Source organism: Mus caroli, unplaced genomic scaffold (genome assembly GCF_978045245.1).
Source record: "Mus caroli unplaced genomic scaffold, Mus_caroli_1 scaffold_10, whole genome shotgun sequence".
In the NCBI taxonomy this organism is placed as follows: domain Eukaryota; kingdom Metazoa; phylum Chordata; class Mammalia; order Rodentia; family Muridae; genus Mus; species Mus caroli.
Window position 1 is genome coordinate 22,107,327 of NW_028227265.1, and position 144,179 is coordinate 22,251,505.

Genomic DNA, 144,179 nt, shown 5'->3' on the forward strand with positions numbered 1-144,179 from the left:
TTGGTGCACCAAAACCAGACAATAGACAGACAGGGAATAGAACTTGATGTCTCAAAGGGACACAGATATCCTAACCAGAGCTAAGAATATCTCCATAGGGCCAGAGAGGAAGCAGGACGTCTCCTGTTTTCCTTCTGTCCCTAGGAGAGCTCTGAAATAGCTTATTTTCATTTTTTTCTCCTTCTTCTGGGAATTCTGCACAGTGGCTGCTTCTAGTAGTTACTCCTCTTTCCCTGAGAGCTATCTTTAAGCCTTTGATGAAGGCTGACTCTTTAGTCAACGTCCTCGAGAGGAGGGTAAATTGACTTAATTTTTTGATCTTCATTCTTTATATTATCTTTTGAATCTTTATACTTTGGTTTCTTTTCCTTTTCTCTTTTTATATCTCTTCCTTTACTTATTTTTCTGCACGCTCCTTCCTTTTCATTTCTCTCTGTTTCTGACATGCTCTCCTGGTGCTCCTGCAAAAGTCGCTGCCTTTCCTTAACAGCTGGTTCACATTTCTTGTCCTGGATAGACTGGCCAGTATCAGGACAAGAAAGAAAACAAGCAACACAACCCCAGCAACAATTACCGGATCTATTCCAAAAGAAAACATACCTCTCAGAGACTTATATTAATTTCTTTTTACTTACCGGTACCACCGTTCCCCAGCTGAAGAGTTCTGAATCTGCGCAGTCGAATCCTTCTCAACAGTCTGTTTTGCGGGAACACTTCATTGACCGCTCCTTCCCTGTGATGCAGTTCTGAATCCTCCCTGTAACAGGGGATCTTCGCTCATGCCTGAAGATGTTTCAGTTTTTGGCACCACTTGTGAACACCTGACTCGCCAGCAAAACAGACGCCACAACAGGATCCTTCTGCACACATTTATTGGGAGAGCTTGATTGCAGAAGCGAAAAGACCCCGAGCCAAGAACTGGAGCTGCTTATATAGGCCTAGGAGAGGTGTGTCCACACCTGATTGGTTATGCTTTCAGTACCTCATTTACATGTCTACACCCGATTGGTTATGCTCTCAGTACCTCATTTACATGCCCGGGCCAGGCAGTGACTCTACTGCACATGCGCACATTGGTTGTTTACCCAAACTTATGGGTGGTGGCCAGCGGTAGCCAGTGCCACCTTGTAATGGCGTATGTGGCTTCCCACACTGGGATGCCTTTAAAGAAGTTCAAGGAAGGGGAAACTAGGGAGCCGGGCTAAAGCAAAGAAACTGGGAGATTGCCAGGTCAGACACTCACTGAGGTCAGAACAGATGGGGTTGTGGAGGCACCACTGCTCTAAGGAAAGATCCTGGAGGTTTTGAGCAGAGGTGTGCTAAGGCTTGTTTGAAGAGGGGAATTCTGGTTGACATGTGAGCCATCAAATGTAAGAGAGGAGGATGGGTTTGGCCCTCTCAGGATGTTCTTACAACAGTAAAGGGAGCAGGTGTGTTTGGCCAGATCAAAGGTTAGGCTCAACAGGATTTGGTGACGAATCAGAAGTAGGTGGAGTCCAAAACTGCAAAGGTTCATTGGCCTGTGCAATTGGAAGGGCAGAGATTCCATTTGCTGCAGTGAAGAAAGATCTGGAAGGAGCATGTGGGATGGGGATAGGCAGCGGTGGGACTAGCATCTGGCTTCCCTCACGTCATGTTTGAGGTGTCTGCTAAGTCAGCTGAGTTGACACGCAAAGAGGAGGATCTCGGCAACACATGCAGAATGTAAGGAATTTACTAGTTAGTGGTACACACGTAATCTCCCACAGAGATGGGTGTGAAGCCGTGCAACTGGGGGAGATCTGGAGTTGTTAGGAGACCTGCTGACTGCTCTCTAAGGCTCTTCAATACTTGAGGGCAGGATGAGTTTGAAAAGAGGTTTGCACAAAAACCAGCCCTCCTTCAAGTTTCTTCTAGAGCCAAATTTGAGTGACTATGGAATAAGGGTATCTCTAACTCCCTGTTCCAACACACTTTCATCAAGTTATAATGTTTTTGTGGTAATGTTAGATCTAGTGGGGAAACCCCCACCCAATTCCCGATTCGGTGTGTACCCAAAAAATCACAAATCACGAAGGACCATCTCTTGATATAATTACATGAGGACGTTTAATTATGGAGCTCCGGACCGACATGCATCCCACACAGGAGATAATGGATGTCGGCCATGAGGCTTGAAAGCTAGGGGTTTTTATGGGGTAAGGGGTGTGGAATTCAGCATAGCGACACACTATTGGCTTATTCAAACATTAACAGAAAGATTACAAAGATCAGGACTTTGTTCCTGTGGGCTGGGGACCTATCTTTGTTCACATAGCAACCAGTTGATGTATGATTTTACCCGGCGTCAAGGGGCAGTAGACAGAGGGGAGGTTCCGGCCAGGTGGTATCGACTCAGATAATATAGCCCTGCTGGTCCTTGCATACATTTTCATCTTTACAGTCAAGATGTTCTTAGGAATACCTTAACAACAGCCCTGCCCTGGCATGCCTGGGGGCTGTTCTGCTTTGTTCTCAGTCCCAGGCCGGGGCAGTGGGCTCCTAAACAACTCACAAGTTAAAATATTTCATCTTCCTTCAGTAATGTTATAGAGCAAGGAATCTTAAAAAATTCACTGGTGGGAACACCAGAGAGGTGGGTTGCAGCCAGGCAGAGAAATCTCAACTATAGGGCTCCAATGCTGTTGTAGCCCTTAGGTTGGTGGATAATAGGGTTAATACATTCCAAATGTTGTTTTTAAATCTGTGTGCCCTTTACAGCCTCCCACCCTAACAAGCCAATTGGCCTTGTACTACGGAGCCGGTTGTCACCCCCTCCTCTCTGTTCCCCGCCTGTCATCCAAGGCTGTGGAGGAAAATTCATGTACTCTCCTTCAGTGTTATCATAATAGTGCCTTTCAAAATCGTAGTCAGTCCTCACCAGTGTCCCAATGCCCTAGAAAGACCGGGCAGCTGACTACTTGGTATTCAATAAAAATTTCAACAAGGAAGTTACCTATTCAGTACTAATTAGCATTATAAAGACAGAGCCAACAGCTCAGGGCTAGTCTGCTAGATGTTTACTAGGACAGAAAGGAACATTTTATCCAGATACAGTTTACCATAAAAAAAGTTAGAAAATCCCACTGAGACGGGTTTCTTCATTAGGCCCTAAGAATTCAGGCAGAACTATAGGGCATGAATAAATTTTATGCCTCAGCCAAGCCTTTTCTTTTTTATATTAACAACAGGGAAGAGATGTAACCTCCCCGAACCCCCTCAGTTTCAATGTTAGCAAGAAGAGAGCACGGGGTGGAGCTTGCAGCCCTATTGTTCTGCCACTCCCACTGCTAGAGCCTGCCTCCTTGCTGTTCTGGAGCCAAACACGTGGTCTCCTACAGCTAGACTCCCAAGATGATTTGGTGGGAATGGGCCCCTTTCCCTGCTTCCTAACCCAGTGTCAGAAATAGTAAAATCGAACCTTGATCAGACCTTTGTTTTGGTTCCATCTCTATTGTGCTGCCTAGCCCCCCCCCCCCCCCCCCCCGCCCCGCGCCTTCTCTTCCAGATTTCAAGATGCCTTTCCAGACTAAAACCCAAACATGTGAGCCACTGGCCACATAGCCACAACAGTTCTATTTCTTTTTGTGATAACCCACTAAGTCTAACTAGTGTGGGTTTTGCATGGATGTGGGGCCTTCCACTGGAGCACAAGAAATCTACCAGTGGAACACCCTAAAAGAATGATCCTTCCCTCCTGGAGCAGCTATCAACTGCTAATAGGAACACGGTAAGGGGTAAGGTCTGAAGAGCACCTCCCCCATCTGTGCTAGAACTTTGGCTGGCTTGATCTTGTGCAGATAATCTTAGCTGCTGTGAGTTCATAGTCACCATATCATGAATTGGATCTTTCAATAAAGTAAAGGAAAATGGTACCTACTGTATGAGACATTAGAATAGGGTGGCATCAGGACTAGTAATGCTAACACTGTGTATTTACTGTGAGCCAGGACCTAAGTAAACAAATACACCTTACTGGCTTAGCTCTGGTGACAGTCCTAAGGGGATAGTCTCTTTTATAGAAGTATTTGTGTACATACAAATTGGTTTATGGGGTTGCAAAGTGTGGAAGTCAAGGATCTATGCAGGACCAAACTCAAGAGCCCTTGCTTTTTTTTTTTTTTTTGACATTTTTGTTGTGTGCATGCATGCATGCAAGCAAGCAAGCATGCCATGGTGCATTTCTGGAGGTCAGAGGACAAATGTAGAGTCAGTTCTCTCTTTCCATGTTTTTCTGAGTTCTGGGGGTTGAACATTGTCAGGCTTATGAGACAAGCACCTTTACCAGACAAACCATCTTGGTGGTCCATATTTTTGTTTTTGAAAGACAATGTGTACGTGTGAAGTGGAAATTTCTAGTTTCTTTGGAAAGTTAGTTATGTCAAATCTTTTGCTGGGCACACAGGTGAAAGGATGTTTTGATATAGCAAACGTGAAAGGTCCTGGGATGAAGGGGTATAAATATGACCTCACAGTGGAAGACGAGCACTGAACATTGATTTTGTTTGCTCCACCTCATTATTCTTCGCTAACAACATGCATGTATTGGTTCGCCTTACATAGCATTGTTGAGTCCAACTTGTGGTAGTGCAACTGAGAGAAACTTGCTCCTGCATCAGCTTGCCACTTATGTGGCCTCTCCTCAGGCCAATTGTTGGGCCTTGGGTTGCTTCAGGATTGAACTACAGCTGCTGGTTCATGTCTGGTGTCTGCCTACTTAGGGAACTGCATTGAAGTGGCAGGTTTGTGTGTGACATCTGCTTGTCTAGAGGACTGGTCTGCAGCTGCTGACTTGTATTTGGTGTTTGCTATGGGACTGAACTGCTGCCAAAGATCGAGCTCACCCCCGAAAAACTATTGCTGAACAAGTCCACTTCTCCCACATCCTAATAACTTTTTTCTTCCATTACCTCTGCTGGGTGGTGGACTAGAGGAGAAGTTGAACCCTTATTAAAAGTTGCAAAAAATTTATGCCTATATATGTATATATGCTTGGAAGTGCCTGCAGAGGCCTGAAAAGGGAGTCTGATCGCATGGAACTGGAGTTGCTGACAGTTGTGAGCTGCCCAATATGGGGCAGGAACCAAACGCAGGTCCTCTGCAAAGAAGCTTGAGCTCTTAACTGCTGAGCCATCTTTCCAGCCGCCTTTTCATCTTGGTTACTATACCTTTTCAGTGCTGTTTAAGCTTATTAATGACAAATGTTTATATCTTCTGATTTTATGTGCACGTGTGGTGTTTGTATATCTTGTGTGCATATGTACATGCAGGTGCACCTCTGTTTGTGTGTGGAGGGCAGAGATCGACCTAAGGTCTGTTTTGATTGCTCTGCACCTCAAGCCCTTATAAGGAGGTCCACTGAAGCAGGAGCTCAGAGATTAAGCAAGGCTGGTTGCTTAGTGAGCTCTTGAGAACCCGTTTCCATCCCCTCAGTGCTGGAGTTAGATGCGTATCATACCTGGCTTTTTCTGAGGTGGTAGGATCTCAACTGAGTTCTTCATCTTTGTTAGCACACACTCTACTGACTTGCTCTGAAATTACAGAGGTCTGCCTACTTCTGCCCACCATGCCCTGCTAAAGCAGTTTTTCAAATATTATGTTTACAATATCCTTGTACCACCCATATTACTAACTTACTGTTTTTCCTTGATTCACCCTTTCCCACATCATCTGGTTAGTAGACATATTCTCTCTCTCTTTTTTTTTTTTTTTTAAAGATTTATTTACTATATGTGAGTACACTGTAGCTGTCTTCAGATGCACCAGAAGAGGGCTTCAGGTCCCATTACAGATGGTTGTGAGCCACCATGCGGTTGCTAGGTATTGAATTTAGGACCTTTGGAAGAGCAGTCAGTGCTCTTAACTGCTGAGCCATCTCTCCAGCCCCCATATTAGTTCTTTTTTGAGATGCTATGAACTGAACCCAGGGCTTTCCACTTGCTAAGTGAGTACTCAATCAGAAGCTCCATGCTGAGTCCTCACACATAGTTCCTATCACCTCACTAGCTATTTCCAGTCTCCACCATTTCCCCACACTGCTTATACATTCAGGCCAACACAAAGTCTGAGGAAAAAAGATTGCCACCCACTGCAAAATGAAAACTTTCAATGTTTTATTTTTGACTGCAGCTGTTTACAGAAATATAATTGCGAGTATACAAATGTTCCAATAGAAGCAAAATATCTTTTTAATATTTAACAAGTTATCACAGATAGCTAAAAACATAAATGCAAATGAAATTCCCCCAGAGAACAAACTGAGAATATCTGGTGTCAGTGCTCTGAAATTCCAACTATGAAGTCGTATACACAATGTCACTCTTACGTCACTGCAGGACAATGCAAGAAGGCAGGTCAGTGGTTGATCAGTGTGCTCAAGCAGATAAAATTAAACAAAACTCAAAATGGCAGAATGGCAGCTAAATCACTTGAGAACACGTTAATGAAATATTCCAAGTTACTCATTAAAACAGGAAGTAAAAGAAGAGAGTGAAACTCAGTCAAGTTGCCAGGAAAGCAGCAATCACTTGGAGCTTATCCTTAGAGGGAACAAGGTGAACAGATACATTCATTAGATAGAAGGGGTTAGTTCAATTGCACTGCAGAAGGTCTCTAATGAGTGAAATTGTGATCACTTCGGTGCAGGACAGCTCTGTCTGCCTGTCTGTCTGTCTGTCTGTCTCTCTTTGGTACCAGGGATTATACCTACCTTGGGCCTTGTGTGTACAAAGGCTCCGTCGCTGAACTCTAACTCCAGTCAGGTCACAGAAGTTTGATTCTCAACTCACTTGCAAGCGTCTGGGGTTATGTGTGAGTGTAAGCTTTCCTGAGGCTCACTAGCTAAAATAGTAACAATAGGCCACCCCTACAAACCATGCATATTATTACTGCTGGGGTGGGTTCCTGGGTAGGGGAAGGACCAATGAGAGAGAGCAGGTAGGGGTGACATAGGTTGAATGCAGGATCTTTAAAGGAGGTGTTACAAACCTTGGTTAAATAAATTGTGTAGAATGCTCTGTATCCAGTGACAGAAGGGGAAGGGAGGGGGTCTCTACAGCATCCCAACAGCTTGCCTACTTACTTTCCAGCACCAGTTTGTAGAGTAAGCCACTTAGCACTGCTAGTGTGGTACAGAAGCAGTGATTCTCAGAAAGCAAGTATTCATTTAGTTTTATTCTGAAAAGTGAATCTCTTTTTCATGAGTTAACTCATCAGTGATTTGTAAACAGTGGAAGGATGATGGAAGTGCTGAATTCTAAAGGAAAAAAATAAACCTGCTTAGCTTGTATTTATTAAGATGCACACAACTGAGAAAGGAGATACCCAAATTATAAAATGCACTGTCTTATCATTTTAAGTACTTAATCTGAAGTGTGAGTTCCAAGAACCATCACTTGACTGTGCTGTTCAAATGCCAAGTAAGCTACTTGAAAAGAATATATTAAGAGAAGAAATTAAATAAGGTGCTATGTTGGCCTGGCCAGCCATCTATCTGAGATCTCAGATACAAGAAAAATGGTATGGAATGGCAATTCTGTTCTGAGAGCTGGTCTAGCCAAGAGCAAAACCATGGCCTGCTGGTAAATTAAGAGGCAACAAAGAGAAAGCTTGTATTACACTGCCCACAATGTACCCATGTTATGCATAAACAGGAGACTGTAGCACCCATCAATTATTTTAGCTAAGTAAGTGTCACAACAATTAAAGAAATACAGAACATTGCACCTATATATTGAAATCAGTCAGTTAATGTAAACTTTTTAGTCAGTGGTAGGGAAATGCCAAACTAAGTTAAATGAATTATCAATAACTACACTGTATATACATAAAACACATGCATTTCTTAGGCAGTACTGAGAATAAATTATTATTGTTGAGAAATGATCACAGATAACCAGGTAAGGCTGAATATACACAAAGAAGAAATAATTATCTCTTAAAAGTGGGAAGAAATTCTCTAGCTTTCACTAGGTAGAGCTCATCCGCTAGAGTGGCTCTGAAACTAAGGATGCACTGGACTCACTGGGGACTTGGGTCAGACAGACTGCTGGGCCCCACTTCAGATCTAATTCAGTACGCCTGGGCTACTGCCCAAGAATGTGCACCTTTAACTAGTTCCCTGCTCATACTGCATCAGCTAGCTGCTGGGCAGAGGACCATACTAGTAGGTTTGCATAAACCACAGGGGTAGAAACTATACACTATAGCATTCTTATATAAGGGACACGAAATACACAGGAAGGGGAATGGTTCTAAGTAGCTATCCAACATACTCATCAGTCAGTCAAATTTTACTATTTCTAAAATGGTCTGTAAAATGTAGTCATTTCCCTACAGCTACATTTCAAGGTCTTAAGTCCTTTAGAAAATAGTAATTTCAAACTTGTTGTAAGTTACTTTAAATAAGCAGGAACCTAACACACCAAGCCATAAATCCAAAATAAATATGCAGTATTCTGAATAGTTAAGATGTATTCTTGGCTTTGTTTGGAATGATTAAAGTGCACAATAGAGTATTACAAATACTGCATAAGTATGCTATCTTCAGTCCACCAACAGTTACAATCGTACTTGAATGGGGAACACACCTTTGTTGCAGAGTTTAAGTTACTACTGTCCTGAATTTGATGCTGATGCCCCTTTCTTCAAGCACCACCATAAGGAGCTGGATCAGAAACAAAATGGACAAAACCAGGACACTCAACCCAACTGTATCTGAGACTAAGACGTTACTTTAGCTCCCCCCGCCCCCACTCAAATGACTTCTAAGTTTTTTCTGACATTAAGTTTTCTAAAGTCAATTAACTGAAGTTCAGATAGATAAGAAATAAACTACTTTGTCACATTTAATTAGGGAAAAAAACCCCAATGTTACCTCCAGGCCTTACAAAACCTACGTTTTAGTGACTGTTCCCTACCCCCCACCCCCCAGCTAATTAGGATCTAAGAAGAGGCTGTGAGTAGTGCCTTTATAACATTTAACACACATTTTTGTGCATGAAGTCTCACAGTCAGCCAAATTTTTATTTTTGTTCTTATTCAGGTGCTAGCCATCTATAATTTGTTGGGATGAGAAAATTAGACTTGATTCACACAAGCCTGAACAGTGTGCACTTACTTTCCCAAGCAATTCTGCCAAAGCACTTTCTCTATTATTTTTAAGTCAAAGGAACTGACAAAGTTATCTCCTATGGTGACCAAGAAATGGAGAAAATAATGGTCACATGGAAAAAGTACAAGTTGGGACCTGATAAAACCAGTTGTTCACAGAATTTTGGCAATAGTGGAAGGTGAAGTTTTTAAGAAGGGGGCACGGTGCTCACTTTGGCAGCACATATACTAAAGAAGGGGGCACTGGCATGGTAAAAAGGCACTTTTCCATAACATTTAATCTACATATAAAATATTAATGTAAAAAATTGCCTGAAGAGCAAGAGCAGTAAAAACAGAACTTTATTAATATGAGGCTTAGCATGGCATGAAAATAGACAGTTAAAAAGTAATTAGGGTATTGGGATAATTTACATATGATACTGAAGAGAGTCAATCTCCTGCATCATGAATGTCACCTTCAGTTTAGCTCTAGTGACAAAAGCAGGCAGAATGGGAAAGCTCTCAGTGTGTGTGAGTGCTAATCCCCTTGCTAGCGTGTGTACCCAAGATCTCTCTCTCCCTTTTTGTGGTGTTGGGGACCAAATTCAGGGCCTTGCAAATGCTACATAAACTCTCTACCTCTGAGCCACACCTCCAGGCCTGGGTTATTTCTCTAATATGTCTACTGAATTAGTTTTTCTCTTTCACTGAGCCCCTCCAGGTAACCCAAAGCACCCAGATATAAAGTGGTCATCTTGGTTAGAAATAGAGCCTCTGCTAGAGATGCAAAGTAAAGCCACAAGTTCTCCCATAACTTTCAACTAATTAACAATCAGGAAATAGGGATAACAAAAAATTTTACTAGGAAAATGAAAAATTCTCAGGCTAACCCCTGTGAATAAGTATAACTCTGCTGAATTTAAGAATTATTCAGGGGCGAAGAGATGGCACAGTGGTTAAGAGAACTGATTGCTTTCCCAGAGGTCCTGAGTTCAATTCCCAGCAACCACTTGCTGGCTCAAAACCATTTGTAATGGGATCCAATGCCCTCCTCTGGTGTCTGAAGACAGTGACAGTGTACATAAAAAATACAAAAAATAATAGTAATTAAAAAAAGAATTATTCAGTTTTGGTTTTTATTTGCTGACAGATTTCATTTTCCCAAAACAAGCATTTATACTGGTTTAAAAAGGGGGGCCAGGTAAGATGCTTCATACCAGCAGGCCCAGGACTTGGGCAGCATAGTGCAACCTTGCTGAAAAAATAAAAACAAACATTCAAAAGGTCAAAAGGAATTGTCCCTTTCATTCTGAAGGAACAGATGCACAATTTCTTCCTTCTATTTTTTTCTGGGTACATTAGTCAAAATTCTGATAGGCCATAAATCTACTATAATGCAATTATAAACTATAACTCACAATATTATACAAAGAGGGGGCAAGGAAGGATGGGAGAATGGGAGGGAGAGAAAGAGGCCTCTTGTTAATACTGCTTCTATTAATAAAAGCCCTTTTAACACTTGGTCTAAGGGTAAGACAGGTCTACAATGGCTAAATACCAAATAGCAACATGATGCTAGAATCAGAAAAGTCCACAGCAATGCTTAGGAAAAAAGTATGTAATGTCTTCTCCTTGGTGTGAAATGAGAAGAAGGAATAACTTGCACATACACACACACACACACACACACACACACACACACACACACACAGAGGTGTGTGTGGATGGAGAGAGGAAGGGAGGGAAAGTGGGAGAGAGAAAGGGAAGGATATAGTGGGAGAGTAGAGCGGGAGGAGAGAGGGGGAGAGAGGGAGAGAGAGGGAGAGGGAGAGAGAGAGGGAAAGGGAGAGAGGAAAGAAAGGATGTAGAGGGAGAGTACAGAGGGAGGGAGAGAGGGAGTGGGAGAGAGAGGGAGAGGGAAAGGGAGGGAGGAAGGAAGGGGAGAGACAGAGAGAGAGAGAGAGAGAGAGAGAGAGAGAGAGAGCGCTCCAAGCATGTCTGTGAATTGCTGAAAGCAAGAGCCAAATGTAACAAAGGAATAAAATGTAGTTCACAGTTTATTTAGGTCCTTCTGCCAGATATAAATTTAATAAATCATGATTTCCAAGGCCTTTGCTGGCTTATTGAGTCTTCCCATTGGCAGCTGTAACTTGTAACAGTAACTGGGAAGCTGCATCTTAGCACAAATATCAACCACTGAGCTAACTCTTCAATAAGAAGACATACTTTTTGTAACCAAATCAATATATTCAGAACATTGTTCTTAACATGGACCTTTAGGGGCAAGGAACATTTAACAATGTGAGAAAACAAACAAACTCCATCATATTTGAGCAGGAATATGGTAGCACAGCACAGCCCTTGTATAAATAACCACAGAAGTGATGAGACTGAAAATGGGGGTTTCCACCTCCATCCTCTCAAAGCACTACAGTTCAGGTGATGTTCTGTTCTAAACTTAAACATTATAAAACAGAAATTGGTCCCGGTGACTTGGCATTGCCAATTAGCATTTTGTAAGGATAAGCTGCTAGTCCAGAATGACCAGAAGCCACCACACGAGCCAGGCTTCCTGCTGCCACGTCATCCCTGGCATGGCAGTGTCAAACATTCTAACTTGATCTTGGTGAACAAACAGATTTCCTGAGTCTTCTACATGATCTCACAAAGTAATTCAGAAAACTCAGAAGTAAATGTGGTTTTAAACTTTGACTTCTGTTTTTCCTAAATCTGCTAGGTCTGCTTTCTATGATGCTCCAGACAGCACTCTAGTGTCTGTCTGTTTTACTTTTAAAACTGAAGCACTGAATTGTGTGGCTGACCCTTCTTGTAACCCGAACTATGTTGGGTGATTTTTCCCTATAGGAACTGGGGGGGAGAAAGGAGATCTTGAGGATATACTTTTGGTTTAGAGAATTTATAAAGTAGCTCTGGATATTAAAAGATGGGGAAATGTTATTAAAATTACAAACATGGTTTTTTTTAGTGTCTTTATAAATAAAAGGCATAGGATACAGAAAGCCAATTAATAACAACAACAACAATAATAAAATATTAAATATATAGTGAACAAAGACAGAGTGGCTCATTCTTGTCAAACACCATTTGACACACTGCCTCAAATGAATTTCCTTGCGCTTTAACATCTCACTGAGTGAAGATCCAGCAAACACACAGTCAGTCGCCTTCAGCTCCCTAATAACATCGAGGAACTGCCTGATGGAATGGCTATAGATAAACAGGCCATTTGCTTCAAAAGGTGCTTAAATACTCAAGAAAGACATAACAAACCCCCCTCACTGTTATCAGACGCCACGTTGTGGTAGAACATCAGACAAACTCACAAATTTACCACAAAAATGTGTGGCAAAAAAGAATAGTTTATATATGTATATATATATATATATATAAATTTCTATATTTATGCCAATGTACTCACTTAGTACAAATAGCAAAATAGTATACCATTTCCTAAATATAAAATATAGCTTTCCAAAAAAATGAAACACACATTAGATATAAACCATCCAAAACTTGAACGATTGAAAACTGTTTTCAAAATTAAATGACCAGAGTAGGTCTCTTTCTGGAAAGTTCCCTTCATATTGGCAAGAAGCCTGTACTACTGAAAACGTAATCCAATGCCTCTCAGAGAGGGAAAGGAAGGGCCAGGGCAGAGGGAGAAGGACAAAGAGAAGAAACAGATGACAAGAACCACAGTCAAATAACAAAGGAAGAGTCCCAAAGCAGGATCTGGCCATATAAACTAAACCAACACCAAGCTCCACACAGTTCAACACATGTGAAGGATAGGGGGAGGAAAACTGAAAGGAAAACTAAGGAAAAAGGCAACAACCATGAACTGGCTAATTTTTAAAAGCTTAGAAAGTAAAAGAATTGAACAGGAAACCAAAGCATGTCAACATATAACATATAGAAGCTGCATACATGATGGGCTAACGCTGCATTGACACTTCCCACATGCCAAAGATGAATGAGACATAAGCACGTGTCCAGATGTAGGTGGTAGTGAGAAGCAGGCACCCCACAGGTGGTAAGGACACCCAAAACTCTACAACTAATGCTACAAATGCAAGTTCTGGAGTGTGTAATTTTGCTCTCTCTAGATGCAACACGGTTAACTCTTCCTTTTAAATCAACGATATGACCCTGTGGAGCCCAAGGCTGTGGGAACCATCATGTAAGTGACCACTTCAACTGTAAAGCACTGAGGTGACTGACATGTAAATAGTCACTGCAGCTTGGGGAGAAGTAATAGTTTGAGAAATGTTTGTTTGCCTTGTTTGTAAAATTAAAATGTATACTGCTATTTATCAGCAGAGGGAAAATTTTGAAGACTTCAGAACAGCACCGTTCATGGAAGAAAAAAAGAGAATTATTTTTTCCCAGGAATCATGTCCCAATTACTCCTAACAGAGTATTCCTGGCCTGTGCTGCTGACTGCCAGGTCACTGGATCAATGTGGCTGCCTTCTCTAATTCCTACAGGGTCAGAAAGCCAGTAGAATATTAATAAAACTACGAAGAAAAAATGCGGACAACAATACAGGTGATGCACATAAGAAGGGAATACTAGCCTAATGCTGGGCAAGAAGACAACAGGCTCAAAGTACTGTCAGTTTAAGCTACCGGAGGAGACTATGAGAATGTAACACATCATATATCACCCCCTTCATTTTCATAGAACAAAATATTTTTATGCAGTTATGGCTAAATCCCTTAGTAGAAATACAGAGAACTAACAACTCTCTGAAAAATGAACTCAGTAACTTCCAAGCTGAAACCAGTTTTGCAAGCATGTCATCTGCTTGTGTGTGTGAGGAGGAATCCTCATATCTGCAGAGTTCTACAGCTAAATTACTCCTTCAGCTTCTCCATGAAAACTAAAAGAAACTCCTTCACTTTGGCCAACAGCCATGTTTTTTACATCAACAAAAGCACAGCCTTAGTCACTACTGGACTTTACGTTGTCCTAAGCCACTACTTGATTAAAATAATGCAGGAAAGGAAGTAAGAATGTAAGTAAACATGACAAACATGATTTCCTAATAGCAATAATAACTGAGAGGCCCAGCCTTGCAGTTACAAACAGAGGACACAAGCAACAATGCTGTCAGCTGGAAAATCCAACAGGCTCTCAGTCATCACTGTTATTAGAAACAAAAAGCACATTGGTGGCAAATCACTGCAACAGGCAGCATGGGTGTACTCTTACAGCCAGGAAATCTATCCATTTACTCAAACATAGTTCTTCACCAGAGTTCAATAATCTTCATGGAACCACAGTTCTCAGGACATCTTGGAATCACTGTTACAGAATTCTTCATGGAATTTCTGAAGAAAAAAAAAGTCAGTATTTCATTAGGGAAAAAAATTGGAAAGTATCTGTTACCATGAATGGCTCCAACTGTCCTGTGTAGGGAACTTCATCATATTCACTCTTTCTTGCTTTTTTGGTGGTGCTGGGTACTGAACCTAGGGTGTCAAATATGCTGCACAAGTAAGTACCCAACCAAGATATAGCCCCAGACTATAAGATTTATTAGTCTATAAAAGTTTTTCTTTCATGCTCTCCTTTTCTACTATGATTGGATCTAGGGCCTTATATGCTAGCCTGATGTTCTGTTCTCAAATGAATGAAGCTCTCAGCCAGAAGGAATGCCCAGTATTTCCTACCTAATCTAAGCTATCATTCAGAGTGACTTACTCAAAGTGAAGGTCCTATTTTAACTAACCGTAAAAGCTAAACAGTGCTACTAACCCAAATCTGTTGTGAGTAAAATTTAGTAACGCTTTTCACTAAGAGACCAAAATGTAATACTTACATCTCACTAAAAGGAGCCAGTTAAATTGTTCCCTTGGCTTTGCAATGAAACAAGCAAATCAATCTTTTCCATGTTCTGACTGCTGTTCACAGAGGAGGCCAGTGGGGAAGTCTCTGGCATTTGCTGAGAAAGAAGTGTTGTCACAGAAGATTGGCCCTCATTTTGTGGTTGGCCCGGCTGATTTATGGCCATCAGCTGATCTGGCAATGTAGCTGGTCCAGAGGTTAAAAGCTGACTACAATCTGAAAAGACAGCAAAATCAGAAACATCTGATTAGTTAAGATTTCTGAAAAAAACACTTTTTAGTTGCCAGGGGAAATTTATTACTATACTGATCTACATTACTAAAACTAAAGTGCTTGACAGTCTAACAAAATGGTTTTCACAAGACAACACTGGAATCTATCTTGGGATTCTTATAAACATATATAAAAGTACTACTGAAACTGCGTATGGTGGAGCACACCTTTAATTTCAGCATTTGGGAAGAACAGCAAGTGAACCTTGTGAGTTCAAGGCCAGTTGGTCTACACAGTGAGTTCCAGAACAACCATGACTAAATAGTGAGACCTTACCTCTAAATAAATGCAGTCATACAAATAAAAGTATTACTTAATTACTTGATGTAACAGATGAAAAGTGGGTGCCTAACTTTTTAGAAACAACTTAATTGGCTAAGATACTTTCTTCATTTTCCTTTCAAATTAATGTCATAAAACGGCACACACATTTGTACATATCTTTTCATTTAAACCTCTTAACATCTTTGTGAGGTATAAAAACTATCACTTTTTTTTTTTTTTTTTGGTGTCTGTTTCTGAGATAAGGTCTCATGTACCCTAGGCTAGACTCAAACACTATGGAGTCACAGATGACTTTGAATTCCTGATCCTCCTGCCTACACCTCTGAAGGGCTAGAATTACAGGCATGTACCAATTACTTTTGAAAACATGGAAATTCATGCCTATAAAGGGCAAATAATGTGTCCAAGGCCTCAGTCTTTAGCTGGTGGAATTCCACTCTGCTTTGAAACTACTGTGCCTTATGCTTCCTTATAATGATCTGAACATTTCAAATGATACTGAGAAATTTGAGTTCCTTACTATTTTGAATGCCAAATAAGAACATTCCTGAAGTCTGCTGAGATGAGCCAGGAGAATTTTGTATTTGGTTTATTGTGCCTCCTGTAGTGTTGTGAAATAAAGTAGCCTGTGGCTGGGGTGAAGAAGTGCTTCCTTGGATTCCAGGGATGTTGTTCTGCGGGGAATAAAGAGGAGACTGCTGCATGTCTGGTTGGTTTATACTGGTTTGCAGTGCAGACATGGATGCTGGAGAGAGGAAGAGTGTGACTTGCTGCTCTTGAGAACTAGGTGACCCTTGAACCAACTGGATCTGAGGAGAGCTATGGAACAAGGAGGTCTGTGGTGACTCAGATTGCGTAGGACCTGGGTTCTGAAGTGAGGAAACCGTAGGCTGATTCTGAAATTGCATGGGCTGCTGCTCTTGGTTCATTGGGGCCATATTACTTTGCTGGTGAAAAATTGACTGGTTCTGCTGCTCCTGACTAGCCATTGGGTTCTGGTTTGGGCTAAACATCATGTTTGGTGGTGGCTGCTTCTGGGAGGCCATTGTAGCCATGGCATTCTGATTACTGAATAAAATGCTCTGTTGCTGCTGTTGCTGCTGCTGCTGCTGCTGTTGCTGCTGTTGCTGCTGCTGCTCCTGGGATGGAGAGTTACTCTGCATGCCAACTATTGGGTGCTGTGTTTGGAAAATTGGACCTTGCTGGTTTTGAGGCATTGGATTAGGAGGCAGGGAGCCAAGGGCCACCTGAGGCTGAAATAACCCTTGCTGAGAGGGTTGTGCCTGTTCCTGGGAAAGAATAGGGGTCTGGATGTGTGAGATTGGAGGCTGCTGTTGGAAAGCAGCTTGCTGCTCAGTGTTTGATGTTGACTGAAGTGGAGAAATTGAGTTCTGTGCTGCAAAAAATGAAATCTGCTCTTCTTGGGCTACTGTGTTAGTTTGAAGATTATTGATAGAACTTTGGGAAAGAAATATGTTGGGTGACTGCTGGTCTTGAGGAACTGAAGAGCCCTGTAACACAGCAATGGTATTCTGAGAGTGAAACATTGAAGGCTGCAGTTGTTCAGAGGATGCTGTGGAAGTTTGACTGTGGACAATAGGATTTGGACTATGAAAAATTGAACCTTGAGTTTCCTGGGAAAGGTTCTGAGCATCAGCAATAGGATTCTGAGGATGAAAGAGCTGAGCCTGTGAATGAGAGGACTGCTGCAAAAAGTTCCCAGACTGAAGTGACATCATCTCGCTCCCTTGCTGGAACAAGCTATTGCCTTGTTGCTGGGTACCATTATTCTGAACACTCATTATATTTTTTGTAGATGTAAAGAGGTTTACTTGAGGTTGGCTGTCCCCACTGCGCTGCATTTGGACCATTGTCTGAAATACGCTGTTCTGAATCTGTTTTGCTTGTGCTCCAGTTTCTTCTCCATCTCCTGAACTTGGTGTCTGAAACATAGTGGAGCCAGGGGTTGCCACCTGTGGCGTGGTGGTTGTGGAAGTTTCGTTTCCAGAAGCTGCAGGGGGAGATGAGAATAGCTCACACTGCATTTGCATGTCCTCATTGGTAGGCAGTGCACTCATCATGTGAGAAGGCTGCTGGTAAACTGGAGACTGCTGAAGGCTTCCACTTGCTGAAGTAGCTGAAGGAAACAGCTCTGACTGGATCTGGGCAGCTGCTTGGCAAATGCTCTGCTGCATCTCCATCACCATTGCAGCTGATGACTCCATCACTTGCTGCTGCTGCTGTTGCTGCTGCTGCTGATTAGACAGTGTATTTTCAGTCTGTTGATGGACGCTGTCAGCCCTCCCAGGTAGTAAGTTATCTGGTCTGGTGTGAACTGCAGACTCCGCTGAAGAAAACATTCCAGGGCTTACACTATTTTGAATTTGACTGACTTGGAAAATGTCTGCATTAAGCTGTTCTTGAACATTCTCATTCCCATCTGGGGTAGAAAACAGAACAGACGATAATTGCTGTTGTGCCTCTAAAACCTGCTGGACCAAATCAACGCTTCCACTGCTGCCGCCAGCAGCGCTGCCTGTGAAACTTCCCGCTTGCAGCTGCTGAATAGTACTCTGGAGCTGGCTCACACTGTTTGGCGATGGAAAAATATTTGATGGTATCTGCTGCTGTAACGTCTGTGCTTGTTCTTGTAGTGGGGATTGCTGCTGCTGTGATGCTTCAGTTAACTGTGACAAGTTAACCACTGTATCTGACTGTATTGTGTCTCTGGACTGAGCTTCTCTTGTCTGAAACTGTGTGGCCTGCTGCAGTAGTGCATCGCTGCTGGGCAGCTGACTAGAAGCAGAAACTGCAGGGAACGTCCCGGGCTGTGAGAGGTCCTGCGTTTGGATAGTTGTCAGGGTCTCTGGGTTGTACGCCTTGGGCTGAAGCTGCTGCTGATTCTCACTTGATGACGGAGAGGGAAAGGGTGCGCCCCCCGCTATGTTGGAAACAGTTTCTAAGGTTTGCTGGGTTGATCCAACGCTCTTTGTAGTCTAAAAAATAAAAAGCCACAAACAATATGCACATATAAATAATCACATATATTACTCCAAAAATTATTTCTAAGATTACACACAGAATAAGCTTTCTACTCTACAGTATCACTAAAAGTCAGTCTAAGACTGATTCTTTATGACAATATCTGCTTTCAGTATTGTAAAGATAACCAAACAAGCAGAGCAAGCAGTTATTGATATGCTTAGCCAAATAAGAATAATAAGAGAACATTAATCTGATAGTGTGTGTGTAACTACAACTATGTAAGTTCAAAACTTCCATATTGTGGATCATCAGTAACACTGCAATGGGGAAAACAAGAGGAGAATTAAAAAGAGAGTAGAGAAGGAACCATAATCAAAATACTTCTACTTCTGAAAATGCTAAAATTGGTGCTTTCATTAAATCAACTAATTTTGGGGGCAGGGTCTTTCTCTGTAGCCCAGGTTGGCCTTAATCTCACATCTTTGATTCCTTAGTCCCAAAACCAACTTGTAGTACTTTAAATATACCTCATCTCATGGGAATGAATTCCTCCTCTTATCAAAATGTGTCCTGAAGTTACTTTGTAAGCAATGTTACTGACCTATAAAGCATTTGCTCTGAAAAGCAAAATTCATTAACCATATCTCATGGAAAACAGATGCCAACAGAACAAGAAAGGGGAATATAGCTATTTTTCATATATGAGAGAGATATGGGGCATTCATTATATAACTTACCTGAAAAATTGGGGAAGATCTTTTCTCTGATGTTACTTCCATTGGAGTAACATCTTCAGTCTTAATCATACTGCTTGATATGAGTGGAGTGATCAGGGCATTAGGAAGGATAGTCACCTTATCTACGTTACATCCAGTCGTTTTCATTGCTATACACATAAAAAAGAAAAGTTGTAAACCATAAGAAGCAATATGCTTACTGTAGGCCATGGTTTAAATCTAGTTTGTTTGTTTGTTTGTTTGAAGTAGTCTCTATACAGCCTAGGCTGGCCTCAAACTTGTCATCTTCCTACCTCAACCCCTAAGAGCTCAAAGTATATGTGTGCTATACCACCATACCTGGGTTAAATGTCTATTTTGGATAGATTATATCATGATTATAATCCATGATACATTTATGCTTACCCTATTTTTGAGAAACTCTCATGTAGTCCAGGATGGCCTCAAACTAGATATGTAACCTAGGGTGACCTCAAATTTTTGATCCTTCTGTCTTCGCTTGGAATTACATGTGTGAGCCACTATGTCTGCTATATGCAGAGACAATTATTAAGCCCAGGGTTTAATGCATCCTAGGCATGCATTCTGCCCACTCTGTTATATCCCTACTCCTACCTAACCTCCCTTTACGCAAGTGTGACTGGCCTGAAGAGAAGGCAGGTTTACTTATGTGGTACCGTGCTGGGGAATAAAACCTAGGGTCACCTGCAATCTAGAGGAGACCTCCACCACTACAGAAATACCTACAGCTTATAGGTCAAGTAATAAACTGAACTGGTTCAGCTACCAGCTGTATCCCACAAGCCATATCTAAGTGTCTGGGGTTATACACCATGCAACAGGGAGAGTATTTAGCATACAGATTGTATGTTTACCTCCAGGAGGTTAAACACGGAGGTACAATCCAGCATTCCAACCTTTTGAAGATTGAGATTATTGAAGTATTTCTCAGCAAGAATTTAAGAATATATAAAGTAATTTACAAATTTTGTTCTCTGAATCAGTGTTTTAGAAACTTGAACAATTCAAGGTGGTACAATTGCAATTAAGTGCATTTCTAAACCATTTGCTCCCTCACCAACCTCCACTTTCAATAGCTAGCTATCGACTTACAGCTAGGAGAGCCAATTACTACCTTTCCACTCAACTCCCATCCCCCTTCACTCATTTTCTTTCTTCTTTGTAACTTTTCCTTGAGTTTGCCGTTGGTATTTTATGGAGTCTACTGTTTCAGCTAGTGACAGTCTGTGAATTGATCATGCAGCTAAAGCCTGATGTTTCAAGTTTGAGGCTCAAATTCTTATTACTTTGAGACTACAGAAAGAACCACAGATGGGGTTTTGCTATTATACAGCTCATGCTGGTCTCAAACATTTCTCTTCCTTTCTCAGCTCCAGGGTGCTGGCATTACAGTTCATATGTCACTATGCCTAGTATCTCACAAACTTTCAAATGCCATTATTTTTATCTTTATTCAGTTTATTTCTAAATTTCCTCTTGATACCTATGCTCTCTTTAACAAATATTTATTTCTTTTTACTTTAAACATATGAGTGTTCTGCCTGCTAGCAGGTATATGCACCATGCAACCATAAAGGTCAAGCGAGGGCATTGGCTCCCCTGGAACAAATGGCTGTGAGCTGCCATGAGGTGGTGGAATGGAACCTGGATCTTCTGCAGGAACAGCAAGAGCTCTTAATCACTAAGCCATCTCTCCAGCCACCTGCACTCTTCTTTGAGATAGACTCTCATGTTTCCCAGGGTGGCTTAAACTTAAAGCCAAAGATAACCTTGAACTTGATAACCTTGATACTCCTGCTTTTACTTTTCTTTTTTTTTTTTTTTTAAAGATTTATTTATTTATTATATGTGAATACACTGTAGCTGTCTTCAGACACACCAGAAGAGGGCGTCAGATCTCGTTACGGATGGTTGTGAGCCACCATGTGGTTGCTGGGATTTGAACTCCGGACCTTTGGAAGAGCAGTCGGGTGCTCTTACCCACTGAGCCATCTCACCAGCCCCTGCTTTTACTTTTCAAGCATTCGGATTACAGGTGTGCAACACCATACCTGGTTTATGCAATGCTGGAGAGCCAACTCAGGACCTCAGGCTGTTAGCAAGCACTTTGCTTACTATAAGCCATATCCTCAGCTCAAAACTTTGTCTTTTCTCTGTTTTCTCAGACAGACACTTTTATTTGTTTCTGAGTGCTGGGATTAAAGCCATGTGCCATCACCACCACCAGGCTCAAAACTTTAATGTGAAGATTTTACTATTTCCTTTATTACTGATTTCTTTTTTCATTCTCCCCTACCACCCCCCTTTCTGAGACAGGGTCTATGTAGTTCTGGAATTCACTACTAGACCAGAGTGCCTCAGAGAGATCTTCCCTGTCTCTACTTTATTGTTGATTTTTTATTTGATTCCACTATACACTGGAAGACATAATTTCCCCCAGTTTCAATAAAATATAACTAGCAACAACAACAAAAAATCTGTAGTTTTCTGTTCTGTAATTTCTATTTGGTTGTTTTAAAAATATCTCCTTGTTCTTTACTAAAATTTTCTATTTTTAGTTTTGACTTTCAAGAAATTAAGAATTACCTGTTGTATTAATTTCATGGTCTATCATTTTGTTAGATAGTTCCAACACCTTTCTTAATGATTCATATCAGTTATCTTTTCTCATGTGATTTTTCTTGGTTCCTAATATAACAAATGATTTAAAAACTATTTCAAAGCCATGTTGGATTTTTGTGTTAGGAGACGTAGTTCTACTTAAACTAATATAAGCATGTTTACCATGTTCATCTTGTTTAACTTGCACAGGTTCTGGCTTACTGTAGTTTCAGTGACAGCTTAGTTCAATTTTGGGTTATCTGGTCTGGTTATTCCTAACTCTACCTGATCTGTGTCTGGTGTTGCCTACCTAGTGGGAAGTGCTTCCCTGGTTATTGGTGTCTTTAGAGAAGTGAGGAAAGCATTTCTCTTATATGTTTCTTTGGTATCACAGTGGCAGCAGGCTTTCTAATCTATCACTGCTGGTGATATTGGAGTAGAGAATCATCTACATGGGCTGCCTCTGCTACCTCTGGGTATGCGTAACAAACTGGGATACTGATGTCTAATTGGCTTTCTGACACTCGGCTGACATTTTTATTTTTTTTTATTTTTTAGATGGGGTCTCTACATATCCCTGGCTGTCTTGGAACTTACTATGTAGACCAGGCAACTCACAAAAATCTACCTACCTCTGCCTCACAAGTGCTGGCATTAAAAGCATGAGCTTCCACACCTGGTTCTCACTAGCTTAGACTGGCTTTTGTTAGTAGGTAGAAAGCTGTAAGATCCCTAGCTTAGGTGTTCTAGTTAGGTGGAGCGCTAGTGCTTCTGGGCTGGGTAAGAGTAAGGAAATACTGAGCTTGCATGCATTGTCAGTACAGAGAAGGCTGACTTGCTGTTGTGTGGTATGGCACAGGGATGATACACTGGGATCCACTGTTGCCATTTCTGGAGGCAGACTGACTCATGAATTATAGAACTGTGTCATTGTGTAATCTGTATCTTCATAGATAAAGGCATAAAAGCACCATCATCACATACTGTAATTGTGGACCATAATCTGCTTTACCACATTGTAACAAACTTAAGTTGGTTTATAACCATTGCTTCTTTTGTACTTGGGTTTTTGGAGACAGTCTTAGTATAAAGGCTAGTTGGGTCTTGAGCTCATGAAATTCCTGTCTCAGATAACAGAGCACTGACACTGTAGGAATGCCAGGCGGTGGTGGCGCACGCCTTTAATTCCAGCACTTGGGAGGCAGAGGCAAAGGCAGGTGGATTTCTGAGTTCTACAGAGTGAGTTCCAGAACAGCCAGGGCTATACAGAGAAACCCTGTCTCGAAAAAAAAAAGAAAAAACAAAACAAAACAAGAAATTGTAGGAATGTGCTATCACTCCTGGTCTTCAGTGTTTTGATGTCTCTTAAATTGGTCGAGAAGTAAATAAACATGTCAGACTTAGGAATGGTTAGATCCAAAGTAACTCTTCAAACACCTACACTTCATATCTTAGTCTCTTCAGTCTCAGTGAAAAGCACAACTGTATGACTTATTCTCATTGCTTTTATGGGATTTGGGCTTTATTTTGGTGTTTTTCTATTTCTATATTTATCTTGTGTGTATGTGTGGGTATCCAACTGCCATGATACATGTGAAGGTCAGCTACTTGTGAGAGTTGGTCCCCTTTTTCAACAATGCCTGTGTGTCTTGGGGATTAAACCCAGGTCATTGGAACTGGTGGCAAGTACCTTATCCACTGAGCCATCTTGAAGGCCCATAAGGGTTAAACTGAAGAAAACTGAAGAAACCACACTCCTCTACTCAAACATATTAGTTATTATTTTGAGACAAGGTCTTGGTAATCTTGAACTCATGATCCCCTTGCCTCCCAAGTGCTAGGATTACAAGTATGCACCACCATGTCTGGTCTATTATGGGTTTTTGTTTTGTTTAAAAAAAAAAATATATATATGTATATATGCTAAATGAAGGGAAATATCAAGTTGAAAAATAAGTCTCTGCATCAGTGAAGTTAAACAAGTATTTATTTTATAATTTGGAAAACACCTTGCTAAGCATCACATTAGATCAGAGAAAACAAAGCATTAAGGTTTTGCTGGTAAACACACAGGAGGGCAAAATTAGTTTTTGAGAAGAATCAACTCGGTACCTTTCATGGCTTCTTCAAAAGAGCAAGGTCTTGCTGGACTAGATATCTCCTTTTTCACATTTACATTCAAAGCACCAGCTGCTGATATTAAAAATAAAAGTCATATATTTTGTTCAATATATTCATCTTGATGAAATACATATTCTAATAATCTTTAATTGGAGTAATTTCTTAGCATGTCATTGACTTGTTTACTAGAACCCTAGGTTAATTTTTTATAACCAGCAGACTACTCTCTAAAATATACTTATCTACAAGCAGATAAAATATATCACTTACCAAAACCGAAAACTTTAAGAATCCGTTTAACACATGAATGGAAGACTGACATCAAATATCAGACATTTAACACTTAACAGCTACATTAGAGCACTAGCAAGAAAAAAAGGTTATCATTTACCTATGTAAGTTTATTAAAAAGTACCAACTGGAAAACACTTATCAATATTTAAAGTAAATTAAAACACACATGATGAACATACTAGGTCTCTAATATTATGACTATTCTTTCAGTAAAACTTTGAAAAAGAATCTTTGCTAGCGCTAACAGAGAACCACAAGGTTACTATACCTAGCTATGTTGCTTAAATCTTCCATAACAGCTTTTGACTTAAGGAGCTGAAGAACAGAGATCATTTCTAAACAATAATGTTAAACTGCAAATGAGTAGGTTCTGCTTCAAATGGTCATTATTGTTATTATTGTCATTTTTGATTTTTGAAATGTCATGGATTCTCTTTAACCTTGTTTTTTGTTTGTTTTGTTTTTTAAAGACAAGGTTTCCTAAACCTGGTGGTTCTCAACCCATGGGTAGGGACCTCCATAGGGTAATATACAAAACATTCTGTATATCATATATTTATATTATGATAACAGTAGCAAAATTACAGTTAAGTAGCAACAAAATAATTTTATAGCTGGGGTTATTACAACATAAGGAAATGTATTAAAGGGTTGCAGCATTTGGAAGGTTGAGAACCACTGTGACCTAGCCCAACCAGAAGGTCATAGATTTAGTAAGCCTCAGTGATCCTCCTGTCTCCATCTCGTCAGTGCTGTGATTACTACTGTACGTGTGTGAACCACAATGTGGGTGTTGGGAATTGAACCTGGGTTCTCTGCAAAAGCAACAAGTGCTTTTAACCACTGTGTTGGCTAGTCTCATGTCAACTTGACACACACAAACTAGAGTTATCTAAAGGAAGAAACCTCAATTGAGAAGATGCCTCCATAAGATCCAAATGTAAGGCATTTTCTTAGTGATCAATGTGAGAGGGCCCGGCCCATTGTGAATAGTTCCATCCCTGGGCTGATGGTCCTGGGTTCTATAAGAAAGTAGGCTGAGCAAGCCAGGGGAAGCAAGCCAGTAAGTAGCACTCTCCATGGCCTCTGCATCAGCTCCTGCCTCCAGGTTCCTGCATTGTTTGAGTTTGAGTTTCTTCTGTTCTGACTTCTTTGTTGATGAACAGCAATATGGAAGTATAAGCCAAACAAAACAAACCCTTTCCTCTCCAACTTGCATTTTGGTCATAAAATTACATTTACTTATTGTCTGTGTGCATGCATACACATGTACAACAGAATACATGTGGGGGTCAAATTGGTTCTCCTCTACCCCATGGGTCTCAGGAACTGAACTCAGGCTCCTAGGCCATTACCACACTGAGCAATCATGCTGAACCTAGCCTGTTACTTTTATCTAAAACACATCTTAATTTTTATTTGTCAAGGCTTGTTTGTTTTGTTATGAAGTAAAGTATTCCTATGTGGCCCAGGTTGTCCTCAAACCGGCAATCTTAGTGCATCAGGCTCTTGACTGCTGAGGTGACAAACTGGAATCATCCAGCCTGACTTTCAATGTTTTTTGTTTGTTTGTTTGTTTGTTTGAGACAGGGTTTCTCTGTGCAGCCCTGGCTGTCCTGGAACTCACTCTGTAGACCAGGCTGGCCTCGAACTCAGAAATCCGCCTGACTCTGCCTCCCGAGTGCTGGGATTAAAGGCATGTGCCACTACGCCCGGCTGGGCTTTCAATGTTTTAAGCATTAAAAAAAAAAAAAAAAAAAATTAGTAGTGTGGGGTGAGCATGCCAAGGTCCTCAACTTACTTATTTTGCACTCATAAACATGCAAAATGAGATTTGAGTTGGTTTACTTTGAACTCATTATTTCTCATAACAATAGCAGAATAGTTATTTCTAATTTAATAAAAAGAGAAAGTTCAGGGCTGGAGAGATGACTTATTAAGAGCACTTCCTGTTCTCACAGTGGACTCAAATTCAGTTCCCAGCATCTACCTGGCCACTCCCAACCTACTGTCCATAACCCTAGTTTCAGGGGACCCAACACCCAGGCCAGGAAGCACTAATGATCTACTTGTCTCTGCCTCCCCAGAACTGCTTTTTTTTTGGGGGGGGCAGTTTCGAGACAGGGTTTCTCTGTATAGCCCTGGCTGTCCTGGAACTCACTTTATAGACCAGGCTGGCCTTGAACTCAGAAATCCGCCTGCCTCTGCCTCCCGAGTGCTGGGATTATTAAAGGCGTGCGCCACCAGGCCCGGCTTGAGAACTGCTTTTTATGTGGATGTTGGAAATCAACTCAAGTCCTTATGCTTGCGAGGCAAACACTCTCCTGCCTGAGCAGAAGCTGTCTTACTTTTCCTCACCTTCTGTTTCACTGGGTCCTGAAATACGTGGGAATAACATTATCAATAACCTGTAGCAGGACGACAGGTTAATAATAGTAGCAGAACTGCTAATTCTGAAATAGTCTTCATATTAGAACAAACTGAACCAATAACAACTGCAGCAGAAACTGAGCCTCCTGGCAATGCAACATGCAATTCATTTTCATTTCCAAAATGCTCTTCCCATTTTTGTCAGAGGCTTTCTTAATTTTTCAGGTAACTAAACAAAATAGGCAAATAACTCAGAAGTTACATTTTGGCTAAATAAATAAATTTAAAACATTTCAGTTGCTTTTGTGGTCTGCTTTCTAAATCATTAAATGCTTAAAGTATATTTAAAACATTTATTATTTCTGGGCAATGGTGGCACACACCTTTAATCCCACCACTAAGGAGGCAGAGGCAATGAGATCTGAGCTTGATGCCAGCCTGGTCTACAGAGCAAGTTCCAGGGCAGCCAGGGCTACACAGAGAAACCCTGTGATCAGAGGTATATAGTTCAGTAGTTAAGCATGTGGTTAGCATACATATAAAGCCCTGGAATCAACCCCAACATGATGGTAGGGGTGGAGGAGAGACCTCATAAACCAGACAAACTTTAGCAATTTCCCAGTTTTGAATTTCACCTTCCTGCATTTAAGAGGCACTCAATAACAGTGATAGTCACTAGAAAGTGACCTGTGACTAACTCTGGAGCATCAGAGCTTAAGCACTCTCAGCTCTCTTATTATGAGAGAACAAGTGAAAATGGTTCTCAGAGTAACAGTAGCATTTGGTAGCTGTCTTTTTATAAAATATTACTCATCTCCAAATTAGTAGGGCTTCATGTTTTGGCTGTCTAGACTTCAAACTTTTTCAAAGGTATAGAATTTAATTATTCATTTTAGTTCAGAACTGTTCATTCTGACATACCTGGATCTGGAGTGTACGTAAATGGCTGAACATCATGAGATCTTCCAGCATTGGTCACAACATATATTCCCACTGATACAGGCAAAGTTATATGTTGGTCATGATACGGAGGAACCTTCACAATAAGATGGTTCTAATTAAGGAAAAAATATAAGAATCAGATAGTAAGTCAATGTTTAAGAAAAAAAATGGTAAATTTCCTGTTATCTGCACAATTTAGAAGTTTGATTAGAAAAAAGCCACAGGTTGGGCAGTGGTGGTGCACGCCTTTAATCTCAGCACTTGGGAGGCAGAGGCAGGCAGATTTCTGAGTTCGAGGCCAGCCTGGTCTACAAAGTGAGTTCCAGGACAGCCAGGGCTACACAGAGAAACCCTGTCTCGAAAAACAAAACAAAACAAAGAAAAAAGGCACAATAGATTTTTTGAGTCAGGTCTTGCTATGGAGCTCAGACCTGTCTCAATCCTCAGATCTTTCTACTTCATTCATACTCCTACATGCTGAGATTAGGTGTGGGTCACTACGTCAAACAAAAAAGGATGCTTTAAAGCTCAGGTTGGTACGTGCATGTCATTCATCTTAGTATGTCATGCATAGTAAAGCCCTCATTTTTACAACAGTCTACAAAGTCCCTGTTTAGCCAACTTCATCTCATTCCTACTCTCACCATGGTCCTTTTAATTACAAACTTCAGCTTTATCTCAGACTTGTTCTCTCCAACTATAATATTTTCATCTTCTCAGATGGAAAATTCCTAACCTATACCCAGGTCTCATAAACAAATGCCACCTTCATAGTCTCCCTTCTACTCCCCGTCTATTCTTTTAAAGCAGTACTCTCCTCAACCCGGTCACATTTATTTTACTTATATGAGTACACTGTCGCTGTCTTCAGACACACCAGAAGAGGGCGTCAGATCCTATTACAGATGGCTGTGAGCCACCATGTGGTTACTGGGAATTTAACTCAGAACCTCTGGAAGAGCAGTTGGTGCTCTTAACCACTGAGCCATTTTTCCAGCCCCATAAATAACAGTACTTTTTAACCACTTGAAATTACTGACTGCTTTCTCTCTCTCTTGAACAACAAAAATAAAAGCTTCACAAAACCCTAGGGTGTTCTGTCCCACAATCTGTCAAGACAATAGTACCATACATACATGTACTCAGATGTCATTTGTGAATTCTTACCAACCTGGCCTGAAAGTCTTACTCCTGCCTCAACCTCTAAATGCTCGGTTTTAAAGGTGTGTGTGCCACCATGTCCAACTACAAAGTTTTGTTTATTTCAATACCTTCTTCTCTCTCTAATATTTCATTTCTGTTCTCCATTTGCTATAATCTCTAGGTCAGCTCTCCAGTGTACCAGTTCTAATTCTAGTCTAAGAAAATATTTCCCAGAAAGGCACTTAACTCATTCCTCTCTTTGAAATAAAAGAAAAAATTAAAAATGAACAAAACCATAGAACCAATGACCTATCATGCTATGATTTAGTTTGCAGACAAAAACTTTAAGTCTGGGCTGGGATGGCTCACTAGGTAAAAATACTTGCTGAAAAAGCCCAGGGTCTGCAGAGGTCAGAAGGAGAGAACTGACTCCAGAGTCGTCCTCTGACTGCCACTGCACACACACACCACACCCACCTACACCCTACACAGTAAACAAACAAAACCCAACCCTCTAAGGACCTCTAGCATTGCACTTGTCACACAAACCTGATGACTTGAATTTGATACATGCATCACATGGTGAAGAATAGAGCCAAGTCCATAAATCTGTCTTGACTTAACACACTACATGTCATGTGTGTCTACATGACACATAAAATACTAACAGTAAATTTAAAAAGTTTTACTATTGAATTATTCATCGTTGTCTTATTTTAAATATATTATTTATATTATATAAGTATATTATTATAAATTTAATTGTTTAATTATTACTTAATTATTGGACTAAAGATGGACATAGCTCAGTTGGTAGGGTGCTTGCTTAACATGCATGAAGCCCTGAGTGTAATCCTCGGTACTGTAGAAACCAGGTTAATGACACATGTTTGCGATCCCAGTACGTGGTAAGCAGAGGCAGAAAATCATGGCCATCCTTGGTTATATAGTGAGTTCACAACCAGCCTAGACTACAGGAGACCTTACATCAAAGGAAATAAAGGACGTGGGGGTAGGTACATCCTATTCCTCAGAAAAAGAATAGACAAATGGATAGAAGGGAAGGAGGGAGAAAAGAAACAAGTAGGAGAGAAGGAGATAAGGAAAGGACAATAAAGGGGAGAGAGTACTAAAATAAAGGGAGATTACATTAATCTAACTAGTATGTCAGAACCCAAAACATGTACCAAGTGAGACCCTGTCCAAAATAGAAACAACAGCAAACTAAAGCACATTCACAGCATACAAAAGTATCCTATGGAGTAATAAGGCTTCAGTTGGTAGTGAAAACAGGTACTTAAGAAGTCAAAAATGAATTAATTGCTGAGTAAAGAACAAATTATTAAAAAGTTTATACCTGATGGAATAACTCCATGTCAATTTCAGCTTCTGATTTCCAAGAGTTTTCATCTGATGGAAATAAAAACAGTGACTTATAAATTTTTTTTAATGTTTTCATTTTGTAGTTATAACTGTATTTTTATAACAAATGAAACATGGAACAGTCTTTACCACTTATATGTCTACTTACCAGAAACATTTTCCTGGAAAATAACTTTAGTTCCTTTCAGAAAGTTCTTCCCAATTAAAAATACTTCTTCCTCTCCTTTCACTGAACAGCTATGCAAGCTTTTCTTTAAGATTTCAGGAACTCCTGCTGGCTGAGCTGTGGATACACATATGTAAGCTTTACATAGAAGAGCCACCAATCCTTAATTCTTATCTGAAAACAACTTGTAATCATAAATCCACTTTTATGAGTTGTTTTTGTAGATCATTAATTTTTGTTTTCTTTTTTTATTATTACATTTTATTTATTTTGGACCACCTGTCTCTCTGTGTATGTGTACATGTACATACACCACAGTGGGTAGGTGGTCAGAGACCAACCTATGGGAGTCAGTTCTTCACTTCTACTATGTGGGAACAGAGAATAAAACTCAAGTTGTCAGGTTTAATTCCAGCACCCACACAGCAGTTCACAAACATTGTAACTCCTGTTCCAGGGAATCTGATGCCTTCTTCTGGCCTCTGGCCACCAGGCATGGCGTGGCACACACACACACACACACACACACACACACACACACACACACACTCTCTCTCTCTCTCTCTCTCATGCAAAACACCCATGCACAAGTTAAATAAATTAAAAAAATTAAAAATCTTTCTTAAAAACTCTGTGATGTGATGGCTCTAATGACCCAATTAGAGTCCCAGAATTCACATGGTGGAAGGAAAGAACCCATTCATCCCTACAAGCAACCTTCTAACTTCAGATGTGCACAGTGGCATACATACAATCAAACACATACATACATGTACACATAAACACAGATACAAACATCCACAATAAATAAATGAACATAAAATTTGGGTGTTTGCTAAGGTAAAGAATAGCTGTGATAATTTGACAAAACTAAATACAATTAAAAAAAAAAGGGTTTAAATGACCAAGGGGGACTAGTATGATCATAATATCTATAATAAAATAACAGGAAATTCAACTGAATGGAACATCTCTTTTCTGTTTTGAAATCATATATAAGCTATAAAAAAATACCAATTCAGGCCTGTAACCCTGGCACGTAAGAGGCTGAGATAAAGGTGGGAAGATGAGTCACTGGGTAAAGTGCCATGCAAGTACTAGGATCTGAGTTTAGATTCTTAGCATTCACATAAAAGCCAGTGTGGCAGTGCATATCTGCAACCCCAGTGCTGGAGGCAGAGAAAAGAGGATCCTGGAGCTCACTGGCCAGCCAGCCTAGACAAACCTATACATTTAGGTTCTGTGAGAGACCAAGTCTCAAATATATAGGTAGAGACTAAGAAAGCCAGATGCTGTACACATGCACATGTACCTGTAGGCATACATGTCCACACAAACACAAACACACTTACACACATAAAATAGAATCTGAGGCAGAATGACCTTGAGTTATAGGTTACTTATCAAGGACCCCCTTGCTGCCGGGCAGTGGTGGCACACGCCTTTAATCCCAGCACTTGGGAGGCAGAGGCAGGCAGATTTCTGAGTTCGAGGCCAACCTGGTCTTCAGAGTGAATTCCAGGACAGGCAGGGCTACAGAGAGAAACCCTGTCTCGAAACAAACAAACAAACAACCCCCCCCTCAGAAAACAAAAAAACAGAACAAGGACCTCCTTGCCAAAGAAAATAATCCAAATAATCCACAAGAAAAACCTCTATACACCTTTAATCTGGGCAGAGGGCTGAGGCAGGTGAATCTGTGAGTTTGAGGCCAGTCTGATCTAAGAGTAAGTTCCAGGACAGCCAGGGCTACATGGAGAAGCCCTGCTCAAAACAAAACAAAATAAAACAAAAACAAATATTTTCAGAGCTGGAGAGATGGCTAAGCAGTAAAGAGCACTGGCTGCTCTTGTAGAGGTTCAGGTTTGGTTCCTAGCACCCACATTATGACACATAATTGTAATTTCAGTTCCAGGGGATCTGATGTCCTTTTCTGACCTCCGCAATCACTAGATAAATACATGGTGCACAAACATACATGTAGGCAAAACATATATGCACATAAGTATAAGATAAATGGATCTTTAATAACTAAGAAAAGAAAAAAATTGTCCCATTTACTGCTTGAAATAAATAAAAATTATAAAAGTAAAAGGCACATCATTGAACTCAAAGGCATACTTTCACTTGTTTTCTTTCTATACTAAAGTTAGGGATCAGAGTTAGGTTTCTCATTTACAAGCATTGTGCTGTACAACCACAACTTGTAATAAGAAATGTGATGTGCTATTCTTCCCCCCGCCCCCATTTGAGCTTTTTGAGACAGGGTTTCTCTGTATAGCTCTGGCTGTTCTGGAACTCACTTTGTAGACCAGGCTGGCCTCGAACTCAGAAATCTGCCTGCCTCTGCCTCCTGAGTGCTGGGATTACTGGGATTAAAGGCACGCGCCACCACCACCCAGCTTGTTTTTATTTTATTTTTTTATTTTAATTTTATTTTTTAAATTTTTTAATTTTTTTGTGATGTGCCATTCTTTTTTACTCCTGGCATCCTATTTAAATGACTTATTTGCTCAGAAACCAATCCAGGCTACTTTAAGTGTTACAATCTCCAATTCAACTTACATAACATATTTTTCAAGTTATACAGTGGTTTATTTATTCAGTGTGTGTGCATCACGTCTGTGGGAGTCAGTCCTCTGTGCCACGTGGGATCCAAGGAGCCAACTCAGGTCAGGGTTTGACAAAATGTGCTTTTACATGTTGAGCCATCTTGACAGCCCTCAAATTAAATTTTTTTAAAATTTAATTTTATGTGTTTTGCTTGAATGTATATCTGTGCACCACACATATGAAGTGCCCATGGAGATGGAACAGTGCAACAGACTCGATTCCCAAGGACTGAAATTACAGACAGTTGTAAGCTGCCCTGTGGGTGCTAGGAATCAAATTTAGGTCTTCGGGCTGGAGAGATGGCCCAGCGGTTAAGAGCACTGAATGTTCTTCCAGAGGTCCTGAGTTCAAATCCCAGCAACCACATGGTGGCTCACAACCATCTGTAATGGGATCCAATGCCCTCTTCTGGTGTGTCTGAAGACAGCTACAGTGTATTCATATACATAAAATAAATAATTCTTTAAAAAATACATTAAAAAAAATAGGTCCTCTAGAAGATCAACCAGTGCTCTTAATTTATGAGCCTTCTCTCCAGCCCTTAAATTACTTTTAAAATTCAGTATATGATAATAAAAGGAAACTATATACAGCTAAGTATCTTTTTAATGTATTCTAATATCTTTATATTCTGAGATAAATTTCCAGTAGCCTGGGCTGTCCTTAATCTCACAATGTAGCTAAGGATGACTTGTACTCCTGATATTTTTGGCCCTACCTCCCAAGATCATCTTTAGTTTTGCCTAAAAATTAACACAACCATTTTTTGTCAGTTTTTCTGAGACAGATCTTGTCTTTCTGACTAGGCTGGCCTACATTCATGGCAGTCTTCTTGTTTCTGCTCCTAGTCACTGAGATTATAGTTTGTGCCACCAGAGCCAGCTGACTACAACTCTGTTTTTGGTCGCAGAGACAGAAATGTGCTGCTTTCTTTCTCCAGCCTAGACTTTAACTTCTGGGTTCACAGTATTTTCATGCTTTAGCATTCCAAGTGGCTAGGAACATGAGTGCTTGCCACTTGTGTGCTCTTGGCTACAAATGTTTCAAGTTCAACATGACCATATAAGCTGAACTATAAAACATTAAAATTTACAGATATCTGAAAAATTGACATGATAAACCTAAGAACTCTTCACATATCTAGCATCTTCCTATTTTCTTACTTACTGCATAAAATGGGGGAAGAAGGTGTCTGCAATGTCAGAGTAGAGCCATCTTTCCTTGTGATATTAACTCGAAAAACCAATCTGGCACGAGTGCTCTTTTTCTTAGATCCAGCAATTCCAATTCTGGCTTCAACATCGGCATTCCTCAGCTTCAATATTCCAACACAATCCACCCTAAAACAGAGAAAATATACCAAGTGACACCCTTGATGTATAAACAGTATGTTTTCTGTCTCTGAAACAGGGTTTCTTTGTGTGGCTTTGTCCTGGAACTTGTTCTATACACCAGGTTGGCTTCAAACACAAAGAGAGATCCACCTGCCTCTGATTCTTGAGTATTGGGATTAAAGCCAATAGTCAACATTTTATGACAAGTTTCCTTTTTAAAAAGGCTGATTCTTGGCCAGACAGTGGTGTTGCACACCTTCAATCCCAGCACTCAGGAGGCAGAGGCAGGTGCATCTCTGTGAGTTCTAGTCTACAGAGTGAGTTCCAGATAGTTAGGGCTAGTACACACAGAAATTCTGTCTTAAGGTAAAAGAAAAAAAAAAGAAAAAAAGAAAAGAAAAGAAGAAAAGCTGATTCTTATTAATTCTTTGAATATTTAATAGACATAAGGTCCCAAACTCACAAAATACCAATGGATAAATTTTAAATATTCAAAGCCCCTAATCTTGTTAATTTTCTATTTAGCATGGAAAAAATCAGTAAACAAAATTATTTTTAAAATATGAATATAAGTGGAGGCTGGAGAGATGGCTCAATGGTTAAGAGCACTGACTGCTCTTCCAGAGGTCCTGAGTTCAATTCCCAGCAACCACATGGTGGCTCACAACCATCTGTAATGGGATCAGATGCCCTCTTCTGGTGTGTCTGAAGAGAGCAACAGTGTACGCATATACATAAAATAAATAAATCTTTAAAAATATAAACATAAGTAATAGCCTACAATATAAATATAAGAATAAGACTTATTCTGTGCTTTTGTTTGTTTGTTTGTTTTTCGAGACAGGGTTTCTCTGTGTAGCCCTGGTTATCCTGAACTCACTCTGTAGACCAGGCTGGCCTCAAACTCAGAAATCCACCTGCCTCTGCCTCCCGAATGCTGGGATTAAAGGCATGCGCCACCACACCCGGCTATTCTGTGCTTTTAAAAAATATTTATTTTTGCCAGGCATGGTGCCCCATGCCTTTAATCCTAGCACTCAGGAGACAGAGGCATGGGTATCTGAAATTTGAGGCTAGCCTGGTCAACATAGTGAGTTCCAGGATAGCCAGGCTACATCGTGAGACTGTGTCTTGAAAAAAAAAGTACATACTATATGTATTTGTCATGTATTAATTAACTAATTAATTTTATGTGTATATTTGATTCCATATGTGTCGGTATCCCTGAAGCTGGAGAAGGGCATCAGATCTCTTGGAATTAGAGTTAAAGCTAACTGTAAGCTACCATGTAGGTGTTGGGCTCTAAAACCCTTGTCTTCTAGAAGAGTCATGAGTGTTCTTAACTGATAAACTATCTTTCTGGCCTCTATTCTGGTGCTTTTTTTTTTTTTAAAACTTTCTCTTTTGCAGCTAATTCAGATATTAAAAAAAGAATGAGGAGGTGGAGAGATGGTTCAGTAGTTAAGAGCATTGGTTGCTCTTCTAGAGGACCATGGCTTAGTTTCTAGCACCTACATGAAAGCTCCCAACTGTCTATAACTCCAAGTTCCAGATGTGATGCCCTCTTCTAGCCTCTGGGTACCAGGCATGTAAGTGGTGCACAGACATACAGGCAAAACTTCCATAAACATAAAGCAAAATGTTTAAAAAAACCAGAATGAGTTATGCTTTTTTTAAAATTAGCAACTACATCCTGCAGTAGAAAATTATATAGTAACAGTTAATGAAAATTGTAAAACATTCCTAAATTAACTAAAAAGCAGATTACTAAATAATACCTCAAGTTTGTCAAAAACAAAACCAAACAAAAACCTGGAAAGATAAACATTAAAATGGTAGTTTGCTGGTTATGACCGTGTATACCACCTTCTATCCCAACACTCAGAAGGTAGAGGCAGAAAGATCACTGTGAGTTCAAGGCCATCATGGTCAACACAGGGAAATCCAGGATAGCCAGAACTATACAGAGAGACCCTGTCTATCTGTCTGTCTATCTTTTTTTGGAAAGCCTGTTTCAAAACAAACAAACAATATAATAGCTATTATTTGTAGATTTTTTTTTTTTTTTTTTTTTTTTTTGGCTTTTCAAGACAGGGTTTCTCTGTGTAGCCCTGGCTGTCCTGGAACTCACTCTGTAGACCAGGCTAGCCTCGAACTCAGAAATCCGCCTGCCTCTGCCTCCTGAGTGCTGGGATTAACGGCATCTGCCACCACGCCCGGCTTATTTGTAGAATTTTTAAAACACCATTCATCCATTGTTGGGAGCATGCACAGCAAGGTCTGTGTGGGGCTCAGAAGACAACCTTTTGTGACTCAGTACTCTTCTACCATTTGGGTTCTAGTATCAAAACCAGGTTATCGGGATTGGTGGCAGGTGCTTTTGCCCGCTGAGCCATTTCTCTAGCCTAAGGTCAAATTTTGAAGTGTATATTTTTTCTGTTTTCTTTTAGAAATAGAGTACAAACATACTACATAGTCAAGTATGACCTTGAACTTCTGGCTCTCTTGCCTCCACCTCAGAATGTTTGGGCTATAGACATGCACCACCACACAGAGGTCATGTAGTGCTGGGGTCCAACCTCAAGCTTTACTCATAACTAGACAAGTACTATACCAACTAAGCTATTTCCCCAGACCCTGACCATACAATTTTTATTTTTAGTATATTAATTAAAAATTTCAATAAGTAAGTCTTGATTTTATCTTCTAAAAAAGCCAGCATGTTCTTTGGCCTTTATTTCCCTGCTTTGAGAACTCTTTAGGAAAGCAAAACGTGAATGCAACTCAGTCTGAAACCCTTCTGGAAGAAGCCCTTTTGTCTTTTTGGAGTGATCCTAGTCTTTAATGGCTGAGCCATCTCTATAGTCCTGTAAGAACAGATTGTTCTATTTAAAACATTTTAATAAGGTCCTAAAAAAAAAAAAAAAAAAATCGACCTGCGGTGGTGGTGCAAACCTTTAATCCCAACACTCGGAAGGCAGGGGCAGGTGCATCTCTATAAATTTGAGACCAGTCCGGTCTACAGAGTCAGTTCCAGAATAGCCAGGGCTACAAAGAGAAACCCAGTATTTTTATGATTATCATAAGAATATAATATAATAAAAAAATTCTTGGGAGCTAAGAGACATGGCTCAGAGGTTAAGAGCACTTGCTGCTTGGTTGGGTTCCTAGCAGCTATGTAGGTTGGTCATTCTAGTTCCAGGAGATCCAATATCTTCCTCTTGTTTCTGTGAGCAACTGCACACACATATTGCACAGAAACTCACATAGGGATATAGCATACACATAAGTAAAATAAATCTATTTTAAAATTTGCTAAGAGCCAGGTATGGTGGTGCACACTTTAAATCCCAGGACTCAGGAGGCAGGGGGTTGTCCAGTGGTCTACACATTAGTTCTAGGACAGCCAAGGCAATGTAGAAAGAGCCTATCTATAAAACAAAAAACAAAACAAAAAAGAAACAAATAAAAAAAATCCCCCCAAAACAACAAAAACTCAATAAACAAATAAATAAATAAAATATAAAAAGCTGCCAGGCACAGTGGAACACATCTTTAATCCTAGAATTCAGGTGGCAGATCTCTGTGAATTTGAGGCCAGCCTGGTATACATAGAGGGTTCTAGGCTAATCAGAGTAACTTATAAAATTTTGTTTAAAAAATAACCAGGGCGCGGGGAGGGGGGGTGGGATGGGGAGGCTGGAGAGATGGCTCAGTGGTTAAGAGCACTCACTGGTTGCTCCTCCTAGAGGTCCTGAGTTCAATTCCCAGCAACCACATGGTGGCTCACAACCATCTATAGTGAGATCTGGTGCCCTCTTTTGACCTGCAGCCATGTATGTAGCCAGAATGCTGTACACATAATAAATAAATCTTGAACAAACAAAAAAAGGGAGGGGGATTAAGGTACTCACGCCAGTGTCATGTTGTTGCTAGGATCAAGACCAACTTCTATAACAGTGGTACCTTCAATGTCCACTTCTTTGCACGGAGTTGTATTTCGCCCAGTTACTCTACAGGCCTGATAGAATCCATGTGGTTTTACTCGACCAGAATCATTGCCCACAAATACCTGCAACACCACTGGTTCATTATGGCCTTCCAGCTGGAAACAGATAACATGCATCATAAACACTAGTTAGCATTTCAAATAAACTCATTATGAACTAGACATTCAAAATCAAATCATGTATTTAAAACTGGATGGAGAAATAACTTAAGCATAAAGGAAAATAGGTAAAACTTCCCTTTTCCTTCCTCCCTTTTTTGTTGTTGAAGACTGAACCTAGGAGCTCACAAATGCTAGGCTAGTACTTCACCCAAGCCATACACCCAGCCCAAACATTTTCTTATAAAGAAAAACTGAAGTCAGAATCACAGCAGAGGCAGGTGGATCTCTGTGAGTTACAGGACTTTATAGAGGCCTGTCTCAAAAAAACAAAACAAAACAAGACAAAAAACAAAACCATAAAGAATGAAAAAGAAGTGGGGGAGGGGAACACTGGAGAGATGGCTCAATTAAAGGCTAGCTTCATAACAAAAATTAAATAAAAACTGGGTCTTTACAAAAAACTACTGTATTAGTTCTACAATAACTACATTTTAATTATTTAGATGTGCTAATGCTAAACTGTCAAATAACCTATTTGCATAAGTTGGGAATGGATACACAATTGCCCAGACAGTATATAGATTACTCAGGATCTGCTACCACCACTGCATTGTATTAATGGCAACATCTTCATCATCAATGAGAATATATATGATAAATTTTACTACTTAAGCAGTTTGAGGAAAGTATTTGAAAAGGCAGCCAAACAAATGACAGGAAAATGGAGTTCAAAGACTGGATCATTAAATCCTGGGCCAGAACATCATCTGTGATAAGAAGTGTTTGCTTAAAGTAAGATATGTGATCATTATAGACCTCTAACAAAACTCTCATAAATAAAAAGATAGTTCATATTCAGAATAATAGTTGTAATAGAAAATGCATCTTACAATAAACACACTGAAGCTGTTGATAAAGGATGCAAAAAAATTATAAAAAGTCACATCTTTTCTATTCCATTATATTAGCATAGTACAGAGATTATCATAATCAGGCAAATAATTAAAGAAATAAGGAAGTGTATATCTATTGTGATGTCCTTCTACAAATGGATTATGTAATAGTTTAGCAGAGAATATATAAAGTTTTAATGGAATGTAGTTACTACAGAACTAGTTAGCAGTAGCTGGACCGGTCTCAGCACTTGAAACGGAATAAGTGTCTGCTGAGTGAATGAACAAATGAACTGTTGAGGGCAGTCATTTCATTCCCTATCACAGTCAGGCAATTAATCAATAATATATATAAATATGTAAGTACTTAGTTAGACCAAGCACAACATAAAGGCAGGTAATGAGATGAAAAATACTAACTAAACTATGAAAATATCCAGCTAAATATACACAAAACAAAACCTGAATTTCTCTCTTGCCTGGTACTTGTCTTGAGGTTGTTACTGGATTGGTTGCAGATGGATTAGTGCGGTAAGACAGGAACAAATGTTCAAAGACACATTTCCCAATCCTGAGTTTCAATCATGATTTCATTTAAGTATGAAATGAATGGCAGTTCATGTTTGTTTGTTTGTTTTTTCTATTTTCAAACAATAATATTCTTTATAATAAAAGTACCAATTGAAAAATTTTTACCTTAAATCAGAGTTCTGAAAAGGTAATTCTGATAATTTTAAGAATCTTATTTTCTGAGCTGAGCAGCAGTGACACACACCTTTAATCCCAGTGCTTGGGAGGCAGAGGTAGGTGACTCTCTTGAGTTTGAGGCCAGCCTGGTCTACAGAGTGAATTCCAGGATAGCCAGGGCTACACCAAGAAACCCTGTCTCAAAAACCAAGAGAAAAAAAAACCCTTATTTCCATGTTCTTATGCTTTCAGACAAGTGCTCACCATATAGTTCTGTCTGGCCTGGAACTCTCTATGCTTGCTATGAAGACTATGATTGGCCTCTAATTTATATTAGAGCTGCCAGTCTCTGCCTCCTAAATGCTGGAGTTAAAAGAATGTGCTACCATGCCTGGTGAAGTTCGTAATAATTTCTACTATTTTTTTGCATTTACTTTAAAATTTCTTCTTAATAATGCATTTTGGATGAATCTACTATCACTATTAAACAAAGGAGGAAGATAATTAATGACCTGCAGATATTTTTTTCTTTTCAGAACATACTCGCATCTCTCAAACTAAATTTTACCCAGGCATGATGGCTCACATCTATAATTCAAGCACTCAGGAGGCAGGAGGCTTGCCTTGAATTCAAGGCTGGCATGGACTACATATTGAGTTCCTGGTTAGCCTGAGTTATAGTGAAACATAATCTCAGAAAAACAAAATCAACCAGATAAATAAAAAATTCAAATGTTATCTAAGTACTACTTGGCTTATGGCCCAATTAGACATTTGTTTTTTATTATACTAATACTTCTATCCTTCTATTTCAGGAAGCTTTTCCTGAGCTTAAAATAATTAGTAAAATTGAAGGAAATTCATCACATAGATAAGTATTATTTTTACATGTATTTGATGGTTTTGCATGGGGAACATGTATGTGGGGCATGTGTGTGCCATGGTGTGGTTATGTGGCGGTCAGGATAACCATGTAGAGCCAGTTCTCTTCTCCCACCATTGACCAGATTCTGGGGATAAACTTTCACCTACAAAGTCACCTCATGGGCCAGTCTTATACGCTACTAAATAAAATGATTACCTTCACCGTAGGAAAGCCTTGCTGTGTTCTATCTTTTACAGAGCCTCGGCTGCCCTCTGTCAGGTACCGGGCTCGGTGTTGGGTTTCAGGCTGTACCACTATCTTCAGCTCCTTCCCCTCACTTTTAACCGGATACTGTCCACACAACATAGGGCTCTTCTTTACTCCAGTTCCCTTTTGGCTGTCCAATGTTCTGAGAATCCAAAGCACAACATGAAGGAAATATCAAAAACAGTCTTCTATAAAAGCTATCTTAGATAAAGGAAGAAACAGAAAGGCAATAACACTGAAAACAACTGCTTAACTTATGGATAAAATAGAACACAGCCTAAAGTATCTTTAAAATATTTTTGACCCAAGTGTAACTGCATGCCATGAAAGAGAAAGCTGGACAGGAAAGAAAAAAATTATAGTTGGGTGGCAGGAGAAAGACAGTGTAATGACTATTGTTTCCTCACTGCAATTCAGTTAAAATAAAGTGTAAAAATTATACATATCAGCCACATAAAGCTAAAAGACTAATCATGGTTACTTTTTAATCAGTCTTGCAAAAAAAAAAAAAAGAAAGAAAGAAAGAAAGAAAGAAAGAAATTGGCAAAAACTACCAAATCTATCTAAAAGATTCAATAATGAAGGTATATGTAGTATATTCTTTTGGACTGCTTTCTTAGTAAATCAAAATGAGAAATTTATAATAAAAAAATCAGTGATTCAATTTTTGGGGGAAATAAGATTTAGTAAATAATCAGTGTGATTTTTTTTTTAAAGATTACTTTTATCTGTGACTGGTTAAATGATTAAAGTAAAAATCTTGTAACCTGAGCTCTATAGTACTGGTAATTCTACGTGGTTTTGTTTTTTAATTGTGGAAGTTTTGTTTTATTGTTTTTTGGAGACAGGGTCTCATATACCCCAGGCTGTCTTCAACCTGTTGTATATAGCTGAAGGTGGCCTTGAGGTGCAGATCCTCCTGTTGTCCCACCTACCTAAGCCATGGTCCATCTAAAACTGTGTTAATTTAAGCATTTCTTTGGTTATCATACAATGCCCAAAACAGTGTTTAAGACCTCTATAAAGTAGCTATGTAATGCAAATACCTTATGAAAATAAGTAGAATAACCCCTCAACCCCTAGTAACATGAAGTAGATTTAAAATTACACATGTATGTTATTGAAAAGTCAGGGCCTACCATGCCTTTTTTTTTTATTCACAGCAAGGTAACCAGATCCCCAGAGGAATATTATTTTAAAAACAGAAGAACAGCTTTAACCCTGGTCCTAAAATTTACCAATCCAGTTGTGACCAAGCTACTGCCTCAGTCATAAGAGTAAAGGGAAGGTAGGCAGTCACTCAGTTGGAAGGACTCCCTAGGACAGGGACAGAAGTATGGAGGGAAGGGTAGCACTGGTAATGACTGACAGGGCAAGTTCATGCGAGATACCTGCTGATGAAGGCAAACAGGAAGAAGAAACAGACAAGGAGAGCAGAGAGGAAAGGAGTTTTTATACTGGTAAGAAGGGCGGGACCAGACCTTACTTGGGTGAGAAACACCATTCTCCTAAGTCTGACACAGGTAAGTCAGAGATAACCTGTATGTGTAAGTCATTTTAAAGTCCCTAGAGGACTAAATCTATGAACAAAAGTATCAGGCTGAAGTGGAATAATGGGGAAAATAATGATTTTCTTTTTAGCATTCTGGGTGAATTTAAATGTTAGGATTGAAGAGTGTATAATTTCTTATACATGAGATTCTATAATAATCTGTTTTGTATTCATCTTATTACCAAAGCAAAAAAGAAAAGAGGTATATTTAAAAACTATGTAAAAGTATCTCCCACATGTATATACAAAGGAACTAAAAGAAATTATAGTGTAATGACAACAGCAATTTACATGAGTGACTAGATTATGGGCTATTTACTTAATTTCTTGTATTTTTTCCAAATACTTACAATTCATATGTATTGATTATAACAAAAATGAAAAATTTGATACTGAAATACTAAGAAAACTTGAATGACATGACAACTTATTTCAACTGGTAAGACTTTTATTTATACTAATCAAGCTAATGTTTTGAGAGTAAATCAAAATGGTTCCTGTAAAACAAATATCTTATTTGTAATAAATGTTTGTTGAGTGAGTTGATATATATATTATATGCATATATATAAAATATATATGCTAATATATATGTGTGTATGTATGTATATATATGTATATACACATACATACACACACACATGCACTAAAAAGACCACAAGGAATTAAATTTAATTCCTAACATACTGAAAATGTTCCTGTTGGGTTTTTTGGGGGGGGGCGGGTGTGTGTGTGGATTCTTACTACATAGCCCAAACTGATCTTGAACTCACTACAGGCCAGGCTGATCTCCCTCTCACAAACCCATAGCCTCAGCTTCCCAAGTGCTGGGCTTACATGAGTTTACCACCCTCCATGCCTGGCTCTGAAACTATATTCTAAAAATCTCTTTATTCTCTAAGTTTAAATGTAAAAGTGGAAAAATGTATATTTTCATCTACAGACATATAAAACAATGAAATCATCAACTAATTCTTAGAAAAGTAGTAATTCAATTTATAAACTGTTAAGGTAAAACAGCTTCAGAAAAAAGCAAGAAAACAGCAGTTCATTACATGGGGATTAGTTGATTTATTTTTGCAGGGCTGAATATCAAAGGTAGGGCTTCCTCATGTTAGAAAGAGACTTCATCACTGGAATCTTACATCTAAATGACAACTTCCATAGATAATGTATTGTGGCACATTCTACTTAGAAGTCTTAGAATGACATTCATGTTCTTTTGTGCTAGATATTCCTTCAGGTTTTCTGTTAAAAAATAATTTTAACTACAAAAAGGCCTAAAATGATTTCCACATCCATATAATATCATAATTAAACTTCTAGAACTTTAAAAGATATAGTGCTGCTGATTCCCAGGATATTAGTGAAGAATTTAAGATTGATAAGGTCAGCAATACTGACATACAAAGAGGCTTTAAGACAGATGTTTCCTTAATAAGCCCTAACTTTTTAGTTGTAAAAATAATCATCTTTCTGTTTGTCAGTTATCAAAACTTCAGGTTCACGAAGATAAATGAACTGCTATATGCAACACATCAAGTTCATTTAATAAATACTTAGCATTATATAAACTTCAAATTATGTCATATTAAAGACTTTCTAACTTATCTCTCAAAACATTTCAAAATTTCATGTTTCTTTTCTTTTTCTTCTTTTGGTTTTTCGAGACAGGGTTTCTCTGTATAGCTCTGGCTGTCCTGGAACTCACTCTGTAGACCAGGCTGGCCTCGAACTCAGAAATCCGCCTGCCTCTGCCTCCCGAGTGCTGGGATTAAAGGCGTGCGCCACCACACCCGGCTCAAATTTCATGTTTCTAATATCTCTTTCATTTTTTTTTAAAAAGAGGCAATTAGATAGAACTGAAGGTTGTTTAAGAATGGTTGGCTGTCCATGTATTTTACATTTGGTTTCATTTTTTCCTCAATATATCTTATAAATTCAAATTTTAAACTTCTTTATCATTTTCATATACTATTGTTAAATAATTTTCCATTACCTAAGAAGATGGGCATTTCTTCTGCTGCTTGATGGAGTTTCTGCTTCATGAATTATTTCATGAAAGTTTTGTCTTGACCAATGTCATTATACTTTCCCTGGTAACCTCAAATCATTTCTAAGATATATCTATCATACAAAAGCAGAAGCAGAAAAGATGTAGGTCAAGAAATCTCTTTAATCAGCAACAGTAAATCGCTGTTTGACTATCCCCAAGTCAAAACTTTACTGTTATTAACTGGAAACTTTAATAACTATTTCAGTACAAATAGGAAAATATCTTCCACTGTAACTCTGTAAAAAAGGACCCTTTCCACTGCAGCCCAAATAAGCCCACATATATTTACTGCCATGCACACCCCTTTCAGATCTGTACTATCAGTCACACTTCTTTATGTGACTTGGAGTGTCCAGCACATTTCAGAGTCTTATTTATCTTTGAATAAATACTCCTTTCTAGAGTTCCGGAGTGTTAAGCTGTGATGTGTTAGGAAAGGCTTTATCTTGTTTTCTTTTGGAAACTGCCTAATCTAGTCTTTTTGAAACTGTAAAGCATTTAAATTATTTAACTATAGCACTCTAAAGGAGTTTTAATGAAAGTATAAAGAAAAAGAGTAGGCTATTTTTTTTTCAAATTAATTTTCAGGTTAGACTTTAAGGACATGAGTTTCACTTTAGGGTTTCATACATTTGAGTATAGACTTACTAATTTTAAAATGTACACAGAAAATATTTGAGGACACATTTAATCTTTATTATGATAAAGACTGAATTGGATTTTTTAATGTAACAAGTCAAAGATGTCATCACAAAGTACACCAGTCTAAGCTTTCAGACTATTTCTTTTGTGATGGGAAGAAATTGCAAATGACCCTGCATTACCTAAAGAGTCACACTCAGTGCCTCCTCAAAAACTAATTCTCGAAATCTAGTGAGTTAAATTTTATTGAATATATTGTAGAAACTTTTACTTTCAAAAGTCTAGCGACTAAATATTACAATTAAAATACTAAAGGAATCCTAAGTCAGGCAGTGGTGGTGCACACCTTTAATCCCAGTACTCAGGAGGCAGAGGTAGGTGATCTCTGAGTTCAAGGCCAGCCTGGTCTACAAAGCAAGTTCCAGGACAGCCAGGGCTTTACAGAGAAACTCTATCTCAAAAAAAACAAAAACCAAAACCAAAAACAAAAAAGACTCCCAAAAACAAACAAGCAAAAACAAAAACAAAAAAACCCCAAGGACCCAAGACCCCCCAAAACCAAAAGAAATCCTAAAGTATATCATATTAGTCTATCTATATAGCATGGAGTAGTGCATCAATGGCACATATGAACAGAAAGCTCAAATGTGTACCACAATTCTGTTTCATTATCCTTCAAATAAGAAACAGAATCGGGGGGCTGGGAGGGGGGTAGTAATAATTTTTTTAAAAGGCCCAAATTGGCACACTGTACAAAGGAAAAAAAATTCAAGCACATGAACCTAAATGAGAATTAAGTCATCTCTTTTGTTTTCTTATTTTTATCAAGTAAAGTCAAAAAACATGAATATAATGTAAAATTCTCTGAAAAATCTAAGGGAATGGCCCATGAAACAAACTGCTAGAAGAACAAATCAGTTTCTGGAGAAACACTAAGGTGTTTTAGCTATAGCATTATTATATTGCTCCTTACTTCTGCAGGTAAAGATATTTTAAAAATACTTTTAAAATATAAGTTCATTTGAAGTTTAAGTTATTTCAAAACAGATTATCTTTTCCTCTATGCCTAACCATACGCATAAAATTCCTTTGCTATAATCTACTGCTATTTTTATATTATTTTTCTAGTAAAATTTGATTATTTTAAGTTAAAATATCATGTACTTCAAGGAAAAATTAGCATTTTTTACTTTATATGCAAACTTGAGCTGAGAATTAAGAAAATTTGGGAATGATTTACTTTTTTGTTTTGCATAATGGTGATAGAACTTTAAAAAATGTGGATACCAACCCATTTCCAGCTTTTGAGTTGCCTTTGTTGTCCGTGGTAAGCTGAGAAAGCACATAGTGAGGTGCTTTGGCACTGTCGGCATCAAATATATCCATATTAGATTCTTCACAATCTCGTCGTTTGACCCCCGGCCTCTGCTTTGGATTTCGTTTTCGTGATTTACGAGGTACCTCAGTGTTATCATTGTAGGAACTGGTGCTCATGTTACTGAAGTTGGAGGGGGAATCCTCCATCCACATACTGCAGCTCTGCTCAGATTCCAATCCACACCCCTCATCCTGGCAGGACATCCGACTGTTATCCAGCAAGTCCTCAGGTGGTGGTGAGATGTACAAAACTGTGTGCCTCTTCGGGGTTGATGGATGCTGCTGAACTGTGTTACCGGTTAACTGCTTTTCACTTACCCCTCTGTTACTTACCCCCACGGCTGAGGAGCAGCTCTCCACTTGCATAGCCTTGCTGTCGGTGACTGAGGTAGAATAAATGGTAGGGCTGGAAGAGGTGGTAAAGGAGCTGCAAGCACCGCCCATGGAGGAAGAGGAGGGAGCTGAAGAAGCATCTGCAGTGTATAATCCAAGAGTAAGTACACTAGACGTGTTTTCACCTAGGCTGGCTAGCAGTCCCAATGAAAATGTGATTTGTGAACTGATTGTTTTCCCCAAAAGAATAATTGGAATTTGGTTAAGTTTTAGAATATAAATGCTTTAAGCAATATAAAGCCTAGAAATATAATTTTTGAAAAATGCCCAAATAGCATTATTTTACTTTTGTTATAATTGATAGATTTTTTAAAAATCTAATTTGGTGTTTTAAGCTGTAAAGCAAGAATAAAGCTTTTATTGCCTCAGCTGAACGTTCTGTTGAATTTTGATCATTTAAAGTAATACAGAAAACCCCAATATGAAACATATGCTTGTGGTCCACATTCAATGCCAATTAAATAATTCATTATAGAATTTGAAAAGTGGGACTGTGCTTAGCCACAAAATATTAAAATAAGTTTCTAACCTATGAAGCAGAGAACTACAGGTCATTTTTAATGCAGACACTCCCTGCTTCAGAGGCAAATCCTGGAATAAAAATATGAGAAAATAAATGAGAAAAGAGCTGCTGATTATTCCAGATACCAATTATAAAATGAAAAATAAATAGAGAAAAATATAGATAATCAACTGAACTGGAGGCAAAATGGAACTGGTACAATCACTAGAACTGATTGTAAAATCCACGAGAATAAAGATGAGAAAGGCTTGGTGTGGATCAGGCTTGCTTACAGGGTGGCCACTGAGAATCTCAAGGTTGGAAATAGCACATCAAATCCACAAGTAACAACAACAACAAAAAAAATCTATCCTTTAAGAATGAATAAAAAGCAAAACCAGGGTGGCTGCTAGATGGACTTTTCCTATAAAGTTCTCATGTGCTCAAACATTGGCTATCCCTGTCCATTGCTTCTCTTTTTAAAAGGTCTGCTTAATTGTGACTATCAGGTCATTTTCCAGTATGGTAGCGAATAGCAAATATTACTGTTCAAAGCCTAACAAAAAATTAGGCATGAAAATTTCTAGAATGTCAGAATTCCTATAAAAATATTTTAAACTAAATCACTTATCAAGTAGGGGGGGGGAAGCAGATTTAAATAAATCTCTGTAGCCCAGACTGTGCAGCAAACTGCAGTAGCAGTAGCTGAGAACACTGCTACTTTAGTTCTTAAATGCATCACCTCAGCCACACAACAGTGTTTGGGTTGGAAGTTACCTGTAATCTCACAAATACTATTTTATCATGTTCAAGATATAATGTGCACATAAGTAAAAATTGGTAATGCTTAAACTTAATTTTGTATCTTCAACCACTTATGCCACAGTTTTAAAACTGCACAATACAATGTTAAATTATTGAAATCATAATATTCATTGTCAATTATAGAGCTAAAATGTAAGGAAGTCTGTGTTTGGATAATAAAAAGCTGTGCTATAAATTAACTGAACTCAACTGAAAGCATATATCAAAATATGTAAGTTACTTGAAATAACAAAAAATTCTCATTGTTGCCAAGGTTGAAGAGCACAGCCATGTTAGCCACCCATAATGTGATCTATATGAAGCCACACTCTAAATTTTCCTCCTCCTATCATAAGTCAAAGAACCTGAAGGAGTAGATAATACCAGTTCCACTTTTTAGTTTGTATCCTTGTCAAATGCAGTAGCTGAAATTAGAAAATTCAGTCACTTTTAAACTGCATTCCAATTTAAAGAAAAATTTATCAAATTTGTATCATGCATTAATGCAATGTTTTCTAGGAAATAAATATTTTTAAAGATCTGTAAAAACTACAAAATCTAGATGCTAATGTCAATGACAGTTTAGGAGCTGATTTGTAGCCACTTTGGGTTTAAATATAGCTTTTTCTTTCTTTTTTTTTTTCTTTTTTGGAAAAATACTACCATGATCATTTTGGACGAAACAGGAAAGATATATCTAATGTTCCTCCATCTGTTCCAACTATTGGCCAAAAATGAAACTAAAATTTGTGCTTGTGTGTGTCTATATTCTTGATTTTCAGAGAAATCCTAGTAGGTAGCATGCACTCTTTGCAGTGGCTCACACAAAGCATGCACTATGAATGCTGTGAACTTGTATTTCTATAAAGCTCTTCCACAGCCCCTCCTCTCTGAGTCCAAGTACCATGCACATGAGAATGCAGAATACAAACATTTCAGGGATCTCTGCCCAGGGTTCTTAGCTTACAGCTCCTAGCAACTTTCTAAGTTGAACAGAGCAATAAGTAAATAAGTATCTGGTTAAAATTTTGGTCTTCTGCTTCATAGTGATAAAGGTGAAGGATGGGTTTTATTTATTTTTGGACAGGGTCTTTCTTATTTTTTGGTTTTAATTTATAACAAGCACATTTCGACCACCTGAGACAGTATTAATAAGATAATTTGGGTGAAGTTGCTAAATAACACAAGATGGGGGAAGAGGGGTGGTTGCCACAAGAATCAATCATATCCCAAAAAGCAGAGAAGCTGGAGTTTAGGTTGATAAACAGCCAATGAAGCCTCTTTAAAATTTTTTCTCTATATAAAAATTAAAAAAAAAAAACCTTAATTCAGGTGTGTAGGAAGGTGAATAGAACTACCACATGCTATTAATGAGGCACAGTCAAACTCCCACTGGAGGCCAAGGCTTCTAGGTCTTCTCCTATGCGTTAGCTCATTGGTCTATTCATTTCTATGCTTTAATACACTATTTATTATCAACCAGTAAGTGTGTTTGCTGAGTTCTGTGAGTTGTACTAGTAAAATAACTGAACTTAAAGAGGGGATCATGGGAAGTTTAATTAAAAGCAGTCAGATGAATATTAAATTCTATTAAGTTAGATTGGCAAATAAATAGGGTTAGAGATTTAAAAAGGATTTAGTACCTAAAATGTGAAATGCTTAGATTGTATAGCATTACAGTAGCAGTACCTGGTATAGATAAATTACTGAGAGTTTAGAGCTAACTACTTGCTCTTTCAAACCCAGAGAATGCTACAACAGTCTTTCCTAATATGTGTGTGTATGAAACTATTTATTTATATTAACCCTAAATTTATCACAACAAATTTTTAACATTAATTCACTAAAATATAGAAACAATATCAAGGACATTTTAGATTTCTAAACATTAACCTGTCAATTTCAAGAATTCCCAAAAAAGTAACAAGAGAATTATTTCTGGGAATACTATAAGTATACTTAAGTAAAAGATCTTTCTGTCAAATCATATAATCACTCTAAAACAAAACACCAAACAAATAAAAAAAACCCACAAGAAACACCTTAATTGGCATTCTATAGAACTGAAGGGCATTCTATAGAACTGAAGTGATAATAAAATCCTGTGTGTGTGTATGCATATGTGTGTGTCTGTATGCATATATGTATGTATATGCTTATATTTTTGGGTGTGTGTGTGATATCTTTGAAGCAGTTACTATGTATCTCTGGCTGACCTGGAACTCACAGAGACCTGCCTGTTCTGCCTCTCAGTGCTGGGATTAAAGGAATGTGACACCGCCCTCCTACTGCTTGTTTTTTTTTTGAGTCAAGGTCTTGCTATGTAGTACAGGTTGGCCTTGTATTCATACACTCTTCTTGCCACATTCTCCTGAGTGCTGAGACTGCAGGTGTGTATGACCATCCTGGCCTTGGATACTCATTTTTATTTATAAGTTTGCATGAATGAAATATGGTACCCACTTCCCTAATCAGTGCGAAGTCTTTATTTTTATCTGTCAGGAATGTTCAGTCTCTGTTAAACTAACTCCTGCATATTAAAAATACAGAACTCCTCAAATAAATGTTTTAATAAATGTTTTTATTTCTCTTAAAAAGATTTGTTTTTATTCTAAGTGTATCGGTTTATGTGTATGAGTGTTCTGGCTGTATGAATATCACAGTACTATGTGCCAGAAGTGCCTACAAGAGGCCAGAGGCCATAACAGAGCATTGTGTTGTGTGAAACTGGAGTTACAGATTGTTACAAGCCACCATGTGAGTACTGGGAATCAAACTCTGGTCCCTTAGAAGAGCACTCTGCTTTTATTTCTTTGTAAAGCAAAATGGTTATAAGGTATTTCCATGATTAACTATATAATTTTATTTGTTCCTTGAGTCTTTTACCGATCTTTTATACTGGAAGTTTTTCTGAAAATTATTTTCTCTTCTAAGTAGCATATAAACACATTTTTTATTTTCTTTATAAAATAACTATTTTGAATTTAGCTTAATTTATATATGCTATTTTCTATAACACTTTCTGTGACCACCAAGAATATCTCAAACCAATAAGAAAACTAATTTACCAGTCCATAAATAACTAGTGAAAATTTATAACATCAGAAGGATTATATTAATTTTAAAATGTAAAAATGAAGGGAATCTGTGTGCAATAGTATATGCCATTAATCTCAAAACTTGGGAGGCAGAGGCAGAGGTAGAGACAGGTCTGTCTCTGTAAGTTCAAGGACAGCCAGGGCAATGTAGAATGACTTTCAAAAACAAAAACAATTAAAACACAACAAAAAAAGAGAAACATCAACATCATGCCTATAATTCTATTCTTTGCAAATAAAATGTCAGCCACAATGTACTGGACATATGGCTTATTCTTCTTAAAGTTAAGATTTATTTTGCTATATTTATTTACCTATTTACTTGTTTTGTATGTGTTGTTTTATGTGTATGCTCATATGCCATTGCATATATGTATGGGTCACATGACAAATTGTGTGAGTTGGGTTGAGAACCAAATTGCCATGTGGGTTCCAGGGATCCAACTCAAGTTGTCAGGTGTGGTGGCAAGTTTCTCTACTTACTGAATCATCTCACTGGCCCTATAAGGCTTCTTTTAATTATTGATGAAGGAGTATTAAGATTATATATAGCTTAGTGGCAAAGCAATGCTTACTACTCATGATGTCCTGGCTTCACTTCCCACTTCACAACAAAGAGAACTGACATATCACTAAAGCCCATTATGATTTTTTAAAGTACTTGGAATAAAAAGATTGCCAGAACATACAAATATTGAATTTTTAAAAAAATAAAATAAGGGCTGGTGAGATGGCTCAGTGGGTAAGAGCACCCGACTGCTCTTCCAAAGGTCCGAAGTTCAAATCCCAGCAACCACATGGTGGCTCACAACCACCCGTAATGAGATCTGATGCCCTCTTCTGGTGTGTCTGAAGACAGCTACAGTGTACTTACATATAATAAATAAATAAATAAATAAATAAATAAATAAATAAATAAATAAATAAATAAATCTTTTAAAAAATAAAAATAAAAACAAATAAAATAAAAAACCAAGCCAGAGGTGGTGGTACATGCCTTTAGTCCCAGTGCTTGGGAGGCAAAAGCAGGCAGATATATGTGAGTTTGAGGCCAGCCTGGTCTACAGAGTGAGTTCTAGGTCAGCCAGGGTTGCATAGTGAGCCCCTGCCTCAAAACAAAACAAAATGAAAAACTAAATAAATAAATACTGGATTTTAAGTTTTATCACATAAGAGAAACCTACGGGTATTTTACATATTCCTTGCTTAGACTATACTTTAAAATGAAGATGTTAGTTTTAGGTGTGTCATGTCAACTACAAGTTATGTAATGACCATAACATTTTAGTGCTTAAAATGACATTAAAAAGAGCTTATATTTTATCTGGATCTAATACTATTTAAAGAGAGTTCTCAAACCAGAACTATTCTTTAAGGTCCTCAAAACAAACATGTTTCACTGACTTAAAATGCATTTCATAAATGATATTTAACTAAGACCCTGAGTTCAGACACTAACAATTAAATGCACATGTGTATTTATACATTTCAATTATCTGCAGTAGTCGAATTATCTAAAAGGTCACTACAGCAAGGCCCATGAACTTCTGTAGTGCATTATGTGAGCCAATAGTGGAACAGAGAAGGAGGCGACTGCTTACCCAGAAATACTCCTAAAAATCAACCAAGGCACCTGTATAGCTGCTGATCTAAAACATACCGAGAGTTCTTTAAGAGGAGTCATATTTGTCTTACTGGTAACAATGAATTCAAAACTCATCATTTTTGTCTGATAAAAGTCACCATGTAAGAACATATTTTCAGATCATAGAAGAAAGACATTTCTCAGAAAAAAAAATAAGAACATTTGTGTTGCCAATAGACTGAAACATGGAAGACACAAAGTGGCTGCAAACCTGCTTTGTCAACACCTTACATGCCAATCTTCATTTTCTACAATTTCTTCTTATTCTAACACTAATGTAAAGTTTAAAACTTTACAAACAAATTTAGTTTTAATCAGTATCAACCCACTATTTAAAAACTAAAATAAAAACAAAAAATAAGAAGGAAGGAAGAAAGAAAGAAAAATAAGACTTATGAAGAAGTCTGAAAACGAGACCGACCTAGACCCTGGGTGAGATTGGATGGGTCAAGTGTCTCTGGTACTATTTGTCTTCACTATTGACAGACACTGTCACACAACCCACCACACGATGCCTGTCTCTGAATGGCGAAGCTAGAATGCAAGTTAAGTGCATTAATAGAAAAACAACTAGCATCCCAGCATATAAAATAAGCAATCCAGATTATTTTACAAAAAAACAAAAACAAAAATTGTAGGACTGATCAATTTACATGTTTAAAACAGTTTCAACTTCCCGAATGTACTTTTCCCACCCAAAATAAGTTTACATGCTACAATAATCAATGTAAGCTTTAAAAATTTAATTATTAACAGATAAATGCATGTAAAAAATTTTTTACTCAAAACTTTGGTTAACTCATATTCACCAATTTATTTTACTGTTTATAAATGCAATCTAATCCATAAGCCAGAATACTCTTTTTATATGTGTTTGTTTTATGGCTGTTTTTAAATTTTAGGCTGTGCCTTTACCCAAATATTAAGAAGTAGGAGACATATTCTGAACAAATCTGAACAAAGCAAAAACAACACCCCCCCAGACATCCCTATCTTTAATTTCTCTGTCACATCAATAGCCACATACTTTCTTATATACCCCTTTAAAAAGTAATCAACACGGTGTGGTGGTCGACTCCTATAATCCCAGCATTTTAGAGGCTGAAGCAGGAAGACTGCTATGAGTTAAATCCCTGCCTAGGCTACATAGTGAGTTCTAGACCAGCCTGATATAGTGTGAAAGGGTCTCAACAAAACAACTGGAGTTCAGAGTTCAAGAGACAAAGACATGCAGACCTCTGTGAGTATAAGGCTAGCCTAAGATCCATAGTAAGACCTATCTCAATAATTAAAAAAAAAATTAAAGCTGAGGGACTGGAGATATGACTCAGTGGTTTAAAAGCACTGACTGCTCTTCCAGAGGTCCCAAATTCAATTCCCAGCAACTACATGGTGGCTCACAACCATCTGTAATGGGATCCGATGCCTTCTTCTGGTGTGTCTGAAGGCAGCTACAGTGTACTCAATTCATAAAATAAATAATTTTTAAAAATGCTGAAACAGAGGTTGCTAGTTCTGTGAATAAAACATAGTTTAAAAACATTTTTTTAACTGTTCAATCAACTTTGCAAAACTATCATATCTTTTTAAAAGACAGAGATGTCTTATTGTAGCCCAAGCTAGCCTCAAACTCACTGTGTGACAAGGGTGACCTTGAATATCTAATCCCCTGACCTCCACGTCCAAAATTGTGAGATTACAGGAATATGCCACTAGGCCCAGTTTATGAGATGTAGGGGATTAAACCCAGGGCTTTGAGCATACTAAATAAGCCCTCTACTGAACTAAAATATAAAATAGCCTTAAAATAATTTTGAGTTGTAATCAGTAAATATTTGTACTTAGTATATATAATTTATTCATGTATCTATTTAAGGTTGAGTAAAAAAAAATTCTCTTCAGTCTATCATGACTGTGAGTGGAAAAAGCTTAAGAAACTCTGTCCTAGCATACATCAAAGAGTAAAATGACCTCATTAAGAAAGTAAAAGGTAATTGGAGCTGGAAGGATTGAGATGTAATTACATTCAATGATATACACATTGTTCAGTACAATTCTAACGTGTTTTCCCACCTCATTGCTATGTCTTTCTATTGTTCTATTTTCTTTATTTTTAATACTGAATATTGATCTCAGATATATGCAAATGTTAGGCATAAACTGGACCACTGAATTACATGTCAGCTGGCCTTAAATTTGAGATTCTCCTATCTCTGCCTCACAATTACAGGTTTATGCCAGAATGTCAGATGGCTAATTAAACAAATTCCTGAGACAGATTTTCTCTGTTTTGATCAGGCTGGCCTCAAACTCAGATATCCATAAAGACATGCCTCATCACTGCCCAAATTCCTACGATTTTAATTTAGATAGGTATAAAGTGAATTTATTAAAGCATAGCTGTTTTCTGATTACAGACCTTTGATTTTCTGTTGTCCTTTCCTATAGCACAGGTAACACTCACTCAACAGGTTGCTTCAGTGTAGGAAACATGTGTTAGCTACTTGAAATTTATTAAATGCCATAGTACAGAACTCAAAGCACTATCTAGTAAGGTTCTTTCAAAAAAAAAAAAAAAACCCAAGTCTATATTGTAGCTGTTATGCAAAATTACAAACTTAAATTGCGCACACTCTGGCCCTTTCCATGACCCTGCCTTATCAGGTGCATTCAAAACTCTGCTTCCCCATCAGCTCCTCACTGTGGCTGAGGAAGGCAGTGTGGCTGGGTATGTGATGGATGTTAGCATTGCTTCACCAGAGCAGCTCAAGACTGCTGTTCCGCATCCACAAGAGCATGATTTGTCAAAGCTTTTAAAGCCTTAGACAAGAGCCAAAGCCAACTTCTGCGTGCTAACATACAACTTTGATGAACCTATGTATGCCAAGTTGGTGAAGGCTCTTTATACTTAGAACCAAATAAACCTAATTAAGGTTGATGTCAAGAAACTTGGGGAATGGGTAGGCCTCTTCAAAACTGATCATGAGTAAAAACCCATAAAGCAAAAGAATTCCAAATACAAAAATAAATAAAATACAGTCCTCTATTAAGGACTGTATATGTATGATGTACTGGGGGTGGGGAAGGTATTCACTTGTGTGGGAGTGTATGGAGAACAGCCACTGACATTAGGATTATCTTCCTTAATCATTTCACCTTATTATTTTTTTGAGATTTTTTTTTAAAACCTGAACCTGAAACTTGCTGTTTTTGACTACACTGGCTGGACATGGAACCTCTGAGAAATCTACCTGTCTTTTCACAGCCCAGGGCCAGGGCTACAGAAATGTACCACTGCAGCATGGGTTCTGCAAATCTGAACTCAGGTTTTCAAGCACTTTACCATCTCCCTGGGCCTCAACAGATTCTATTGTATTTGTTTTATGAATATAGCTACCTATACATGTTTTAAAAAGATGCCTTAGGTATTAGTGTACTGAGGCTATATTGCTTCTAAAAAAGACAAACTTGTACTTCCAGAACTTGAGAGGCAGATGCAAGAGGCCAAGCTAGGCTTGTCTATACAGAGAATTTGAAGCCTGCTTGGGCTACAAAGATCCTGTACACACACATGCAAAATAAACACTAACTTAATTATTCAAAGTAAAGTACTAATTTTATGAAAACAATGAATTGTATACTGGTTATTAAGTCTCTTCCACTGAACTATAAAACCTATAGTTTAATCAATTCTTTGGTTATTGTTGTTATTTTTGTTTGTTTGTTTGTTTGTTTAGATAAAGACACTCCTTTTTTTTTTTCTTTTCTCCGAGACAAGGTTTCTCTGTATAGCCCTGGCTGTCCTGGAACTCACATTGTAGACCAGGCTGTCCCCGAACTCAGAAATCCGCCTGCCTCTGCCTCCCAAGTGCTGGGTTTAAAGGTGTGCGCCACCAAACCCGGCAAGACACTCTTAAGTAACCTAGGCTGCCCTCAAACTAGCAGTCATCCTGCAGGCAGGCATAGATTCTATAGATTTTTAACTTAAATTCTTGAGCTAAACAATGAACTATTCACAGGATAGAAGGCACAATACCTACTTTAACTCCAGCATCCTAAAGGCAAAGGCAGGAGGAACCTCTGGAGTTTGAAGACAATTTATCCCAAATATAATCTAAGAGATATAATGCCAATCAAATATCCCCAAATGAAAACAAACAAATTAATTTGCAAATTAATTTTGGGGGGCAAGGGGCAGGGTCTCATGTAGCTCATGCTGGCTTCAAATTCACTATGTAGCAGAGGTTGACTCTGAACTACTAATCTCCCAACTTCTCAAATGCTGGTATTATAAGTAGACTACCTGGTATAGTGTAGACAATATAGATTAACACTCATCTCCATGAAAGATTTATTACTGTAAACAAGTAAATCTCAGGATTAAAAACTCTAAACATGTAACTAAAATATTTGATTGCTGTAACTTTCATTTCTCTTGGTCAACTCCTCATTTTGCTAACACTATTAATTCATTGACTTTTTTTTTTCTTTAAGAAAATGGCCTCTGTCATAGCTATTTACAGAGCCTAGAACACTGTTTTAAAAGTTCTTATTTCTGAATCTATCATCCACTGACATACTGAATTTAAATTCTTAATATTTTCCCAAGAGAATTCTTAAAAATACAAAGGTGGACAAATTTTAAACCAATGAAAGGCTCTAACCTTGTCTTCATACCCACGAGAAACTGTGTCTCCTGCCCTCATCTTTTTCTATCCTAACCTTTGAACTCACAGAGCAGAAAGAGTATGTAAAGGTGTAATAGTATAAAAACCAAAATCCTAACGATTTACAAGGGGCTGAGAAACATCCTATTACCCAGGATTCTGGATTCTGGATCAGCGGCATCACACTGATTTATGCCCTCAGTAATATGTGAGGCAGGAGGAGGAAAAACTACTTTGGTGAATTTGAGAAATGCATTTTTAATAATTAAATAACAAAGAATGTCATGAACATACATATTCCCAGTCTCTAAATTGTTTTTTAAAAACTTTAAACTGATTTAAAATCTGTGACACAAACCTTTATGGCAGAACTAGAAGTCTGTCCCCACCAGGCCCTCCTACCTGACAGCAGCCAATCCAGCTCCTTCAAAGCGCTGAAGAATTAACTATATCAACAGTCATCATTTTTATGCATTTCACATGTAAACAGCAAATGCTACAGATTTTTGTTTTTAAAAAACATCAGATATTTAAATTAATGTGCATTTCCCTAGCTATCCAGCTTTTGACCAGAAGCCAAACTTGATAAAATATTCCCAGTTTTTCTTTTGATAGTTGTATCACCAAGGCTATCAATCTGATAATAAAAATGTGACTCCAACGATACATTCTGATGCCCTTACAATTATTACTCTGTAAATTAAACTCTTATCTGTAACAGTGTACATTAAAGGGGTCTTTTTTATTAATAAGACATTGGAAAATAGAATAAACTATGTTGGTTACTAAAAAAAGTAGATATGTAAATGAAAAGATTATTAATTACAAGAATCACAGAAACTTTCTGTGAGAAGAAAGCTTTAAAAGTTGCCTTTTTCCTCTCTTCACTATTTTTATAATGTCAATGATTTCAAGATAATAAGACTTTACTGGGATGCAGATGTGTCTTGGTGGTAGAGCACCTACCTGCCTATCATGTATGAGGCCATGAGTTCAATCCTCAGAGCCACAAATATAAATACATTTATGTACATATATAGATAGCTTTAGAGTATTTCCTTTGGTCAAATTTTCTACTTTCATATTTCAATTCATAGCTTTTAATGTAATTACCTGTAAAGACTTTCTCAACTATACAGGAAGAGAAAACTTTTCATTAGTGACCCCAAATCAAGGACTTTAAATACTTATACATAAGAACTTCTGAAATGTGGTATTATTTAAAGGGAGTGTACTTTTTCTAAACTTAGCTACTATTTGTTTTCAGCTTTTAAAAGGAACTGGATCTACTGTAACAGACGTTAAAAAGCACAGAAGAAACAGACTTGTAGTTCAATGCAGATTCAACCTGTCCTTACAGAAACAACCTCAAAACACAAAAGGAATCAGTTAGTCAATTTCTACATGTGGATTTAAAGTGAAACAATACTTCTTCAAAAATATTTTCTATTTTATACAATTCAGTATTTAAAAACTAGATTTAAAGCTCCAAATTCCCCAAAGATATTCAGAGCCACTTTAGAATCTGGTAGATCTGAGGTGAGCCAGATCATCATATCAATTTGATTATAAAAAGCTCACTAATTCACAGTTAAATCCACAGAAGCTGTTAGAAAATGTCTGGCCACACATGAACAGTGAGGGGGGCCAATATTTCTTTGTTATGTTTAAAGTTTTTCTGCCCTCAAGCATGAAGGCTTCATACTGCACTCTTCAGCACTGTTAATGACATACAGATTAATGTATATAAGAAATTAAAAACCTGCAGCTAGAACACAGTACTAATACGGTCATTTAGACTACAGCCTTCTCTTTTGGTTTCTCTTGGTGAAATTAAAAGAACTTACTGGAAATGATGTTTTGATGGACTTTAAATACCATTTTAAAAGATGATAAGTATCATGAGGCAAGAAACCTTTATAGGACAGATAAAACTTCATAAAAGTAGACATAATGTATTCATTTTTCTAAAGCAAATACATTTAGAAACCTATAAACCCAACTTTAAAAAAAGGTACTATAGTTGGGCAAGCATTCATACTAAATTACCAATCAAGACTTTATTAGTTTGTCAATTTTTTATTCTAATTCAAAGTAAAAGTTTGAACCAATTTAATGTATTCACAAAGTGTATGATTTGAGAGCTGAGTGAAAATAGACTAATAAATTTCAAACATTATTTTTAATATGTTTCATTGTTACAAGAGACTACAAGAGAATGTATTTCATAAAAATTATATTCAACTAGGCCACTATTTTTCTTGAATTTAAAATAAATATCAGGCTATATATACATATATACATACACATACACACACACACATATGTGTGCATGTATGTATGTGTGTGTGTATCATATCACTATGTAGCTCTGGCTGTGCCACATTTATTTATTTTTTAATTATAGGAAAAAGGTCATTGTTACATGCTATAAAGAGAAAAGAGACTTGACAACTTGAGTCCTTTTTTAGATCATATAATATTTTTCCCTTTGGGCAAATCTTTAAAAATATTTGTTAAGGGCTGGAGAAATAGCAGTTAAGAGCACTGACTACTCTTCCAGAGGTCCTAAGTTCAATTCCCAGTAACCACATGGTGGCTCACAACCATCTGTAATGGGATCCAATGCTCTCTTCTGGTGTGTCTGAAGATATCTACAGTGTATTCATATACATAAAATAAGTACATTATTTCTTTTTAAAATTGTTAAATAAAAGGTCAAATATAATTTTTTAGCCATAGCTTGGTGTTTATCTGTTTTATGAGCACTCAACAAAGTCACTTTAAACTGGGTCTCATATTTGAAGACCAGGTCCACTTTAGGAGACATCATTTACAAATGGACTAAAGTTTAAGATACATATATACATATATATGTATGTATATTTAAAAAAAAAACACTGAAAACCTTTCAATGTAAAGGGTAAAGTCTTTAGACTGTCTAAAACCCTCAAATCATACTCTTTTTGATATAAACTTTTCCTATACTGTTCATGTTGGCCAGATAGTACCCTAGTTTTCATTAATGAAGTAAAATGAAATGCATACCAGCAGCAACTACAGCTGGAGGAGGCGAGCCTGCCTCACCACCACTTGTCTGACTCATTGATGCTACAGATGTTTCTCTAGGTGGAGGTAACTGTAACTCCTTTGGGAGAAGATCATAGACAGATTCTGTAGGGAGGAAAAAAATTTTGAAAGAAAGTCAGTCAATAACATGTACAAGAAATGAGTATGTTCTTTCTTTCAAGAATTTTATTCTCACAAAAATAACTGCATCCCTATTAGCCAGTATTTGTTCTTTTATTATATAATCCTTTTGTTAAATTAATTTGTTGTCTCATATATTACATTCCAGTCACAGTTTCCCCTTCCTCTCCTTCAGCCTCCCACCTTCATCTCCTCCATCAGAAGTCTGCACAGGAGCAATAACACTAGAGGGCGCCAAATACCGCTGCTTTGGCTTGCTTGCTGCCACCTCACTGCTGTCAAACACAGGGACACCAAAGCTCAGCACACAAAGTGCTTCTCCTTACCTACTTAAAATTTCTATCAAAGTAAAGACAAAAGGTCCCTCCAGTCACATGACTGGTACCAGAGCACAAGGAAAGAAAATGAGCAGATTGGGGAGCATATTCAGAAGACTAAGAATTTGATGTAAGGGCCCAGACTAACTGGAAAAGAAGGAATGAAATCAGCATTTTCAGGTACTCAAAATAATGTCTCTAGTTACAAAGGCAACAATGTCAAAATGAGTTGGCTGGCTTGTTTGCTTGGTCCTGTTCTACAAATTGATAATTGATCCACTTTAGTTATTGATTATTTCTGGGTCAATTCAGTTCTTTATTCTTCAGTGCTGCTATGAAAGGGTTGAAGAGGTTTCACCACAGTGCATAACAAGCTCAAAATAGAAATCTTATCCAGGGGCATACACAGTAAGAGGGAAAGAAAAACTGTATTCTTGTTTGTTTGTTTGTTGAGAGAGTATTGCTCTATAATAGTCTTGGCTGTCCTGGAACTCACTTTTTAGACCACGGTTACCTTGAACTCACAGAGATCCACCTGCCTCTGTCTATCAAGTGCTGGGATCAAAGGCATGGGCCATCATGCCTGGCTGAAACTGTGGTTTGTAAAATGGTGTGTGTGTACTCATGTGCAAGCCTAAGTGTATGTATGTGTACCATGTGAATACAAGAGCCCACTAAAATCAGAAGGCACTGGATTCCCTGGAACTAGAGTTACAGATAGTTGTGAACCACCTTGTGGCTATTGTGAACTGAGCTTCTTTCCCCTTCCTAGGTGGGCATTCTGTGCCCTAAGTACCATTGTCTACACCTTTAGTTGGTCATTACTCATTTCAGAAAAAGACAAGTCTTCCAAGCCCTATATCCCCGGTCTTTAGTTGAGTCTAGAAAGACAAACCACAGCTGGATAATAACAGATTAGCCAGGCAGCAGTGGTAGCTACTAGGGTGCACATGTTAAGCCCAGAGCTTAGAAGGCAAAGGCAGGTGGATCTCTGAGTACAAGGCTAGCCTAGTCTACAGAGCAAGTTCCAGGGCAGCCAGGGCTACACAGAGAGATCCTATCTCAAACAAACAAACAAACAAACGATGAAGCAAGGGGGAATGGTGATAAAATCTAGGACAGTAGAGTTTTCCAGATAAGAAATGCGGAGATAAGCCATGCAGTGGTGGCATATGCCTTTAATCCTAGCACTTGGGAGGCAGAGGCAGGCGGATTTTTGAGTTCGAGGCCTGCCTGGTCTACAGAGTGAGTTCCAGGACAGCCAGGGCTACACAGAGAAACCCTGTCTCGAAAAACCAAAAACCAAAACAAAACAAAAACAAGAAATGTGGAGATAGGGAGGCTGGTGAGATGGCTCAGCGGTTAAGAGCAATGACTGCTCTTCCGGAGGTCCTGAGTTCAAATCCCAGCAACCACATGGTGGCTCATAACCACCGGTAATGAGATCTGAAGACAGCTACAGTGTACTTACATATAATAAATAAGAATCTTTAAAAAAAAAAAAGAAATGCGGAGATAGAACGAAGGAACCAAATGGATAGATAGATGATAGATAGATAATAAAATACCAAACTGGATCAGTCGACACTCATTTGTGTTCTTTTCAGGAGACTGTATTGAATAAATACACACAATAAAGGTTGTATGTGAGGATGGAGCACAGAACTAGATTATTCCTCTTTGGATTATTAGTCTTTACTTTACCTTTATTGACCTAGGGAATTCAACTGCTTTGGGGTTAGATTAAACTCCAAAATTGTAAGAAAGTTTATTTTCTTTGTAACTTTTCTCAAGAATCTCTGATTTACTTTCAGGTAATCAAGTTGAAAGAACTAATATTGATTTAAATCGATGAAGAAATGAAAACAGAGGGGGAAACAGTTTTGTGAAATGTTTCTGGTTAGAAGGGCATTCACATATACATGCACACACTCAAGCATTTTTGCTTGATTGTTAAGCAAGCAACTAAATAAAAACACTTGTGGTAGAAAGGATGAAAAAGCAGGGAGATCTCTGTGAGTTAAATATCACCCTGGTCTGTATAGCAAGTTCAGGAGAGCTAGGGCTACAAAGTGAGAATCTGTCTTCTTGCTATCTTAGAACTGGCTATATAGACCAGTATGGCCTTGACCTCATCAAAATTCATCTGCCTCCAGAATGCTGGCATTAAAGGTGCACACTACCATGCCAAGCAAAGATGATACTTTGTGTTGAGAATACTTTAAAAATATGACCAAGAGAGATGCCTCAATAGGTAAGAGTACTGGCTGTTCTTACAGAGGACCAAGGTTCAATTTCCAGCACCCCATGACAGCTCACAACAGTTATAACTCCAGTTCCAGAGGACCCAAGGCTCTCTTCTGGCTTCTTCAGGAACCAGGAGACATGTGTACATACATACATGCAGGCAAAAACACCATACACATAAAAATTTTAATGTACTTTAAAAATGTAGCAAAGCAAAGCCAGGCAGTGGTGGTACACGTCTTTAATCCCAGCACTCAGAAAGCAGAGGCAGACAGAGCTCTATGATTTCGAGGCTGTCCTGGTCTACAGGGCTAGTCTAAGACAGCCAAGGCTACACAGAGACCCTGCCTTGAAAAACAAACAAACAAAACAAAACCAAAACAAAAGAACACTCCTCCCCAAAAGCAACAAAGCATGAATTAATGCCCCAAGCAGGTACTATTATACAAATAACAGAAATTCTCACAGTAGAAGTTCTTTGATTATCCCTCAAACTCCCAATCATCAGGTATAGATAATACACTGAAAAAAATCTACTTGTAAACCCTTTCACTTTAAATATGAAAATAAAATAACATCTGCCATCTTTGTAAATATGAAACTACCATTAAGCATAGAAAGTTGCCTTAACCCCCCCCCCAATCAAAAAATGCTTAAGAAGTCTTTGTCTTATTCTTCCCCTCCTCCATTCACTGCTGAGCTCAGTAAAAAAGGTGAAGCTCCAAGCTAAGGTTTCCTTTTATCACTCTATGACAAAGTCCTAACATCTCCAGTGTGCCAACACAGTTCTACACTGAAGAGTTAGCATTCATTTTGTTTAAAAACAAGAAACACTTCACCCTTGACAGTCATCATATTTGGCATCTCCACTGGAAAAAATGTACTGGCTGCAGGTCCAGTGGATATTTTGTTTCTCGAAGATTATAGAGTCCAAGAATAACTAGTAGGTGATACTCTGTTTTAACAAATTCTTCTTGGTTTTTAAGTATAAGGCAATTTACTAATTTGCTATCAAATATGTATTTATTCATATTACTTTTACAAACATACTAGTGTTATAACGTATTTAGATAATATACAAGAGTATACTTTATACCAATTGGGAGGGGTGGGGTTAGAAAACTAATAAGTTCCATAGACATTAGCCAGTTTTTTAATTATCTGTTATTTTAGGATAGGGGATATAGCTCAGTTGGTAGAGCAATTGCCTAGGGTACAGTCAATCCCCAAGGCAGTATAAACCTGGCCTGGTGACACTCCTGTTAATTCCAGCACTCTAGAAGTAGAAGCAGGAGACTCAGGAGTTCAAGATCATCCTTGGCTACTCAGGGAGTTCAAAGCCAGCCTGGGATAGAAAACTGTGCCAAAAAACTAAAAAACAAAAACAAACAAACAAAAAAAACTAAAAAAAGAAAAAAGAAAAAAACCTCACCTACACTTTAAATCTATTATTTTGTGTGTTTTGCTAAGTGGCGGTGGGGCAGGTAGGGGAGAGGTTGTATGTATTCACATGTGTCTATGAACTTGTGGAGGAAGAGGTCAATGTTGTGTGTCTTCATTTGCTCTCCATTTTGATTTTTATTTATTACATTCATTTACTTTGTGTGTATGTGTGGACACATCTTGATGAGTGTGTGAAAGTCAGAGGACAATTTTTGTGAATCAGTTATCTCCATTATCTCCTATCTTGTGAGTTCTGAGGATTAAACTCAGGTTATCAGGCTTGGTGTTTATAGGCTGAGCCATCTAGTTGACTCCTTCATCTTTCACTCATTTAATCTGAAGTTCCCATTCCACTAGGCTGGTTAGCGAGTGAATCTCAAGAATCTACCTTCTCTGCCTCCATGAGATTACTAGGTACATGCTAGCACACCCAGCTTTTTATGCTGGAGATCAAACTTAGGTCTTTATGCTTGTGTGGAAAGCACTTCACCAATTACAAGTCACTAGGACCCTCCAGAAAAGGGCGCCAGATCTCATTCCAGATGGTTGTGAGCCACCATGTGGTTGCTGGGATTTGAACTCAGGACCTTCGGAAGAGCAATCAGTGCTCTTAACTGCTGAGCCATCTCTCCAGCCCCCCATATTATTTTTTTAAACTTAAGTTTGTACCAGAAGAAACAAAACTCTTAATTAATGAAGTCATAAAATGACTTATGAAACATTTAAGGCTTAGTTATAATTTCTAGAAGTCTTATATACATACTTTGTAAGATTGTTCAAACTATGAACTGCACATGGTAGTGAATGCCTATAATCCCAACATTCAGCTAGCTGAGGCAGGAAATCAAGGATGCTAAGTCAGGACTGCTATGTGGCAAGACTTTGCCTCAGAAAAGAACAACCCTGCCACCAAACAAATAAAACCAAACCAAGGTGAAGCAGAAATCAAAAAAGGGTCAGATGACCCAGAAAAGATATCAGAAACTTAGTATCTATGGGAGGATAGATCCTTGTGGTTTCAAAGCCTAAGCTAGAAGAAGAAAGAACAACTGAGGAGGGGAAAAGAAAGGAAAGATATCCAGGTATAGAGACTATGTAATATGAAGCAATATCTGTGTAAGAGGGTAGTGTGTGTAGTAGGGAGTGGGGTAAGACCCAAGCAGAATGAATCTTTATAGATGATTCAAATGGACACTGGACTCCAATACCTACTGGGAATTGACATATAAGTAGATAGTTCAGGCCAGGTAGTAAAGTAAATGCCTAAGCAGCATGAGAAGGATACATGAGGAAATGAGTGTGAAAAGCCAGCATGGATATCAGAGATAGAACAGCAATAGGAGGTATGAATGTTGGAGGCACCTTGCATACAGCACCAGAGCCTAAATAGTAATAAAGATACCTACAGAGAAAGTTGCTCAAGACTAAGTACTGAGAGCTATGAAGATTATGCCTGTGTGAGAGCAGTAAAATGTAGCATGGAGCTATAATATATGCTGTTATAGAAGCATTTATCTAAGACTATAGATCCTGAGCAGAATGAGGAGGGCATCTGTGTAAGAAGTGCAGCACATGTGGGATTACCAGAGATTGGCTATATGCCTAATAGGGCTGTCCAAAGTGAGAAATAAGAATAAAAGTAAGATTGAATGATACCCACAGGTGAGCAGGAGGTTTGCGCGCGCACACACACACACACATAAATAAAAATGAATTTGATTCCATATTCTGGCTTCTGCAGGTACCAGGTACTACATATGGTACACAGTCAGACATTCAGGCAAAATATTCATTTCTTTGTTTGCCACATTCAGCATATTTCAAAATGTGTCATCTCGTTCTTACTCTCATCTGCAATCTGATAGAATATAGCTTAAACACCATTAAACTAGCTCCTATACTGAGATGGGACATACATATAAAAGAAAATCACATAGACAATCACAGATTTAAAAAAAGAATTGTTTAAAATAATAAACCCAGCACATGAGTGGGAAGATAGGAAGAACATGAGTTTCAAGTCATCATGACTACATAGGAAACTGGAGGCCAGGTACAAAAAGGAAAAATGGAAGGAAGGGAGGGGAGGAGTGAAGGAGGGGAGGAGACAATCATAGAGCATTAGGCAAAATAAGGAACTCAAGACACTAAAACCTTGCTTTGATTGCTCCTAACAACAGTAAAGATTGGGCTATTAAATTCTATAATTAGGGGCTGGCAAGATGGCTCAGCGGGTAAGAGCACTGACTGCTCTTCCAAAGGTCCCGAGTTCAAATCCCAGCAACCACATGGTGGCTCACAACCACCCGTAATGAGATCTGGTGTGTCTGAAATCAGCTACAGTGTACTTACATATAATAATAAATAAATCTTAAAAAAAGAAAAAAATTCTATAATTAGGTTGACAATATAGCTGTACAGTATCATGAGTTCCAATTAAATATTTGTTGAATATTTACTTACGATGCCTGTCCTTTTCTTTCCATTTTCATCTTTCCCTCTACTCACCAAGATACAATGATTTTCAATTCTTCATCCATGTATTCTTAACTTTGCAAATGTTTCATTTTTGCTTGAAATACAGATTTCCCTCCTATATCCCCTTTAAATTGAATCATTCCTTCCAAGTGGTTCTCCCTGACCACCTCAATCTTTGACAGTCTCACTGTGTACGCAAGGCTCATTTTTTTGGCTACACTGACCTCCAACTTGTGTTAATCTTTCTGCATCCTGGTATGCTGATATTAGAGGTATGTGCCACCATGTCAAATTCACTTCAATTTCATTATTTAGCTCTATTTCTCTTACCATGATACTTATGGCACTTTAATAACTGCCAGCTTACTCCTATGTATTTATTAGACTACACACATCATGCGGACAGTGGCTAGGTCAGTCTCATCCACACTGTCTCAACAAAGGTGTGGTGCTTGACACAAATAGGTACCCCTTTTATAAGTGCATTAATAAGAAAATAGACTGGGAAGACATAGCTTGTTAATGGTACATAAGAAAAGGCGGCAAGGAAAGATAATTTCACAGGTACCCTGCCAAACCTGGTGACCTGAATTTGATTCCTGAAACCAACACAAAGATGGAAGGAAACTTACTCCACAGAGTTTTTCTCTGACTTTCACATGGGCATTGTGGCACACACACCTCCATATACATATATCATGTACCACACAAAATAAATTAAAATTTTTTTAAATATGTAGACAGGTATGAATGGGAAAAGCTATAGGGGTGGGAAAGTCATTGGTGGCACATAACTTTAATTCCAGCATTCAGGAGGCAGAGAGAGGAAGGTGGATCTTTGTGAGTTCAAGGTCAGCCTGTTCTACATAATAAGTTTCAGGAGAGCCAGGACTATAGAGACTCTGTCTCAATAACAAATGAAATAATAATAAATATAAGTATCACAGATAAAAAGTGTCAGAAAGAAGAATGTTGAAGACTTCAAAATGTGAAAATGTCTCAGCTCAAGGAAGAAAAAAGCTGAAAGAATCCACTTATTTGATGTGGAAAAAGGTACTTCCTGTTACTTTTGCTGAAGAAGGGAAAGATTGAGACAGAAGCCAAAAAGCAGAGCTGAAGTGCAAGTGGAACTGAGGAAATAATACCCTTACTGAAGGGTAAGTTGAAACAAAACAACTATTCCATAACCTTTCCAAAAAGAAGGAAAAGGATACTTGAGAAGACAAGGCTACAGATGAAAGGTTTGTTTTATTCTACTTGGTGAAAAAAGATTGCATATACTTTGTATATACTTGACAATATAAAGAAAAGTACCAGCTAGTAAGAAAAAGCCTGAGATACCAGAAAGAAAAACTTCATTTAAAAAAACACAATCAGCCTGGCGTGGTGGCCCACGCCTTTAATCCCAGCACTCGGGAGGCAGAGGCAGGCGGATTTCTGAGTTCTAGACCAGCCTGGTCTACAAAGTGAGTGCCAGGACAGCCAGAGCTACACAGAGAAACCCTGTCTCGGAAAAAAAAAAAAAAAAAGAAAACACAATCAACCTACCATGTGATTGGAATCCCAACTATTCAGGAAACCAAGGAACCCTTATTCTACTTATTAATGGTCCCAATGGGTAAGAATAGTAACAATGGTGATTTTACTATATTAACAGTATATTTTTAATTGTTCTTTTATTATTAGCTATTTTAGCTAACTAATCTCTTACTGACAAGTTTGTAGGAGCAAAGGCAAGAAAACTACCACGACTCTGAAGTCACCTTAGCCTACAGTGGAAAAACTGTCAGAAAAGAGAAAGATGGATGAAAGGGATAGGGGAGGCAGGCTGGCAAGTAGCTCAGTTGAAAGAGTGCTTGTTTAACACACATGAAGCCTGGGTTCATTCCAAAAGAACACATACACCGGGGATAGTGGCAAACATCATGGAGGTGGAGCAGTTGTGAAGCACAAGGATTACAAATCCAAGGTCATCAGACTGTTGCAAAAAAGCAAAGCAAAACAAGAACCAGTCCCCATCACATGCAGGAAAAAGGAAAGGAGGTAGAGAAAGGGAAGGCAACAACTGAGGATAAGATGAAATATAAGCTTGTGTCCTAGAACATACTCCTTTATTCTGTCCAATACTGCTTTTCATCTTGTTAATAATGCCCAATCCTGAAAAACTAACTGTTCACCTTCCATATTCTTAAATCCACAGCTTCAACGTTTTGATGCAGAAAAAGCAAAGCTTATAGACTAGAACTTCTATGAACTTATAACCTTCCTCCAAGCCACCTAGAAGCCTTTTATAAAAAGGTATTCTTTGTCATCTTGTCAGCTTTCCTAGCAATTCCTCACAGTGGTTCTTTGAAAGCCACTCCCCCTGTGTCTGTCACTCTTGGATGTTCATTTCTCCATGGTCATGAATTCTCAAAGTTCTTTATCCTTATCTCTATCCCTTTATCATCCATTCATTTTTTTGAGACAGTCTCACTGTGTAACTCTGGTTGGCCTTAACTCACTATGTAGACCAGGCTGGCCTCAAGCTCACAAAGATTCATCTACCTCGGTGGGATTAAAAGTGAGCATACCCATGCATGATATTACCTGTCCCTTTAAATTCAAGAGAAGCACCAACTCTAAATCTCCAATCCTTGTTTTTCCCTTGGGTGTCAAAACTTCCTTTTATTTGTTTATCTGTTTGCTGACACTAAGGGTTGAATTTAGCACTTTGTACATGCTAAATTCTAAGCTAATATATCACTAAGCACATTCTATCCAGGGGGCTGGAGAGATGACTCAGTGGTTAAGAGCACTGACTGCTCTTCCAGAGGTCCTGAGTTCAATTCCCAGCAACCACATGGTGGCTCACAACCATCTGTAATAATGGGATCTTGTGAAGACAGCTACCATGTATTCATATACATAAAACAAATAAATAAATCTTTTTAAAAAGATATATTCCCAGGTTGATCTCTCTCTCTCTCTCTCCCTACCCCTCCCCCTTCTCTCTCCGGTCTTACTTTACCCAAGATTGTCCTTGCTAACTCTATAGACTAGTTAACTATTACGCTTGGGATCCTCATGCCTCTAACTCCAGAGTCTGGATTAGAACAATCCTGTGCCACTCGTCCTGCCCTATCTTTTCTTTGTTATTCCTTTGATCAATTCCTTTACCCCAACGAATACTACTGATCTTGAATCTTTCTATTTTTCCCTCAGGGGCTTCTTGTCAGAACTCTTCACAAAGGCTTTAGTACAGGTAAGTTGTCTGTGCTATCTGCCTCTTGTTAACTAAGCCTGAACTCAGAACTTCATATATGCTATGCATGTGGGGTTTTTTTTTTTTTGGTTTTTTTGAGACAAGGTTTCTCTGTATAGCCCTGGCTGTCCTGGAACTCACTCTGTAGACCAGGCTGGCCTCGAACTCAGAGATCCACCTGCCTCTGCCTCCCCAGTGCTGGGACTAAAGGCGTGCGCCACCACGCCCGGCTTTATGCATGTTTTTATACTATATAAATGTGTTTGTGTGTAGAGGGAGCGAGGAGGGAGAGATTCAGTAAATAATCTTAGCGGAAGTTACAGTTTTTCTTTTTTCCTTTCCTTTTCATTCATTCATTCATTCATTCATTCATTCTTTGTTTTTTATTTATTTGTTTTTAAAGACAGGGCTTCTCTGAGTAGACCCGTAACTTGCTTAATAGACCAAGCTGGCCTTGAACTCAGAGATCCACCTGCCTCTGCCTCCACCATCCAGCTCTTTCTTCTTTCTTCCCTCTTTTCTTTTACTTATTTATTTATTTTTAAAGATTTTATTTATTTATTTTATATATATGATGAGTATGTAGCTGTTTTCAGACACACCAGAAGAGGGCATCAGACCCCATTACAGATGGTTGTGAGCCACCATGTGGTTGCTGGGAATTGAACTCAGGACCTCTGGAAAGAGCAGTCAGTGCTCTTAACTGCTGAGCCATCTTTTCAGCCCTCCTTTTTTCTTTTAAAGACAGGATCTTACTAGGTAGCTCTGGCTAGCCTAGAACTGGCTTTGTGGACCAGGCTAACCTCATTCACACTCACAGAGATCCTATACTCACAGGGATATCTTCCTGTCTCTGCTTCCAAAGTGCTGTACCTAAAGGTGTGAAGGTGTGACTACCACTCCCAGCCTAGACTTGCTTTAAAATGTATTAAAGCAAGATACGTTTAAGAATACTTTTTTTTAAAAAAGTATGTGTATATAGATGGTAAAGAGACTTGCTCAGTTATCTGTAGAAAATCCATTAATTGTTAATTTAATTTTTTAAAGTAAAATTATATTGGAGCTGAAGAGATTATTCAGCAGTTAAGTCCCCTCACTGCTCTGCAGAAGACTAGAGTTAAGTTCCCAGCATCCATGTTGGGTGTCTTTCAACTGCCTGTAATCTCAGCTGTAAAGGACCACTCTATAGCTAGTGCCCTCTTTGGTCCCCATGGACACCTACACACACATATGGACATACATTCACACAGACACATACACAGAAATAATAAAAATAAATCTCTAAAAAAGTGTCCTTGGGGCTGGAAAGATAGTATGTACTGCTCTTCCAGAGGACTGAAATTTGGTTGCTAGCACTTATGTCAGACCTATTATTCTAGTTCCAGAAGGACCTGGCATCTCTGGCCTCTATAGACATACATACATACACATGTGCACATACCTACAAACAGACAGGCAAACACACACACATAAATAAAATTAAAAATTTTAAATCTTAACAACAACAAAAAGGTGAAAATGCTGGGTATGGAAGCACATACCTTTACCCCGGCACTAGGGAGGCAGAGGCTAGTGGATCTCTGAGTTCAAGGCCAGCCTGATCTACCAGGACAGCAGGAATACAAAGAGAAACCCTGTCTCAAAAAAACCAAACCAAACAAACAAAACTTGAGAGGAAAAAAAAAAAAAGACAGAGGTGATAACTATATTTCCCTAAAATTAAGTTTGATCTGAGCATCAGGTAAAAAGTCATTAAACGACTTTTAGCTTGAGATTAAGACAATTTCCAACTATTTTTGGTTTTTTTTTAATTATGTATTTTCCTCAATTACATTTCCAATGCTATCCCAAAAGTCCCCCATACCCCCCCCCCCACTTCCCTACCCACCCATTCCCATTCTTTTGGCCCTGGCATTCCCCTGTATTGGGGCATATAAAGTTTGCAAGTCCAATGGGCCTCTTTTTCCAGTGATGGCCGACTAGGCCATCTTTCGATACATATGCAGCTAGAGACAAGAGCTCCAGGGTACTGGTTAGTTCATCATGTTGTTCCAACTATAGGGTTGCAGATCCCTTTAGCTCCTTGGGTACTTTCTCTAGCTTCTCCATTGGGAGCCCTGTGATCCATCCAATAGCTGACATGAGCATCCACTTCTGTGTTTGTTAGGCCCCGGCATAGTTTCACAAGAGAGAGCTATATCTGGGTCCTTTCAGCAAAATCTTGCTAGTGTATGGAATGGTGTCAGCGTTTGGAAGCTGATTATGGGATGGATCCCTGGATATGGCAGTCTCTAGATGGTCCATCCTTTTGTCTCAGCTCCAAACTTTGTCTCTGTAACTCCTTCCATGGGTGTTTTGTTCCCAATTCTAAGAAGGGGCACAGTGTCCACACTTTGGTCTTCATTCTTCTTGAGTTTCATGCGTTTAGCAAATTGTATCTTATATCTTGGGTATCCTAAGTTTTGGGCTAATATCCACTTATCAGTGAATACATATTGTGTGAGTTCCTTTGTGATTGTGTTACCTCACTCAGGATGATGCCCTCCAGGTCCATCCATTTGGCTAGGAATTTCATAAATTCATTCTTTTTAATAGCTGAGTAGTACTCCATTGTGTAAATGTACCATATTTTCTGTATCCATTCCTCTGTTGAGGGGCATCTGGGTTCTTTCCAGCTTCTGGCTATTATAAATAAGGCTGCTATGAACATAGTGGAGCATGTATCCTTCTTACCGGTTGGGACATCTTCTGGATATATGCCCAGGAGAGGTATTGCAAGATCCTCCCGTAGTACTATGTCCAATTTTCTGAGGAACCACCAGACTGATTTCCAGAGTGGTTGTACAAGCTTGCAATCCCACCAACAATGGAGGAATGTTCCTCTTTCTCCACATCCTCGCCAGCATCTGCTGTCACCTGAATTTTTGATCTTAGCCATTCTGACTGGTGTGAGGTGGAATCTCAGGGTTGTTTTGATTTGCATTTCCCTGATGATTAAGGATGTTGAACATTTTTTCAGGTGCTTCTCTGCCATTCGGTATTCCTCAGGTGAGAATTCTTTGTTCAGTTCTGAGCCCCATTTTTTAATGGGGTTATTTGATTTTCTGGAGTCCACCTTCTTGAGTTCTTTATATATATTGGATATTAGTCCCTTATCTGATTTAGGATAGGTAAAGATCCTTTCCCAATCTGTTGGTGGTCTTTTTGTTTTATCGATGGTGTCTTTTGCCTTGCAGAAGCTTTGCAGTTTCATGAGGTCCCACTTGTCAATTCTCGATCTTACAGCACAAGCCATTGCTGTTCTATTCAGGAATTTTTCCCCTGTGCCCGTATCTTCAAGGCTTTTCCCCACTTTCTCCTCTATAAGTTTCAGTGTCTCTGGTTTTATGTGAAGTTCCTTGATCCACTTACATTTGACTTTAGTACAAGGAGATAGGAATGGATCAATTCGCATTCTTCTACATGATAACAACCAGTTGTGCCAGCACCATTTGTTGAAAATGCTGTCTTTCTTCCACTGGATGGTTTTAGCTCCCTTGTCGAAGATCAAGTGACCATAGGTGTGTGGCTTCATTTCTGGGTCTTCAATTCTCTTCCATTGGTCTACTTGTCTGTCGCTATACCAGTACCATGCAGTTTTTATCACAATTGCTCTGTAGTAAAGCTTTAGGTCAGGCATGGTGATTCCACCAGAGGTTCTTTTATCCTTGAGAAGAGTTTTTGCTATCCGAGGTTTTTTGTTATTCCAGGTGAATTTGCAGATTGCACTTTCTAATTCGTTGAAGAATTGAGTTGGAATTTTGATGGGGATTGCATTGAATCTATAGATTGCTTTTGGCAAGATAGCCATTTTTACAATGTTGATCCTGCCAATCCATGAGCATGGGAGATCTTTCCATCTTCTGAGATCTTCTATAATTTCTTTCTTCAGAGACTTGAAGTTTTTATTATACAGATCTTTCACTTCCTTAGTTAGAGTCACGCCAAGATATTTTATATTATTTGTGACTATTGAGAAGGGTGTTGTTTCCCTAATTTCTTTCTCAGCCTGTTTATTCTTTGTGTAGAGAAAGGCCATTGACTTGTTTGAGTTAATTTTATATCCAGCTACTTCACCGAAGCTGTTTATCAGGTTTAGGAGTTCTCTGGTGGAATTTTTAGGGTCACTTATATATACTATCATATCATCTGCAAAAAGTGATATTTTGATTTCATCTTTTCCAATTTGTATCCCTTTGATCTCCTTTTGTTGTCGAATTGCTCTGGCTAGGACTTCAAGTACAATGTTGAATAGGTATGGGGAGAGTGGACTGCCTTGTCTAGTCCCTGATTTTAGTGGGATTGCTTCAAGCTTCTCACCATTTACTTTGATGTTGGCTACTGGTTTGCTGTAGATTGCTTTTATCATGTTTAGGTATGGGCCTTGAATTCCTGATCTTTCCAAGACTTTTATCATGAATGGGTGTTGGATCTTGTCAAATGCTTTTTCCGCATCTAACGAGATGATCATGTGGTTTTTGTCTTTGAGTTTGTTTATATACTGGATTACGTTGATGGATTTCTGTATATTGAACCATCCCTGCATCCCTGGGATGAAACCTACTTGGTCAGGATGGATGATTGTTTTGATGTGTTCTTGGATTCGGTTAGCAAGAACTTTATTGAGGATTTTTGCATCAATATTCATAAAGGATATTGGTCTGAAGTTTTCTATCTTTGTTGGGTCTTTTTGTGGTTTAGGTATCAGAGTAATTGTGGCTTCATAGAATGAGTTGGGTAGAGTACCTTCTGTTTCTATTTTGTGGAACAGTTTGTGAAGAACTGGGATTAGATCTTCTTTGAAGGTCTGATAGAACTCTGCACTAAACCCATCTGGTCCTGGGCTTTTTTTGGTTGGGAAACTATTAATGACTGCTTCTATTTCTTTGGGGGATATAGGGCTGTTTAGATCATTAACCTGATCTTGATTTAACTTTGGTACCTGGTATCTGTCTAGAAACTTCTCCATTTCATCCAGGTTCTCCAGTTTTGTTGAGTATAGCCTTTTGTAGAAGGATCTGATGGTGTTTTGGATTTCTTCAGGATCTGTTGTTATGTCTCCTTTTTCATTTCTGATTTTGTTAATTAGAATGCTTTCCCTGTGCCCTCTAGTGAGTCTGGCTAAGGGTTTATCTATCTTGTTGATTTTCTCAAAGAACCAGCTCCTTGATTGGTTGATTCTTTGAATAGTTCTTCTTGTTTCCACTTGGTTGATTTCGCCCCTGAGTTTGATTATTTCCTGCCGTCTACTCCTCTTGGGTGAATTTGCTTCCTTTTGTTCTAGAGCTTTTAGGTGTGTTGTCAAGCTGCTAATGTGTGCTCTCTCTAGTTTCTTTTTGGAGGCACTCAGAGCTATGAGTTTTCCTCTTAGAAATGCTTTCATTGTGTCCCATAAGTTTGGGTATATTGTGGCTTCATTTTTATTGAACTCTAAAAAGTCCTTAATTTCTTTCTTTATTCCTTCCTTGACCAAGGTACCAACTATTTTTGAAATGGTACTAAACATAGTTTTACTATTTTGTACTATGTATTATGCCAAGGTGTATTCTTGCATTGAAGATTACAAAATCAAAATATCAATCAGCTCTGAAAAAACACTGAATGTGCTGTACACTCTGTGGTATCAAAATTCAGCCAAGATTTAACTCTTATGTAAAGATAATAACATTCATCTCATTAGTATGCAAATTTTCTTTTGTCTTTAATAAACAGTAAAATTATATATACATATACCAAATAATTTTTAAATAAATCTATTGATTTATTAGCAGTAAATGTTAGATCTGTATATTGACTTCATATACCTATAGAGTCATATAAAACTTTCTTAGGCCTAAAGAGTTGTGAGTAGAAAAGAAAAAAAAGAAGAAAAGAAGTCTTAATCTAAACAATCCTACTTGTTAATACAAAGTAAGTTTTCTCAAATCAACTCATTTGGCAGATACACTAGCAACCAAATTCCAGCTCTTGGCAGTTTCAACTAACAAGTGATAAATTTCTGTGAACTTGCTAAAGTAGTCAAGTACAAATAGGTTAATGAACAACTAGAAGACTGAAGTAAATTCAGTACTCCATTAATTAGAGCTAAAATCAGCATCTAGAAAGAAAAAAATGGCTCTAATGAGGGACTAGGTTACAATAAAAATTTTTGACTTCAGTTTGATCCCCAGATGAAGCATAAATGAAGGAAGGAGCTGATTTTAAAATATTGTCTTCTGACTTCCATATCTGTGCCATGGCACAGGTGCCCCCTGCCATCATATACATAGTAATAATAACAATAACAACAACAATAATTACTTTTCAGAGCACTTTATTTGTGACTAAGTTTCATACAACTCAGGCTGCTCTCAAACTGACTATGTAACTGAGGATAACCTTGAACTCCCGATTTTTTTGCCTCTACTGGGATTATAGGCATGAATCATGAAGCTTGGAAAGCTTGTGTTCTTTCACTATACAAAACATAATATCTTGAGGATTAGAAAGATAGCTCAGTAATTAAGAGTATTTAATTGTTTTTCCAGAGGACCTAGGTTCAATTTCCAGCACCTTGGTAGCTTACAATCATCTGTAAGTCTAGTTCCAGAGGACCTGAAGCCCTCTTCTGGCTTCTTGCAGGCACCATATATATATGGTGTACAGACTTACATGCAGGCAAAACACCCATACATATAATTTAATGGTGCATTTTCTTCTAATAATGAACTTATATCAGTTTACCATCTTTCATCCTTATTTCTGATTCTACATACTAGACAGTTTAGGATCAAACCACTCTTGTATTCTCAGGATTACTGGTGTCATTAATAGAATCCTGGATACTATAGTGGTGGAAACAGGAGTATTCAAAAGTTTAAAGCTTGACTACTAGGTCACAGAGTGAATTCTAGAAGAGCCTGGACAATCTGCTAAGGCTGTCTCAGAATAACAAGTGAAAGGAAAGATGGCATGCACAGTAGTTCTCAGAAGCTGTGCCCATAACACAAGTGTTGAGTCAAGTATCTATTTGGCAAACATCATTTCATTTCAGCTCCCTCCTCAGATATTTTACTATAACATGGGAAGAGAGGACTAGGCAAAGGTCATACTTTTAAAAGTTGATCAATAAAATAACCAACATTTGTCAGTTATTCCATGCATTCATATTTAGGAAGTACACATATATACAATGCTCAAATTATCTCAAAACCTAGAATTAGTTTGGTATAGGCAAAAATAGATCTAGAAAAATATATATTTGAACCTGGAATTTTCTTTTCCTTTTTGTTTTGTTTTGTTCAATGGTTTCACTCAACAGCTGAGGCTCTCAGGGAACTCACTGTTAGCCCAGCTAGCCTTAAACTTTAAATTATACTGCTTCAGTCTCCTGAGCAGCTGTATTTCAAACCTATATGACCAGTTCTAGCCATTTATAAATACAGTTAAATACATGTGTAAAATTGCTCTCTACTGTTTATGAAAAGAGAACTGGAAACACCCTAAATGTAAATGTCATCAATGCAAGAGTGGTAAATAATGACTCAAATCATATCATGATAGAAGAGTCATTAAAAACACAGATTTGGACCACATCAAACGTCCACTCTGTAACAAACTGTTAAGTAAAGCAGGCTATAAACAGTGTAAAATTATTCCAAAAAAAAAAAAATCTAGGGCTGAAAAGATGACTCACAGGCTAAAAGTACTTGAACCATGTACAGCTCTATCAGAGAACCAACTTCAGTTCCCAATATCCAGGCTGGGCATCTCATAACCATGTTAACTACAACCCTAGGGGATCTGACTTCCCCTTCTGGCCCCCAGTGACACCTGTACACACATTCATGTAGCTCCACTTCTCACATGTAATCAAATATAAAATAAATCTTTTTTTTTTTTTAAAAAGTCCTATTTAGCTAGATATAGCAGAGCTCAGCCACTATCCCAGCACTTGGGAGGCAGAGGCAGGAGGGTCACCACAAGTTCAAGTTCAACCTGGTCTACACAGTGAATACAACCCAGCAAGGACAATACAAGATCCTGTCTCAAAAATAAACCAAGAGTCCTATTTATGTAACACACACACACACACACACACACAACATATTTGAGAAGAAATTTTTACTTTTTTCTTAGTATTTTCATATTGCCTAAAGACTGGTTTTGTATTGAAACAAGGTCTCAATATGCAGCTCAGAGATCTGCCTGCTTCTGCCTCCCAAATGCTAGGATTAAAGGTATATGCTAGCATTCCTAGCATATCTAAAGATCTATAATAAATATCTTCCTTTTATCAAAAAGTACAGTTAAATTATGCTCCATTCATAACCTAAAGGATGTTCAAATGTACAAAGAAGGGAAAAAAAAACCCAGCTTTTAGAATTCAGTTATTTTGAAGGATGGGGCTGCCCACCCACCTCAAAAATATTAATCCAGAATTTCTCCTGTCAAAAGGAAATGAAGGGATAAAGAATGGAGCAGAGACTGAAAGAAAAGGCCATCCAGAGACTGCCCCACCTAGGGATACATCCTATCTGCAGACAGGAAACACAGACACTATTACTGATGCCAAGAAGTGCTTGCTGACAGAAGCCTGGTATAGCTGTCTCCTGAGAGGCTCTGCCAGAGCCTGACCAATACAGATGCAGATGCACGCAGCCAACCATTGGAGTGAACTTAGGGGTCCTAATGGAGGAGTTAGGGGAAGGACTGAAGGAGCTGAAGGGGTTTGCAACCCCATAGGAAGAACAACAATATCAAGCAACCTGACTCCCTAGAGATCTCAAGGACTATTATATTATATTATATTAACTCAAAATAACTTATTCCCAATATTATATTTCCTTTAAATAGATTCAACTTTTCTTTGCAATGGTATTAGTAAATGTAAAAAGTATATATATGTCAGACATATATAAACCACCAACTAAAAAGTACACATGGAGGGACCCATGGCTCCAGCTGCATATGTAGCAGAGGATTACCTTATATGGAATCAATGGGAGAAGAGGCCCTTGGTCCTGTGAAGGCTCGATGCCCCAGTGTAGGGGAATGCTAGGGCGGTGAGGCAGGAGTGGGTAGTGGGTGGGGGAGCACCCTCATAGAGGCAGAGGGTAGGGGGTAGGGAATAGGTGGTCTGTGGAGGTAAAACTGGGATAACATTTAAAATGTAAATAAATAAAATAACCAATAAAAAATGAAAAAAAGAATTCAGTTATTTGAGACTAAATCAGAATATAGCCATTAATGAGCAGAAATGAAGGTAAAAATAACCTATCACATAAAAATATTAACAATGGTTATTTCTGTGTGAGAGGATTACATACTGTCTCTTCTAGTTTTTATACTTTATAATTTTCAAAGTAGTCTTTCTGCAATAAAACAAAATGCAAAACTTAAGAAGCTAAAGCAGGAGGACAGTCTCCAAAAAACAAAACAGGGATGGGGATATAGCTCAGTGGTAGACAGCCTGCTTAGCAGGCACAAGGCCCTGAGTACAAAGAAATAGAAACAAACAAGAAGTCCTAAGTTCAATTCCTAGCAATATTCTGCCCCCTACACAAAAATTTCTTGGGGCTGAGAACTAAGTGGTAGAAGCATTTGCCTAGCACATCTAAGGTTTTAGGTTCAATTCCAAGCATACACATAACAGCATTTAAAACTTTAATTTGGGGGCTGGAGAGATGGCTCAGGTTATGAGCACTGGCTACTCTTCCAGAAGACCCTGGTTCTATTCCCAGAACCTACATGGCAACTAACAATTATCTGTAACAACTGTCCAGTTTCAGGAGATACTCCCACACAGACATACATGCAAACAAAATAGCAGTACACATTAAAAAAATAAAAAGGAATCATCAAAAAAGAGCTTAATTTTGTTATAACCTAAAAAATAAGCTTTAATCTTTGAAAGACTTTTCTGTTAAAAAATATTAACTCAAAATAACTTATTCCCAATATTATATTTCCTTTAAATAGATTCAACTTTTCTTTGCAATGGTATTAGTAAATGTAAAAAGTATATATATGTCAGACATAGTAACACAAGTTTGTAATCTTAGCACTCAGAGACTAGTGAGGACCATGAGTTAAAAGGGTCAGCCTGAGCTAAAAAGTGAGGCCCTGTCTCTGAAAAACACAAAAATTCATATAAATCCATGTCATATAAAATGATCTCATATAAATTAAACAAAAATGTTACTGTTCATATAAAACAAGCATTAAACCACTCAACAGTGCCCTTTAACCAAGACCTTCAATGAATATAATTATAACTCAATTTAATTTAACAATTATCCAAGGTTCTCATTAACCACATCAATGTCTAATTAATGATATAAATACAAGCACAAGAACACCTTTGTGAGAGTCGGTAGAGCTTGAGGTTTCCATAGCTACAAAAGTATGTCTCACTTACTAACGTAGATTTTCTTCTTTCTGGCTCACTGCCACAATTCTGTGACATTTATTAGACAACCGCAATCCTCCTGCGATTATTAAATATAAACATTTGCTTTCTACAAATCAACAAAATGAATCAACCATACAAGAGTGAAAAACATTACTTCATTCTATCTAAATGAGGCTAATATACCTACTCATACATTTTTCATATAGTCATCTATCTGGATTCTCAAATTTTAGTTTTGATTATTATGTAGTACAGTAACCAAGGCTCATGCCTACAATCCCAGAAGTGAGGAGGATCAAAAGCTTAAAGTCATCCTCATAAATAGTAATTTTGAGATCAGCCTGAGCTATCTGAAACTCAGTCTCAAAAAAAAAAAAAAAAAAGAAAAGAAAAGAAAAAAGAGAGAGAGAACCAGTATGTCTTACTTAAAGCTTAAAAATTATAAACATTTTTTATGGTAAAATATGTATTAAGTTTATACTATCTTAGCTTTTTGTTTTTTTCGAGACAGGGTTTCTCTGTATAGCCCTGGCTGTCCTGGAATTTACTCTGTAGACCAGGCTGGCCTCAAACTCAGAAATCCACCTGCCTCTGCCTCCCAAGTGCTGGGATTAAGGGCACTCGCCACCACTGCCAAGTTTATATTAGCCATTTTTAAGTACACAATTCAATGGCATTGGGCAACTCACAGTAATATAAAAAGAAAACCCAAAAAACAAAAAGCTTTTAGCCATACTTTGTCTCGTTTTGTTTAGCTTGTTTCACTTTGTATGTTTTTTGTTTGTCTTGGTTTTCTGGGGCCAGATCTCATATAGCCCAGCCTATCTCTAATTTACTATGTAGCCAAAGCTGACCTTGAATTTCTGATCCTCTTTCTGTGTCCACCTCCTAAGTGCTGGGTTTATAGGCATATGCTATAAACCCATTGCTGGCTTACTTTCTATGCTTTCAATGTGGGAAGAATTAAATTTCTTTTCTTGACTATTCTCACAGGGAACATACTTTGTTTAGCCATTACATGTACTCACACATATCAGTTGTTTCCATCTTTATTTTTAATTTTGAGCCAGTTTCACTATGTAGTGCAGATTGGCTTCAAACTCTTATTAACTTTCTAGCCTACTGAGATTACAGGCATGAGCTACCCTGCCAGGCCTTCTGTGTGAGTGAATGAACTAAGGGTTCATGGATGCTTGGCAGGCCACTGAGCTACATTCCTATCCTTTTCATCTTTTAACTACTGTAAAAGTTGTTGCTAGTATACGAGTAGTTACTTTAAATTCTTGTTCTCATGTGTAACCACAAGTAGAATAGATAGACTACCTGAGATTATGCTTAACCAATTGAACTGCCTGTTGTACATAGCAGCTGCATCAGTCTACATTTCCACAGTCAAGGTAATTTATATTCCACAGTTAATATTTTATTATTAGAGCTAGCCTTCTATAAAAGAGTAGATAAATCCTATTGTTTTGATCATATTAACTTTTCCTAAACACGTTATGCATGTATGTATGCAGTGATATAATTCATATAATATAAAAAATTCATCTATTTATTATTTGGGGGATTATTTTAGTAATCATTTTATTTGTCTACATTTCAAATGATATCCCCCTTCCCAGTTACCCCTCCACCAACTCCCCATCCCATGCCCCTTCCACACTTCCCTTTGCCTCTATGAGGGTGCTCTTCCACCCACTCACCCAACTCCTGCCTCACCCCTCTAGCATCCCCCCACATGGGGCATCAAGCTTCCTTCCCCTCCCACTGATGTCAGATAAGGCATCCTCTGCTACATATGGAGTCCTGGCTCTCTCCATGTATACTCTTTGGTTGGTGGTTTAGTCCCTGGGAGCTCTGGGTGGTCCAGTTAGTTGATATTGTTCTTCTTATGGAGTTGCAATCCCCTTCAACTCCTTCAGTCCTTCCCCTAACTCTTCCATTGGGGTCCTCAGGCATCTGCATCTGTCAGGTGCTGGTAGGACCTCTCAGGGAAGAGTCATATCAGGCTCCTGTCAGCAAGTACTTCTTGGCATCAGCAATAGTGTGGGGGTTTGGTGTCTGCAGATGGGATGGATCTCTAGGTGGGGTGGTCTCTGGAGGGCCTATCTTTGGTCTCTGTTCCATTTTTTTTGTCCCTGTCTTTCCTTTGGACAGGAACATTTCTGGGTTAAAAATGTTGGTGGCCCCATCCCTCTACTAGGGGCCCTGCCTATCTACTGAAGGTGGTCTCTACAGGTTGTATCTCCCCTTTGTTGTGTATTTCAGCTAGTCATCACCATTGGCTCCTGGGAGCTTCTCACTTCCCTGGAGTCTGGAACTTTCTAATGGCTACCCCCAGTTCCCCATCCCCCTCTGCTACATGTTTCTATTCAATTTCCTGATCCTTTGTACTTCTCTCCTGTCCTGGTCTACAAGTTCCAGGTCAGCCAGAATTACACAGAGAAACCCTGTTTTAAAAACCAAAAACGGGCTGGTGAGATGGCTCAGTGGGTAAGAGCACCCGACTGCTCTTCTGAAGGTCCAAAGTTCAGATCCCAGCAACCACATGGTGGCTCACAACCATCCGTAACGAGATCTGACTCCCTCTTCTGGAGTGTCTGAAGACAGCTATAGTGTACTTATATATAATAAAAATAAATAAATCTTTTTAAAAAAAAAACAAAACCAAACCAAACAAACAAAAAACAACAAAAATATTTGTTCTTATTTCACATATACAAATGTTTTGCCTGCTGCTCTACAGGTGTTGAGGTCCTAACTATCAACATATATCTACTCTACATGTGTGCTTGGTGCCCTTGGAGGTTGGAAGAGGGTGTCAAATGCCCTTAACTGGAGTTACAGATGATAGTGAGCTGCCATGTGGGTGTTGGGAAACAAACCAAGTCTTCTGAAAGAGCAGCCTGTGAGTGCTCTTAATCACTGAGCCACCTCTCCAGCATACTCAACTTTTTGAGGAAATAATCAGATTCTTTACAATGGTAGCTTCTTAATTTTATACTATCACCAGTAGTGTATACATCTCCAAATGAATCTTTTGTTGTTGTTGTCCTTTTCTGTTTCTTTGAGACAAGGTCTTACTATGTTATTCAAGCTGGCTCAAACTCCTGGGGTCAAGGGATCGTCCTACCTCAGTTACCTGTGTAACTGGGACTACAAGTATGTACCACAATGCTAGGCTCATCTTTTTGATCACAGCCATCCTTGGAAGTGAAAGTTGTTTCCGGTAATTTTCATTATTTCCCAATGTTAATGATGTAGAACATCTCATATGTATATATTAGACAATTTATATACTTTGTTGGATATTTTTGTGCTAAAACATTTATGCTTAGCAATATTTATAAATAACTATTAGAATCAGTATGCCCTTAAATACAAGTAGTTTATTAGTACTAAAGTCAGCGTGTCCTTAAATAAAAAGTACACTGACTAGTACAAGTAGAATTTTGCTGCCTTACTATATAAAAATAGCTCTACTAATAAATGAAACAAAGTAGTCAGACTTTATTCATTCTGTATCGATAAATGCCTGCTTCATTTTATTTATTTAATTATTTATTTTTGTTGTTGTTGTTGCTTTTATTTTTATTTTTCAAGACAGAGTTTCTCTGTATAGCCCTGGCTGTCCTGGAACTCAATCTGTAGACCAGGCTGGCCTTGAACTCAGAAATCCGCCTGCCTCTGCCTCCCGAGTGCTGGGGTTAAAGGTGTGCGCCACCACTGCCCAATTCATTTTTTTTTTAAAGGGATTAATTCCTAGGGTGCAGCTCAGTGGTGGAGTACATGCTGAGCATGCAAACATGAGGACTTTGGTTCAATATGGAGCAACACAAACTACCAAGTAAGTTTCTTTAGGTTACTGTCTTACTTCCTCACATGTACTCCAAGGCACACCTGCCCACATATATACACAATTAGTTAAGGTAAATAGAAACAACATGTTCCAAGACTTCTCATCCTTACCCCATTGTACAGAACAGCAACTTGTTAGCTTAAGCCTACATTTGGTTTACAGCCACTGCCACAGGGCATATTTAAACATGTCCTATCTTATTAATTTATAGAGATGACTGTAATGAAACTTTAAAACAAACACACTTGTGTAATAAAGCCTCTATGGACAGGCATGGTAATGCATGCCTTTAATTCCAGCACTTGGGAGGCAGAGGCAGTTAGATCTGAATTCAAGGCAAGACTAGTGAGTACTAAGACAGCCAGGGATATATAGAGACCCTGTCTCAAAATAGACAGATCAATACATAGACAGACAACTTGTTTTTTCATATTGTTAAAAAGCATTTTAATGTTTAACATCCTAACTAGCCCTGTAGAATTTAGTATATCTGACTATTAATAAAATTTCTATTTTATTCAAAATCAGAATTTTCTACATACAGTTAAGCAAAATACTGTAAGTACACATGTACGAAGCCAAAGAACTCATATTCTGTTCTGAAAATTTAGGCCAGTCAGTGCAATGTGTGCTTAGCTTGCACAGGGGCCTATGTTTGTTCCCCAGCCTCACATAAAAGTAGGTATGGGGGCATAGGCCTATAACCCCAGAACTTGGGAGATAGAGACAGGAAATCAGTTAGTTCAAGGTCATCCTCAACTACATAACAAGTTCAAAACAAACTATAAGACATACTGCTTCAAACAAAACCCTTCATGTTGTTTTACCTTTATGAAAAGGAGAAGAAACTTAACTCCAAAGAAAGTACCCTAAATGTCTGTAGTGAAGAAAGAAAACTGCTGTGATTTCCCCAGGTAGGTTCTCAGGGCCACACTAGTATTAGAACTGAAATATTCGAATACAGTTAAGAGAACTTTCAGGAAGTTCAGGAAACAAACAAAAGCCCCAGCAAGAGAAAGAACTAATTTCTGAGGCTTCTATTCTGTTGCCCATCTCTTCTCGATTTCATTTTGTCTCTGATACGTACTAGCAAAAATAGGAAGTAGCAGAAACAGATCCCTATGATTCTGTAAAAGTACTGCCAAAGATATCAAGTGCCCTGGCTCAGCAAGACTAACAGCTTGGTGATGTGAGTTCCATCCCTGGAACCCATGGTGGAAAGAACATCAACTCCAGAAAGTTGTATCCGGGTCTCCACAAATATGGTGAGCAATGCATCCACATCACACTTCATACACAGAGAAAATAATAAAATTAAAGTGAGTGAGTGAGTGAGTGAGTGAGTGAGAGAGAGAATGAGAGAGAACACTCAAGTGCCTTAAGCAGCTCCCATTTCTAAATGTGTCTATAGGAGATAGCTTCTGCTTATTTCTTTTCCTACTTTTCACTCCTAAGCCTGATTTCTAATTTGCATATATCCTTACCTTTCTTATTCTATTATTTCCTATCATATTTTAAACCTCTACTATATAGCTAGGACAACCCCATTCTTTTTTTTTTTTTTTTTTTTTTTTTTCCTTTTTGAGACAGGGTTTTTCTCTCCATAGCCCTGGCTGTCCTGGAACTCTGTAGACCAAGCTGACGTCAAACTTACAGAGATTCTCTTGCCTCAGCCTCCCAAGTGCTGGGATCAAAGGTGTGAACCATCACACTCACCTTCACCTCTTTCTTAATCTGTTTACTTTAATTTCTTAGGTGTTTGTTTGTACAGAGCACTGAACCTACAACCTTGAAAACACTGTACTAATGCTATACTCCCAGCTTATCTCTCAGACTTTTATTTTGAGACAATGTCTCATAAAGTTGTTCAGGTTGGCCTTGTCATCTTCCTGCTTCAGCCTCACAAGTAATCTACACTACCAGGGCTGGCTATTTGTTTTATTTGGCAAACGAGCCATATCAAAACAAATGTTTTTCAGTACAGAATGTCTAAGAAATAGTGCAATTCCCCTCAGATGATTTTTGTTTTGCTTTTCTTACTTTCTTTTCTTTTTTTCTTTTGGATTTTCAAGACAGGGTTTCTCTGTGTAGTCCTGGCTATCCTAAAATTCACTCTATAAAGAACAGGCTGCCTCAAACTGAGCCTTTAACTAGAAATCATGTTATTTTTAAATATCACAAACACACACACACACACACACACACACACACACACGAATTAAGAGCACTTCCTGCTCTTACACAGGATAGAGGGTTCAATTCCCAGCACCTAGATGGTGGCTTACAACCACCTGTAATTCTAGTACCAGGAGATCTCACGTCCCCTTATTGTCTCCTGGGCACTGTTTGCACATGGTGCACATGCATGCAAGCAAGATATTCACACACTCATAAAATAAAAAATAAATCTTTAAAAACAAACACATAAACTACACATAAACACTTTTTTTTTAACTAATGTGTGTGTATGCCATGCATGTGAGGGGGTCCTTTGAGGCCTGAATAGAACACTGGATCCCTTGAACCTGAAGTCATTTTTTATGGTTATGTATTATTGTATTAATCAGTTAAGATCCTGTACCCACTGGCAGGCAATCATCACATCAAGTAATTGTGGTAGCAAGGTCTAGCACTGTTTAATAGGTAAGCTAAGTGCAAACTCTGCTGAATGGCAAAATATTTTTAATCTATTTGTCAACTTTAATAATTCACAGTTGCAGATTTTAAAACTTGTTTTCTTAAAAACTTAAACTGGCTGGACATGGTGGTGAACACCTGTCATCCCAGCACTGAGAGACTGAGCCAGAAGGACTAAAAGTCTGAGACAGGGAGAAAGATGAAGAGGAGGAGCAGCAGCAACAACAGAGGCATGACTCTACAACTGATTAACTACGTGATTCTAGGTAAGTTACTAAATGTCTATATGCCTCTATTTCCTCATCTCTCATGTAGGATAATTGCTACTTAACATCTCAAAGGGTTATGCAAATTTTGTAAGTCACTAGTCCTTTGGGATTCAGTAGCTAGCACTCTAAGCACAGCACTCCAAAGGATGAGACAGGAGGACCAAAAGTTCAATGATAACCTTGGCTGTGAGACCACATCTCAAAAGAAAAAGGCTGGAGAAGACAACTCAGGAGTTAAGAGTACTCCTGGATGTTTTTCCAGAGAACCCAGGTTCAGTTCCCAGCAACCAAATGGTGGCTAACAGCCTAACTCCAGCTCCAGAGGCTCTGATACCCTCTTCTGGCTGCCTCACACACTACATGTATGTGATGAACAAGACATTCATGCAGGCAAAACACTCATACATATAAAATAAAAACAAATTAAATCTCTCTTTTTTTTTTTTTTTTTTTTTTTTTTGGTTTTTCGAGACAGGGTTTCTTTGTGTAGTCCTGGCTGTCCTGGAACTCACTCTGTAGACCAGGCTGGCCTCAAACTCAGAAATCCGCCTGCCTCAGCCTCCCGAGTGCTGGGATTTAAGGCATGTGCCACCACCACCTGGCTCAAAAAAATTTTTTTAGAGAGAAATAAATGAACATGAGTGGATTTGGTGGCTGGGGAAAAGTGCTTTTTATGTAAGCACGAAGACCTAAGTTCAAAGACCCAGCATCCACTTTAAAAATTACCTGTGCCTATAATCCCAGCACCAGAGAGGCCAAATTCGTGAATTTTAGATTCAGTGACTTTCAACAGGATAGTAGGGATAGACTGAGGAACTTTTAGGCTCTATACAGAGATACACACATGCATTCATACACATACATGCACACACAGAGAGAAAGAATTTAGTGAATCATAGGCTTAGCAGGTAAGGACACTCGCAACCAAACCAACTTGAGTGTGACTCCCCAGAATCACATGGTAGAGAGCAAGAACTGATTTATGAAAACTGTTCTTGGAACCCCACATAGGTACTATGGAACACATGGCTATACAATATAAAATAAGTAAATGTTTTAAAAGAATTCAGTGTCAAGCTCTTAACATACAGCACTCTGCAGAGATTTATGTTCAATAGTTTTTCCCACTGTAAATTTTTAAATATAATTTCACAATCTGTAGCCTGGAACTCATTAGCTTTGTTTCCATCTCTGCAACCTTCCTGCCTCACCCACCTTACCTGCTTGGACTGCAATTTTAGTGCAGATTACAAGATACTTATACACCAGAAGCAACAGCCTCCTAATATATTCCATCTTGCAAAGATAGCAAAGGAGAATGGAAAGGATGAAGAAATGAACTAGCATATACACTTCTTAGAATAAAACAGAGTACTTCAAAAATTAATTCAAAGCTGGGTAGTGGCAGCTCACATCTTTAAGCATTCCAGAGGCAGAGGCAAGCAAATCTCTGTGTTTTCAAGGTAAGCCTTGAACTCTGTTCTACAGAGTTAGTTCCTGGACAACCAAGGCTATACAGAGAAACTCTGTCTGGAAAAACCAAAGCCAAAACAAAACGAAATAAAAAACAATAATACAAGAAGCCAGGGCTGGTAGAATATGCCTTTAAGGCCAGCACTCAGGAGGCAGAAGCAGACTAGTCTCTTGAGTTCAAAGCCAGCCTGGTCTACATAGTGATTTTCAGGCCAGCCAAGACTACATGGGAAAACCCTATCTTAAAGAAACAAAAATAGAAGAAAAGGAGGAGGAGGAAGATGAGAAAGAGGAGAAGGAAGGAAGAAGAAGGAAGAAGGAGGAAGGAAGAAAGAAGAAAGTGAAAGAGAGGGAAGACAAGAAGAGAAAAGAAAAGAAAGGAAGAGTCAGTTCACCATGAGGCTGCAGATAGCTCAGTAGTTGAAAGTACCGGCTGTTCTTCCAAAGGAGCAGAATTTGTACCCTAGAACACATGTACATCACATGGCTCACAATTACTTCTAACTCTAGCTTCAGGACATTTGATGCTCACTTCTGGTCTCCTTAGGTACCTACAAGTACATCTCTTACTTATACACACTTAAGTAAAAATGTTTTAACAAATAAATAAAATCTTGGAGTTGGAGAGATGGCTCTGAAGATAAGAGCACTTGGTATTCTTTCAGAGGACTGGGTTGGATTCCCAGCTCTCACATGCCGCCCTTATCTAGCCTATGAGATACACACACACACAGTGTGGAGATATAACATGCAAGCAAGACACTCATGCACAGTAAGTATTATCTTTTATGTTAGTAATAAACAAAATCTTTTTAAAAAGAAAGAACTCACCATAATGTAAAAGTGTTTATGTGTGAAATGATTACAATATTTAGCACTTATTTTAAAATAACCCATTTATTTTAAAGTAATGTTTGGGAAACAGAAGATAAAAAGAAGACACTGAAAACTGTTAAAGCTTGGTGATGGGTATACAAAGACTCAGCATTGTATTGTCTCTGCTTTTATACATTATTTAAGATGGATTTCTCACAGGCCAAGATAGCTCTATAGGTAAAGGCACCTACCACAAGGCCAGATTACTTGAATTAAAATTTCATGTGGTGGAGAGAACTACCTACAATTGCCCTCTGACTTCCATGGCAATGCATTTTATATGTGTACGTGTATATACACAAAGAAATGTAGAATTTCTAAATTAAAAGTTAAAGTTAATAATGGGCAATATAAATGCTAAATATTGTTTCAAAATATTAAACAAGCGAATTCATGATGTAGTGAGTCAAAAATTCAATATATATACATACATTTATATGTATATATGGCTGGTAATTAAATATCTGTAAAAGGGTGATCTTTTTAAGACATTTTGTCAAATGAAGTTAAAAATTAGCATATAGGCACAAGCATGTAATAAGCATATTAAATGGTTTTATTTCTATAAATTCATTAAAAATATCTCCTTAAAGTTGGGACAGCAATCATGCGGAAGCAGTGGCGCATGCCTTTAACCCCAGCATTTGGCAGGCGGAGACAGAACTCTCTGTGAGTTCAAGGCCAGCCTGGTCTATGAATTCTAAAACAGCTAGGGCTACACAGAGAAACCTGTCTCAAAAACAAAACAAACAGAAAAAGCCTACCTCCTTAAACAATTAAACTTTCATCCTGCCTTATAATCTTTCTGATTATGATACTCCCCAGGCTTGCTGACCAGAAAAGATAGGACAGTGAAAACTTTTATGGTCTCATATCATCATTATCAATAATAAGAATAAAGCCTAAAAATCTTCTTCATTAAGAAACACTTCTACATGCCTTTAATCCAGCACTTGGGAGACAGCCTGGTGGATCTCTATGAGCTTGAGACTAGCTCAGTCTACAGAATGAGTTCTAGGACAGCCACGGCTACATAATAAAACTGTCTCAAACAAAACAAAACAAAACAAAAAACACACAAACAACAACAAAAATACTAGTCTTGAAAAACAAAAGTATCTTCACACTGATACCCACAAGCTCGCGCGCGCTCTCTCTCTCATTTTATATGTACAAATATAACCAGTAAATATTTGAGAACATTTTATATGTTCTAAATCATATTGTTAAAACAATATAGTTGATGCTAAAGTTAAAAAATAATAATAATAACTTTTAGGGGAGTAGAGAGATGGCTCAGCAGTAAAGAGCACTGGCTGTTCTTCTAGAGGACATAAGCCTGATTCCCAGCACATACTTGGCAGCTCATAACCATCTGTAACTCCAATCTTTGAGAATCCAACACAGATCTTGCTGGGCTCTGTGGGCTTAAGGTGCATACATGCTACACAGACATATAGGCCAGCAAAACACTCATACACACAAAAATAAACCTCAAAACAACAACAAAACGAAACCCCTAACATTTATAAAATACCTTCTTAAATTCTTAACTAAGTAAGTAACACACTTTCAGTATCTTTCTCCTTCCTGATAATCTCTGATTATGATCCCTGCTAAGGCTCAGTGATAGAACACTTTCCCCATTCTTGAAGCCCCAGGTTAAATCCCCAGAATTGCTGGACATTGTGGCACACCCCTAAATCTGGGCAGGCAGATCTAAGTTCCAGACAAGAGGGAGTTCCAGGCCAGATCTTCATAGTAAGGCCCTGTCTCAAGAACTAAAAATAAGTAAATAAATAAATCCCCAGTTCTGCCCAATAATATAATAATAAGTAAATAAAGCCAAATACTGTAAGTAGGTATTTTAATACATATTAGCTAATTAAGGTATCCTTGATACCTACTTTTGTAGAAAGAATAATAAAGTTTAGAATAGTAAAATCACTTGCCCCAGGTCACAGCGCTAAAGAAGTTGCTAAACTGGTATTCAAACCTAAGCTGAATTACAACACCCACTTCCTCCACTGTATCTTCAAGTCTACCTACCTCTAAGGGAGGAAAAAAGCTATACTGAAGTCCTATGAAAATATTTAAAGCCTTTTTCAAAGAGATCATAAAATACTTGTTATGTTACTGGATCTATATACTTCATAGTAGCACTTGGCTTTGAGTAAGGAGTACTGACTAAAACACAGAAAGCATTGTTTCTGCTGAGCTTGAACTTTCCCCCCACGCCTCTTACTTTCAGCTTGTTTCTCAGCTCTGTACAATAGAGAAATTAAATTAACATCCTTGATATCTAATACCAAGACCCTAAAATTCAAAGAAGGTAAGTGTAAAGTCTAAAAAATAAATCTATCCAAACAATGTAGGGTTAAAATATTTACTACAACAAAGAAAACATTTTTTAAAGTAATTGTCAGCTGTTTAAGGTACATATCCTATAAACTTTCCCAGAACTGCCTTGGGGCCTTTTTTTCCCCCCTAAGCATCATTCCTATTATGTAGCTTTTCTTATCTTTACATATAATGAAACAGAAATAATGTCAATAATTGCTGAATAGATTTTATATCATTTTGAAATTTACAACATCCAAAAGTTTTCTGTTTGGAATTTTCAAACGAAGTATGTGTTTGGTGTCACTGCTGTATTTATTAATTTGTCATCTTTACGTTTGAATCTTTGCAAATTTAGTTTGTGTTTAAGAACAGTTTAACTGAAATACTAAAGTAGAACACCCAACACATAATTTTAAATGATCCTAAGGGATTTTTCCAAGGCCTCTCAAAGCAGATACAACGGCCTACAAGCAATTCAAGCACAGCAATGAAATCCACTGAAACATTTAGCTGCTCTAAAAGAAGGATCAGGCTTCTTAGTAAAAAAACTAGATTGTGTGAGTCTGCAAAGTTTCCCACTTTCCCACTTTAACTCCATCTCAGAGAAAGCCTTTGCACACTGACACACTATGCTGTAACAGGGCACTTTGCTGACCTTCCAATAGTCCAGCTCTATGAAAAGTCTGTGATGGGTGTAACTTCAGAGAATCTGAAAAACACAAAAAGCATTAAGTACTTTTTATGCTGAATGAGAAAAAAATGCCAAGGATAGCATACATCTCTTACATAACTATTATGTATTTTTAAGAGCCTAAGCCCATATTAGTTTAGTCTGCAAAAGGAAGGTGGGGTTGCTTCTACACTGGTCTCTAAAGCTAAACTTAGATTTTGATAAAGCATTTGTTTCATGGAAAATTATCTGATGATTACTGCCCAAATGGTATTACTGTCTTGACTATTTTTAGCATCCAATTGTGCATTAGTCCTATTCTAAGGATCATCTCTTGATATTTTCTCTTCTCTCTGACACTTCAAACTACAATATTTCTAAGCTACTTCAGGTAATATCTGAAAAACATCCTACAGGATAGTGACTGCCAACTAAATTCATCAAAGCAACAGACAATGGCCTGTAGTCTATAAAGTCTAGCACCTTCCAGGGCAAACCATACCCCTCTGATTCACTCATATAAATACATTAACACCAGGCTTTAGTCCTTCTCTACCCGGAAGAGGTGAAATTTTTCTGGTGAGTTTGTAAAACCAAAAAATAGGAGAAATGCTGGATTTCTTGGGAAAAGGGTTCACCATGGTATATTTGTAAAAAAAAATATAAAAGAACTGTCTTTAGCCTCCTTCCACTGGTATAAGAAATGAGTACAGATGGGGGCATTTTTGATTTGATACCCCTTGCAAGGGGAACCTGTTCTGACACATTCTTGTGGTGTCCAGTGTAGGAATTTAACCCCAGCAGAGATCACCTTAAGTATTAATGTTTTAGATGCTGGGAATCCCCTGCAGGCCTTAGCCAAAGTAGTTTTAAATGGGATTTTCTGTTCATTGCCTCCTCTCTGCACGAAGCCCTTGAACAGCAACAGAAGAGAATTTTTCTCAAAGGGCAGGACTGTGCCCGAGCCTGGTACTCCAGGGAGAGGAATACAAGTACTCCAAGAAGGGCATCCCTATCTTTGTAAAAGAGGAGAAGTAATTAGAATGTCACGGAGGTGGAAAGAGAGAAAGAAGAAGATTGGGGCCTTTTCCAGGCAAGAAGATGACGAGGAAAGGAAGAACGCCTGGCCGAGGGGGGCCGTCCCGACATGGGGAGGGAGTGGACTAGGCCGGGGAAGGGGGGGTGGGGGGGAGTAGGACGACCGCGCACAAACAAGACCAGAGGGAGAGAAAAAAATGGTGACCCTGAGCTCCGAAGCCCCTTGGGGCCACGCAGCCCGGCGTGGGGCAACTTTGCCAAGGAGGAGAGTCCGGGGGACACGAGCCGCGGCGCCCCGATCACCCCCCCCTTTCCCGGTGTCCCCAGCAGCGGGACCAGTGGGGTGATTCCCGAGCCGGGGGAGGACTGGGCCGGCAGTCCGCCGAGTGTGGTGGAGTCCGGACCCGCCGACCCGCAGGTTGCGAACCTTCGGGACCGCAGAGGACTCCGGGGGGCGCGCGGACCCTGAGCCCCCCGCCGCCCCGCCGCGCCGCGCGGCGCTGCGCTGGGGAGGTGGGTGCCGCTCGGCAGCTCCGGGATTACCCCTGGCCCTCCGCGGCCAGCCCAGGACTCTCGTGAGGGGCAAGCCCGCCCGAGCCCGGTCCCGACGGGGGACCCCCACACACACACCCCAGCCCGGGACTCCGCGCGCTCGCGCTCCCCGCCCCCACGCCCCACCCCCCACCCCCCCATCTGACTCACCTCGCGAGTACAGGGACTTGGGCGATTCCAGGTCTAGGTCCGCGCTGAGCAATGAGATGAAGTCCGAGGGCATCGCAGCTCGACCCAGCCCGGCCCGAGGGCAGCGGGAGGGGGGGAGCGGCGGTGGCGGCGGCACCTCCTCTCCGGGATCCGCGGGCACCGAACCGGGGGCGGCGAGGCGAGGGCGGCAGCCGCTGCCTCCTCCTCCTCCTCGAGGGCAGTCACTTCCCACCCGGCCGAGCGACGAGAAGGGCGGCGGAGTGGAGGGAACAGCTCTGCGGAGTGGAGAACTGACTCCCGGTGAGTCCAGAGAGAAGAAGCTTCGGACCGGGGAAAGGGGAAGAGGGAGAGCCAAACGGGTCCGTTTCGGGCTTCTCCTCAGCGCACACTGACGGCCGCCGCCACCGCCGCCGCCGCTGACAGGAATCTGAGCCCCGCCCCCTCGTGGGGCACTGCGCACGCGCGGAGGGGGGGAGGGCCGGGAGCCCGGAAGAGCCTGGCGGCCGGCGGAGGGCGGACAGGCGCGCCAAGGAACAGCATCAACAAGGGCTTCGCTTCCTGCCGTCGCTGCTGCGGCCGCTGCTGATCCCGAGCTGGGAAAGGGCCCCGCCAGCCAGCAGGGAGGGAGGAGGGAGGCGGCCTGGCTTCTGGGGCCCTGAGAAGGGAAAAGATTTTTTTTTTTTTTTTTTTTTTTTTTTTGCCACGACCTGGTGGCGGCGAGCCTGAGGCGGCCGGCCCTGCTCCGTGGTGTACTTAGGAGGACACAGACCCTGGGGGACCTGGAAGTCAGCCAGGAGGAGAAAAGCCCTCCAGGGACTTGCAGCGATCGAGGCCCGCTCGCTGGAGCTCAGCACTGGGGAATGGAGTTCCACGGCTTGGACAGCAACCGGGCCCTTCGGGGGTTTTTCATAGCAGTGTCTGCAGTGAGCTGGCCAAGGGGCTATCAGACTCACTTTTTAATTAAGAAAGGGCAAGCCATATTCCCCACCACCACCACCATCACGAGTTACTAAGTTTTGTTTGTGGATTTTGTTGTTATTGTTCCTGTTCGTGGATTTTGTTGTTGTTGATGATTTCTGTTGGCCCACTCTGGCCTGGAGCTCACTATGTAGATCAGGCTGGCCTCAAACTCACAGAGCTGTGCTTGCCCCTGCCGGTCGGAAGGCACCATGCCCGGCTATTGATTCTTTTTAATGAAAATACCCCCCTCCCCCCCCCCCCCCCCCCCCCCCCGTCCACCTTACCCACCACACCAAATTTACATCGACTGCATTTATTTATTTATTTATTTATTTAGACAGGTGATTTTGTTATGTAGGTCTAGCTGGCCTGCAATTCGCCGGGTAGATTTAGACTGGCCTCAATTTTAGGGCAGTTCTCCTGACTCAGCTTTCCGAATGCTGGGATTACAGAAGAGTACCACCATGCCTGGCTTTGATTTTTTGTTGTTGTTGTTGTTTAAGTTTATGTATAATGATGTCTCTGATAGTGAATGGTCGAATTTACTCCGGAGTGGAAAATAAAAGACAATTTAAAAGTGGGATCATGTGAGTCCACCTGGCTCTTGTGTATGTACACGCGTGCATGGGGTGGGAGGAGAGAAGTAAGCAAACATACTCTTCCACACTGGTTTTCATTTTTCACTGTGCTAAGGGAGAATGGAGGGAAAACATGTAAATGAGATTTTTTGGCTGCTCTGTTCACGGGGGCTAAAAGTTTCCGTTGCAAAAACACATCCTCACCTCCACCACAGACTGTTTCCTGACTCTTAATAGACTTTCGGGAAATTTTTAATCGAGTTATTAAAATATCAATTTGAGCACAGGGTGCGCATCTTGGAAAATAATTTTTAATTTTGTGTGGGATTTTGATGCCAACAGCCATGTGGGCAGTGTTTTTCAGGTGTTAAAGATGCCTTGATGTGTGTTACTGTGTCTACAAAGCTGGTCACAAATCCTAAAACCCTGCGTATATACCCATATAAATCTTTAACAAAGTTTTGCCTCTGTGAATTTGGGCACTTTATTGGGACTTGGAATGCTGGAGTTGGGGAAGAGTCTCTGAGCAAGGGAGGCCCCAGTGCAGGCAGCTCTGGGGTGGGCCCTTTAGCAAGCTTAACCTACAGACCTAGAATTTACATTTGTGTTATCAGAAACCACCTATCCTTTCATCTGAACATCTGATACAGGTTGCCTGATTATCTTCAGTGAATTCTTAGTGATAATTAATGAACCCTGTGAGCATTTTCATCAGTCACAAGTAAGGAAGGTTTTTAGAGCCACCCCAAGACATAGCAGAGCAAAACAGGAAACTACCCTCAAATTTCTATGGCCACTGTACTCTGTTGTAACACGTCCCAAGGGAAGTCCCTTCATAACTAAGAGACCCGCTCATTTGATAAGAGAAGATTCAAACCTCCTATTGCCCAACACGCTAAGGCCAATTGAAATCCTATAGCTTTGAGTTGGAGTAAAACATTGGTTGGTGACCCAGCCCTTCCATTAGTCACTACATAATACATGAAGAGGAAATTACAATGGACCAGGCTGAACCTCAGTACTGAGAAAGCGAGGTGAATCACTAAGCATAGTCCTTTCTCCAAACCTATGAGATTGAAACACACTTAGGGTATAGGAAATCCCCTTTCTGACCCTAGTTAACAAGTCAAGAAGGGCCAAGGCCTCTTCCCCTTTCTTTCAGCTCTTCTCTGCCCTTTACCCAAAGTTTTTCCATTATGCTTTCTGTTGATCAGATTTTCTCTGCTTAGAGAATTGCAAAGTGAAGAGGGATCCTCCAAAGTGTGACTAAGTGTGACTTGTCTTTGACAGTTAATTCTCTAGACTGGCAGTCTGCAGGCTCAGGACCTACCACCGCAACAGGCCCTGCACTGAATACTGTGAGTGTGTGTGTATGTAAAGTTTTTGAGACAGACTCTCTTTGTAGCCTAGGTTGGCCTACCTTTTCAGTATGTACATCAGGTTGTCCTCAAACACCCAGTGGTCCTCCTGTCTCAGCCTCCAAGTGCTGAAATTATACCTATGAGCCACATGCAGAGCAAACATTTGCTATAACTAAATGGATGAAAATCCAAAGTCCCTCCTTCAACAGACACATTCTTCAAAAACCTGTTTCAATTGAATCTTTAAGATGTATGTATTATTGTATGCGTATGTGTCTACTTGTGGGCAGATGCGCCCTGGTGCACTTTTTGAGTCAGAGGAAAATTTTGTGAGATGAGTTCTCTCCTTCCACCTTTACATTGGGTTTCGAGGATCGTTTGACCATCTCCCCAGCCCTGAAAAATGATTTAGAAAGAGAATTTTTGTTTCCATGCTTTGCAGCATCTTAGAAACCTAGATTTACACGAAACATGTTGGCCCATAACACAAACTCTTAAAGCAGGAGAATCGATGTGAACTGGAGGTTACAGTTTGAGAGACTACAGTTTGAGGCCTTGTCTCAAACAGCAACAAAAGCAAGCAAACAAAGAAAAAAAAGGGGGGGGTTCATTTTATTCTTTTCAGTATCAGTGACTTAACTCAAATAAGCCAAGATTGGTGATACATGCCTGCAATCCTGCCACAGAGGAACGCTGAGCGAGAATATTGACAAGTTTTCAAAGATGGCTTTGGGCTGCGTAGTGAGTTCAAGGCCAGCTTGAAGTATGTAGAGAGATTCTGTCTCAAAAACAAAACAACAAAAGACTAGCTCAGAAAAGTGTTTGCCTGGCATGGGTAAAGCCCTGGTTTCAATTGGCAACTCTGCAAACACATGTGCTTACAACCTCAGTAGAGGCAAGAACAGAGGTTCAAGATCACCCTTGGTTATATGCCCAGTGTGACCCTAACCTAGGATACAGGAGCCCCTGTCTCAAGTAAGTAAGTAAATAGTGACCTGAATGCAGGGCATGGGCCTGTAACCCCAACACTCAGGAGGGGAAAGCAGGAGAGTCAGAGTTACATGGGCTCTTGTATCAAGAAGAGAAGGAGGAGGAGGAGGAGGAGGAGGAGGAGGAGCAAGAGGAGGAGAAGGAGGAACAAGAGGAAGAAGGAGAAGAAGGAGGAAGAGGAGAAAGAGAAGGAAGAGGAGGAGGGGGGTGGCAGTGGTGACAAAAACCCAGGTAGATGTGGAGGTACCTGCTGTCACCCCAGTGCTTGGGAGACAAGAAGAAGTTCAAGACCACACTGAGCTACATGAAACTGTGCTTCCACACAACAAAAGCAAAAGCAGCTGCGAGCGAAGGTGTGTATCTTTGACCCTGACACTTGAAAGGCAAAGCAAAGCAAGCAGATCTCTGTGAGTTCTGGGCCAGCCAAGACTACATATTGAGACTTTGTCTCCAAAAAAAAAAAAAAAAAAAAAAAATTTTTTTTTGATCATTATATACTTTGTAAATTAAACATGACTTCTGATCCTCATAGTATTTCCCTGGGTGTTCACTAATGTCTCAAATTCCATTCCCCTTTATCTGTAATTCATATAATGATATATTTTAGACACAACTCACTGTCAGTACTTCTTCATAAAATAGCCAGGACAAGCAAGAACGACAAAAATGAAATCATTTAAACATTTAAAATGTGGAAATTACTTCTTGTAAAAAAAAAAATCACAATAGGTTCATGGAACAAAATGTACGGACGTGGCATTGTGTATAGTTCTTTTATATTACGTCCCAATCAAATACCATATTCCCTAGTTATTTGATAATCTCACCAGAGGCAAGATTCAACTCCAAGTTGTTCAGATTACATAACAGAGAGGCAGTTTTTATATCAGCAGTGCGTTCTTTAACCCCTCCTGAACCTGCTTAGGCACTTGTATGAACAGTGTAGCCGGATGTACTGTAAATGAAAGAGGTTCAAATATCAACCACTGAAAAGAAATTAAATAAATAAACTCATACAGAAGAGAAGAATGTGTTGTCACAAGACCTACAGAACCATTGCCCTTGTAATACAATTAAGGCTGTTAAGATGATTTTAGTCACACATATATTGTAAGGAACCTGACTAAACAAACACAAAACCTGAAAGGAAATTTCCCAGAGCAATTTAAGTAATCGGTCCAAAGAAAGTTTGGACCACAGGTTCATTTTGCCCCGCCCTGAGAACTCTCCTTTATAATAATAAAAGAGAGTCGATAGTGGTGGGAAATAGCAATGACCTCATTGTGCTGAAATTCCAATTAAATTTATATTTGGTTATGTTTATGTGTCAGTATCACACTGAAAACATGTTCTAGCAAATATTCCTGAAGGCGAAATTAGACCATACTATTTGCATCAGGTCTAGAATCTTCCAAAGTGCCTTTGTCTTATTATAACCAGACATTTAATTCTATAAAATACTTCTGTTGGTTGTTATGAATTCTTCCAAGTCAGTTGAGATTTGATGCCTTATCAGTCAAGTCTCTCGAGATTTTGCAGGGATGTCCAGCCTTTTGACACTGAATCATAAGGTTGTCACCTACAACATTGAGGTTTAAGGGTAGAGAATAGAGGCCTCCATGAGGGAAATGTTTCCAGTAGCAAGCATGAGGGCTTGAGCTTAGATCCTTAACACCCCGGTTGAAGACTGAACACCATGCATGAGCAACTCAAGTGCTGAGTGGCAGACACAGAAAGATCTGCAGAACGCACTGGCCAACCAGTGTAGCAAAGAGACCCTATCTCAAAAATAAATAAATAAATAAATAAATAAATAAATAAAGAAGGGGAAGGGGCAACAGAAGAATCCAAAATGCTAATCTCTGGCCAGCACACACACATTGGTGTGCAAGTGTATCCAAAGCAAATGTAAACAAACACAGAGGTACCAGACACACATAAAAGTAATAACAAAATAAAATTTGCTAGATGTGGTGCCACAAGCTTTTATTTCCAGCATTTAGGAGGCAGAGGCAGACAGATCTCCATGAGTTCAAAGGCTAGCCTGGTCTACATAGGGAGTCTTAGCTCTGCCAAGGCTGCACAGTGAGACCCTGCTCAAAATAAATAAAAAATAGTGATGATTCTAAAAAGTCTATACTTGAGACCTGTGTAGCTTAGTTACAAAAAAAAAAGGGCCAAAAATAATGATAATGTTTTGAGTCATTTTATGACTTTATGTTGGGTCATATTCGGGGCTATCTTTGTGTTCACATTGCCTGGTGGCCTTGCCTAGTAGAGACAGAGTCTGGAGATCCAATTTAATCACTTGAATCTAAAAGACAAGTGAACAATGGAAGGATAAAGTAAGTGCTCAAGCAATACAAAGGATGGACTGGGGAGGAAGACACTTCACTGAGAAGGTAGAAACTCTGGGACCCCTTAAACCACGAAAGGAAGTAAGGTCTTTAAATCCTCCCAACTCCAGGTAGTCAAACCTATGCAAACTGCAAGCAAATCCGTATTCCAGCAGGCTTTGAAAAGGCCTTTCCACCTCTAATTATTTATTGAATCTAGTAGTACCCACCTCTAGCTAGCAGTGACATTAGTTTGACCAAGCTTACAAACTGGTAGAGGTTTTACAGTTTCCTATGACTCCTCTTGTTCTTTATACTTTATACTTATACAGAGGCAGGCAGATTTCTGAGTTCGAGGCCAGCCTGGTCTGCAAAGTGAGTTCCAGAACAGTCAGGGCTATACAGAGAAACCCTGTCTCAAAAAAACCAAACCAAACCAACCAACCAACCAACCAAACAAACAAACAAACAAACAAAACCAAAACAAAAAAGAAAGAAAGAAAAGAAAAGAAGATAAAGAAAGATATATAATCCAGAAAATACATATATTTAAAAAAAGAAAATCCCTCTACGCGAAGCAAATCCATTCTCTTTGTTCCAGAAATGGATTATCAAGGCCATAGTAGGGTGGGAGATGACAAAGATCTAAGGAGCAAACTTAGCCTGGACATTTGCCCTGTAAACAAACCCCTGCTCTGTGATAAGTCCCAGACAAGGAATCCTTACTGACTTCTACACATAAATTATCTGTTTGCTTTTCCATCCGTTTGATAAAGGGATAAAGAAAAGAATGTGGTTTCTGCACCCCACACACCATCTCTTCTCCCCCCTCTCCCATAGCAGGGCTACATCTCTTCATTCCAACAGCAGCTTCCTAAGGAGGTGGGAAAAAGGGAGGTATGTGCAGGGCCAAGTCCCTGCACACTCGTGTCGGCACCAGAGCTATGATGTGTTGTTGCAAATATTCTGAGAAATACCTGAGCTTCATTGGACTTTGTCAGCGGATGGTCAGAAAAAACAACAGGTGTCTTTGTTTCGGTTTACGGAGGATTATGGGCTAAAGGCTCGGGTGAAGGATGCGATGATAAAATAGTTGAATTGGTCATCCACAACTAAGCCCCAATTTAAGGGCTGAGTTGGAGTTATTGGATAAACCGGACTTACTTTAGAAATAACATATTCTGCCTGAAAGGCATTTGTTTCTGGCTGAGTAAAAAATTTAAAAAGCCGAGACTACCCCTAACATGAGAAGAGATTCACGAAAGAACTGTAAATAGTGTCAGAATTTCATTATAAAACGGGAAACTTGGAGTCCTTGTTTATTTATTGATTCACTTTCTCCACCTATAAAAAAAATCCCTTTTGCACTCCAAGTCCAGCTAAAGTAAAATGTCCTACGTAAATTCAACCTGAGCTCTTCGACGATTTAAAACATCTTATGTATTTGTTTTGGTTTTTGAGACAGGGTCGTGTCTCTGACTGACCAGGAACTCGCTATGTCAACCAGGTTGGCCTTAATGGCACAGAGCTCCATCTGCATCTGCTTCCCAAGTGTTGGCATTAAAGACGTGTGCCACCACACTCTATCATTTTATTTGTGTGTGTGTGTTTGCCCCCACATGCTTGTATGTGCCCACGCGCTATGGCACAGGAGGACAACTTTGTGGAGTCAATTCTCTCCTTTCACCTTCTTACGGGTTCTCAAGATGGAACTCAAGTTGTCAGGTATGTGTGGCAAGCACCTTTATTTACCTCCTGAGCCAACACACACACACACACACACACACACACACTTTCTTCCTTCCTTCCTTCCTTCCTTCCTTCCTTTCTTTCTTTCTTTCTTTCTTTCTTTCTTTCTTTCTTTCTTTCTTTCTTTCTTTCGACGAAGTCTTACTACTCACCCAGGCTGGCCTTAAACTTGACAAAATCCTCTTTCTTTCTTGCCTTAGCCTTGAAAATACTAGGATTACAGGTATGAGCTACCAGGTCTGGCTTTCAAGAAAGTTAATTGTTCTGGCCGATGGATTTCTGTAAGATTGCGCTCAAATTGCTGGCATAGCAGCATATGTGCATACACCCTTCAGATGGGGAAAATAGAGGAAACACGGGTCGGGAGGTTAGCAGCTCAGTGGAAGAGCATATGCTTAGCACACTCGAAGTCCAGGGACAGACTCAGCATCAAAATGATGATGATGATGATGATGATGATGACGACGACGACGATAACAGGCAACCCTTTCCTTATATAGCTTATAATTGATGGTGAGCACATGGCTTCAGAACCCAAACAGAGCAAAATAAGTCCTCAAGTAGCCATCGGTTGACATTTTGGTCAGAATTTAATACAGAGGCCAGGGGATGTAGCTCAGTTGGTAGAGTACTGGCTTAGCGTTCACAAAACCCTAGGCTCTATCCCTAACACCCCTCTCCCCAAACTGAGGAAGGTGGTCAATCCTGGAATCCCATTGAAAGTTCAGGGTCAACCTAGATGAATTTGTTGAGTTTGAGACTAGCCTGTGATATATGAGACCCTATGTGTAGGGGTGGGGGAGAGGGGGAAGGGGCCAGAGAGAGAATGAGTGAATTACTATTGGGTAAGAAATTGCCTGGAAGAAGGCAAGGAGGTGAAAGAGATCCTGAGGAGAAGGCTTGAACACCATGTCAAGGATTTTGCTCCTTATCCTAGAAGCCCTAGGGAAATAAGCCCTTGAATTTTTTCAAGAAGCCAATGGCTGGCCACAGTTCCATTTTTAAAAAGTAATAGCAGGAACTCTATGGAACAAAGACTAATAATTTCAGGCTTAAAATGAGCAGTAGGGTCCTGGAATAAAGAGGGAAAAATGGAAAAAAGACATTTTATATGCAAGACATTATTAGAAGTAATATTGAAATAATTCAGGCTGGCAAGATGGGTAAGAGCACTGACTGCTCTTCCAAAGGTCCTGAGTTCAAATCCCAGCAACCACATGGTGGCTCACAACCATTTGTAATGGGATCTGACACCCTCTTCTGGTGTGTCTGAAGACAGCTACAATGTACCTATTTATAATAATAAATAAATCTTTAAAAAAAAAGAGAGAAATAATTCAGTCACTGCCCACATGCTGAGAGAGGGAGGGAAGAAAGTCTGAGAAACTAAGGGTTCTGTTTAATGGAATCCAGTAGCTCAACCTACCTCCCACTCCCACCCCGAAAAAGAGCAGAAAAGCAAACAATGAAGGTGAATCCTCCAAGAGACTTTCCACTGTTATCTGGGATGATAAAGACTAATGGAAAAGAAGTGATCTTGGTACTCCTGACCAATAGGAAACCCAAGTAAACATCACTGGCTGCAAGTCAGGGAAAGAATAGGTTGATAAGAAAGAAGAATATTCAGACGTGCATGCCCAGTGTTCAGGCCAGGCCCGCTCTAGCGTTAATGTTTAAGCCATTCCATGGCCATTTTTCTTAATAACGGAATGCGGGGGGGGGGGGGGGAAGTGCAGGAATTCTAAAGACCAGTAATTCTTATGGAAAGTGAGGGTAGGGTCGGAAAGCTAGCAGGAAGAAAACAGGGGGCTGTGGTGGCTATCAAAAGGATCCCCAAATGTGCAAACCCTTGAGATTGACTCTGTAAGCCCGGACCAAGAACCAATGTATATAGAAAGGTACAAAACAGGCTGAGAAACTGTGAGCTTAGCCCCAAGCTGCTAAAGTAAGGTTGTAAGGAATGAACAGACCACCTCGATGAGCTATGTCCCAATTAAAACTTTGTTTTGTTTTGAGGACAGAGTCTCAAGTAGCCCAGGCTAGCCAAATTCACTATGTAGCCAAGGATGACCTTGAACTGATGATCCCCCTGCCTTTACCTACCAAGTCCTGGAATGACAGTTTATGTGGGTTCATTGAGCCCACAGCCTTGTGCATGCTAGGCCAGCATTCTACTAAGTAAACTCCGTCCCCAGCCCTCAAGCTTTCTTTATACCAGAGTGATATGAAAAAAGAGGGGAATTCTGAGGGAAACATTAGGCTTAGCCTAAGTGAGTCCTAGACTCAATCGTCAGACCAAAGGAAAAAGAAATGAAGAAAGAGTAAGACGGACTCACTCAGTAAGACAGTGACTCCAGTAAGTTCCCTCTGGAAGAAAGAGAACGTTATAATCTGCGTTGTTCCTCAAGAGCAGATCAACCCCAAACCCCAAAGCAGTCTTTGCCCACAGGAACGGGACCACCTTTACCCAGAGCTTCAACTCCTTTTAGATAGATGTAGCATTATTTCTGTCACATTCTCATATGCTTCAGTAGTTTACTGCTTTGATAATGCTGAACTTTCTAGAACACATAATCATTTATAGGATCTAAGAAAACACAAGACCATCCCACACTGGCTGGGACCAACATGGCTGGCCGAGGTGGCCCATGCTAACTTTGCTCCACAAAGATAACGTCCCCATATCATTAGCCTTACAGAATTGTCTGTCCCAGCAGGCACTTGACACCAGGACACGCGAGGTACATCCCATATAAAAAGAGAGAGGAGGGTTTAACTTTATTCCAGGAAAATCCCAACCACTTTGGGAATTCTCTTTTTCTATACCTCAATTCATGGCCATTCCCTCTCCGTTACAGTAAGTCACAAGACTGAGGTACCCAGCGGTTGCCATACAACTCGCTCCTCAGGAGCCTGTACACACCCATAGAGAAAGTACCTTTGCTTTCATAGGGTTTTTCTCTTCAGGAAGAGGTTGAGACAGGCTCTCCTGTAGCCCTGGCTGGTCTCCTGATGGAGCCAAGTATGACTTGAACTCCTGTTCTTTCTCCCTCTGCACTTTCTAAGAGCTGAAACTGCAGGTATGTGCACCATGATTGGGAAACAAACGAACTGACAAAACCAAAAACCCTTAACTTGATACAGTCTGCCCAGAGGTTTATGGAACTTGGTTGGGTGGGTCTCTTCTCTATGAAGTATGTAAGCAGGTTAGATTATCAGAGATTATTTTTGGCTGTAAGTAACAGACACCAGTGGCTCGTAGGTTTGTTTGTTTTCCTCATGCAAATCTAGAATTTGGATGTCCTAGGCTGGTCTCACAACTCCAGCACGCCATCAGACACATAGGTGTTCTCCAGTCCCACCTTTAGAAACAGCCTTCTTAAGCCGGGCGTGGTGGCTCACGCCTTTAATCCCAGCACTCGGGAGGCAGAGGCAGGCGGATTTCTGAGTTCGAGGCCAGCCTGGTCTACAAAGTGAGTTCCAGGACAGCCAGGGCTATACAGAGAAACCCTGTCTCGAAAAAACCAAAAAAAAAAAAAAAAAAAAAAAAAAAGAAACAGCCTTCTTTCCACAAGAAGACAGTTGTTGCCTCCAGGCACCTGTCTGTAGTCTAGATAAGAGGAGGCAGAAAGGAGAAGGGACAAAGGGGACAGCTCTACACGGTGGCTTCAACTTCGGTCTCATTGGCAAGGATTTAATCATTCCATCAAAAAAAGGATGGCTGGGTGTTGCGGTGGTGGGGGGGAGTAATGGGGGTGTTGGGGCTGGCGGGGGGTGTATTTCAAGCTCTAAATAAAATGGGGAGTTATTCGGCAAGGAAGTGGGAAAACAGATGTTGAGTAGATGGTTATAATATCAGCCAAAGTTGCATAATAATTAATAAGAGGTAACTTCCTTTCTGAATTTTGGTGATTATAGTCTTAGTTTCATTTTGTCCTCTCCCTCTCTCTCTTCTCTTCTCTTCTCTTCTCTTCTCTTCTCTTCTCTTCTCTTCTCTTCTCTTCTCTTCTCTTCTCTTCTCTTCTCTTCTCTTCTCTCTCTCTCTCTTTCTCTCTCTCTCTCACTCTTCTCTCCTCTCTCTTTCTCTCTCTCTCTCTCTCTCTCTCTCTCTCTCTCTCTCTCTCTCTCTCTCTCTCTCCCTCTCTCTCTCTCCCCCCTCTCCCCCTCCCCTTGCTTACTCACTTACTTTCTCACTTGCTCACTCGGAATTGAATAAAGGTCATGCAGATATTAGGCAAGTCCTCTACCATCAAACCACACCTCCCAACTCCCCAACAAGCTGACATTAAACTTACAGAGATCTGCCTGCTCTGTCTCCCAAGTACTGGGATCAATCATGTATATCACCTTGCTTGGCTAAAAATCCTTTTTTTCTTTTTTCTTTTCATGTGTATGAGTGTGTGTGATGTGCACGCATGTATATAAGCATGCTTGCATGTATGGGGGCTTGTGTGTGTGTGTGTGTGTGTATGTGTGTGTGTGTGTGTGTGTGTGTGCTTGCAGATGTAGGTGCACAGACATATGGTAGCCCAACTGATCCTGGGAATTCTCCTTCCTCTTGTCTTTCAGTACAGTTCAGAACTTACAAACATGGCTACTCTCACTAGCCAGCTTGCTGGGGAAGAAGGGAAGGGTAAGAGAAGATCCCTGGAAATTCTGCCTTCCCAGACTGCTTTACAGCCAAGCCATCGTGTGCACTTAGCATTTAGGTGGGGGTTCTGGGGACTTGGACTCTGGTCCTCATGCTTGGACAGCAGGCATTTTAACAGCTGAGCCATCACCCTAGTCCTCTTTCTAAAACTTAAAAAAAAATGTATATGGATATATTGCCTGCATGTATATTTCTGAACGTCCCATGTGTGCCTGGTGCCTTTAGAAGCCAAAAGAAGACATCGGTGCTCCTGGAACTGGAGTTATGTAAAAGGCTGTGAGGAAACATGTGGGTGCTGGGAATCAAACTTGGGTCCTCTGGAAGAGCAGCCTGTGCTCTAATAACTCAGGTATCTCTCCGGCCACCCCCTCTCTTTTGCTTTCTGGTTGAGACAGGGTCTCTCTATGTGGTCCTGGCTGTCCTAGAGCTCTCTATGTAGCCCAGACTGGCCTTGAACTCACAGAGATCATTTTGCCTCTCCTTCTGAGTACTGGGATTAGATGTGTGCAAACATGCTGGCTCCTTACTTTCTTTCTATCTTTAAAATAAAAGATTAATTGTATGTGTATAAGTGTTTTTACCTACATGCATATATCTGTACCATGTGCATACCTGATGCCCTTGGAGGTCAAAAGAGAGGGTCAGATCCCTTGGAATGGAGTCATAGATGGTTGTGAGCTACCACACAGGTGCTGAGAACTAAACCTAGGAACCTCTGGAAGAACAACAAATACTCTTAACCACTGATCAATCTCTCAAGCCCCTAAACTTTTTTTTTTACTTTTTAAAAATTTTATTTATGATTTATTTATTTATTTTATGTATGTGAGTACACTGTAGCTATTTTCAGACACACCAAAAGAGGGCATCGAATCTCATTACAGATGGTTGTGAGCTACCATGTGGTTGCTTGGGAATTGAACTCAGGACCTCTGGAAGAGCAGTCAGTGCTTTTAACGTTGATCCATCTCTCCAGCCCACCCCTGAACTTTTTATCAGGTGTTTTGCCTGTATGTATATCTCCTTTCATTTTTTCTTTTTGAAATAATTCATTATTTTTGTTTTATGTATATTAGTGTTTGCATATATGTGTGTGGGGGGGTGTCAGGACTACTGGAGTTACAGGCAGTTGTGAGCTGCCCTGTGGGTGCAGGGAATTGAACTCAGGACCTCTGGAAGAGCAATAACCACTGAGCCATCTCTCCAACCCCTCTCCTTCTTTTTTAAAGATTACTACATTTTTATTTGTTTCGTGTGTGACTGTGTCTGTGCAGTTGTGTCATGTCAGAGGACATTTTTGTGGTTGTCAGTTTTTGCCATTCACCACATGGGTCTCAAGCTCAGGTTGTCAGGTTTGACAGGAGCACTATCACCCCAATGAATCATCTTCTGTCCCACCCTCCCATTTCTTAAGTTTTAAAGTCCCCATCTTCAGGAAGTTCAATTTCCTCAACCCCAGATAGCAGCCTATGGGTGAAGGTACTTGGCTTCCAAAGTGATTTCATATCCTGGGTTCATGTCTCCTGATAGAACTGTAAACTTGTGGAAGGCAAAGTCAGGCACTTTGCACAATGCTGGGTTTGTAATGACTCAATCAATAGCATGTGAATAATGAATGAATGAACTATTGAAATCCGAGTTTCTATTTCTTCCCTCCCCTTAGAACCTGTCTTCGAGTGTGTGTTAACTGACTGCCTCTCAGTCAATACCAAGGCAATTTGTATCCTAGGTAGCCAGCTGTAGAAAACCTTTCATTTCCCACCTCCAAATCCTCTCCACTATTCCACTTTGCATACTGCCCAGCTGAGTCTGCCCTGGCCATTTCCTTTCCTATTTTAATGGATTAAAAGCCTTACCTCCAGGAAATTCTTCTATGTCTAAATTAAATTCCGGACACAACCATTTTCTTCTCTTCTGGGCTCCCTAAGTTGACAGCATGCAGCAGGTGACAGGTTCACCAGTGCTTTATAAAAGTCTGGGTGGAATATGAAAGTAGCAGGGAGACATGTGGGAAGATGTTCAGAGGAGTGGAGATGGGGATCAGAGATGGTAATTAGGGTGATCATATATTATATATGTGTATGAAATTGTCAAGTGATAAATTTTAAAAATTAAGAGGGAAGAGTAGCTAGGCATGGTGTTGTACATCTTTAAACCCAACACTCAGGAGCCAGAGGCATGCAGATCTCAGTGAGTTCAAAGCTATCCTTGTCTACATAATGAGTTCCAGGCCAGTACATAGGAAGGCTTTCATTGCTGTAAAGAAACACCATGACCAAGGCAACTCTTACAAAGGACAACCTTCAATTGGGAACTGGCTTACAGGTTCAGAGGTTCAGCCCATTATCGTCAAGGCAGGAACATGGCAGCTTCCAGGCAGGCATGATGCAAGAGGACCTGAGACTTCTATGTCTTGTTCTGGAGGCAAACAAGACTGGTTTCCAGGCAGCTAGGAGGAGGGTCCAAACAAGGCCACACCTACTCCAACAAGGCCACACCTCCTAATAGTGCCTCTCTCAGGGCCAAGCATAGTCAAACCACCACAGAGGCCCTGTCTCAAAAACAAACAATGATGACAAACCACCCTGCTTTGTAAATACCACTGGAACAAACATCTTTGCAGCTAAGTCTGTATTTATGGTCTTTTAAAAGTCACTTCTTTGGCTGAACTGTATGACTTCAAGGCTAGCCTGGTCTTCATAGTGAGTTCCAGGACAGCCAGAGCTATACAATGAGACCCTGTCTCAAATATTACTGCCTGCAATCTACATACACTCCCTTTATATACATTCCTCAGTAAGGTTTACTTTGATGACCAGTAGAGAGGTGTGAGTTTGAGGCCAGCTTGAGATTCATGAGAAATCTACATCAAAGTAAATGTTTATTATTATTTTGATAACAATATCAAAATTATTATTATCCAGTGGTAGAACACTTTCTTAGCATGTATAGGGCTCTGGGTTCAATCCGAGTATCACACACACACACACACACACACACACACACAAAGGAAATGGGAAAGGCAGGCTTAATGGCTTAAGCTTAGTGCTTCCTGCCTATTATCCCAGCAATTATAAGGCAGAGAAAAGAAGGTCTGTACAAGTTTGAAGCCAGTCTGATCTACAAGGCAAGTTCTAGGCCATTCAGGGATGCATAGGGAGACCCAAGCTCAGTAGAACAGCACATGCAACGATAGGGGATGGAGCAAGCTCACAATAGAGCTTTCCTGCTGTTTGGACCTAAAATGCATTAGGCTTGCAGGTTCCGAGGCTTACTCAGCAGAACCCAGTGTTAAAAATGTCATTTCCATAGCACGACACCTGGAAATTGGAGCTCTCCACAGAACATTGTGGAAACGCTGATGCTAAAACTTAAAAAAAAAAAAATTCACACAACACAGAACTTCATGCTAACTTAGATGTTATCCTACCTCTCGGTAGCTGACTCAGACCAGCACGAGATGCCCAAGAGGAAGTCAGCAGAGCACAATTCACCAGCAAGAAAGTTTGATCCGTTAAGTATCACTGTTTGAAGCTGCTACTGGAAGAAGCCAACACCCACGGTCCAGAATAAGATCCTGTCCCATAAATCCAAACAGTGCGATGAAAAGGGGAAACCTTTGAGTTTTGAGCCCTCCCTCTCTTCCTCTGTCTGTCAGAACTGAGGACCAAGCTCTGCCTCTGTACTCTGAACATTGGCAATCTGTTACCACTCAGCTACTTCCCCTGAGGTACCCCTCCCAACCCCAAATCTCTCCATCTCTCTGAAATCCAAACCTTTCCTCTGGGAAGTGGCTTTAATAACAGAACTTTCTGTCTTAAGGAGGAAAATAAAAAGGAGCTAAATTGTGAGAAGACACCTGGTAAAGTGTAATTCTGTGACACGGGCGTCTCCAGTTGTTGCTACTGTTGATAAAATATTAACAACTCCAGCCTCTCCCTACACCCAGATTAGCACAAAGGTTGGTAAAGTGTGTCTGCAGTCCTAAATATAAGGATTTAATGAGGTGTGCTGGGAGTGTCCCTCAGATGGGACAGGGCTTGCCTGGCATTCAGAAGGCTCTGGGCTTAATCCCCAGTCTGCATATATCCAGGAATGTTTTAAATAATAACACTAGTACCTGGGAGGTGTAGGCAAAGCCATGGTGGGTCTGAGGCCAGCCTTGAATGCATGGGACCCTGCCTCAAAGCATACATACATACATACATACATACATACATACATACATACATATATTCATATAGACTTACATACCTTCTTTATTTTTTGAGACACAGCTTCGCTGTGCAGTCTAGACATACATACTTTTACCATAAAAATAACTAGAATTTAATGGTCAGGTGTGGTGGTATACCACTGTTTCTCAATCACTCAAAGGGAAGAGGCAGAGAGACCTCTGTAAGTTCAGGGCTGGCCTTATCTGTATAGCAAGTACCAGGCCAGTGAGCTTTAGAGCCGTGGTTCTCAACCTGTGGGTGGAGACCCCACTTTGGGAGTCTAATATCCCTTTTACAGGGGTGGACTAAGACCACTGGGAAGACACAGATATTCATATTATGATTCTTAACACTAGTAAATTTACAGTTAGGAAGTAGCAACAATAATAATTTTATGCTGGGGGCAGGGGGAGGTCACCACAACACTAGGGAGTGTTTTAAATGGCTGCAGTGTTAGGAAGGTTGAGAACCACTGAGTTATAGGGAGACCCTGTGCCAGCCAAGCCAAACAAAGCAGAACTTAGTGATCTGGGAGCACTCACCAAAACCCAGTCATCAAATGATAATCCGATAGAAACAAACGCTTGGATCCTCCTAAAAGATTGTCCTAGGTCCAAGGTGAAAGGGAACCGATTCTCTGCATATCAATTGTCACATGCAACTTTTCATACGTGGAGACTTAAAGTGACCTGAGCTTTAAACACAAGTGTTGGATTTGTTGTTGATGATGATGTTTTGTGTAAGGTTTTGTTTATTTGTTTGTTTGTTTTTGGTTGGTTAGTTTGGTTTTTAGAGACAGGGTTTCTCTGTGTAGCCCTGGCTATCCTGGAACTTGCTCGGTAGACCAGGCTAGTCTTGAACTTGAAGATCCTCCTGCCTCTGCCTCCGGAGTGCTGGGACTACAGGTGTGCACCACCACCCAGCTCTTGGCTTTTCTTTTTCTTTTTCTTTTTCTTTTTCTTTTTCTTTTTCTTTTTCTTTTTCTTTTTCTTTTTCTTTTTCTTTTTCTTTTTCTTTTTCTTTTTCTTTTTCTTTTTCTTTTTCTTTTTCTTTTTCTTTTTCTTTTTCTTTTTCTCTTTCTCTTTCTCTTTCTCTTTCTTTTTCTTTTTCTTTTTCTCTTTCTCTTTCTCTTTCTCTTTCTCTTTCTCTTTCTCTTTCTCTTTCTTTTTCTTTCTTTTTCTTTTTCTTTTTCTTTTTCTTTTTCTTTTTCTTTTCTTTTCCTTTCCTTTCCTTTCTTTTCTTTTCTTTTTAAGACACGTTTTCACTATGTAGCCTTGGCTGGCCTAGACCTCACAGAGTTCTACCTGCCTCTGCCGCTCAGGTGCTAGGATTGAAAAATGTGTGCCACCACTGCTGGCCCCAAATAAGTTTTTTTTTTTTTTTGCAAAATGCAAAACAACTATATTGCAATATCATCACAGTGTAAATAGACAGAGGAACAAAACTTCAGCAGAACTGAACTCACCAAGGAGCCAAAAATGGCCTTGACTTTCTTGCCTTTGCCTTCCAAATGCTGAGCTAACCGGCAGTCCATACCACACCCAGCTTCCAAAGGGACTTACTTTTTTTTTTAAATTTGTTATTAGTCTGGGTATTTTGCTGCATGTATGTACGTGCACCACATGAGTGTCTGGTGCCAATGGAGGCCAAAAGCCAGTGTCAGATCCCCTGGAAGTCGAGTTGTAGATGGTTGTGAACCACCATTTGGGTGTTAGGGATCGAACCTCGAGTCATCTGAAAGAACAGCGGTGCTCTTAACTGCAGAACTATCTCTTTCCGGGCTCCCAGGGCACTTTTACAGTTCTTGATAGCTAATCTTAATTTTATATGAGCTGACCAAAAATAGCTACAAAAATTTGGAGGGGGTGAGGGAAAAAGGGAATTTCATCCATCAGCTAAATATAGTTATCATATAGTCTTATTTTTTATTAAGTTATGTATTTACATCCTGATGGAACTTCTCCCTCCTCTCCTTCCAGCCCCCCACCCCATATACATACATACACACCCCATCTTATTTCTTTTAATGAGCTATTTGTTGCGGTACAGACAAATAGCCCAAGGAGCAGATAGGCCAAAAACAGCTTAAATACACATGGGAACTTGTCATAAAACAGAAACAGTACTATAAATCAATGGGGAAAGATGAAAAACGCAGGGGTTCTGGAACTATTAGCTTTTTAAACAACATAAATAAATTAAATTAAATGAATTAGTTTCCTACTTGTAGATAAAAAGAAATCCAATTAGAAAAATACTTTGAGCAGCAGTGACTCCGTACATACCGTAGTTGGCAAAGTGCTTGTCTCACACGCACACACGCATGCACAGAGAGAGATCTCTCTCTCTGATGCATCCTCCACATCACTCCGTGTGATGCTGGAAGGGTCATCCTCGGCTACACAGCAAGTTTGAGGTCAGCCTGAGCTATCTATGACTCCCTCTCAAAGAAAAGGAGTACAGATCATAAGGAAATCTACATTAAATTAAGAATATCAGTGTCCAGATGTTGCAGTCAGGACAGTGCTTGCTGTGTAAGCATTATGACCTTGGGACCTGAGTTTGATCCCTAGATCTCATGTGGTTTTGCGGAATGTTATTGTTTTATTTAAAAAACAAAACATCTGGAATAACAAAAAACCTAGGATAGCAAAAACTCTTCTCAAGGATAAAAGAACCTCTGGTGGAATCACCAGAGCAATTGTGATTAAAAACTGCATGGTACTGGTATAGCGACAGACAAGTAGACCAATGGAACAGAATTGAAGACTCAGAAATGAACCCACACACCTATGGTCACTTGATCTTTGACAAGGGAGCTAAAACCATCCAGTGGAAAAAAGACAGCATTTTCAACAAACGGTGCTGGCACAACTGGTGGTTATCATGTAGAAGAATGCGAATTGATCCATTCCTATCTCCTTGTACTAAGGTCAAATCTAAGTGGATTAAGGAACTCCACATAAAACCAGAGACACTGAAAAGTAAAGAGGAGAAAGTAGGGAAAAGCCTTGAAGATATGGGCACAGGGGAAAAATTCCTGAATAGAACAGCAATGGCTTGTACTTTAAGATCAAGAATCGACAAATGGGACCTCATAAAATTGCAAAGCTTCTGTAAGGCAAAAGACACCGTCAATAAGACAAAAAGGCCACCAACAGTTTGGGAAAGGATCTTTACCTATTCTAAATCATATAGGGGACTAATATCCAATATATATAAAGAACTCAAGAAGGTGGACTCCAGAAAATCAAATAACCCCATTAAAAATGGGGCTCAGAGCTAAACAAAGAATTCTCACCTGAGGAATACTGAATGGCTGAGAAGCACCTGAAAAAATGTTCAGAATCCTTAATCATCAGGGAAATGCAAATCAAAACAACCCTGAGATTCCACCTCACACCAGTCAGAATGGCTAAGATCAAAAATTCAGGTTACAGCAGATGCTGGCAAGGATGTGGAGAAAGAGGAACACTCCTCCATTGTTGGTGGGATTGCAAGCTTGTACAACCACTCTGGAAATCAGTCTGGTGGTTCCTCAGAAAATTGGACATAGAACTACCGGAGGATCCCACAATACCTCTCCTGAGCATATATCCAGAAGATGTTCCAACCGGTAAGAAGGATACATGCTCCACTATGTTCATAGCAGCCTTATTTATAATAGCCAGAAGCTGGAAAGAACCCAGATGCCCCTCAACAGAGGAATGGATACAGAAAATGTGGTACATTTACACAATGGAGTAATACTCAGCTATTAAAAAGAATGAATTTATGAAATTCCTAGGCAAATGGATGGACCTGGAGGGCATCATCCTGAGTGAGGTAACTCAACCACAAAAGAACTCACATGATATGTACTCACTGATAAGTGGATATTAGCCCAGAAACTTAGAATACCCAAGATATAAGATACAATTTGCGAAACACATGAAGCTCGGGAAGAACGAAGACCAAGGTGTGGATACTTTGCCCCTTCTTGGAATTGGGAGCAAGGCACCCATGGAAGGAGCTACAGAGACAGAGTTTGGAGCTGAGATGAAAGGATGGACCATCTAGAGACTGCCATACCCGGGGATCCATCCCATAACCAGCCTCCAAATGCTGACACCATTGCATACACTAGCAAGATTTTGCTGAAAGGACCCTGATATAGCTGTCTCTTGTGAGACTATGCCCGGGCCTAGCAAACACAGAAGTGGATGCTCACAGTCAGCTATTGGATGGATCACAGGGCCCCCAATGGAGGAGCTGAAGGAAGTACCCAGGGAGCTGGGGGGATCTGCAACCCTATAGGTGGAACAACAATATGAACTAACCAGTACCTCCCCCCAGAGCTCCTGACTCTAGCTGCATATGTATCAGAAGATGGCCTGGTCGGCCATCAGCGGAGAGGCCCATTGGTCGTGCAGACCTTATATGCCTCAGTACAGGGGAACGCCAGGGCCAAGAGGTGGGAGTGGGTAGGTGGGGGGAGTGGGTGTGGGAGGGTGTGGGGGACTTTTGGGATAGCATTGGAAATGTAAATGAAATAAATACATAATAAAACAACAACAAAACAACAAAAGCCACAAAGGTATGTCCTCGAAATCCCAGCTCTGTAGAGGTGGACACAGGAGCATCCCAGAGGTTCATTTGCCTAAGCTGACTGGTGAACTTTAGGCTCCAAGGAGAGGCCCTGATTTCAGGAAACAAGGTAGATGACTCCTGGGGAGTAGCATCCATGTTGACTTCTCGCCTCTGGTACAAGCACACAGTACACACACACACACACACACACACACACACAGAGAGAGAGAGAGAGAGAGAGAGAGAGAGAGAGAGAGAGAGAGAGAGAGAGAGAGAGAGAGGAACACCCCCCAAAGACAATACAAACACAAAAACGTATGGTACGAAAGATATCCCAGAAACTGTTAGCGCTTAACCTATGCTTTTGATGTTTGCAACTCAATTACCCAACAAAAGATTAATACTCTAGGTACGAATCATTTTTACTTTTTTTCTTACAGCCTTTCTTTAATGTGTGCATGCATATGTGTGCCCAGGTATGGGTCAGGGCACAGGTGAGAAGGTCAGAAGACATTGTTCTTCTTACCATAGGGGGGCCTCTGGGATTGAACTCTGGTCTTCAGGTTTGCCCCAGCTGAGACATTCTGTTGATGGAAATTGTCTGTCAAAAGGAGAAAACTCAGACTGGAGAGATGGTTTTGTAGTTAAGAAGATTTCCTGCTTTTCCAGAGGACCCAGGAATAATTCCCAGCACCCAAGTCAGGTACTCACAACCAGCTGAATTCCAGCCCCAGGGGTCTAACTTCCTCTTCAGACTTGAAAGGACACCCACAGAGATGTGGCATACACATAGAGACACACACACATACATCTACACATAAATAAAAGAGACATCTTTTTTGGTAAAGGGCAAATAAAAGATCTTAACGTAGTGACGTGCGTATCGTCTTATCTACTTGCAAGTCTGAAGCAGGAGGACCACAAAGTTCAAGAAGAGCCTAGAAAAATGTAGGAATGTGGCAAGACCCTGTCTCAAAAAAAGCAATAATAAAAATAAGGGGAAAGGAAAAGAAATGTAAAATTTTCCTATACCTAGATTTATTTATTATTGTATGGGTATGGTTATTTTGCCTGTGTCTATGGCATGCATGCTTGGTGCCCAAAGAGGCCAAAAGTTGGAATCAGATTCTCTGGAGCAGGAGTTACTTGTAATTGTGAGTAGCCATCTGGATTCTGGGACTCGAACTCAGGTCCTCGGAAAAAGCTGAGCCATTTCTCCAGCCCCTTTTCATACATTCTTGATGCTTGAAGAATTGTAACTAGGGAATCTTGCATGCGACTACGACTACAGCAGTGATGCCTTTAAGAACTGAAGGAGCCATCTTTTCCTAGAGATTTGTAAGTAGCGGGGGTAAAATTGGAAACGCCTTGACCGGGAAGGTCTATTTCTGGGCTGAGGAACTCTCACTCACACGTACAGGATGACGTGCTTATTGCAGCGTCGTGTGTAATATAGAAACTGGAAAACGGAACGGGAGATGGCATGGCTTATGACCCTGAGTCCATTGGCTTCTGGGAGAGCTTGTTGCGATTGGATTAGACAGCCCCTGTGGTGTGGATGAGGCAACCCTAGGGAGTGTCTGGAAAAGCTTTCCAGAGAGGATTGACTAAGGGGGAAAGACGAGCCTGATCGAGGAAGGCACCATCTGACGATTTGGGACCCCAGAGAGACTCGAAAGGCGAAAAGAGACTAAATGGTGGCTAAATTCCATGGTTTCTCTTTTCTCAGCTTCTCGGGCCCCCCCTGAGACTGGCAAACAGTAGCTTCCATAGTCCTGCTGCCCTGCTGCAAACCGAACCCAGCCAGAGCTGTGCCTAACCCATCGTGGTGGGCTGCACCCTCAAAGCCAAACGAGCCCTCCTTTTAAGTTGCTTCTTATCAGCAACGGGAAAAGTGCCTTGTACGGTGCCTGAAATGTGACACACTTCCCAGCGGCCCAGAAGTCTCCAAATAAAAATCACATCTTAAGCCTGTTTGAGATGATTTTGCTGTCATTTGCAACTTTGCTTGTCCTGTCTGTTGGATTAGAGATTATCATCACATTAATCTAAATCCACATACATTTTTTTCTTTCTTTCTTTTTTTTTTCAATTCAGTCTTAGGGTTCAAACCTGGGCTTGCCTCTACCACCAAGCTATATTCTCTGCACTCCCAGTTTTTGTTTTTGTTTTTGTTTTGTTTTAAAGGAAAAAGGCACAGTACAAAAGTCTACCTGTTTTCACTCTAGGCACTAGAGGCCAATTAAACCACACTACCCTACATGGACTGAGCATTTAGGTAGGTTGGTGGATCAAAGCACAAAACTAGCCAATGAGAGAAATGACACAGAATACTTAAGCTAGAGGTATTAAGTGTGTCAATCTTTTTTTTTTTTTTTTTTTTTGGTTTTTCGAGACAGGGTTTCTCTGTGTAGCCTTGGCTGTCCTGGAACTCACTCTGTAGACCAGGCTGGCCTCGAACTCAGAAATCCGCCTGCCTCTGCCTCCCGAGTGCTGGGATTAAAGGCGTGCGCCACCACGCCCGGCTAAGTGTGTCAATCTTTACAAAGGCTCATGGTCTTCTTATTCACCCTAAGTGAAGTTTTCTTCTGTTTTTTGTTTTTTGTTTTTTGTTTTTTTGAGAGAAATAATTCAAGTATACTGAAAAAAAAAGATGTCATTTCTCCACTACCCAGATTTGATAGGAGGGAGAGGGAGAGAGAGAGAGAGAGAGAGAGAGAGAGAGAGAGAGAGAGAAGGAGAGAGAGAGAGAGAGAGAGAGAGAGAGAGAGAAAGAGAGAGAGAGAGAGAGGGAGAGAGGGAGGGAGAGAGAGAGAGAGAGAGGGAGAGAGGGAGAGAGGGAGAGAGAGAGAGAGAGATCTACACTATAAATACAAGAAAGTGGGGTTCAATGGGGCCAGGCATATGATTCAAGGTCACATGAACTACAGTCTCACTGGTCTCAGTGGCAGGGAGGAAGGAAAGGAGGGAGGCACAGAAAGACTTCCTAGTGTTCCTGCCATCCTGACGTCTCATTTAACGATCTCACTCAGTGTATGAGGTCCACGCTTCCTATTGTCATTTCCTGTGAGCCACCACTCCTGGCTGAACTTCCGATATAAATGAGGTAGCATCAATACACCACACATCTAAACACCACTACTTATCACTATCCATCCAAACAACTACAAAGAAAGGTTTAAAAAACAAACAAAGGGGCTGGAGAGATGGCTCAGTGGGTAAGAGCACTGACTGCTCTTCCAGAGGTCCTGAGTTCAATTCCCAGCAACCACATGGTGGCTCACAACCATCTGTAATGGGATCTGATGCTCTCTTCTGGGGTGTGTCTGAGGACTGTACTCATACACATAAAAAATAAATCTTAAAAAAAAAAACACAAGAAACCTATAAAGCCACTGTATGACATCCCCTCTGGCTGTGATGAAATACTCTGACCAAAACGAGCAAAGATTTATTTGGGCCCACACTTGGGAGCACAGTACCCCATGACAGGAATGTCGTGAATGCTGGAGCTTAGAACAGATGGTCACATTGCATTGGCACACAAGGAGATGAGAGTGGTGGGTGCTGTGCCCAACAGCTTATCTTCTGCTTTGTAAGCAGTCTAGGACACACCCCCTAACAGAGTGATACCATCCATAAAGTGGGTGACTAAAATATGGGTAGATGGATGGATAGATAGATGGATAGGTAGGTAGGTAGATAGATAGATTAGATAGCTTGCTGTTTTGTTTTGTTTTGAGAAAGGTCAGTCTCACTGTGTAGCTCTGGCTGACCTGTAACTCACTATAGAGACCAGGCTAGTCTTCACTCACAGAAATCCACCTGCCTCAGTCTCCCAAGAGCTAGGGTTAATGGCATGTGCCAACATTCCCTGCCCTAAATAGATTATCATCCTAATACTATTCTTCCATCCTGACAAATGAGCTAGAATCTTCTCATGAGATTCAGATCAAGTGGTCACGAGTCATGGCCAGGATGTCAAGTCTATTATACCTTCCAGTCCCAAGAAATAGAATATACATCCCCCCCTCCCACGTGATCACATTCTGAAGCACTGAGTTGTGGTTCCTGCTCAAAGAAGACTGGCATATTTAAGACTCACACGAGGTAATAACTGGAATTACATAGGGTTCCGCTTACAGTGTGTGATCTCACTCACTGCGTCGGTAAAGCTGGCCGAGAGCAGGTGTGAATGGGTAAAATGACCCCACATCAGTCACATGGGGGAAGTCGGAAGAAGTGTGCATAACACGGAAACCTTTTTACTTTTGTAGCTCTCTGAGAGAAAGAGAGGGAGAAGTTTGGATTTCTGAGTCTGGTGACAGATTTATTTTAATGAAACTGGAGTTTTCCACTGGCCAAAAATCTTTGATTCACTTCATTACTTAGAGGATTAAATGAACATCTGATCTGATGCTTTTATGAAGTTTTCTCTTCCCAGGGACCTGGGAGAGGGAAGAACTGGGAACAGGTAACCCTGGATAGGACCTGTTTCTGCTCTGAGAGTAGTGTAGACTAGGTTTAAGCCAAGAGTTTAAAGTTACCCTCTGTTGTTCTAGAGGGATTGCCTTTTAGCACCGTGAGGAGAAACCTTAGAAACCATCGGATCTCACTCCTTTAACAGCGGGGTAAATTAGAGCATGATTTCATCAGGAAATGGTGAAATTAAGGTTACATGTGTGCTATGACCCAGCAGTCCACTGGAGAGGAGTTGGAGAGTTGCCTAAAGAGCAGAGATGGTCTCCGAGGCATTGTTTACGTTAGGAATGGTTCAAAACGTCCCTATTCAGTTCAGATGAAATGGTCAATTAAAGCATGAAAACAGTCATATAGAATACCTCTATGTAGTAGATTAAAAACCAGGCTGCAGAATCTAGACATGTATATGTAAACCCATGGGATTTTTTTATATGGGTACAGTATTCATGATAGGACAGTGAATGGAAAGCTCTTCTAAAAGGTGTAACATTGCTCTTTCCGGAACTCACTACTAGCCACTGGCTAGAGTGGCATTAGCCATTTTTCTCTCTTTGTCTGTCTTTGTTGCTGTCCTCGTAGTGGTACTGGGGACTGGATACCTAATATTTTCATAACTGCATTCAGGCCCAGAAAAAGACTTGTCAAATTCATAAGATCACTTATCTAGGCAGTGGGAAAACTGAAACTGTGTTTCCAAAGACCGCTGCTGAGGTGTTTGTTTGTTTACATGAGAGCCCATTTGGGTCAAGGATGGATGGAAGAGTGGGTGACTGGGTGTGTCCATTTAGACATTCACAAGTTCTTCATGCATCCTGGATCTACTTACTGTAGGTTCAGTGCTTGAGAAACAACGAGCTTTGATTGGTATAGCACTTTGTAGGCTAGAGCATAGAGTTGTGAGCTTGAGGCCAGCCTGGGCTACACTTTTTTTTTTTTGGTTTTTCGAGACAGAGTTTCTCTGTGTAGCCCTGGCTGTCCTGGAACTCACTCTGTAGACCAGGCTGGCCTCAAACTCAGAAATCTGCCTGCCTCTGCCTCCCGAGTGCTGGGATTAAAGGCATGCGCCACCAACGCCCAGCTTGGGCTACACTTTCTTAAAAAAAAAAAAAAAGTAGATTTGGGGAGGGACATTCAATTTGATGCCATCAAAGTCCCTGATGGACAGGGTTTTATTATAGGCAAGTGTCATTTCTCAGTCCCATACCAAATGCCTTTTCTATGGCAGATGCTATAAGAAACCTGTAGTTAATGTTGAACAAAACAGAGCTAGAACTGTCTTTCAAAGCTTTGATATCCTCAACAGAATTTCTCAAAACTATAGACATTGTGTGCATGTGTGTGTGTATGTGTATGCGAGTTTACTTGACTGATTGATTGACTGATTGATTGATTAGTTGGTTGGTTGGTTGTTGGTATGCATGTGTGTATGTGTGTGCCATAGCATTTGAGTTGAGGACAGGGGATAACTTGTGGGAATCAGATCTCTTTCCACCATGTGGGTCCTAGGGATCAAATTCAAATTGATGGGTTTGGCTACTAGCTGCTAGTACCTTTTACCTACTGAGCCATTTCACCAGCTCTTAAAACTATAGATTTAAAAAAAAAAACAATTTTTTTTGTTTTGTTTTGTTTTTGTTTTGTTTGTGTGGCTTTGGTTATCTTAGGACTTGCTCTGTATACCAGGTTGGCCTGAAATTCACAGAGATCTTCTTGCCTTTGCCTCCCTGGTGCGGGATTAAAGGTATGTACCACCACTGCCCAGCTATGTAGTATTTTTAATTGTGTGTGTGTGTGTGTGTGTGTGTGTGTGTGTGTGTGAACATCAGCACAGGTGCCCCCAGAAGAGGACATAGGATCCCCAGGAGCTGAAGTTACAGATGGTTGTGAGCCACCCAATTTGGGCGAACCTGAACTGAACTGGATTTTGGTTGTGACAATCAAACATGTGTTCAGACATGGCCAAAAATACCCAGGAGCACAAAACTGGCTTCACTGAGACCCACAAGGAAAGGCAGAAATTCATAAAATGATATTAAGTAGTTCAGAGGAGACAACAGTCTCTCCCCCTGCAAACGAAACACAAGAGATATTTGAAAATATTTACCGGGAACCTCACATGACTGTTTCAGGGGGGAGCCGAGGAAAGCCACCCTGAGGATATGACAACATAATCTCTCCCAGTCAAACACAGGCAGAAGTGTCCAGCCACAAACAGAATTCTGAATAAACAGGTCCAGGTCAATAGTCCCGTGGAAAGGAAGTCAGATGTCAGGTTCCTTTTGGGAAACAAAGGTGGGCTGGAGGGATGTGTGTGTGTGTGTGTGTGTGTGTGTGTGTGTGTGTGTGTGTAGTTTTGGTGCTGGAGGCTGAACCCAAGACCTCACATATGCTAAGGTCATGACCTCGCTCTGCTGCAGTCCCAAGCACGGCAGACTGGCTTTGGTGGGGTAATTATCCATTTCAGACCCTGCTATCTGAAGCTCACTCAAGTGGCACAGCTTGGGCAAGGTGCCACGAACTTCAGACTAAAACAGCTAGTTAAAATCAGAGCCCAGCCTCAGATCCTATCTTCCACAACAGAGGGCTGCAGGTCACGAGTTACAGAGAACAGGGATCAGAATTTCTCATCGGCTGCATCTTAAAGAATTTGGATATCTCTCCGCCCCACTCCCCCCAGGCCCCAACCTCCTATTCCCTGCTGCTCTTGAGTCTCCCTTAGGTATCTAACAAGGATGAATGCTAGCAGAGAGAAATGGAAAAGACCTTCCAGATCCCCAAATACCTCCATCCCCAGTGGCTATGGTAGTCAGGAGTCCCCAGTTGGAAGATGTGCTTAGATTTTTAGCTTAATGAGGTCAGCGGGGACTTGTTGGTGCTGTGGCATCTATTTTAATATTTCAAGAAGTCTCTTTGAAAATCACCTCTGAGCCGGGCAACAGTGGCATACACCTTTAATCCTAGCACACAGAGACAGAGTCAGGTAGATCTCTGTGCCAGCCTTGTCTTTGGATTGGGTTCCAGGACATCTAGGGCTACACAGAGAAAACCTGTCTCAAAAAAAAAAAAATCACTTTTGCACACTGGCATAAATTTCATACTCTTTCCTCTCTGAAAAACACTGAAACTGGGCTGTGAGAGATCTCTTTCCCTGGTCACTAGTTCTTGTTACTATTTTGTTTTTGAGACAGGGATCTCATTTAGCAGATTATAATTTTCAATCCCTAATTCTTCTGTTTCCAAATCTCAAATGTTGGGATTGCAGGTATGACCCACACGCCCGACTTACCGACTTCTTTTATTAACAGAATCATGGAGGTCTGAGTATCGTGGTGAAGCTATTGCATAGCTATAAAAAATCAGAATCACCCTCAAACTTCCTGGGTTTTTTTTTAACCTTTTGGGAACAAAAAGCTATATGATATATTATTTAATATATCACACACACATATTACAAATATATCCCAATGCAATGTGGTATAGAGGAATAGACAAGTGGTATTACTGGAAAGAACCAATGACATTTCAATTATGCTAATAACGCACTCTGTTGGGTGTTTTTTAAGTAGAGTTTTGTTGACTTTTGTTGGTTTTGTTACTGTTGCTGTTTAGTTGGTTGGGTGGGTGGTTGGGTCTCACTGTGTAGCCCAAGCTGGTCTTGAACTTGAAATCCTTCTCCCTTAGCCTCCCACGTGCTGAGAGGGTAAATGAGCTTTGTTTAGCTGGCTTCTTTGTTTTGACAAATGTTATGCAAGATATTAACATAGAGGATCTGGATAAGAGACGTGTGTGTGTGTGTGTGTGTGTGTGTGTGTGTGTGTGGTTTTTGTATTGCTATTATAGATACAAAATTACTCTAAAGTCATTGGGGTTTTTTTTTGTTGGTTTGTTTGATTTTTTTAAAAAAGGTCGCATTAAAATAATTTGAAAAAGCTGGAGAGATGGATGGCTCAGTGGTTAAGAGCACTTGTTGATCTTGTAAAGAGCTAGGCTCAGTTCTCATCACCCACCTGGTAGCGTACAACAATCCTTAACTCCAGTTCTGGGGGTTCTGGCACCCTCTTCTGGCCTCCTTGGGTACCAGGCATTCAGTGCACATACTCATACAGAAGCAAAACGTTCATACACGTAAAATAAAAAATAATAAATCTTTTGAAAGAAAAATACAATCAACTAAGAAGTGCTTATAAGGGCTCAAGAGATGGCTCAGTGGTTAGGACCATTTACTGCTTGCTGTTCTTGAGGATGAGATGGTGCCCAGGACCCATGTTAGGAAGCTTCCAGCCATCCTGTGACTGCAGCTCTACAAAAACCTCACTTCCTCTTCTGGTCTCTAAGGTAACTGTGTGCATGCATACATACACACCAACACAAATTAAAAAAAAAAAACAAAACTTTTTTTTAATGGGAGGATGTATTGAGACAGCTTTCTCTATGTAGCACTGGCCTGCTGGAACTGTCTATGTAGACCAGGCTGGGCTCCAACTCACCTTGTGCTTCTGCCTCCTCAGTGCTTGGATTAACAGAGCAAGCCCCACATTGGGCTTAAAGTTTAAAAAAAAAATTAAAAGAGTTAAAAATCTCTCCTTTCTGGTGGCTAGAGAGATGACTGAAGAGACTGGCTGCTCTTCCTGAGACTGCGGCTTCAATTCCCAGCACCCATTACAGAGGCTCACAACTGTCTATATAGAACTGAAGTCCCATGGGCTCTGATTTCCTCTTTAGGGATACAGATAAAACACCCATATACATAAGACACATAAATAAATAAACCTTACCAAAACAAGATAAAAAAAACAACTTCTCTTTTCTGCTTTGCAATTCTGCCCCTAAACGCAAACTGCATTTGTCTCTTTCTAAAGTATATTTATTCAAACACATATTTATCTCATGTGTGTCTCTTTCTAGAGTATTATTCAGACATACTAAGTTTTAAAATATTATGTCTTGGGCCAGCAAGTAAAGTGGGTAAAGGTAAAGAAAGGTGCTTGCTGCCACGTCTGATGACCTGTGTCTGATCCCAGGGACCCAAGGATGGAAGCAGAGAACCGACTCCTGAAAGATGTTCTCTGGCCTTCATATCCGTACATGCCATGACACAGGCATGCCCACATACATACACACACACACACACAAGTACATAAATAAATGTAATAAGAATCTAAAGAACATTGTACCTCATTAACCCCTTCCAACAATGGTTTGAAAATGGTATTCCAAGCAAATGCCATAACTAAGACTCAGAGAGAGATTCAGCAACCAGTCCAAGGTCACAGCTAGGAAACAGCAAGTCCATGCTGTTCCCAGGATGCCCCAGGCTTAGGAGGCAGGAGGTTAGAGGCCAGAATGTGCTCTGCATATTAGATACTGGGAAGGGCTCAGTCTGGGATGGGGAGTGGGGGTAGGGGACTCCTTAGCTTGGCACAAGGCTCTCACAAGCTAGGGTCAGTATCCCTCTCTTCCTCTAGTCTATGCCAACAGGAAAGCTGTGCAGGCAATAGTCATGATTGCCTAGAAAATCATGAATGTGATTCTAGATGTGTTTTAGGTTGCCATTGGCATCGGATGGGAGGGATATACTATGTAGAGATCAGGAAACACAAGGGTGTGCCCCAGTGCACACGCAGAGGTCAGAGGAGAACGTGCAGGAAGCAGTTCCCTCTTAATATGTGGGTTCTGTTAGGTCTCAAACCGGGAACAAATGGCTTAAGTGCCTATTTAACAAATCAAAGCCGACATAGTTGCCAGGTTCTCCCAGCATGCTTCAGTCCCTATCTGTTACGGGTGTGGCTGGCATATTCTCTACCTTAAAATTCTCCAGCCCAGAGGTTGGATTGCCCTTCCCCCGGCTGCTCTTCCCTATATAGTCCAGTCATTTTGGCTACACTGGTCCTTTTTACCCTTCACCTTCTGGCTTTTTGGTCTGGCTCTCACCATCTCCGATCCCCCATCTCCTCTCATGACCCTGTCATATTCACTCTGGACCCTCTCAGATGTCCCTGCCTGTGACTATGTTCTTTCTTTTATCTACAATAATCCTTTCCCTCCACCAAACTATGAACAGTCATATCCTTCCTTTTCTCTTTCTTTTCTCTCCTCTCCTCTCCTCTCCTCTCCTCTCCTCTCCTCTCCTCTCCTCTCCTCTCCTCTCCTCTCCTCTCCTCTCCTCTCCTCTCCTCTCCTCTCCTCTCCTCTCCTCTCCTCTCCTCTCCTCTCCTCTCCTCTCCTCTCCTCTCCTCTCCTCTCCTCTCCTCTCCTCTCCTCTCCTCTCCTCTCCTCTCCTCTCCTCTCCTCTCCTCTCCTCTCCCTCTCTCTCTCTCTTTCTTTCTTTCTTTCTTTCTTTTTTTTAAATTGAAGTTCAAAGAATTGGGTTCAGGTCATCAACCAGGCTTGGTGGCAAGTGAGCCATCTTACTGTCCCTGGTATTTTGTAAAATATTATAGTGAACCCATGTGACAGGTTCTGCACACTGAGTCCTCAGAATTCAACCAATAAAAAATTCACAACACAGAAGAGCACTCAGGCATCTCCTCCAAGCCATGTGAACCTCTTGCCAGGAATGGAATTTTCACACCTTAAATGGTCGAAGTGAGTTTTGGGGGGGAGGCTTCTGAGTGAATCATAAAGCCAGCCATTGCTGGTAGGGGCTCTGAATGGGAGGAAACAGGAACAAAGTGCCAAGGTTTCCGCACAAGCTGGTTGGCAGTTCAGGATGTTGGGCCCTGTTATGACCTCAACGGAACCACACCTCCAGACAAACAAACAAACACCCTCCTCTACCAAAAACAAAACAAAACAAAACAAAAAAAAAACCTAAAACAAAAAACCCTCACGTCCACACCCACCAGCAGAGCTGTAAACTGGATACTGCCCCAGCAACACAAAGGGTTCTTGCTGCCTGAGCCCACTCCCACCCCAATCAGGAACTTCTATGTGTTCTCATATGTATATATATGAGATCAAATCTTATTCTTTATTTTTATTTTTTTGTAGCTATTATTATTATTTTATTGGATATTTTCTTTATTTACATTTCAAATGTTATCCCCTTTTCAGGTCTCCCCTCTGGAAACCCCTCCCCCTGCCTCTTTGAGGGTGCTTCCCCCCCCACTCCCCCCCACTCCTCCCCCCCCCCCCCCCCCCCGCATTCCCCTACACTGAGGCATCAACCCCCTCAGGCCCAAGGGCTGCTCTTTCCACTGATGTCCAACAAGGCCATCAGGCTGGAGAGATGGCTCAGCGGTTAAAAGCACCGACTGCTCTTCCAGAGGTCCTGAATTCAATTCCCAGCAACCACATGGTGGCTCACAGCCATCTGTCATGGGATCCCATGCCCTCTTCTGGTGTGTCTGAAGACAGCGACAGTGTACGTCTATGTGTTCTTCTAGGACCTCCACATTTGCTGAGGGATATGCTCAACCCCATCTTCTAGTTCAGGAAACTGAGCTCTCAAAAGAGAGCTGTTGCATCCAAACATCACAATTCAAAAACCCGTTGAGCAAGGATTGCAAGTCAGGTGTCTGCATTTGACTTCAAGACATCTGCGCCAAGTGTTTCAAAGCAGCTTTGCAAACAAACCATATATTTTAATCTCAAAGGGAGAAAAAAAAAAAAAAAAAACCTCCACCAAAATCATTTCACAGCCTCGATCCTCACACATCGTGGTTCATATTCTGAGCCCAGATGGTAAAACAAAACTTCAAGGTTGTTCCCAGCACACACATATGTTCTGGACAAAGGTTTCTCGGCTCAAAGAGAAGTAACCTAAATGACATATTTCATTTGTTAGGGGTTTTGTTGTTGTTGTTGTTGTTGTTGTCCAAGCTAGCCCCGAACTCTCTCTCTAGCCAAGGATGTCCTTGAACTCCTGATCTTCTTGCCTCCACCTCTGACAACAGGATGGGATCACAATCATGAGACAGCAGACCTGGCTCAGAGTTCACGTTTTAAGCTTGATACAGTGTGTTCCAGTCATACCTAACGTTCTTGAATATTTGCCCCATTAATTATTGTATGAAAATTGTGGTATCGATTAATGTAAAAATTTAAGGTTTCTGGTCTCAAGAGTTGGATTTTGAAAAATTTTAAACACGGTCAAGGTGAAAGAATTCTGTGGGGCAAACTCAAATATACTCACCCTCTAGGTTCTTAAATTACATTGGGGCCAAGGAGATGGCTGAGTGAGTAGAAACACTGCAGGAGCCTAAAAATCTGACCATGCTCTCTCCAAACCAGATGTAGACAGCACACTCCAAAATGTTGTCCTTCAAAACACACACACTCACACGCACACATGCACACACTCACACACACACACTCCAGGAAAAAAAAAAACTTAATTGCATTGCTTAAATATTTGTTTATTATTATTTAATGTATGATGTGGTGGTAGGGGTGGAGATGCCACAACATATATTTGAAGGTCAGAAGACAACTTGATGCAGTCAGTTCTCTTCCACCTTTATGTAGGTTTTGGGGATTGAACCCAGGTGGCTGGGTTTGCATAGCAGGTACCTTTATATGCTGAGCCATCTCTCCAGTCCTGCTTAAGCCTTTTTATTGTCTTCTAATATGTGCCAGGAATCTTCATGGATAATCTCATTTAATCCCTAAAAGACTCCTCTTTGAAGTTGGTAGTATCATCGCTCCTGTCTAAAGGCGAGGAAATCGAAGATTAAAGGCTTGGGATGAGAGACAAGTATCTACAAAGCCAACCCGAACTGAATTCAGTGGAATTTGACCAGTTCTGTTTATGTTGGAGATTTATTTTCTGAATCAGAGGAAGGAGTTTCCAGGTGTAAAATTCAGTTTAAAAAGCATGCGTGTTGAGCAAGAAAGAATTTGTTCTTTCAGATTCCAAAGATAGATCTTCATCTGGGAGAAAGAAAAAGCCTAAGAAGGACTCTGTGTGTGTGTGTGTGTGTGTGTGTGTGTGAGAGAGAGAGAGAGAGAGAGAGAGAGAGAGAGAGTGTGTGAGAGAGAGAGAGTGTGTGTGTGTGTGTGTGAGAGAGAGAGAGAGTGTGTGTGTGAGAGAGAGAGAGAGTGTGTGTGTGTGAGAGAGAGAGAGAGTGTGTGTGTGAGAGAGAGAGAGAGTGTGTGTGTGTGAGAGAGAGAGAGAGTGCGTGTGTGTGTGTGAGTGTGTGTGTGTGTGTGTGAGAGAGAGAGTGTGTGTGTGAGAGAGAGAGAGTGTGTGTGTGTGAGAGAGAGAGAGAGTGCGTGTGTGTGTGTGAGTGTGTGTGTGTGTGAGAGAGAGAGAGTGTGTGTGAGAGAGAGAGAGTGTGTGTGTGAGAGAGAGAGAGAGAGAGAGAGAGAGAGAGAGAGGGGAAGGTTTGTTGCAGTTGCAGTGCTATTTTTAAAGTGGAAGCTAGGTATGTTGGCTTCTGCCTATAATTCCAGAAATCAAGGAGCTGAGGCAGGAGGATTTTGGGGAGTTCTAGGCTAGCCAGGGTCTTGAAGAAAGAGCCTGTACCTAGATAGTTGGATAGATAGATAGATAGATAGATAGATAGATAGATAGATAGATAGATAGATAAAACCAAGTGGGCTGGAGAGGTAGCTCAGTGGTTCAAAGAACTGGCTTCTTGCTCAGGGGACTCAGGTTCCATTTCTAGCTTGCACATGGCAGCTAAACTCCAGTCCTGGAAGATCCATGCACAGATATACCCACAAGCAAAACACCCATGCACAATGGTGGAAGGAATGGATTCCAATCATAGGCAATACAATAGTATGGGGAGGTACTGTCCTGTCTCTTTCCTGCATAGCTTCAAATAACTAGTTTAGAAAAGACTGGGTCCTAGTACTTAGCAGTGGACTGTAGGGGAATTGCTACAAGTACAAGGCCACCTGAGCTACATAGAGAACATGGCTAGCCATGGGCACCCAGCAAGACCCATCTCAAGCAAATTAAAACAAAGTATCTCCTGTATCTTCTATCTAAAACCAGTAGTTCCCAACTAGAGGGGGTGTCCCCCACAGGGAAGGTTTGGCAAAACTGAATGCCAAACCCAAACTGGCCTGGTGGTGAGGGCAGGGAGATTGCTCTGGCACCTGGTAGACAGAGGTCAAGGATGCTGAAACATCCTCCAATGCATAGAACAAGGAATGATCTGATGAGCCAGACAGGGGGAAGTACACCTTTAATCCCAGCGCTGGGAGGCAGAGGCAGGCAAATCTCTGAGTTCAAGACCTGCCTGGTCTACAGAGTGAGTGAGTGAGTGAGTTCCAGGAGAGCCAGGGCAGAGAAACTCTGTCTGGTGGGGCAGGGGGAGAGAGTGAGAGCGAGAGGGAGAGAGCGAGAGAGCGAGAGAGCGAGAGAGCGAGAGAGAGAGAGAGAGAGAGAGAGAGAGAGAGAGAGAGAAGGAGGAAGAGGAGGAGGAGAATAGGGAGGGAGGGAGGGAGGGAGGGAGGGAGGAAGGCTATCTGGTTTCAATACTAGGTGTGCTGGTCCTGATGACTTCTTAGGGACTCTTTCTTGGAAGTCTGAGAGAAGCAACCTATCAAGGAAAATATTTATCAGAAGAGAAGAACTGTGGCCCAGGAGCCACGTGGATACAGAGCGAAAAGCTTCACCTGTGTGATTGTGGAGGTTGTTAGGCAAAATTATGGAGCAAGTCCCAATTTCCTGAGTCTCCTACTGCAGAAGTTAATTTGTAGAGTGTTTTCTTGGCATATCTTGGCTCCTTTCCCTGCCTCCCTACAGAAGGAGACCATATGGTAAAAATGAAAACCTTAGGGGCTAAAATCAGATCTGGATTGAGTCCCAACTTTGCAAGAATTAATTTTCTCCCCCCTTTGAGACAGGGTGTATCCCAGGCTAGCCTTGTACTCGATGTGTAGCCAGAGCAACCTTGATCTTCTGTTTCTACCTTGGGGGCTGGGGTTATAGGCACACATCTCCACGCCTGGCTTTATGCAGTGCTAGCAATGGAAGCCAGGGCTTCGTGCACACTAGCCTACCAGCTGAACTACATCCCTAGCCCAAGAATTCAAAGTCTTTCTCCTTAACCTAGAGCTTCGGCTTCTACATCTGAGGAACAGGTAATGGCAAGATTACACTCTGTCCCTGAGAGAGGTGTTTGAATACATTTGGATTCCTGTAGAGCACTGGTGACCCTCAACCTGTGGGTCACAACCCCTTTGGGGTTGCCTAAAACCACCAGAAAACACAGATATTTGCTTTATGATTTAGAACAGCAGCAAAATTATTGATATGAAGTAGTAATGAGGATAATTTTATGGGGCGGGGGTGGGGGGTGGGCGCGGGGGTCACCACAACGTGAGGAACAGTATTAGGATTGAGGCATCAGGAAGTTTGAGAGCCACTGCTGTAAAGGCTCAAGTTTGACTTATACATTTTTACTGGTGTTTTTTTTTTTTTTCATTCACAATGCACCATGAAATGAAAAGAGGGGTTATAAAGAAGTATGCATTATGTATATCCAATTTTTGTTCACTATTACACAAAGTAGCCAGCACATATCCTTGAGCAGGGAAACACACAGAAAACACCCAACAGAAGCCAACTACATTGCCTTTGAAGTCAGACAGATTATGCACGTTTCTGTAGAGCTTTGTGGGGGAGGGGTGACAGGGGTAGCAAGGTCTCATGTACCCCACACTGGCCTAGATCTCACTCTGGAGTTAAGGATAACCTTGACCTCCTGCATCCAGTCTCTCCTGTCTCCACTTCCCCAGGGATGGAGTCAGAGGCGCTCACAATCACATTGGATGCCACTGTAGCTCCTGAAAGCTATCTTTCCCAAAGGGCATTTTATGACACATACCTAGGCTTTAACTCAAGCAAGAACTAAAAGGAGATAGAAAACATGAAATGACTTGTACCATCTGCCAGGGTACCACCAGCCCGTGTTGCTATTGAGCATCTGACATGTCTTCTACCTAAGATATACAAACAAGGAAGTATTTCACTGTACATTTTATATTGATGGATTGGAATACGGCGAAAACCTTTGGGATATGTTGCTCTACACAAAATACTAAGTGCATGTGTTTCTTTTTCTTTGCTTTCTTCTTTTTGTTTTCTTTTGAGACAAGGTCTCACCATGTAACTCTGGCTAGCCTGAAACTCAATGTGTAGCCCAGGTTGACCTTGAACTCACAGATCTGCCTGACTGCCTCTGAAGAACTGAGAATGGCTTGTGTGCCCTGACTGGCTAGTTGGCGTTTTCTTTAACCACGAGCTTACTGTGAAACACTTTTAATTACATGTGTGGCTCATAACTGTTGCTTTGTTCATCCTTTAAAAACAAAACAAAACAAAACAAAACAAAACAAAACAAAAACAAGGTGTCTTATAGCCCAGGCTAGCCCTGAACTCACTATATATCTAAGGATGACCTTGAACTCCCAATCCACTCCCCAATCCTGTCTCTACTTTCCAAGTTCACATCTGTTGCATAGTATTTATACAGACAATATAAACTTGGCTGAGATGAAACGTGAGTGAAAAAAAAATTAAGTGGAAAAATACTAAGGCAAATCCTATGATTGAGTCTGGATAACAGGATTATGGGTGAGTTTTCCAGTGTCTTGACACTCCTCTGTGCCTCCCCACTGTCCTGTGGGGTACAGATATCCCTGTGATAATCCAGAAGAGGACAAAAGGATTCCAAGGTCCCTGTAACCGCCCCCCCCCATCAAAGGCTGTCCTTTCTTCTAAAGACTGGATCTTAGTCTATTTATTTTCTGAATTCAAATTTGAAGATTTCAACTGACTGAGCTCTCCTTTGAAACTGAACATGGAGAGTACAGGGTGATGCCCTGATCCCTCTCCTTGTAGGACAGGGATATCTTCTCCCCAGAGAGGGAACCTGGGAGAAGCAGCCCTGGCTCAGAGCATCCCTGGGCAAGGAAGTGAGTCACCGTGTGAGTCAGACCCACCACCCTGTTTTCATTCTTGGTATTGTTCCATATGGCTGCTCCTCTCCGTCACCTTTCTCCTCTGAACCACATGCGTGGCCTTGTGGTGGCCCCTGCACACCTTGTAGAGGAAGACCCCTGGGGGCTGGCGGCGTAAAGTTCACTCTCCGCGGCGCCACCTCCGACTATCCAGATGCTCTCTTCTCTGCTCCCGTGAGTCATAGGGTTTATCAGCAATCCCATTTCACCAAGGGGGAAAAAACAGACTCCCAGAGGCTAAACACTCAGACCAGAGCTCACAGCAAAGAAGCAGCTGACACTTAAACTCAGGCCTAGCCTCAGACACAGCTGGATTCTCCTGGTTTCTGTTTCCTGGAGCTCTCTCATCTAGGTCTGGCCCAGACTAGAATTCGAAGAAACAGACTCTGTCAGCCATGCTTCAGTCACCTTATATCCATCTGTCCAGGGTCGTCTTCTAGGCTTCTTGATCTCTCACAAAATGTGTTTTTGAGACAGAGCCTCTAAGAGCCTTATACCTGGGGCTAGGGGTGTAGTTCAGTCGGCAGAGCACTTGCCTGGCATGTGTTAGACTCTGACAGACATTTACACTAACCTGTGAATTTAGGTCTATCTTATCTCCCTGAGAAAGGACCTGTAGGTAAAGTTCTTCCCTGTTGTAGGGTGAGAGAGTAAAAGGGATTTCTGCCATTGAGAAACAAACAGGGGAGAAAGAGTGTCTTACTTCTGCCCCCTCCAGAACTAGGCTGCAAGCCACTCTTGGCCTTTTCCCTGGGAGCCCAGACTTGCTTTCAGTTTATTAGCTAAGGTGGGTGGAGCCAGGACGGAGTAAGCAGATGCTTACGTGGTGTGGCTGCCCTAAGAATGCCAGCCACCCCCTCACAGATGCCACCAACCCAGAGTCTCGCCCAGGGATTAAACACCCCCCCCTTCATTTTAAGCATGCTTGTTTTTTTGGTAATACAATGTTTTATACATCATACAGTCATATGAATCAAAAGTGACATACGTTACACACACATGCACTAACTGAAAAATAGCTCCTTCCAAGGTTTTTTTCATATCCAATTCCTACCCTACCTCTAGTCTCCACTCGTAGGTATGTTTTAAGTTTCTCTCTCTCTCTCTTTCTGTGTGTGTGTGTGTGTGTGTGTGTGTAATCACACACACACACACACACACACACACACACACACACACGTACCCACCACAATTCTTTTCTTTTGAATTTACTTTTTTATTTTACTTTATGTTTTAAACGTGTCTGTGTAAGAGCAGGTGCATATGAACGTGGGTAGCTGTGGAGACCAGAACAGCCTGTCAGACCATGTGGTGCAGCAGCTACAGGTGGTCGTGTGCTGCCCAGTGTAGATTCTGAGAAGCAAACTCCAGTCCTCTATAAGAGGAGCAAAGCTCTCTTAACTGCAAAGCCACATATCCAGCCTCTACCGCATCTCTTTTAAAAATAAAAGCTCTGGGGTACTTTGTAAAGGCTAAAATGCTGCTATAAAAGCCTGTTGTTACAAACTCCAGTACAAAGGCATCTATAAGTATTTTGTTTGTTTGTTTTGGGTGTTCTGTTTTGTTTTGTTTTGAGACAGGGTTTCTCTGTATAGCCCTGGCTGTCCTGGAACTCACTCTGTAGACCAGGCTGTCCTCGAACTCAGAAATCTGCCTGCCTCTGCCTCTCGAGTGCTGGGATTAAAGGTGTGTGCCACCACTCCCAGCTTAGTATATATATATATATATATATATATATATATATATATATATTTAAACAAAAACATCTTTAGTTTCTGTGTTTTCCTTTTTCTTTGGTGTGTGTGTGTGTTTGAGTCTTACTTCTAGCCCAGACTAGCCTGGAACTCAGTGGGTAAATCTTTAGTCCCCACATTTAGAGAGGCAGAGCCAGATGAACTCTGCAAGTTCGAGGTCAGCCCAGCCTATGTAGTGATTTCTAGGCCAGCTAGAGAAACCCTGTCTAAAGAAAACAAAAACCAAGCTGTAGGGAATAAGCCAGGAAACAGTGCTCCCGTGGCCTCTGCGTCAGTTCCTACCTGTAGCAAGAAGTCCTGCCTTGGCTTTCTGCCCTGTTGTGCCGTTAACTGTAAGATGAAATAAACCCTTCCTGCCCAAGCTGCTTTCAGTCAATGTTTTATCACAGTAATAGAAATCAAACTAGGATGGCTATGCATATCTGTAATCCCAGTACTTGAAAGGTTGAGGAAGATCATTAATTCGAGGTTAGCCTGAACTACATAGAAAGACCTGGTCTCAAAAAAAAAAAAAAAAATATATATATATATATATATATGATTATTTTAAAAAATTATTTATTTAATTTTAGGTTTATTTATTTTTTCATACATATACATACACTTACACACATACATACACACACACACACACAAACACAATTGGTTTGTATACGCATTACATGTGTGCCTGGTGTCCATACAAGTATCAGATCCCCCAAGAACTGGAGTTAAGCATGGTTTTGAGTGACAAGAACCACACTCGGGTCCTCTGAAAGAACAAGTGCTCTTAACTGATGAGACATCTCTTCAGCCTCCCTTTCTTTTTAATGGCATCTTATGTATCCCGGGCTGATCTCAACCTTGATATATAGCCAAGGAAGACTGTCTGGCTCTACTTTGGAAGAGCTAGGCTCTGGGTATGGACCACACCTGGTTTGCTGTTATGCTGGGCTTAGAACCCTGGTCTTCATATATGCTAGGAAAGCACCCTGCCAACTGAGCTACATCCCAGCCCCAAACTTGGCTTTTTGTTTTGAGCTAAGACTCTTTCTCTATAACCCATGTTGACCCCTAACTCATTGTAATCCTCCTGCCCCAGCCTCCCAAGTAATAGGATTGTGGGTACTACCAAACTAGGTAGATGATGTCCTTTAAATGTGGACGAACAGCACATTTACTTACTGCAAAACCCTACGTCCTTGGGGAGCTGAGAAAGGAAGACCCTATACTCAGAGCATACATGGATTGATTGCCAGCAAGGACTCTTCTGCCGGTGGGATGACTTCCAAGCAATGGAGTCATGTCTGGGGGTTGTTTGAACACAGGAGCATAGGATGGCTTTGTGGTAGTGGAGGACCAACTCAATTACACCCAGTTCTTTTGCCTTCACTGTCATCGGTAGCCCTGGCTGTTGGCCTCCTTCCTGGAGAGGAAAGAGTTTCAAGAAAGAGTTTCAGTGGCTGGCTTTTCTACTTCACTGGGCAGATAAGTAGCAGACACGGGATTCAAACTCAGGTCTGAAAACACAACCTCCCCCCTCCCCCAATCCCCGGGATCTGCAGCATGAGACTTGACTTCTTGCCAGGATGTTCAAGTTCAAGGAGGCCAAAGACACCTATACGGTGAGAGCTAAAGGAAGGAGTAGAATAAAAACCATCCTTTCTGACTTGGGCACCCTTCCAGCAAGCCTAGAGGGGGCTCCCTTGGGGAGGTCCTTCTATGACCTGTTACCAGCTTTCCCAAGGGGACTGATTCCTCGTGTTTACAGTGGGAATGACATGTGCTCTTAAAACTTTATAGCCACTTAACAAACATCATCTCATCAGAAAATGACTTGACTCAGGGTGGGCCCGTCTCCCCGCAAGCCACCCACAGAGCTCCCAACACCTGGCCAGCTGTGTGCTGAGGAAGCTATCTGTGACCTTTATTAACACACTCAATTCTCAGCTGCACTGCCCTCTCCCCCCTCCGCCCCCATCCCCGCCACTTGTGCAGGGAGAGCCTGGCAGTTTCGAACACCCTTCTGGCATGCCTGGATTGTCAGAGTGGTGGCCCGGAAAGGGCAGAAAACTGGAACTTCAATCATTCCCTTACAAGTCTAGGGTAGGGGCCATATCTGGAGAATTAGATGGGTGTCCCATATGGAGCTCAGGAATCAGGCAGAAATCGTTGGCCCTTTTCACTTTCCGTAGTGAAAGGTAAAGGAGCTATGCTATCCAGCATGATGCTGGAGGTTGGAATACTACCAACATGCTATGCCCAAGAAGCTCACCTCCTGATTCTCCACCTTCAGTTCTTGTACTCAGACAACTGGACCAGGTCCAAATGCATGGTATGGAATGTAACGATGAAAGGCAGTGTTTCCCTCAGCTGAAAGAGGAGGCAGTCAGGGAAATAAACCCTTAACCTCTTGGCTGTGTGTAGAGCCCTTCCATCTACAAACAGAGATTTGATATTACAGCCACGGAGCAGCTGGGAGAAGCCTGACTCTCTCTTGTTGATGATCCAGGACCAGGCACATCAGGGGGAATGAGAGGTTAGGGATAATGTACCGGGCCCGGGGCATGAGTGGGTTCTCTGTCTCATGTGTGTTGTAGGGACTTAACAGATTTCCAAAGTAGGGATTGCAATGGCACCTGCCTCCTAAGAATGTGGAGTTGGGGACCCAGAGAGCAGGATACCATGTTTAGATACCTCAAGGAGACAAAATGAGATCATGTGGAAGTCTCCTATGAAATCCATGTGGCCTACATATAGGGAGCAGTTCCTCTTGTTTTGCACAGGAAGTTCTATAGCTCAGACAACCCTTAGTTCTGACACTGGGACAGTCAGTGACCTGATGTGCAGTCATTTTAGTTTTGAGTTTCACTTTATTTTGTCTGATATTGGATCTCACTATGTAGTCTAAGCAACTGCAAACTATCAAGCCTCCCGCGTTGATGCTCTGAGTAGCTGGGATTAGAGGCATGTACTGCCAGGCCTAGCTGTCTTGTTTTGTGTGTATATGTGTTATTTTATTGTTGTTGTTTATTTGTTTGTAGACAGGATCTTGCTTTTGACACCATGTTAGCTGTAACTACTCACAGTTCTCTTAGATTGGGCCTCCCCAGTGCTGTGAGTGTGGGCATATTAACCATGCCTGAACCCTGTAATCACTTTTGACCATCAAAATTACAACTCATATTCAAAACTTGGAATATTTTGCATTAAACATTCCAAATGCTCAGAGTGCCTGCTCTTTGTGTGTGTTGGGGGGTAATGAGTGAGGAAGAGACAGGGTCTCACTCTGTGTATAGTCCAGATTGGCCTTGAATGTATAGCAATCCCTCTGCCTCAGCTTCTCAAGTATAGGGATTATAGACATGACCCACCATGGCTCGCTCCAAATGCCCAGAATTTCTTAAAACACAAGCTCTCTCTCTTCCTCCTCTTCCTTCTCTTCTACAAAGCAAGGGGCTGGAGAGATGGCCACTGGCTAAGAGATCTCACACTGTCTAAAACTCCAGCTCCAGTGATCCGGCACCCTCTTCTACCTGCCTCTGGCACCAGACATCCATGTGGCACACAGATATGAAGCCAAAATACCCATACACATAAAATAAAATAAAATAAAATAATTAAAAAAAAAAAGCAAAACAGTATGAACGGCATCGACCTCATCTACCATAAAACTGGAAGTAGTTTAATATAAACCGAAACCAAGCTCAGATGTTGTCCCTCTGAGTCGATGCTTGAACATAAAGTCTAGATGCAAGTAACAGAATCTAAGGTTCAAGGAGAGAAAGATAATTTCAATGCCTTCTGTCGTTAAGTTGCAAGCCATGTTCGTAGGTCTGCATCATCCTCTCAGGCAGCTTTCCCTGTGGAGGGGATGAGCAAAGGCATTCTCAACTCACACCCTTAGGACTTCAAACCCAAAGGCAGTGAAGAGAGCAAGTATTCCCTCCAAACAGAAGGAAAAGAATACTAGGGGAGAATTCTGACTAGCTCGGCTTAGTATCTATTCCTGATTCTGGATCAATCAGGAGTCTGTTCCAAAAAGGGAAGAGGAGGAAGAGGAGGAGGAGGAAGAAGAGGAAGAGGAAGAAGAGGAAGAGGAGGAGGAGGAAATAAACAGATGCAAGCCCAAACTATAGCTAACCCAAAAGCTTTCTGTGAGCTTAATCCTTCCCTACTGCTCCCCTTAAAATTATCCTAACCAAAATTGTAACTTTAATTTTTCAAAATCTACTTTTAATGTTGGTTCTTAACCTTATTAACGTCACTCAGCTCTTTAACCTCTTCAACCTGAACTCTAGATCACTACCCGCCTAAGGTAGTGGAAAAGAAGGGATTTTCAGGGAATTGGACCTGTGGAGAAATGGTTCTTTGGAGCAAGTCCCATGTGAGGTGTCAGGAAACCAGCAGCTCCGTTCACAGGTCATCAGTGGCAGCTCTATCCACTCGCAAACACCTCACAGGTATATCAGTTCGGGAATGTCACGTCAGGACTAAGTGGAAGGGCCAGGTCTCAGCCAAACCAGCATGAGTTCTCATCTGCCATCTTGCTTTTGGGATACCAGCTACAGTGAATATGGTTGCTCACTCAATGCACACAGGATGTATTATACACTTAGGCATATGCACAAATAACCCTCTCAATCTTCCCTCTTCCTTTAAGGGGATTTATTAATTTGGTACTGTTTTATTAGTGCAGAAACCAAGGAGTTAAACCATGCAAACGCTTGCCCAAGTCTGCAACTTGGGCCATGAACCCAAGCAGTCCAGCCAGAAGTCACAAACACAGCCATATCATGGCTGACTATCTAAAGGAGCTATGTAAGAAAGACTAGAAAGGAATTGTCACAAACGCCTGCATGCTGGTAGTACTCAAAGGTGTGGCCACTAATGGCATAGCTCTCCATCTGTGAGCGTGGGTGGGGGACTGGGTGAGAGGTCCTCAGATTCCTGCCATGCTTGCTGCTTGCATTGGGGAAAGCTACCTTTGATCTGCTCTGGGAGTCACTGGGCCCGACACTATCTGTTTATCTAGCCCTCTGCCGGGCACCTTGGCTCTGACTCTGCGGCTCTGTTTTTACCTGTCCCCACCAAAGCTGTGTCCAGTGACCCAAGCCCTATATCAGGAATCAGAAAAGGCATGTTTTGATGTTTGGTTTGTGTTCCTGGTCCAGACTCTGTCCCTAGCATAATATAAAGAGCAGTTTGTTTGTTGACTGTCTGAGCTTAAGAGAATTGGATTCAATTGAAAAAACATGTTATGAGTTTTTATTCAGAGCCTGCCTATGTGGCCTAGGATATGGCAATAAATGAGAAGCAGATTCTGACTTTTTTAAAAAAATACTATCAAAATAAAATATATCTTTACCTCTAAATTATTCTACTTTGTGTTAGGCAAAAGCTTTCTTCATGGTCTGGGGTCACTTTGGTTTCTAAAGCGTCTCCAGTTCCTCCAGTGGAACTTAATATCTCTACAATACTCCTTGGATGGTGTCTGAAATGGCCCATCCTCCTCTCTCCTAAGTCTGGCCCAAAGAAGCCTTGTGTCTGTACCGTGCCCAAGACAGCTGACCTGCTCCCTGCATTGTTCACTAGGAGGAATTCAAGTTGTCCTTGTTTGTTTGTGGTGCTGGGAATGAACCCATGACTTCTTAGAGACTAGACAAGCACTCGCCCAACTGAGCCCCATCCCTCCTCTCATCCACAGCTCTTAGTAGGCTTAGACTGCAAGGTTTTATCTCATGGCTTGCCTGCTAAGCAGAGCTGACTGGTTAGGATTGAGGGCTATCTGGCCAGCTATAAGCTGATGGAGTCCATAAGATTTGTTTGTTTGCTCCTCCTCTTCCTCCTCCTCCTTTCTCTTCCTCTTCCTCTCCCTCCTCCTCTCCCTCCTTCTCTCCCTCCTCCTCCTTCTCCTCCTCTTCTTTCTCTTCTTCTTCCTCCTCCTCCTCCTCTTTCTCTTTCTCCTCCTCTTTCTCTTCCTCCCCCTCCTCCTCTTTCTCTTCCTCCTCCTCCTCCTCTTAGAGTTTTGTGTGTGTACACACATATGTAGATGCCAGAGGACTGTGTTTTCCTCTGTTGTGTTCTACTTTATTTTTGAGACAAGGTCTCTCCCTGAATCTGGAACTCACCCATTCAGGCAGATGGGCTAGCCAGTACGCTTTGGAGAACCTGTCTGCTTCACCAGGACTAGGCACACACCATCATACCTGGCTTTTTACACAGGACTAGGAATCCAAGTTCTGACTCTCATACTTGAATGGCAAGCACTTTACTGGCTAGACCATCTCCCCAGCCCCCTTTTGCTTTTTGAAATAGGATCTTTAAGAATTATTATTTAATAGCCTGGCTAGCCTGGAACTCACTATGTAGACCCAAACTTATAGATATCTATCTGCCTCTCAAATGCTAGGATTAAAGACATGTACCACCTTGCCCAGCTAAAAAAATATTTTTTAGAGAAGTAATTGGTTTGCTGTAGGCCTTCTCCCTTTTGCCTACAGTGCCTGTGATGTCCTGAAGCCCATGACCTTAAAGGTCATTAATACTTGGATTTCACCTTCAGAGTCAAGGTCGATATCTGTGTTGAGGTCACAAAAATGAGGACTCAGTGGCAGACACTGAGGCTAAAAAATTATTTTTAATAATTTTATTTTATGTCTATGTAGTTTTACCTACATGTATGTATATTGTACCATGTGTGTGAAGTACTTGAGGAGGTCAGAAGAAAATGCTGACCCTCTGGAACTGGAGTTATAGATGGTCATAGGTGCCACATGGGTGCTGGGAACTACAACTGGGTCCCTCTGGAAGAGCAACCAGTGCTGTGCTCATCAGGTGAGTCCTCTCTCCAGACCCTTAATATAGGGTTCTAACATGTAGCTCTGATACTGGCTATCTAGCCTAGGCTGCCCTCAGCCTCATAGAAATCCTCCTGCCTCATCCTCCTGACTGTTCACAGTATAGACATGTACCATCACACCAGATGGGTTCTTTTTTTTTTTGGTTTTGGTTTTGGTTTTTTCGAGACAGGGTTTCTCCGTATAGCCCTGGCTGTCCTGGAACTCACTTTGTAGACCAGGCTGGCCTCCATCTCAGAAATCCATCTGCCTCTGCCTCCCAAGTGCTGGGATTAAAGGCATGCGCCACCACCACCCAGTGGGTTCTTTATTCTTAAAACTCTTGGCTTCAGAGAGTCAGTAAGAATGGCTGACCCTGGGGTGGGAGGGGGGTATGGCCATCAGGTGTCAAGCTTCCATCAGGTGAAATCCTAATCAAGAAAAAAACCTGGAAAAAAAAAAAAAGCAGAGGTAAGAGATTACCCATGAGGCATTGCTGGAAGAGTGGAAGAACGGTGATGTTGGCATTTACCAGACTGAAGTCCCTTGCATGCTCTGCGTGTCCTCCTTCCAACAATGGAAATCTTAGATACCTCTCAAAAACAAAAAACAAAAAAACAAAAAACAAACAAACAAAAAAAAACCCTCTCAATTTATTTGAGCAAGTCTGACCTGGCCTCTGCTTTTGCAACCCAACTTTTAAAAATATTCAGCTATTTTATCCACCTCATTGCCATCACAGCAAGCACAGCCGAGGGTATATTATTCCACTGCTCTCCAGTAGATCCTGAGGTCTTTGAGGTCTTTTTAAACTAATTTCTGTTTCAGCGACTGTCCCATGTGGTTAGCATTCAGTCTGTGTCTCACAAAGGCCTCAGGAAGGGGCTAGGGACCCCGCCCGGAATGCACAGTAGCAGCAGTGTGTAGGAGTCCTGAAACACCTTGGGTTCAATACCTGACACTAAAAAAAGAAGGGGAGAGAAAAGGGCTTTGTGAAAGGATGTTTATCTCCACTAAGTTTTTCAGCCTGGCTTTCCAATCTTCCCGATCTCGCTCCATATCTAACCTCGTTTCCCACGGCTTCTCACCACACGCCCTCCACTGTGGTTAAACCAGTCTCACCGAGACACCCAGCTCAGTCCTCTGGGCCTTTCTTCGGCTGGAATGCCCTCCTCCCCTTCTTCACCTATTTATCTGTCTAATATAAGCCACCTCCTCCTTCACCCAGTCCTCAAATACCTCCCGAATGGCCACTCTACAACAGGTATTATACTAAGTAATAGGCTGTAATTAGGTGCCAGTGGGGACCAAGACAGACACCATGTAGCTTAATGTCTTCCAAGCCTTCTCTATGAAGCCGCCCCAGGCAGGGAGTGCCAGACCCCTTAGCCCATGGTCCTTCCTCCCTCTTTCATGTAAGATTGGCTCAGTACCCCAATGGCTAGCTCTCTGTAAAGTTTCTCTTGCATTTTTGCCTTTTAGGCTTCCTCCTGACAAAGTAGATATTTTCTGTGTCTTGAGAACTTGAACCTGAGTTTATACTTATGAAAAACTTATTTACGTATTTCTGCATTGGAGATGCAGTAAGCGCGAGCGCGCGCGCGCGCGCACACACACACACACACACACACACCAATTTATTTTTACACTCTTCATTGCTCCTTTCTTGACTGGATGTGTCTCCTACTCTCCTGGTCTGGAAAACAGAAGGACAGAGAAGCATTTGTCTGGCTTAGCCATCCTAGA

At 40.5% G+C, this 144,179-nt stretch overlaps 1 protein-coding gene across 10 annotated transcripts; it reads right to left on the minus strand.

The window, feature by feature from the left end:
- Nucleotides 1-6,114: 6,114 nt before the first annotated feature.
- Nucleotides 6,115-95,511, minus strand: Nfat5 (nuclear factor of activated T cells 5). 10 transcript variants are annotated; one of them, XM_029480994.2, is made up of 16 exons: nt 95,051-95,511; nt 93,296-93,349; nt 60,858-60,983; nt 47,034-47,173; nt 46,615-46,892; nt 41,023-41,215; nt 38,165-38,355; nt 34,084-34,256; nt 30,286-30,420; nt 30,112-30,164; nt 27,591-27,723; nt 23,997-24,077; nt 19,263-19,411; nt 16,061-18,536; nt 14,957-15,198; nt 6,115-14,465 (listed from the first exon to the last, which is right to left on the minus strand). In XM_029480994.2, exons 1-15 carry the CDS (start codon nt 95,121-95,123, stop codon nt 14,963-14,965), a joined length of 4,491 nt encoding a protein of 1,496 aa, XP_029336854.1. In that variant the 5' UTR covers nt 95,124-95,511; the 3' UTR covers nt 6,115-14,465; nt 14,957-14,962. The 10 variants fall into 10 exon arrangements, with proteins under 10 accessions (XP_029336854.1, XP_029336852.1, XP_021026814.1 ...); XM_029480992.2 differs by having other exon boundaries at nt 23,997-24,074; nt 46,615-47,173; XM_021171155.3 differs by having other exon boundaries at nt 46,615-47,173.
- Nucleotides 95,512-144,179: the final 48,668 nt, after the last annotated feature.

What these genes read in the sequence shown, in the direction of transcription:
- Nfat5 (XM_021171155.3), bottom strand. Translation starts at nt 95,123, where the DNA reads ATGCCCTCGGACTTCATCTCATTGCTCAGCGCGGACCTAGACCTGGAA. An exon ending in AGCAACAACATGACACTGGC is followed by an intron (nt 34,257 to 38,164) that starts GTGAGTACCTTA and finishes TCTCTGTTTTAG; the next exon opens with GGTGGATTGTGTTGGAATAT. An exon ending in TTCTTCCCCCATTTTATGCA is followed by an intron (nt 30,421 to 34,083) that starts GTAAGTAAGAAA and finishes GTGTATCCACAG; the next exon opens with CTCAGCCAGCAGGAGTTCCT.